The sequence below is a fragment of the Ammospiza caudacuta genome, chromosome 8 (assembly GCF_027887145.1).
Source record: "Ammospiza caudacuta isolate bAmmCau1 chromosome 8, bAmmCau1.pri, whole genome shotgun sequence".
NCBI lineage: Eukaryota > Metazoa > Chordata > Aves > Passeriformes > Passerellidae > Ammospiza > Ammospiza caudacuta.
In genome coordinates, this window is record NC_080600.1 from 18,119,350 (window position 1) to 18,263,046 (window position 143,697).

At 43.4% G+C, this 143,697-nt stretch overlaps 3 protein-coding genes across 3 annotated transcripts in view; 2 read left to right on the forward strand and 1 right to left on the reverse strand.

The window, feature by feature from the left end:
* The first annotated feature begins 17,859 nt into the window (after positions 1 to 17,859).
* PLEKHM3 (pleckstrin homology domain containing M3) lies at positions 17,860 to 81,727 on the forward strand. The gene is made up of 7 exons (XM_058809844.1): positions 17,860 to 18,478; positions 25,382 to 26,317; positions 38,010 to 38,155; positions 42,819 to 43,012; positions 54,411 to 54,474; positions 71,293 to 71,450; positions 81,275 to 81,727. Exons 1-7 carry the CDS (start codon positions 17,875 to 17,877, stop codon positions 81,450 to 81,452), a joined length of 2,280 nt encoding a protein of 759 aa, XP_058665827.1. The 5' UTR covers positions 17,860 to 17,874; the 3' UTR covers positions 81,453 to 81,727.
* A 21,517-nt stretch (positions 81,728 to 103,244) lies between these two features.
* FZD5 (frizzled class receptor 5) lies at positions 103,245 to 105,880 on the forward strand. Its single transcript, XM_058809549.1, has one exon. The coding sequence runs from the start codon at positions 103,245 to 103,247 to the stop codon at positions 104,976 to 104,978; it is 1,734 nt and encodes a 577-aa protein (XP_058665532.1). The 3' UTR covers positions 104,979 to 105,880.
* A 4,911-nt stretch (positions 105,881 to 110,791) lies between these two features.
* Positions 110,792 to 143,697, reverse strand: part of CCNYL1 (cyclin Y like 1) — a 36,987-nt gene continuing 4,081 nt past the window's right edge. The window contains exons 2-10 of the mRNA XM_058809305.1: positions 135,140 to 135,214; positions 132,833 to 132,867; positions 131,108 to 131,208; positions 126,113 to 126,148; positions 125,321 to 125,372; positions 121,833 to 121,952; positions 119,833 to 119,999; positions 115,287 to 115,449; positions 110,792 to 112,496 (exon numbers count right to left, since the gene is read on the reverse strand). Coding sequence (XP_058665288.1) covers positions 112,380 to 112,496; positions 115,287 to 115,449; positions 119,833 to 119,999; positions 121,833 to 121,952; positions 125,321 to 125,372; positions 126,113 to 126,148; positions 131,108 to 131,208; positions 132,833 to 132,867; positions 135,140 to 135,214 — 866 coding nt within the window. The 3' untranslated portion in view covers positions 110,792 to 112,379. The remainder of the gene's footprint in view (positions 112,497 to 115,286; positions 115,450 to 119,832; positions 120,000 to 121,832; positions 121,953 to 125,320; positions 125,373 to 126,112; positions 126,149 to 131,107; positions 131,209 to 132,832; positions 132,868 to 135,139; positions 135,215 to 143,697) is intronic.

Sequence of the window (143,697 nt, forward strand, 5' to 3'; positions counted from 1 at the left end):
AGCAGTCAGAATTAATCATGATACCTTGCACAATTCTTGAGGAAACACAGATGGAAAGTAAAGTGCTGTTGATGACTATAATGCACCTTTTTCCATCACTGGCAAAATTAGAAGGGCTGAATGTATCTGCTTAGGAAATTACACATGACTTTCAGAGACACTCAGATGTTGAAATGCTGTAGCTGCAATTTCTTCTATATCTGAGCACCTCCCTGTTGTGACTGGATTTATCTTCCCAACTTCCTCTGAGGAAATAAGTTGTCTCTCACATCCCTATGAATACGCAGGAGCTGTAACACCAGGAGCCCTTGTGTTACTGTGTGTGTATACACAAAGTAGTAGTCCAGGCAAAGTTCTCCAAAGCACCCAAGGAGGAGACTTGAAACCTCAAGGTAACATCGTGAAACATAGTGACTGACTCTTTTGCCTTCTCCTCCTTGTTTTTCATTAGGGATCTGTCACTGTAACACTGCAGTTGACAGCACATTAGCAACCAGAATTTGGGGTCTTTGGAGGCTGAAATGCAACCACACTTGAACTAGCCTAGCTTAAATATATTAGCTGATTACCCTAATCAGAACAAATTTTAATTTACATTGCATCCATTTCATCATTCAGAATTCTTGACATGTGGACCTCCAATCCTAGTGAGCACCACTTCTCATCTGTTTAGTTATATTTCAGCTAATCCTTACTCCTTCAGGAGAAGCTCAGCTGTCACTGTAATGCTCGGTGAGGTTACTTGAAGTGTCAGGGCAACAGCAAAAGGACAATCATACTGCTCCAGTGCCTGAGGCAAAGCAGGCTTGCTTGCAATGCAGAGCTTTGCGAGCCGGGCTTGGCGTTCGTGCCGGGCCAGCTCTGCCCGGGAGAGGGCACTGGTGCCTGGCCACGGGCTCCGGCAGAGTAGCCATGGTGGGCAAAATGTCATAGATCGGATAGGAAGGTCCGAATAGACAGGTGATGTCAGATATGACACAAAATAATCACCCAAATGCAAGTCACAGTATTTTAGTGGCATATCACTGCCAGAAACGTGCTGTCCTGCTGGCTATAGATCCTGTTATAAAGAAGCCAGAAAAAGGGGGCTCTTGCAAAGGGCTGAAGATGGGAAGGCATTACAGTGGCTTTGACTTCATAGATACCTATGAATAAGTACTACAGTTTTGATTTGCAGCTCAGTCTGATTTGTGGAGTAGAAGATACTTTGGCCTCTACAGGGTATACTCAGATACAGGGTGGGAAAGCTTTTCTCCTTGGTATCTTGTGACACAGTTGTCTAAAGCTTGACTGCTTGGGCTTTACTCTTACAGGATGTAGTAAGTACTAAAAGCTGTTACTCTCTTGTAGGTGACACTGTAGAGACTCCTCTGCCCAAGGCAAACTTATGTTCCTTTATCACCTAAGAGGTTTATCTGCATGAACACCAATACATTGTTTTTATTTACTTGGATTCCCTGTTAATTCTATCAGCCTTTCCCCCTTCTTTTTATTTGTACCCTAACTTTAAAAGTTAAAATTAAAAAGGCTGAGACTATTATAACATATACTGTTGAGGCTGATCATATTCTTGGATGTACTTTGAATGAATACCATGATGCATAGATGGAGTAAAGAGGATTTTAGGTCCCAGGATAATATTTGTATAGCAGTTGTAGCTATAGGAAAATTATACCTGTGGGCCACATTTATGGTCTTGAGAGCTCTGGCCCTTACACCAGAAAGAAAAAGAGCCCTGGGGCTGCTCTAACTTCGACGGAACTGCAGCTCACCTGGAAGGCAAAAACATCATCCAGAGTTCCCTGCTCTGCTACTTGCGAATTAAATTAGCATTAACATGAAGAGTCACTGTAGAGAAGTACAGAAGCAGACACTGAAGTTATGGCTGTAACTCCATAGGAGAAAATAAAAGCAACTTGTTAGCAGCAGCAATTATAAGTGGTCAGTTGTTGTAGACCTTTTTTTTTAAGGTACAGTCAATAGATTATGTTTGTGAAAGCTTTGGCATCTCAGCCTTCTTCTAGATGGAATCTGGACCAGGGCTCTCTATCCAAACCTTTCCAGGGGGATTGGGGTGGAAGTTATTGCTGTAAAACATCTGTTCACTCCTCTCACTCCAGCTTCAATATTTCCTTCCCACAGCATTTGCATCCCAGCAAGGAGCTCATGTAGGCTGTATCCACATTGAATGCAAGCAGTGTCTTGTGAGATATCCCTGAACTGGCTGGAGGCTTCACAGGATTGTGCTACCATGCAGAGGGACTGGCCCAGGCTCTGGGTGCAGGATGGTCACTCGCAGGGCCCCACAGATAGGTGAGTGAAGTGTTGCACAGACAGCACTGACAGTCCCAAAACTGGCAGGATTGGTGCTGGATAGGGGAATCTCTGCACTGAGCTGCCTCCCATGGTACAGATATTCCTCTCTCCTGCCATGTTAAAGACCTCACAGGATGAGTGAGCAATGTCCTGACACCAGAATAAGGTCAGTGCCTATGATGGGGAAGCTGAGGAAACTATGGACTGCACCAAAACAGGCCACAAAAGGCCAAGACAAGGAGAGATTTGGACTTGGAGCAAAGGTAGGCCGGTAGAGAAGAGCAGAAGACATGTCAGGAAACGAGAGTACTGAACATTCAGTTGCATCCCTTAATGCTGCCTATAACTCCATAAGATGGGGAGGCCAAACATGGTGCAAGGATACAGAAGCCACTCCTGGTAAGGACAGGAGTGAATGAAAACTTGATTTCTCAGTCCCTATTAGAGTAGAGTTTAAGTGTTCTCAAATGCACCCTTGCAGCAGCATTTCCCTTTCTGGACAGGGAGATGGAGATGTGGAGACTAAAACAGCTTGCTTAAACTCACACAGGAAGCCCATGGCATACCAGAGGAGTAAAGGAAGAAAGTCATCACCCTAATGTGGCATTCCTGCCTGTGAATCTTTCTAAATGGGGCTGCATGGACAGGCAAAAATGTCGCACAGTCACTAGTGTCCCCCCTATTCTAGTGATCTACCAGGCTGCTGAGTGAGCGGGTGCATCTCTGTGCCACTCCTGTTACCAGGAGAATGGCCTGCAGGAATGAAAAGGAGGTGCAGGAAGCACCAGCTGAGGGCATTAGAGGGACAGGTTTTTGCTAAACTGGCAGAACAAGACCTATTTAGTAGAGAAAGAAGAGCTCTAAGGATACAAAGACAAAGCAGGGAAATTACATTGAACAAAACCAGGATGGCACTTGCAGAGATTAATAGCTGCTTCCTGTCCCATATAATATGTCTTCTCCTTGCAAACATATACAAAGGATTTTCTGGAAATGCATACTTTACTCCTCCTTACTCTAGTCCAGTTTCCCCTGGGTTTCAAGACAAAGGTGCAATTGAATAAATGGCTCAAGATACCTTAAAGAAGATCAAGGCACAATCCAAAACTGCACAGCCAATGAAGGTCCTTTTGTTGTTTTAGTAGGATTCAGATAGATCCCAGTTAGATAGTTTATTTAAACAACAGCAGTAAAGTAGAACAACCTGGAGGAATCCACTTGCACTCATTGTCTGTTAGCTTCAAGTGCTAGTAAAATTATTAATAATAATAAAAATAAATAAATAAAGGGGGAGGGTGGTGAGAGAATATCTCTGTACCGTACTATAGGCGCTAATGAGCGAGTCTAAACAGAACTAGGTTGAGGATATCTGATGTAGTCATTCCCTGATTACTGCAGGAACTAGACCTTGAGGAGAATAAATTGGACAAAGACTTGCAGACAAGATGGTGGCTCTTAGACCAAAGCTTTGCTTCCAAGACCTTACTTGCTAAGTTTCTATCTCTTTTGTACCTGATGCCCCATCTTCAGCTGTCCTAGTGTGTCTGAAGTTCCAAGAAATAGATCCACCAGTCTCTCATTGCCCATCCTATCTCTGTCACTGGGAGATAGGATACTGCGAGCTCTCCTCCTTTCAGCCTGCCATGCACAAACTGCTTACTGAGCTTTCTGTCATGAGGGGTCTCAAGACTCCCCCTTCTCATGACAAATCTCTGCTTTGACCACCTCTCCTTTACATGCTGCAATTACTTGTTTTATGGTATCCATATCTTCTAAGCCATAAACCTACTTTTTTTTTTCACCTTTCTGTTAATTTCTCCTTGCTTTGGATGTCAATGACATTTCAGTTCTTCCGAGTCACTGCTTTTTGTTCAAATATTGTCTTCATTTGCAACAAAGCTGGCAGTATTATCTGCTAGTGGCAAAGAAGGAGGACTTTTAAAGACACTAATAAAGCAAAACCCATGCCAGAGGCCAGGTCCTGTGCTACTAGTAACCATTACTTTATGCATGTTTAATGATTATTAAGAAGGAAAAACATAATATAAACAGAAAGTGATTAAAGTGAAAAGGAAATTCTGAAAACAGGATAGATTTTCTGTATGAGGAGGATGATCCTGAAGTGTGATTCAAGAGAGTGAAGCAATACCAGTGATCTTGATACACTGTAGTAGGACTCTGGAGAAAGCACTGTATCGACTTCCTAGCTCTGCCATGGCAAGAATGACCTCAGGTATGATTTAATTTCACTGAGGCTTAGCTTTGTGTGTAAAGGGATATTGTTCTTTCTTTGACTTGCAAGATTGTTCTGAGATGTTTTTATCCTACAGAGATGGTGTTCAGAGGAGCTCCTCAGAGAAGCTTCTTTTGTTAGAAGAGATGCAGTTGCTGGTGAAATGTTGTAAAGGCAAAAATCATGAAAATTTCAAAACTACCAAGCCCTGAGGAAACAGGGGTAAACTCCTTTGTGGAGGCTGTTTCTTCAAACCAGTCAGGTGGTTTAAGTGAGGAGTCTGTCTCCACATATCTTTCTTCCTCTGTTTGTGATAAACCTTTAGCACCAGGATATTTGCCTAAATGGAGAGGACTGGGTGGGTGTCTGTGCAGAGAATTTTGTTACTCCATACCTCAGCTGAATGAAATAATTTATCACAACAAAAGAGGCTCAGCAGTGAGGTTCCCAAGACTGCTGCCCTGCACATGTACAGACACAAAGGCACTGCTTTGTCTCTGCAGTCCATGGACTGGTTGTGCAGTACAACCATCTACTTGAAGGTGAGATAGAACAGCACAGTGTCCATAACTTAGCTTCAGTAAAAGACCTTTCCAAGTGCTGGGGGAACAATTTCCTTTTATTGTTCTTGAGATTCCTCATTGGCTAAAAATGATTCTAGAAATTCTCAACCTTCTATCTACACCACCCTGGAAGAGGCTGTATCGTTCAATACTCATATTTGTGTGTACCATTACAGTTCTCTCTTTCAGTGCTGTCTTTTGCAGACACCTCCTGAGACCTCTTGGCCCCATTTCACTGTTTTAGTGACCAGCATGCATCTGACCCTGTAATATTGCAAATTGCCTCAAAAACTGGCTGGCCCCTTACAGCTGGTGGTTGAAGATGGGGGCAGTTTAGGAGCCCTCCAAAGAATTTCAGCTGCATGCTCCTGAAAGTGGCTCTGAAGAATGTCAGGATACAGGTTATGCCTGCTTTTGCTTCAGTCCATCTCGTCATCACCAGAAGGTAGGAGACATGGGCCCATGCTAAATCCCAGCCTGCCTTTTCTGGCAGGGTGGGAAGGGGAGACTGCTCCAGTCGTGCCTTCCCAGCAGCATCTCCCAGTCGCAGCTGCTGGATAATGGACAGCAGCCCCAGGTTTTGCTGCGAGAACTTAATCTGCACTGTCGTCCCTCATTACTGCCAGTCAGTGTCCAGCCATGAAGGGTCACAAGATGACATGGGAGAGGTCGGGCAGGGGGTGTACGAAAGGGTCTGGCGAGCATCGGGAAATATGGAAAGGCTAAAAAGAGAACAGCTACCCAAACGATGCTCCAAGCGGCTCGGTGGGGATGGGGCTGAATGCGGCCGGGTTCACACTAAGTTTTCCCGAAGGTCACTCTGCAATATGGTAACTCCCAGCCCGGCTGTCAGCGCCCATAAAGGCAGCTCTCCTCACAGGGCGGGGGTGGGGAAGGGAAGGAGGTTTGTTTAGAAGCATTAGTGCACCCCTCCCCCGGCCCCATTAGTGGCCCTTATTAAACCAACACAGACAAAGAGCAAAGATGCCCTCGTTAATGGAGAGTCTTCGATAATTACTCTGCTCTGCCGCTTCTTTTGGGGCCTGAATAGCCTTTGAATAATGTTTCTCTTGCTGTGGTTGCAGACAATACCCTCGCAGACTGCTTTAAGCGGTGCCAATCCCATTAGCAGAAGAATAGCAGAGCTTTCTGGTTGTGTGGGTGTGTGTGCTCACGGGAGCAGTGGGAACAGACTACGCTGCCCACTGCCTCGCTCTTCTCCCCTGCCCTCCAGGGCCCAAGGAGGCAAAGCAGGCAAGTGCTGGGCCAGACTCCCTCTCCGAAACCATCCCCCTGTTCAATCTCCCCGTGCCAGGGGCTTGTGAGAGCCGTGCTGCTGCTCTGCAGGAGCGCAGAGCCGGGCATGGCTGCCCACCAGGAGGGAAGGGAAGGGCTGGGAGGCAGAAACCCCGCACGACTGGGGTGCCTCCAGCCTTTCCTCGTGTTTCCTAGGCACAGCTCTCCTCGCACCCACACAAAATTCCTAAGGGGATGGAGGCCCAAGAGCCCCCAAAATCAGAATCAGGCAGAGCTGCTGCTTTACTATACGGAGATGAGACGGTTATCCTTCTGCATGCAGTTGATTACAGAGCATGAAAATGGCTGTACCCAATTTTGGGAGGGTTAATTTTGTGCTGCACACCCTAAGCAGGAAGCTAATTAGTGTGTTCAATGGGTAGCTATCAGCCAAACTTGGAAGAGTTGGGATAATTCTACCTGAGCCTTTCTCTTTGATCTCCCCTTCTGCATGATAAGTGAAAATAGTGTATAGCCGGGCTGGCTGTGGTGTTTAATTTAATCATCTGATGATATTTATTTTCACAAACACGAACTCAAGCAACAATTATCAGAAAGACTTCATCTTGTGCTGAACGCTCCAGTTAATGGCCTTTCTGTGAGGAAATAGCTTCTATGTAGGGAGTCAGTAATTAAAACGTGTGAAAAAGGCCACTTTTTCAGAGGCAGTGGAAGACTGGTGGGTCTAATGCTCAGCTGGTATGAGCTGTCAAGTCGGTCAATGGCCACAATAAATGGGCATCGCTCCTTCCTCATTATGCCAGCAAAGGATGTTCCCAGAGGGTTGTTGAGACTTTCCCAGTTCGAGAAGGAGGTTTGGATTCTTGTGAGCAGGAGCCAAATTTAGGAATACATGGTGCAATGATCTGGTCTTTGTAAGATGATTCTGGAGTACTCATGGAAGATGTTCAGATTGAAGGAGCACTTGGTCCTGCAAACTGTCCCACAAGGAGAGCAGCTGTTTCCAGTATTGCTAAAGAGAGAAATTTTTTTTCCTCTTTCAACACAGTGTTGAAACTAAGGAAAAAATACATTTGACACATTCCAAGTAGCAGGAAGATGAGTTCCTTTATGACTTTGTCATATGGAAAAACAATGTACAAATTTTTTACTCATACAGGTAACCAGCATATGGGTCCATGCGTAGTTCAGTATTGGGCCTTGTGCTGATGGTTGGTGAGCAATGAGAACAGAGCTGGAAGTCAAGCTGTGAGGAAGGTTCTGATAGATAGCCACCACTGTCTTTAACCAGTATATCTTACTGGAAACAGCTTGTGATTTCATGTCGAGGGACAATTATATGCTTAAAAACGAAAATTGCAAAATCTGAAGCTTGCATTCTGAAAGATATACATAGTTATAATAAAAAAAAATTTTCAAAGATTCCTATTTCTTCAGAACCGAGAGTGTTTTTCTGCAGCTTTTAAAGGTAGTGTTGATATTTGGGGTTTTTTTTCCTCTCTCCATTGGCACACAGACTGCAGGAAGAAAAATATCTGCTAGAGAAATCAGCTAGAGGAATCAGAAGCAAGAAAGAGATAGGTTTTTTTACAGTGCGCATTGCCTGCTTTTTTCCCCTGACAGCTGTGTCCCCCCAGGTAATGGACCACCATGCCCTGTGCACGCTCTGGTTGGGTCTGAAAGGAAATGTTTAGTTTGTATCTGGAAGAGAGACAAAGTTCTGATAGGTTGTCAGACACAGGAGTTCTAGAGAGTCTCTTTCCTTCTGAGGAGCCCAAGAGATAAATGTTTAAGTACCATTTGACAAAAGGCTGGATAGTGGTAAATAACATGGCAGGTAATGATACTGCCTTGTCCCTTGTGGGATCTAGGTGGATACAGCTGAACTGGAATAAAAAAAAAAAATCAATCCTTGACTGTTACACAGTGAAGAAGCCATTCATCTTTGGGAGCAGGACTTGGAATGTATGGTCTAGTAATATGTTATTTTTGGAGGCCAAGATTAATTAGTTTTCAGCCAGATTAACTGGTATTTTGTAGGCCAAAGGCTCTCATTTATCCTTGCTGTCACTGAAGTGAGATAACCGATTCAAATACTACTTAGTTAATTGTGCCAGTTGCATTTTGCAGTATACACTAAATGGTTTATGTGTGAGGAGATGAAAAACTACTGGTGGAAGCTGACCTAACTCCTGCCTTTTGCTGTGGATTGTGAATCTGTTTGATGGATTCAGTTCAGCACCACATCTTGTGGCTCCACTTCAGCACTAACCTGGTCTCTGCTGCTCAGCACAGCCTTGCTGACTCTCCAGTGGCACAGCCAGTGAGACACCAGCCACCCCTGAGCCCAGACCTGTGCATGGTGCTGGTGAGAGGTGGTCTGTGTGCATGGGACGTCAAAATTCAGGTGCATCCCTCATCCAGAGTGGCTATTTCTTGCCGTGAGGTTATTATTACAGACCAGTACTGCCAGGTGGTTGCCATGCTACGTGAAACAAACCATTTGTAATTGTCTTGTAAGTCTTTGTTTTCCTTGGGCGACAGGTTCTGCTGGCGATCCTTTGCTGCCCTGTGGCGATACGGATTCATGCACCACGCTGCTCCTGCAGCCTTCGCGCCTAGGTGAGCGAGCCCGCACTGGGACTGTTGAAATCCCGTTAGGATTTTGCGTTTCCCATCTCTCCTGAAGCCAAGTGCCAGCTCCCTGAGAACCTCGGCTGCTTTAAACTCGGAAAGGTGCAGCTTTACCCTGGGTGTTTATACAGGAAATCTGTGGTTTTCCTAGTGCCGTGTTTTAAGGGAAGTGAGACTGGCGGGTTGCCGGGACGGGCGGCGGCCGATGGGCGCTCCGCGGGCGCGGCGCTGGCGGCGGCAGGAACCTTGGTGCGCGGAGCCGTTTCCCGCGGCGGCCGGGACGGCTTTGCGGCAGGACGCGGCGGCGGGAGGGGCGGCCGGGCAGGGCCAGTGCGGGCCCCTCCCGGAGCGCGGGCACGGCGCGGCCCGGCCGCAGGTAAATAAACAAACCCTCCCTTTGGGCCGCGGGCGGGGCGGGGCCCCAGGGGGCTGTGAGGCTCCCCGGCCCCTCCGGGCGGGCGGGCGCGCCGGGCTTCCCGCAGCCTTGGCCGCGCTGCCTGCCCGCCCGAGCGTGCGGGGCTGTGTGCGAGGGCCCGGGCGCGGCCGTGTTCGCATTTCTAGCACAAACACGGCTGTGGTCATGTGCTCGTCTGGAAGGACATGTTCCCCTCTGCATTAAAAGGCCCCCTGCTTTCGTTTTCCCCACCCGGCTCACGGTCTCATCAGGAATTTGGGTGCTCCTCGGGTCAGACTCCGGTATGTGTGGGCACAGGGTGCTGACATCCCTCTCTATTTCAATGGCCCCGAGTGTGACATAATGCCGCGGTCTTTCCTTGCACTAAAATTGCTTCTTTAAAGGAGCAGGCACCCAGACACAGCCAGCGGAGTTACACCTTGTGGGATCAAACAGGCCTGACAGGAGTCTGTGTTATGTGGGAATGAAGGTGTGCTAGCTGGAGTAGCAGCAGGAATGCTGGGGTCACTGCCAGCCTGAGGTGAGGGAAGAGACTCGGGTGTACGTTTGTGTAGGGCATCATGGCTTGCTCCTGATCTGTTCTGCAAATATGCACAAATGATCCTCATCCTGCAAAGCTGTACAGACAATTCTCACTTTCAGCGCTGCATACCCTGCTAACTGGCTACAAAAAGTCTCAGTAAGAAAGCATTGGAATCTTAGTTGGTCCAGTGCCCATGCACTTTAAGCAACAGTAATTTTCACCTTGCCACTTTTATGTCTTATTTATTCAAAATTAATGAATTCATTTAGCGACTTAAATCAGAAATCTGATGTGAAGCAGAGCATTGTAACGGTGGAGTGAAAGTTCTTATAAGTCTGTAGTAGCTAGATACATAGTTCCTGCAGGACCTGATCGGACTGAAGCAAGTTATTGTTACCATTTCAGTATCTTCAGATGCCTTGAGGTTTCTACAGGGCTTCTGCTAAGGTTTTCAGTAATGAAGATGTAGTTCAGTTTGGAGAAGAGCAAGCACTTATGCTGGGTAGTCACACAGCTCTGTAGTGGTGCCAGTGGTTACAGCCATCCCTCAGGGCTGGCTGCTGTGGCCTGAGCATTTGGGTTGCTGTGGTAGGTTGCTGAACTTCAGCATCATTTGGATCAGTGCTTCTTCTCCTGCCAATTTAGGTGACAAAGCACTGTGGTCGTGGCTGTTTGAAAAACAAGAGAAGAGCTTAGTTTGAGGTGAGAAAAGAGGCTCTGATTAAATGCTGTATTTCCCTCAATGTCAGCATGCAACTGCCAACAGTTACAGGAAATCCAGGTCTCACTGTAGAATGGTTTGTCCTGTCCCAGCTGATTCTTTGGGTGCCACAGCTGGAGAGAGGAGTTAGCTCCAGCTGCAGGTCAGGGCACCTCAGAAAGCTGTGCAGTACAGATTTGGATGTCAAGCGTGTTTCCTTACAGCTGTGCCGGGATCTTAGGGAAGAAATGGTCTTCTGTGTCCTTGTGGGAGATGGTGTGTTTATGATCTTCTTTTGGGCCTCTGGGGCAATGCAAGATGTTATTCCCAGCTATGTTTTTTACTACTGTTCACAGCTCAGCAAGGGCAAATTGAAAATGTCTTAATTTCTGAACTTAAAAAAACCAGTCAAGCATTTAAGGACTGACTGTCTTTCCTCTTCAGTCTAGTCCTAGTGGAGTGAGGAGATACCTGCACAATTTCAGTTTGCATTAAGTAGAAATGTTTATTTTTTTAAAAAGAAAAGTGTTATTTCACCTGACATATACAAAGTTGCTCCACATCCTATCAGGAGCCAAGCTGCTCCATAGAGGCAGATACAATTAGAAGTGTTAGACTGAGTCACGGTTGTTGTTTCCTGCTTGTCTAGTTCAATCACGTTTCCTAGTTGTATCACCCCTCTTCGATACCCTGTTTCCTGACAATTTCTGTATCTGTGCTGAATTCAGGAGGTGACAGGGTGTTTTGTGGTGTCTGTGTGCCCGGCAGAACAGGCAGTGTTCTTGTGCACAGGGACAGCATGTAAATCTGTTTGGGACCACAGATCCACATCTAGGGCCAAATCACTGCACTGCTGTGTTCTTTTTGTCCCTGTGGATTTTGCAGGGTCAGGCAGGCAGCATGCAGAGAGGGTGGTCTGGGCTTCAGTCGGATGTGACCCAAGAAAGTGCCCACGTGCTGATGTGTTTGGCTGGCTGCAGCCTGGGCTGTGTGTCACCACCAGCTGCTCCCCTGTGGCCAGTCTGCTTGGCTTTTTGTTCCCTCCCTTGTTAGAGTCCTTTATCCTTCATCCCAGTCCAGCTGCTGAGGTTTTTAGTGGTTATTCATCCCCAGGAAGTGACACAGCCCTTCATTACTTGGTGGTGCTCCCCAGCCAGGATGGATGTGTGTCATTTGCTGCAAGGCAAATGAGTGAGTGATAAAGATCTTGGGAGAGCTGTCCAGCAGTCAGTTTCAGGAAAAGAAATCCTTCTGCTGGTCTGTCTTCCTCCACTCCTGGGTGCTCCTCAGCCCTGGCCCCAGTTTGTTCTGGTGCAGGCTGTTGTGCTCTTTGCAGCTTAGTATTTCTTGGGTTTTGATGAGTGTTCCCAAATGACAGTTAAAATTAAAGATAAAGTATGCTGTAAGCACTGTTTATTGTGCATTGCTGTGTGCTCATTGTTGGGTGAGCTGTTCTGGAGCTGTGCTGTGTTGGTTGTCCACACAGGGAGGATGCCTGGGGAGCTTCCTTGTTAAAGGGTGAGATCAGCATCTGCGGAAAATCTGTGCTGCACAGAGCCAGACTCATGTGTCCTTGCTAAGGGTCTGCTTCCCTTCACAGAATGTGGCACTCTTCTTCTGACCTGATTTCACTTCTTTCTTCAGTTCAAGTGTTTGCATTTTTTTTTTGTTTTGTTTTCTGTAGAGTAGAAGAGATCACGGCTTCTTTTAGGTTGACTGTAATTAGGCCCCAGGTTAATTGCAGCTGTTCCTGCTGTTTGGTGCTCACTGGGTCTAGCAGACAGGATGTGGGAGCTCTTCTTCATTGATAAATGTTGGCAGTTAATTTCATCCTTAAGGATAATGAAACTGGGAAACAGGTGGGTTTGCAACATGCAAATGGTTAAGTTTACATTCAGCTACCCTCTGTTGACTCAATAGCCAAGCATTCCTGACCAGGGTCTCTCTTTCTGCAGTTTTTGTGAGTTTTTCCTGAGTACTGCCAGTTACATTGTGCAGGAATATCGGTCAAAAGATATTTCTGTGAGACATTTTAAAGTTGGGATATTCTAAAAAATTCAAGTAATGCATTTCTCAGTTTGTCTGTTGGGGAAAGAGGCCTCTAGGGAGAGGCTTTAAAAATGTGATCTAAAGGCAATTGCCCAGGTGATGTTGAACCAAACTTTGACTGTTATATGGCAACTTTTTGAAATTGTGGTTCCCTGTATATGAAAAGTTTCTTGTTTTCTCTCTTTGCGAAGCACTGTAAGTTTCCTCCAGTCATTGAAATGGTGAATCTAACAAGCTTGTCTCACTTGCTCTGTCTCACTTGATGTACATGGCAGTACATCATCTGGGGTTTAGGAATCACGTGGGAAAAGGCTTGCCTTGTGCTACAGGAGCAAAATACATCCAGGATCCAAGGGAATGTGATGGTTTGCACAGGAACAGTGTCCCAGCTGATGCTCACTCTATGTCCCTTGTGAAATTGTTCCTCCTTATCAGTTGCCTCTCCAGGATGGGTGTGACAGACAAGCAGGAGTGCAGCCTTCAGCTGCTGCTCAGAGAGCTGGTCACTGCACTGCCTGGGGCTCACAACCTCCAGAGGGGAAGTGTCTGGAACCAGGACTCTTCAGCTCCCTGTGCAAGCACTTTGTGCCAGTGATGTGCAGAACTGCATAGGCAATGCTAAAAGCTGTGTGTGTGATAGTCACCTGTGCATCCTTGCTCTCTCTTCTGTCCACTCAGGTCTGCCCACCTCACAAATGCAGCTCAGCTTCTTAACTATTAGGTAGCTCCGAAGTCATCAGCTTCATAGCTTCTTTCAGGGATTCTGCCCAGCAGAACCTGCTTTTCAAGGACTAGCATTGACCTAAGTGTGCCCTGTTTAGATTCAGGGCAATACTTGCCTGATGTGAGCTACAGAGCAGGTCAGAAATCCTTGAAGCAGCAAAACCTGTAGGTTGTGATTGTTTGAAGTACCACTGGAAGACATTGAGGTCACAGTGTGAGGTTGCTCAGACTGACAGGTGGAAAAGCTCAGTAGGTATTTAGCTGTGCCACCCCAGTGGATTGCATTCAGAGACACTGCATCAGCCTCTTCTTCAGATGTGTTCAGACCAGATTTGTGTGAACAACACATAGGCCATTAACTGGATTGTAGTGGTCCAGGCCTACAGCATAACAGAAATAAAAGTCCCTAGGCTGCTTGAATTTCCTCTGCTACCCAGCTGTTACCCAGCTGAAAGAACCTCTCTCTGTTTTCCTTTTTGGCCTTGGAGTTTCAGCCCACAGTTGTAATGTAGTGTGAGAAGAGCAGAGCTGGTTCCTGCAGAAGGTTCCAGTGTGTTGGGAAGGGGATAGGGCAAGCTCCCAGTGCCTGCTGTCTATTTGCATATAGGTAGCTTGTAGAACTCCTCTTGTGCTCTTGAGATAAAATTCTCAGAAACCCTGATCTTTGCTAGGAATCTGAGCTCAAGAGTCATTAAGAATCAATGAGACTTGAGGGACTTTTATATTACCTGTCTTTGGTTACCTTTTACTGACTGGGAGCTCCTGTAGTTTATGCATTTCCTTATGAACATCATTCATAGTTCCTTTCTGATTCTCTCTCCAAATACCAGAGAAAAGGGGAAGTCTATTTATCTATTGTGTATCACTTCTTGCGTTAAGCATCTCTATTATCTGGAAGAGAGGTAGGAAGTTCTCTGAGCACCAAAACCAACAAGATTGCTTATCAAGTTGTGTGAAGTCTCCTATTGTTCCTTTCTGCTTTTCCCCTCTGCTTCACAGCATTTTCTGTGCTTTTTAAATTTTGCCATGCAATGCTTGGGTATTTTCCATACCCACGAGGATCCAGAAAATGCATCAGGAAGTGAAATGGTCTCTTCCAGTGTATGTTCCTTGGCATTTGTCATTTGTGACTTTTCTCTGTGTCAGACTGTGCTGTCACTCAAGTTAAGCCCATGTGGCTTCTCCAAGGGAGGTAATCTTTAGTAAATTGAACTTCAGTGTCTCATATGCTATGACCAGTAATCCTTGCTGTTTACCTCAGCCATGTGAGTGATGGGGCCACTACAAACTTGTGATAGTAAAGACTTCTCGTGTTGTAAGTGCACGTTAATTATCTGACTGCTGCATGTTCATGCTGGGCAGATATACAGAAAACTGTTTTTCAGCTGCTGTGTCCAGCAGTTTTTGCTGAGTACAATGCAGCATGTTCCTTCATCCTTTTTTCACTAAGACCAGTTCCCAGGGGCCTGGATGAGCACAAATCCAAGCTTATGGTTGTCCATAGCTTCATCAATCTATAATAGTTTGGGCTGATGCTTCATTCTTTCTCTCATATTCACTGCCTTAGACTGAATGTCTTTGGAAAATTTAAGGTATTTCAAGAAACAATACATAAAGCAATACATTTTATAGTAACTTAAAAGGAGCTTAACTTATTCTATTGTTAGCCTTTTTTTTACCCTTCCCATGAAGGAAGTGATTTTCACTGCTTCCCTCCTGGAGGAGATTGTGATGAAGCTGTTTACTGCCATGTCAGAGTTTCCTTTCATTTGGCACCAAATCCATGCAGACATCTCAATTAACTTTTTGTTGAGTGCTGCTGTCAGAAAGTGCCTAATTGCATTTATGGAGGATATGTAATTGCAGGATCCCAGTGCTAGTGGGAATTACTGGCACAACTCTTTTGCTGGTGTAGGGGGGGATGAGCCTGCCACCACTGATGTCACCTTTCACATCTTTATTGAGCAGGGCAAACAGACTGGTTGGGAAGGTATGAAGGCTGCAGTTTATGGGCTATGTGGTACAGGGGCCTGTCATCTTCTCATGACCATGCGATTCAGCATCCTCCTGGCTGTGAGGTCAGTTTGTAGCTTGGCATCAGCACACTTGGCTGGCTGGCAGCTCCAGTCTCACAGGATCCAGAGAAACATTCTGCCACTTGAAGCCTCTGGCATTGAAACATCAACTTGTTAACGTAAGTGTCAGTTTTTATCCCTTGCTTTCCATCTTTCCTAGGGACTTAAAGAACAGACAACATTGTTCTGCTGTCACTAGAATGCTGCAGTGGCATGTCACAAACCCTTCTGGAGTGATTGCCACTCCAGTTGTGTGAGGGAGTGCAAGGCTGCCAACCTCTGCCAACCCCCATGAGGCAGCATCTTTGAATGGACCAGGCTGTAGCCTTCACTGCAGGCCTGTGGTTATGTTGGTGCTAGTTTTGTTCAAGTGAATGCTTCTTGCAGTTTGCAACTTTGAAATACCATTGTTGCTGTAAAAATATGCTACAGAAAGGTGTAGAATAAGTAGACAGGTTGCACCACCTATGTCCCTTAGGCTGTTCCTTGAGCTCTCAAGCTCTGTGGTACCAGGGAACAGAACACTGCTCTGGGGCTGCTGGCAGGACTGAGCTTCAAGAGTAAACTCAGTGCTGCATTAAGCTGACAATGCAGATGTGCCCAGGATTACTTAATTTCCCACTGCTGTCAACTGCCACAGTTACACATCTTTGCAAAGAGTCTGCTCCCAGACTGTTCTGATTTGAAATAACTCCAAGTCTGTATTGTTCAGCCCTCTGCTTGTGGTTTTGTCTCTATCTTCAGTGTCTTACTCTGTGTTCACATAATTGAAGCTTATCCTACCCTGATTCATTATGAGACTAGCAAAGTGAATCCTTGCAAGGAGTTAAGGGGAGTAAGATCTCAGTGTAAAGGCTTGATGTTCCAGAGTTCTGTATGTGATTAGTTATTGCTTTTGCAAGTTACTTAGTTGGAGTGTCTTTGCGAATGTCATAGTCTGAAGTGCAGATCCACTGGGAGGGAGGGTGAGCTGCTGCTTTTGAGCCCAGCTGTGTCATGGCTGGCTACAACTGAAGCAGGGCTGGGCAGAAGCCACTGGGGGATTGTAGAGGAGATTGGCTTGTGCTACAGAATTCTGTGCCCCCTCCTTTTGGGGTTGCTGGCCACCTTCCTCTCTTCCTCTGGCTTGCTATGGTCAGCTTTCCTAACAGAAATTAGGCTAAAAGACTGTTCTGGATTTAAAAAAAAAAACCCACCTTAAATAGAAGTATTATCTGTTTTTGATGCTGTTTAATAGATGTTTTTTCCTGCTAAGCGTAAATCTTCATGGGTCCTGGTAGCACTTCAGCAGCATTTACAAGCTAATGAGCTGCTAATTATCGGCCCAGCCCAGCTAATTAGTTTTGTTGAGTGTAATAATCTAGATAGAGCTCTGAGCTAATGCGGCTTTGCTGCTTCTAGGACTTGAGCTGATGTGTTCAAAACTCTGACTTTCAGCTGTTCTGCCTGTCCAGGCTCTGGGAACTGTGCTTTGTCTTAGGAGACTTGAGGGTGTTCTCCTGCCAGGACAAATGCCCAGCCTCCAGGTTCCAAGAACTCGCAGACATTTGCCAGGTTACCCCAATTTAAACATACCTACTGTGCTTTTCCCTTCAGCATGGCAGCACTGTGGATGGAGCTTCAAGACAGCAGCAGACTTGATTTATTTGGCAAATGTCACAGTTCTGTTCATGCAGACAGATAGGCAAGGTAGCTGCTGTAAAACTCATGTTGGTCTCCATAAAATTGCAAGTTCAAGCAATCTTGGACAAAAAAGCAAACTATTTGGGGCTGGTTGGCCTATGTTATGACCCTGTAGTTAATTAACTTTTTATTAGAAAAAAAGAAAAGGAGGGAAAGGCCTAAGGGAAACTCTATGAAGCATTCCTTAGGTGGCAATCTCTCAATGCAGCTTTCTAAAGCTTGGTTAACAAATGGTATTGCTTTGGTTTCCATCATCTGGTGTCCCATCCTCCTCTCTGCAGCTTTCAGTTCAAAAAGTGATTATACACAGAGTTCATACAGAGTGAACAGCAGAAACACGAAGGGTTTCTTCACACACAGTGATTTTGGTGCCAATTGAAGGAGAAAGTTAAACGAAGGGGATTATGACTGTGAAAGGAGTGATGTGATTACACATATTTACCTGGGAATAGACTCTTCCTGATGTGATGTTTTGCTTTTCTTAACAGGTACTCTTCATCCCCATGAGACCGGGACCATAGCCTACTTGGTCAGTGGGTGTTAGATCTTCCCTCTGAAGACAAATTGAGTTGGTGACTGTGTTTGCCCACCACGTCCAAGTTAATGGTGTGCCAAGGATAGATGTGAAGCAGGCCTTGGGTCCATATTGATGTGGTATCTTCTTAACTCATCGCGCCGCCTTGAGCCCACAGCAGCACAGGACATGGAGGCTCTTGAAGTGGATGACATTAGCCCTGCCTTGGAAGTGACTGAAGACTTTTTCAATAGTTTTGATACTAAGCTTGAAAAGATTGTGCAGCCCTCTGAGGTGTATGGTGTACAGGAGGTCCCAGAACTGGTTGGGCATGAGGTATTTGATCAGATAACAGAGAGCAGGAACCTGAGGAACGTCGCCTCCTTAGCCAAAAGTAGCCTCATCTGGGATCACTGCAAAAATGGCCTCTTGGAAACCAAAGCTCAGACAGTGTTCCCTGCCAAAGACCAGTGCATGGTGCAGAGGGGAACAGCTGCTGACAACCTTGCTTGGGCAGGGGAAGGGGACACCACAGCTTTTAATATCTTCAAGATCTGCCAGCGGCGGAGGGACAGGCCTCGCTCAGTGAATGACATCCTGGTGCAGAATGAGGAAGCCTCCATGTTCAAACCAGGTCACAACAGGTCACGCTCTGACATCAGCCACGTGAACTGGAGAGTGGTCTTCACAGGCACCTCCCTGCAGCAGCCACCTGCACCTGGGCAGGACAATAACTGTGCTCTGCTTTCCTACCTGGCACTAACCAACGGAGGGGATATCCAAGGAAACACAGGTTTGTGCTGCTGCTTTGTTTGTGTTTATATGAGGAGTTTCCTATCTGATTTTAATATTTGTCTTGAAAGAGGAGCTGAATGTTAAAAAACACAAAAAACCTACTCACAATCTAGCTGTGAGGTAACTCTTAAACGAAGATACATCAAAGACAAAAGAGCCATACTGATTTAACTCTGTGTTTGCCTGCCTAAGGATAATTTTTTGAACTTACCTTGATTCCTGTTCTTTTTTATAGTTTAAATATCTAAAGTTTTTTTACTTTTTGCTTCTGTCCTATTCAGTTTGACTCAGGACAAAATTATTTATTTGCTATGTATTTCTGATCATTTCCTTGAATGATTTCCCAAACTTAAAAAAAGCTTTGAATGTTAAAGCTATTGGAAGAATGGCAAATCCAAACAAAAGCAGTTTTCATAAAGTGAAAGAGCAGCCATTAAAAGAGGGCTGATGTACAGAGCTTTACTGTAAGGCCCAAAGATCTCTGCTCTCTTTCTTTAAATGATGCTGAATTTTCAGTCCATAAGCAAGTAACAGAAGCTAAAGCAGTCAATTTGTCAATATGAAGGCATTCCTGCCAGCATTGTGTGGGGCACAGGAGGTGTTGTTATCAGATTGAGGCAGGCATCTCTAGTGAGCCATACGAAGCAGTGTTTCAGCAAGTGGTATTCTTCCTTTTCCCAAGCACTGCACTGAAGAGGTGCTCAGGGCTTTGGAAACACTGACCCAGTGTCTCCATCTCCATGACTTATTTTGTAGATGCCAGCAATGGGCCAGGCACTTACAGAGAGAAACAGCAGCTAGTGCCACAAAGATTTTTGTAATCTAAATAAAGGTAGGGCTTAACTAAAAATGAAGGGATTGTGAAAGGGTGCTTGTATGCACATGGTGGCTTGACTCCAGTTAGGAATAGGTGGTCTGTTTAGGGTTAAAAGAAACTTTTTGTGTTGGGTTTTCCAGGTAAGTCAGCTATATTGGAACATGGAAAGCAGGTGCCTAAGTGTTAGTGTGGGGGGACATGTGTGTGTATAAATATATATAACATGTAAGTATGTTTAAGTGTATATATAAGTGTGTATATAGGTAAAAACACATTGTGTTATATTGTGACATAGTTGCTGTAGAAAAAGAAGGGTGACAAAGGCAAGTGCACTTGCTGTTACTTTTGTCTAGGGAGATGTATTGCTTCTTGTAGAGTGGAGTTTCTGTTCTGTATCTTTCTGTGGAAAGGATGCAGAATAGAAATGCACTCCCAAGTATGGAGACAGAGCTCCTCGTTTTCGTCAGCTGTATCCTGGGCATCTCCTGGGTTTGATGTGTAACAACTTCATATGCTCACAGAAACTCCCTTTAAATGGAGCCATTGAAGGTCTGTACATGTCCCTGATAGTGTTTTAAGCTTAATCTGTGGTTCTGTAATATGAAATTCCCAAGGACCCACTTCTGGAGGTAGTCAGTGTTTGCTGTGTGCCCTCCAGGAGCTTTCTCTATGGAATGTTGGAAGGCAGGGGTACCTTCTTTAGAAAGGAGAGCTCCTGTGCTCTGAAAATATCCCTTTTTAACCTGTTTCCCTTACCTGTTCTGTTCAGCAGCTGTGCAGGTTTTACAAGGTAGCTGTGCTATTTCTTCCCTCTGTGTTTACAAGAGAGCCTCACAAAGAGTTTGCTGCTACTGTGAGCTGACCTGAAAAGAGAAGTGCAAAAGCAAGAAAGTAGGTTTTACAGACGTGTGTCTGTGGCTACTAATTATTTTCCAGAAAAGACTGAAGAATGTATTTAGAGATTGGATAAAACCTACTGCAGTTGTTGAAGGGGTCATAGTGGTTGCATCCTTATAAGACATCCCTTTTCAGAGTTTTAATCCAAATAAATGAATGCTGTGAGATACTGAGAGGACCTTCAGCAACTCCTGTCAGTCCTCAGTGCTGTAAAGGACTTCCCTCTGGAGCCTGCAGAGGTCTCCCAGTCCTCCAGAGCTGTCCCAGTTACTGCATATGTGAACTCTTCACTGTTTTATTTCCTTACTGTCGTAGTGTACCCATTACTGTGGGCTTGTCTCTTCCTACTGCTTGCTCTGTTATAGAATCATAGAATAATTTAGGTTAGGAAAAACCTTTAAGATTATCTCCTCCAGCTGTTAACCCAGCACTGCTGATTCTACCACTAAACCATAATACAAATAAAATGACACTGAATCCTTTCCAAGTGCTGAGAAAGAAAAGGACCTGAAAAGAAGCTGTGCCTTTTGGGGCAATATCTTTGGCCTGCTAGTGAAAGAACTCATGTGCTAGAAATAAAGCCTGTTGTGCTATGGGACACAAGCAGGAAGCAGAGCTAGCAAAGACAGAAGTTGTTAGCAAATTCAAGGCAGGCTCTTGTATTTCTGGGCATGTGGCCTGGCAGACAAAGAGAGAATACTGCTTCTGTAATATACAGTGAAGCTTGGCTTGGATTTTTAAAACACAGTGTTTTAAACACAGCATGGCTTGATGGCCATGTGGGTGTTATTCAAACACTGCCACTCCTGACAGTGTGGGTGCTTCAGTACTTTTTCCAGCTAGCTGTTTTGTTTGCCTGTTTCGCCTGTGAGCTTGGAGAACTCTAGAGCTGTCACTGTGTTGAGCACCTGCACACTGACAAACTGAAGGATACGTATCTGCAGACCCAGGAGGGAAAACAGGTGGGAGGAAAAGACTGTATTTTTAAGTAGGAAGATAGTGAACATTGTGGATCTGAGGCACAGTTTGTCCGTGATCCAGCAAATCCCACCAAGAAGGTGACTAGCCCAACCTAATTTGAGAGCATTTTAGGTCCCAAACATGTTTTGTAAAAATGTTGAGTTTTTAAAAATCTGAGAGGAAAACTACTGGCAAAAACTCTGTAACTTACACTCATCACTTACTAAACACTAGAGAATTCAGAGAGGAGTGCCCCCTCAAACTCCTCACAAACTGGGCATCTCTGCTTCTGCTCTTTTCCAAGTTACTTGGAATGACTGTTGTTAGAAATACTTCAGTGGTGGAAAAACAGAGTAAGCTTTCCTGCCATGCCAGCTGAGATGCAAGTACAGCCAGTTGTTCTGGAGTGAATATCTTCTGGACATGCTGGTACAAAATTTGGTCTCTATCTCTGGGGTGCTGGTTGCACCAGCTGCCCCAAGTGTGGCCAGTGGTGGCGGGGTGCTAGGCTGGCCTGGTTTCAGTGCAATGTGCAGGTTTCCTATCTGGGACAAGGGGGCATTTCCCAATGGAGAGGAGAGATGCTGAGGAAGATATTGCTCTGTCCCAGCTGCTGAGACTCTCTTGTTTTTTCTCTGCCTTCTTCCACCTCTTTCCTTGAAATTATAACTCCAAATGGCTCAGATGTGAGCCATTTACTGTGATTATTTCCTTTTTTTTTTTACTCTTCTTCAATTTACTCTGCCTGTCTCCATAAGGAGGAAAAGAGATGCAGTTTCTGTTTGGAAGGTGGATAGAGAGATGGTACCATTTGCTCTCTGAGTAAAAAGGTATTATCTGGCACAGTGCATGTGGAAGAGATAAAGGAGCAGAGCTGTGAGGTGTGTGTGTATGTTCAGCATACGAATTCAACCTGTCTCTGCCAGCATCTATTGCCCTGACCTAAACAATATGAGGCATTTGAATGTTAATCAAGGTGGCTGCTGGTTCTGTCCCAGTTTGAGCAGAGCCATTGGAGCCGATTTCACAGAGCTTGGAGTGAAGGAGGGAGAGGGGGGTGCCTCTGTGAAAGACAGGGAGAGATAGCCTTTCTCTAACTCAACAAAAGATAAGCAGACCTGTGTGTCGATGAAGGAGGGGTGGTGGGGGAAGGTTATGAGTTGTCTTATTATGGAGAAGCTTGAACAGTCATCTGTACTTGATGGAAGCGAGAGAGATTGCAGTTGGAGCTGCAGAAGCGCTGCCTCCCTGATTGGATTAATAGAAAGGGAAGATGACTCTAGAATGGCTGTCCATTATCTGCACTACAAAGGGATTAGTGTGGGTTTCAGAGAAATTAATGGCTTTTGAGTTAGTGCAGAAATACTAATGAATGTCAGGGCCAGAGATGTACGATGAACAAAACTGGTTCTCTTTCAGTGTGTCCATGTGTGTGCACATCTATCCATTTGGGCTATCAAAGTGTGCTTTTTCTCTACCATTTTGGGTTATAGATTAGGCTTTCAGTTTTCATATTTAGCTGAAATATCCTCCAGTAGTTTATTGATATGCAAGGTATAGTTATACTGACCTTTTTAGACCTAGTGCCAAAATAGCAGTTTTTGAAATAGTTGTTATGGGTTTTGCCATATCTGCAGGAAATCTCTCTATATGGAGTCCTTTGAGCATGGAGTTAAATGCAGGCTCTGTTCTGAGTATGTGGCTCTGTTCTGAGTATGTGGGTAAATGGGGAAGCTGAGGCTGGGCTGTCAAGGTGAAACCTAAGTGCCTCCTTTTTATTTGGGTGGCTGCAAGGTAGCGTCCTTCCCCCATTTTTAACCCCCATGAGATTTCCATACCAATATTAAGGATATCAAACAATTAATTTTCATGTATGTTCATTAAGTTTAACTGGAGCTTGTCTGCTTAATCCTTATAAATCCTTAAAAGCTGGTCTTTGCTGAAGAGCTGGCAAAAGCTTTTACACTGCTGTTATTCTGATTCTTTCTCTTGCCCATAGAAGAAACTGAGCATTAGCTACAGGAGTACTTGCAGCCAAAGGCAGGAGCATCTTCTTAGAATGAAGGGTACAGCCCAAGGCTGCCCCAGTTGGTATCAGAAGCCCCTGGATAGTAAGTTCCTCAAATACTCATGAGTCCCTGACTCTCCTTATGCTCTAGGAGGACAGACAGACTCACCCCTTATCCAGCAGTGGTTAGAGCAGTCAGGCCAGCAATCTTGGCCATAATAGCTGGGAAGCCCAGTACAGATGGGGATGTAGTTTCTATACAGGCCTGGTTTTGTTTCGAAGCTTCATCCAGTTCAGATGTTTCTGTTCTCTTAGCTCTGTGTTGCAGGCATCCTCAGTATACTCAGAGATGATGTCTAAAGCTTGTTAGAGTGTGGCCTGTTAACATAAGTGTAACTGGTTAAGCTGAGATGCTGAAAATGTTTTATGCCTCCAGTTCCATGCCTCCCTGTTTCAAAGGCTGTAAAGGCTGTCAACCCAGGGTGGAAATGTTGAGTAGACCAGCTCTTGTATTGCTGTGGTTTGTGATGCTGTGTTAAAGTCAATTGATGCTGATTTTGTTGTGACCCAATTTGCTGGGCAGTGGATGAGGAGCTGTTTCCAGGTGGCTACCTTGCTCCTGTGCCAGGAATAGCAGGCTCTAAGGGAGATAGACAATTCGAGGCAGAAACCTTTACTTGTGTCTGCTAATTCTGTCACTGTTAGTCATCACTCAGCACGGGTACCCTTAATGGAAGGGTGAAGTAGAACTCAAATGGGAGTTTATTCCTCAGGCCTGCGTTGTTTTGGGGTGCCAAGTGGTACAGTTGGTATTACAGTGTAGCAGTCAATGCCTCTGAATTTATACAGGGAACAACAAAAATTGCCTAGAGCCACATGCCTAGCCCAAGGTGAAAATATGAATCTTGCCTGTGGTGGCTGAAGTGGTGCAAAATTTTGGAACAAATTTTATATGGAAACCTTTTTTTAAAACTCAAAAATGCTTTAGATAATTCCTTTTAAATTTGTATCACTTTAGTGCTTGGAGTGACTTGTGCATGGCTGGTGTTCTGTGGATGAAGAAGATTCCTCTTGACTTTGCCTTGGGCTGGGTTTTGTGCTCTGCTCCAAAGCACCTGAAGTGCTGAGATGCTCAGATGTGTGTGTTTGAATCCTTCTGGGCAGCCTCTTACTTTTCATTTTTGGTCATATCTGTTACTCCTGAACCTGATTCTCATAAATCGGCAAAACTCTGGAGTAAGCAGAGCTGCACAGAATGTTCTAGCCCCAGGTCATGCTGGAATGTGGTAGGAAAGTGCTGTGTTGGGCACAGGTCTGCATTCACTGGATCAGTGCAGGTGCCAGGTGCTGTAAGCAGGGCTGTTTCAGCAGCCCCTCCTCAGGACACAGCTGTGCCCATCAGCCAAGGTGGGGCCTCTTTGGCAGAACACATCCCAGGAAGGGACAGCACTGGCAGCTGTGTCAAGAGCAGTTGAGGGTCAGAGGATGGGAATGTGCTCCAGCCCCCGGGGACAACATGGTGGAGCAGGATCTCCCTGCACACTGGAGAATGTGGAGATTTCCTGAAGGAACTGCAGCCACTGAGAGCTCGTGTAGGGGTGCATTTAACCTGAAGGACTGCAGCCCCTGGAGAGGACCATGCTGGAGCAGGGGAAAGGTGTGAGAAGGAGCAGCAGAGAGGAGCTGAGCAGATGCCACTATGCCCTTTGCCTCTGAGCTGCTTCAGATGAGGGAGGCAGAGGTGGTGTGTGTGAAAACATGAAGTTGAGTCTGGGAAGGAGCAGGAAAGAGAGGGTAAGGTGTTTTTAATTTTTATGTGTTTTTCACTGTCAAAATCTTATTTTAGCTGGCAATAGATTACTTGATAGTATTGTCCACTTCTAGACTAAGTTCTGGGAGACCTGCAGTGTTTTGTTGCTCTGCCATCGTCATCCTGGATAATTGCTTTCTCAGGAAAATTGTTCTGTTTTTCTGTCCCTCTGTTTCTTTGTTCCTTTTTGTAAGGTGTTTTGATACCTCTGGGTAAAAAAGTGCTGTATTCTTGGTGGCTCAAAAGTAGAGTTAGGGCTTGTGTTTAATAATTATTACATGAAGATTCTCTCTGTGATCCTGTCTTCAGATATGCCATGTATGGGTAGGAGAGATGGAGAAGCCAGAAGGATGCAGTAATTTGAGACAATTAAAAAAATAATCGTAATATTCTAATTTTTTTCCTCCAGAACACAAGACAGTGTTCTCAAATCTTCTGAAGAAGGGATACTTGGAAGTCAGAAGAGACAATGACAGCTACTGGCAAACCTGTTACGCTGAACTCTCTCAGTACAAACTGTACCTGTATTGCCTGGACAGCAGCGGCAACCAGACCCTTCCCACCGTGTATCCACTCATGCGTTTTCAAAGGGTCGCTGTCACTGGTGGCATGGAAACCAAGGTGGTGGACACTGTCCTGTCAGACAGCTCACAGCTACAGCTCAAGGCAGAGTCCTCCTGGGAGACTTTGGACTGGGGACAGAAACTTTGGGAAGCGGTGCATGCTTCTGGGCCGGCTTTTACAAGACAGCAGGAGAAACTGGAGAATGTGCCAAAGCCTGAAAATAACAGTGACCTTTCTCAAACTAATGGGGTGTTAGAGAAGCCTATGGAACTCTTCCTATCCATGAATTTGACTGAAAACACTAAAGAGTACCAAAATATTCTGAAATCAGGGACTCTTTACAGACTAACTGTCCAGAATAACTGGAAGGCATTTACTTTTGTCTTGAACAGGTCTTATCTCATGGCATTCCAGCCTGGTAGGCTTGATGAAGATCCCCTGCTGAGCTACAACGTGGATGTGTGCCTGTCGGTGCAGACAGATACTCAGGATGGCTGTGACTCTTGCTTTCAGGTCATTTTTCCCCAGGATGTGCTGCGCCTGCGCGCAGAGACGCGGCAGCGGGCCCAGGAGTGGATGGAGGCGCTGAAAGCAGCAGCCAATGCTACCCGAAGTTTGACTCAGAACCCACAGGTCACGCTCAGGAACAAGCCTGGAGCTCGGCCCTTTGGGAGTGACCTTCGAAAGAGCAAGCGGCAGTCTGTGACCACCAGCTTCCTGAGCATCCTGACCACACTGTCTCTGGAGAGAGGGCTCACGGTTCAGAGCTTCAAGTGTGCAGGTGAGCAGCCAGGTTGCAGCATCTTGCACCTACATCCCCTCTATCGGAAAAGAAACTCACTTGAAAGAGCATGTGTGTGTTTTAGCAGCACAGCTGTTCCCTGCCTCTCACTGTGGCTATAGTTAGCCTTTCTCTTTGTCAGCTGTGGAGAAAAGCCTATGGGGATATTCACAGGTTCATCTGCTTTTGATGAGTAGTCCTGTATTATGTGAGCTGTGATGGTCCTGCCTCCTCTCCATGCTTCTGTGGGGTGTGGTTCTTAGGTTGCTCTAGAACATGATGACTCTAGGAGTTTCTTTTTGGGCCCAGGACCTGCTGGCTGCCCTAAATCCCTTTCAGGGGAGACCTGGGCCCTAGAAGTACTGGATTGCACTCAAAATTGTCTGTGGGTGTAGTTGGGTTTGTCCTTCTCTCATAGCCACCTGCAGGTCATGTTCTTGCTCATCCCTCCACAGTGCGTGGCACCCACCTGGCAGCTGGAGCATCATGGAGGTTGGCATCATTGCAGTTAATGATTTGGTCACAGTATTTGGGCTTCTGCCTGAATTCGGCTCTGTTCTTGGCCACGTTTGTATGACTTGATGTAATTTGTTTTCTATTTTGCTTAATCTTCTGACTGAGGTTCAGGAGAGTTTCAAGTGAATATTTTCAACTACCTCCTCTAAAACCAGGCCCTGAGATGGCAACAAAATGCATGTCTCCAGTGTGAAACAGGTTTTAGTCTTGCTTTATGTAGTATGGCAGTAAATGTTTCTCTGTGAAAGGGTGGATTCCCTCTCCCAAACATGGGGTGATTAATATCCACTCACTCATTTATTCCCCACAAAAATGAGGTGCTCTGACCAGGGTTTCATGGTGTCTTTTCCTGATGCACCTGAGGCATTCCCAATACTCCTGTGGTCTCCTTTTAGTCTGCCAAACTGAACAAATGTTGTTGTGCACAGAAACTCTTCTTGAGTTGTGGTGGGTCCGTGGGAAGCTGGTCAGTGGAATTCTGTGTCCCCAAGGATGGGGATTCACAGCACTTTCTGCAGGAGCGACTCCTTTGCCATTCCTGGGACCCTTAGGGCTGGCTGGAGCTTGGAGCTGTTACCATGGTGCAGAGAAAGAAATAATTTTAGTTATAACTGGGAGAAACTGGGGAAACTCGTTTGGCTCAGAAAAGTTAGTGCAGAGAGGAGGCACAGGGCAAGCTGAGCGTGTCTCGCTGTTCTTGCTCCCTGCAGGCAGTTGTGCCGTTCAGCATGGGCTGCTGTTTAACCTGAGGGGCCTGCTGTTGGTAATTACGGCTTGCAGGCATTGAGAGCGGCTTTCCCCAGGGCTGCTGGGAGGGGTAAGCTTGCAGAAAGATGAGGAGGGGGGAGGAAGAAAAGTTTTGCTGTGAATTCTTCAGCCATTTAGTGCAAATTCCTGTAATTACCGTCTTTGTGTCCTGTCCCAATGGCACATAATACAGCAGAAGCCTTTCCTAATTGAGACCTTACAGGAGGTACAAATCCCTCCTTTGTTCAGCCTGACAAATTAGTGCCAGAAAGTGGCAAGGTCCGAGTGGGAATCAAAGGCAAGCAACACAAAGATGGAACTTACGGCTACAGTAATAACCCTCTCTAGTCCTGCAGGAGTGGGAGGGAAGGAAAAGTAATGACCAATGAAAAATGAAGGGGTTTTTTGTTATAAATTCCCTTGACATGACAGCACCTCAGGGCTGCTTTATTTATTTAGGAAAAGCGATTAAATAGTAATACAACAGGGCAGACCATTGTCTCTCGAGCTACCCCCCTTCCTACAGACCCCTGCTGCCTTGGCTAATTGATTGACAATGAACCTCTGATAAAGAAGGTTGCTGAGAGGACCTGATGGGGACAGGCTTTTTAAATTTATTTTCTCTTTGTAGTCTTTGTGGGGTTTCCCTCCCTGGTTTTGGTTTGGTTTTTTTCCTGTTGGAAATGCTCTCGGCATCCCCCTTTCCTTTTCTCCCTCAGTAAAAGCTTTTTAAAGAATTGGTCCCAGACAAACAGCTGATATTCACAACCAGGTAGGGAGGAATGTGAATGTCTGTGCCTTGCTATTGACAGGTTTATCTTGGAGTCTGGCTAGCACTTTTCAACTCGTGTTATAAGCCAGGGCAGTGGTGTCAGATGTAGTCATGGGGCAGAGAGGACAAAGTGTTGATACCCTGGAGTCAGAAGGGCAGTTGGAAAAAAGTTGTCTTTAGCTTGATCAGCAGACACAAAAGCTTTTCTCCACATTTCTAACTTTGTTTGACAGCAGAGGGCAGGGCATTACTTGTAATTTGAAAAAAATGAATGAACAGACCACTGATTAGCAGTGGAGAGGCAGGGAGTTTATAAACTCTTTTAATTTTGTGACCATTATTTATATTTTTGCCTTAGAGAAAAGCTTCTAGGGAAAGGTAGGCATTTCTCCTGGAGAAGTTCTCCTGGACGTCTGTAAGGAGCAAATATCCCCAGGTGCCCTTCACTATCGTCGTTTCTTTGTCACCTTTCTATAGATGGGGAAGACAAATGGCCTTTGCCCTTGCCTCCTGTTTTTGCATAGCTCCTGTTCTTTTGATGGCTCTCTTCTGTTTCACCTTTTGTTTTCTTTCCCCCTGTCCTTTATTAAAACAGACCTTTTTTTCCAGAGAAGTCAATTCTGTCTGCCAGGAGCTCTGTTACTTAGACAGCAAGTCCTAATGGATGTGGGAATTTCTGCCTTTTGGAAAATGTGCTCTGCACGCTTTCATTTGTCTGTGTGGCTTTCCTTGCTCCTCTTCTGGGGTGCCTTCGGTCTTTTCCTCCCTGCTTCTCCATGTCTCCTCACTTGCCAAAACCATAAATACTGCTATTAGAGCTTGAATGACTTGGCTGGCTGAGCTCAACACTAGGTGCAGAGAAGCCAGGGTTAGTAAATGTGCTATTTCCTGAGCTTGCAGCCCTGTCAAATGAAGCAGCAGGTGGAGAGCTGATGTCTTTCAGGGAATCATTCTGCACTGAGTGCTGTGATCCTGTGTGTAGCCGGGGGACAGCTCAGTGCAGCATGCACGGGTCATGCAACCTCTGCTCTATCTCAGTCCCTGTTGCAGTAAAAATAAAATTCCTTTTTTTCCCCCCTTAGTGAAAAGAAAGTATTTCCTAATAGATTGCAAGCCAGCAAGTGTAATTTAAAAACAAAACAAAATAGTCATGTGCAATGTCAACTTTGTTCAACTTCTCAAAAAGCCTTACAGTATTCTCAAATACAGATAGTTGAGAAGCATCCTTGAATTTAGCAAACACTTAGTGAGCCTTCATTACACCCAACACTTATTTTGTAGCATCTCTCTGAAATAAAAATGCTAGAGGATAAACCTAGAAAATGCAGCACAAAAATAAAATACCATAAGGTCCTTTGGAAGGTTTTTAGCACTCCTGTCACATTTTAGTTCTGAATAACCATTGTTCTCACCTGTCCAGGGTTTTTAGGCTTTTAGGATTGTGCTTTTTCTAAGTGCTGTATTTGTTTTGTGCTTGGTTTCATTTCAATTGATCTCTTTCTTCCAAGGCTTCAGCAGCTTTTTACCTTCCCTGTATTTGAGACTCTGTAAAATCCCCTAGGAATGTTTTGCACTGTAAAGGTTTTATTGTTTAGGTATCTTCACTTCAGGCTTTAGTCTTCTAGTCTTGTATGTGTCTTTCAGGCCCTATTTCTATTCATTTAAAAGTAAAACTTCTACTGCTAGCAGTGGGATTTCTAAACCAGCTGAGCAGAAAAATATATGGTCTAAGTTAGTATTTGGAAAATGCACCATGTTTAAACAAGGTCACTGACTTGTAGGGGGAGGAGTGGGGGGAGTGTTTCCAAACAAGGGTGACTGGAATGTGTGTAGCAGGGAGCACTTTATTTGCAGTGGACCAACATGTTTCAAAACACGAGTTTGCTGGGCCACAGTGCTTTGCCATATGACAGCTCATTTTGGACAAATATTGGAAGATATCACATACTTGGGTTGATTAAACCTGTTTATCAGTGATCAGTTATGATCACAGAGGCCATTTAATCTTCATTGATAAGATGAGTTCCTCAGTGCCGTTCTAGGATGGCATGACTAGAGGAAGTGACAGTGAAAACTGTTAGCTTTGTCTGGTAGAAGTTGGGTCCTTCACCCTCCTGGGATTTGGCTGGCACCTCCACAGAATGAGATTTTCTCCTTTGGGATTTGGTTTGGAGTTGGCCTGCTGCTGCCTGGAGTGCAGCTTAGATAAGTACTTGATCGGTTCAGTGCCCGTTCTGTGCCCTGATGTGCACTTTGCAATCAGCTGGGGTTTAACTGGCTTCTTTGTCTCTGCCCTGCAAGAGGAACTGCTGATACAACTGTCCTGGCTGATGAATCTGCATCTTCCCCTGGCAGCCTTGAAGGGTGCCTTTTCTGCCTCTGTGGGGATAGGTGGCCCCATTGCTCTAATCTGTCCCTGTCAACAACTCTGCAGGTTTTCAGTATGTGCTAATTTATTGTGCTATTGTGAGCTCACTTCTGCTGGGTATGAACGTGTCTCTACTGTAAGCATAGGCTCTTCTTGGCTGTGCCTTGTTTCTTCCTGGCTTGTGGGTGCCAGGTATGAGTTCCACTACCCTCAAAGAACTCTTGGTTGTCTGGGGACCTTTTTGGTCCATTTGTTGAAAGAAACTAGACTTGAGGGATCTTTTGGCATAGAGTTCAAAGAAAAGAATGCCCAAACCAGGCAATCTCAATGTCTAAGTCTCACCTTTGTTGAGATGGAAAAAAACTACCTCTGGACAAAAGGAAGTATTTTTCAGACCTGAAAACTCCCAACACTTATACACCACCCCCATACTCCCCACAGTTCTTTTTTGGAGAACTCGGAGTTTCTTTGTGAATTGTGTACAAGAGAGAGCTTTATTTGTTGGGCTAGCATTTTTTAAATCAGTTAAGCCAGCTTTTGCTACTAAAGACCTTACCTTCCCAGAAAAGGGACAGGCATCTCCACAACACCTTCTCTGCAGTTGCAGTTAATACCAGGTTCCTGAATTGGTTTGGGCCATGGCTGCTAATTTAGTTTCCTAAGAAAGCAAAGATTATGTTCCAATGCTGTTTGCACAGTTTTACTCTTGCTCCATAAAATGTGGATCTACCTGGCTGTTCTAAGAAAAAATTAACAGAGGAGAAGAGGTAGCAGAGATGTGTGCATCTTGGAGGTGTCACAGAAGCCAGGATCACAGGGAGCCCCTCCTAATGCTGCTGTGGTAAAAAAATCCTGTGAAGTGCACTCTGCATTGTTTGGCATCAGAATGTCCTTGCAGATGTGCAGCCCTGAGGGACAAACACTGAAGGAAAATGGCTGCTTTAGGGTCGGTCCACTGCTGCAAAACTAAGGCATTTGTGTGTGTGTTGGCAAGGCTCTCCCTCTTCTGTCACATGCCAAAGCAGTGTATTATTGCAAAACTATTGCATGTGGATCAAATCAGGGGCAACATAAAAAAAATTACAGAACAAACCAAAGGCCACCTGCTAGGAAGGGTTTAGATTCTCAGTCTGACCTTCTGCAACATCTATACTCTCTGACATATACCTGTGCTGTGTAAAACTGGATAGTTCATGTGCCCAAGGCAGTGCTGTGGTAGTGGTGAGTGACCAAGAAGAAATTCAGCCAAATAGCATTGGTAAAAGTATGTATCCACACTTATTGCACAGTTGTTCCTTCTGTTAAAAGGAGATACAAAACCAGTTGTGTATTCAAACAGAAACGGAGCTGGTTATTCCTAGGTATGCTAATGCTGTATCAAATAAATGAAACTTGGCACACCAGGTAGCCTTCAGTGTAAGTCAAGGAGTGAGCAGTGCAGGGTAAGTGGTCTTCAAACTAACTGCAGAGCAGAAATGAAAAGTGGGTTAAGTAGAGACTCATGTTGCTAACCTCTTGCTGACCTGGCTGAGGGTGTTGGCAGCAGTGTTTGTTCTGATCACACAAATGGCTGGCCTGCTCTTTGCTCTGTTCTCTGGTCTGCCTTCTCAGTATGCAGAACCAAGTATGAATGTAATTGACTCTATAAGTGGGAATGCCATTATTTATTATGCTTACATTATCTCCTCACTTCTAGCTGGCAGGAAGGCTTCAAGGCTTCAGAGAGTGTGTTCAGTTCCCATTCCTGACCCAAGAGCTGATGAATTACTGAATCCTACCAATAAACCATTTCATGGTAGGTCCCATTTCCTTCTGTCAGGGAGCACTTCAGAGTCTCAGCAAAGCACCAGATACCGGAGGGAATAATCCTGTAAGGGTATGGGGAAAAGAATACCAGATTAGTTTGAAGTGTGTGGTGTTACTCCTCAGCACTGTTGTCCTGCGAACACAGGGAAAGATTTGAAAATGTGAAATAGGAGAATGTAAACTGGGCATGTGCTAAAAGGGTCACAAACAACAGCTTATGTGTAAAGTATGTCTTCAAAGCTGTTTGTAATTTCCTTAGAGCATATTCTCTGGGAAGAATGTAACTTTGCAACCTCTTAGAATTTGACACAAAAGGTAAAAGAACCTATCTTCTGATGAAACGCAAGTGGGGAAATCCAAGCACATAAAAAACTAGTTTCCAAATGTATAGTTTTGTTGCTTGTCATTGGACACAGCTAGGATTTTAGTTCTCATTTAGTGATGAAATGTTACTCTTGACTTATATATGTGAAATGCAAGCTTACTTTGACTTCTAAGTTTTGGACTTATATTTGCAGGCTTTACTATTGGTTTTACTGGGAAGGCAGAATTTAGTTGTGTTATCTGCAGCATGCCTGTATGCTGTCTTCTACAAAGGACATGTACAATACAGGCATGCAGAATGTTGTGTGTGCACCCATATGTGCTATCACCTGACTTGTTTCCAGCATGGGGGTTTTTCCTTGGTTGTTCGTCTTCACAGAGAAAGTCACAGCTCTGTGCATTCAGCATGAGTGATGTAAAGGGTTTTGGTCACTTCACCTACCCCCAGGCATCTAAATATTGGATGTCTACACCAATCCAATCTTTGCGGATTGTAGAAAGTCTGGGTGTCTAGGAAATAATTCCTCTCATCTGCTTTGGAGAGCTGCTCTGAAGCTGGGTGCCTGTGAGACATCTCCAGTAGGGTGGGATGGGTCACTGTCTGGAGTCACAGCCCAGAGCCACCAAGCCTGCACTGGTAGGCTGTCAGCTGAGCTGGAATGTGTAAGAAAAGAAGACAGACCTTGTACTTTCAAATGGTGCTAAGGAAGATGGAAAGTCTGTTATTTTAGCATTTATTCCTGAGCTATAGCTGATAGCCAAGGTTTCCATTGACTTGGAACAGTTGGACCATCCTTTGGTTGTGTGTACCTTTCCTTATTTCTGGAGAAGCTGATCTAGTTTATAATTCAAGTGGGATGTGTACATTGCTGACATGATAGGAGTTTTCTGTGTTGTTTAGGTAATTATAACTTGATAGGGTCAAACCCACATGGTTTCAACACGGATTTTTTTTTTTTACTTTAATCTGTTACAGTTTTATTGTCTTTTTTTAAAGTTCATAAGAAGCTCACAGAAAATGTAAGCAAGGTGAGTAGTGTCAGACTTTGCTTGGAGGTTTATAAGTTTTTAATTATTTAGTTGAAATAAAATTGCTCTGGAAAGTAATAATGGGGAAAGGACAAAATGTAATGCAAACCTGGGTAGGCATAAGAGAGAACTGAATTGGATCATTAGTGTATCTTCCTTGTGAATTTGAGTTTTCCCATGGTGGACTGAATTGGAATAGATGCACAGGAATAAAGGTAAGCAACTGAAGTAATTCTCACCTTATTTCTGTTGATGCTGAGCTGATAGAGCAATGTTGTATGTCTGATTTAACACTGAAAATTTGTTGCTGTGCTCCTTCTGCTTAGTCTGCTTTATGCCTTTATCAAGCTGAAAGCCTTTTGAAGTCTGTGGATCATTTTCTTTTCTTTGTATTGTATGTTGTTTCTAAATGAATTAGCTTCTAAGCTAATCTGTCACAGATTTAATTATAGCACACAATCACAAGGGACTTGCTTTTTCCTGTTACCAAGCAAGGAACTTTATTCAATAAGGAAAACAGTTGTGTACTTGATTCTAATTTGGTCTTTCACTTTCTCTGTTTCACTGTGGAGCTGCTCCAGTCTTTTCTTGCTAAAAGATTAAAGAGAAAGGTGTCTGGATAAAAAGGACAGTTGTGTGTGTCTTCCTTGACCACAAGAGTATGCAGCAACCTGAAAGTGGTGTTTTCCATGCTTCAGAGAAGAGGAATTGTGTTCAGAGGTCTTGGATTCCTCCTCCATGCTAGTCTACCACCTTAAGTCAAGGAGAGAGTTTTGTTACAACTTTTTAACCTCACCTTCTGTACTGTTTTCTTCCTGAAGGCTTCGCACTTGGACATGAGCCTCTTGATGTTGATACTCCTGTTCTGCTCACAGACATGTTGAGAGAGATTCATCAGTGCCCAAGAGCACTTTCTTGCTGCTATTTTTTCTAACCCCTATTTTCTTTCCTTGATTCCAAGGCTGTTTTGTTGTATTTTCCATGATGAAAGGTTTGGGATGATTCCTTCCCTCTCTTTGCTAGCAGTGTACCTTACAGCTACACTTCCCTCTGTAGCTTGCTCTATAACATTCTTTAGGGAGAGATGATCTCTTTGCATTAGGCTTGGGGTTTGCCAGACCTTTGTACAAATGCTATATAGATAATATTCTGTGTGAGCATTAGGAATAGGTGAGAGAGATTTGGTGAAAGTTCTGCTGCTTTTTTCTCCCATCCTCTGCAGGGTGCTTTCTTTAGATATGTAGGCAATTAAATGTTTTCTCTGCAAACATGGTCCCTTCCCAAACCCTAAACTGTCTGTTGAATTGTGTTATGGATCTCAGTGTTGGTCAGCTACATCTGATTGTCCTGCTGGGAGAGCTGCTCAGGGGTTCCAAGCCAGGAATCGGTACTAGCTTTGCTTCTGGTAGACATCATGGCAAGCTGATGTACCTGAATGCCCAGGTACAAGATTAAGCCAATGGCTATTCCTTCTTCCTCTTCTTTCTCTCTCATTCTTGATCTATTTTTTTCCATCTTAAAAAAACAAAGTAGCATAAGTGGTCTATGCCACAGAAATATGTTTGTCACACTACACCACTTTGAACTGCATAACATCAAAGAAAATCAGTGCTTTGATAACTTGATTTGAAAGGATTGTAGAAATAGCCATCATTATGAATCACAACAGAGAGGAATGGAAAAGATGGTGATTTTCAAACAGCAGAGCTTGGAAAGTAGGGGAAGATGTGAAGGGGGTGCCAGTGCCACATCATCTAACAAACCCCAGCTACACAACTGTTATGTAGCTTTGCGGAACATATTTTCTTGAGCATAGGAAGAGGAATGAAAAATACTAGGTCTAAAGAGGAAATATGGGCACAGGAAAGGGTTGTAACAAGGGAGAAAGCAATGCATACTGCTTGGGTAGAAATTTCTTCCACTTCCTCCTCTTCATAAAACCACCCTTTCGGAAGATGAAGGGCATCCAAGATTGCTTGCTGAGACTCTCCTCACCCTGAGAGGAGACTTCAGTTCTTAGGGGTTTGGATACAGGGAAGAGGAGAGAAGACCCCCAGCATTTCTGTGCTTTGTCACTCCTCTCCTGAGAAAACTGTCTCCATGGACTGGAATGAGTTTCTGGCTCTAGGAGGCTGCAAGAAATTAGGCCTTAAAGTAGTTTTCTCAACTGCAAATGTTTTAATCTAGAATTTTGGCAGTTCAAATTGGACTTTTGCTTATTTTTACCTTCAGTCTAACAGACAGGAGTTAGGGCATTAAGACAAGGTAGCAGCCAGTGGAATCCATGGTGCTAGTTAGGTGAAATCAGTATGTCCTGTCCCATCCTCGTCCCCAGACTTGTAAGTCTTGGGTAGTGGGGAATGTTTAGAAGGTTTCAATGGCATTGACTTGGGAGACTATTTGCATTCAGACACAGTTTTATCACTAGAACTCATTAATTCTTGTGTTCTGGTCTTGTCTTATGAAGAGTAAAGGAGAAGATATGAACATAATTATCTGATATGAACATAATTATCATAACTGACCAGTTCATATGTTTACTTCTTCCAAGAGGGCAGGGGAAGAAGGAGATTGAAACAGGATGTGTCTCCTACTGATTCACTTGGTAGTGTGTATTGCAGAGAATCAGTGGCCAAGTGGCTCTGGAGTGTGAAAGAGGCAGAAGTGAGCCAATTGTGTTGGTTAGGTTATTCTAATAATTTTTTCTAGAGCAGAGTGGGACACGGTGACATCATTTGATGTGGGAAAGGAGGAGCTAGGTTTTTGCCTAGAATAGCTGACCTGCAATCTTTTCTCAAATCAATGCAACTTCTGCTGAGGAGAAAGGATGCTTTCAGCTGGAGAAGTCACATAATTACACTAAATGAAATTAATTATATTGACAAAAGCAATCAGTCAGTTGACTTCTATTTGAAAAATTCTTGTTTAACCAATGCTTTTGCAGTAAAAGTGATGTACAAAGATTCTGCTACTCAGTATTTCTCACCAGCTGTGGCAGAAACCATCTGAGCATACAGCATGTGCCAGAGTGGAGCTCTGGTGCTCTGGCTGAAACTGTAAATGTCACGTGGGGACACTGGCATTTCAAGGACAAGAAGAAATTCTGTCACATGAGCTGTGTCTAGAGGTGTTGTTAACAACCACAGACATCTTGATGTACCTTACCCAAACTTTTTTAGCCTCACTTCCTGAGCAAATTGTTAAATGTGACTATGCTGTCTGACTTCAGCCATGCACTCTAATATCATATGAACCTTTTGGCTCATTTTAGTCACCATTGAAAGACAGAAGTGTCGAGTATGTTGAGTTTTTATGTGTTTTGTGAAAACAGGTGGTCAGATGGAGATGTCTGCATTAGTTCTTTCCAACCAAAGCAGCAGCTTTTGAATACATTGTTTTTCCCCAGGGGCTCCACGCAAGAGGGCATGGGAAGAGGCAAGGGATCTAGCTGTGAAAAAAGTGTCAGGCAGATCTCAGACCTTGTAAGACATGGAGTAATGCAATTGTAAGGAAATAAACCCTGCTGGGAACTGAGCTGTGTCACTACTGCTCATCAAGAACTACTCATTCTCAGTGTGACTGCTGCTCAGTTATTATTCATGATCTGACTGGTTTGCCTTGGCTGTGCTAATTCTGTGGCTGTCTTACCTGCCAAGTCAGCATCCCTTCTGGCTGTCAGCAGGAGCTGGCTTGCACCCCTGCAGGCAGGCAGTGCTGGCCCATTTTCTTGTGGGGAAAATGGGAGCTCTCTGGAGGAAGCATACAGTAGAATGTGGCCTGTCTAAGCTTCAGGCCATGGTTTTCAGATGGCCATGGCTTTTAAATGTCCAGTGTCTCACAAGCAAGTCTTCTGCCTTTGTTTCTTGAGAAGTGCTAAGTGTCTTTTGACTGCTGTTTGAACTCTTTGTCACACATGCCCAAGTTAGTGTGTGCTTTTTCAGTGCTAGTCCAGGAATACTGATATTTATTTCTTGATTTTTTTTTTTTATGGAATGAGAAATGTCTCTAGGGTGCAATAAATAAAATATTAAAAGGATCTCAAATGGAGGAATACTTTTCTGACTCCATCCTGAAGGTGTATCTCTGGCTTGGTGTACAAACCCAGACTTTTGCTCCTCTTTTTTCTCTAGGCTGTCAGCGCTCCATAGGCTTGTCCAATGGGAAAGCCAAGGTGTGCAGCTACAGTGGATGGTATTACTGCAGCACCTGCCATGTGGATGACAACTTCCTTATCCCTGCACGGCTGGTTCATAACTGGGACACTTCCAAATACAAGGTAATCGCCCTGCAGGTTGCAGTGCTAGCAAGTGAACTGAATTGCTGGTGGAAACACAACAGCCTGAAGGCTGCAGGCACTGGCTGCTAATACTGTTTCCTTTCTCCCTGTTGACAAAATGAGCCTCACTCTCTCAACAAGACATGTTTTCATCACAGTTTCCTTGGCCAGATCTAAGGTGTTCCTCCACCAGAGCAGACATGCTCCTCCTTCCTGGTGGCATCTTTCTCATCATTGCTTATCTGGCTGTTCAAGGGACAGGTAGCACACAACAGCTCTAATTCTTGCAGTTATTGGAGCCTTGAGGAGTACCTGTTTCATGACCACCAGGGACTAAAGATTGGCACTGCTTACTGAATCCACTAAATTGTGGAAATACCTATAGGAAACTGGCTTACCAAATGCAATGTTTGTGAGGCCCAGTATGTCCTGTCTCTTGGCATGAGCATTTTGAGGACACTAGAAGGACATTGCTGCAGCACTTGATTGAACCAAACAGATGAAAGTAACACAACAAGAAAATTCTACAGTTGTTCACTTGCCACACAAGAGCTTTTCTAAAACTTTTATAATCTGCTATTTGTCGCTGCCTCAGTGGCTGGTTGCGAGATAGGGGCATTGATTACATGCCTCAAAGCATTATACCAGCAAACACATTAACAGTGTTGTTTTGCCATCTCAGGCAGTATATGCTGAAAGAATAACAGACTCATAAGGAATCCAGACCATGCTAGAGCTTCAGACCTAGCAGCCACTGTTAGGAGAGGCTGTTTGATGTTTTGTGTCTGCAAATATTATTATTATTATGTGCTATTTGAAAAGGAAAAAAATAACCAGTAAATGCCCTATTAGGGGAAAAGCAGGTCTCTTGAAGAAAATTTGTCAGATGGGGAGATTATTAAAAGGTGGCCAGAGCCTGCTATCAGGAAAATTATAGTCTTGCTCTGTGAAATGCAAGATTCTTCAAAGTTGCAAAGCTCCAAGGTGTGGAGACAAAAAGCCCTCCTATGCCTAGAAGTTAGGAATATTTAAAAGTTCTTTTTTTGGATGCTTTTACCAAGGATTAAACTTGCTACCACGTGGTAGTATGAGCAGACCTGATATGGGGCTAGTGGATGGTAAGGCAAAGGCCTCGTATCAAGTTGTCAGTAATACTGCCAAGAAAATTAGCTGGGTTTTTTTCGAAACCTGCAGCATAAAAACTATGCTCTAATCTGTTTCCTGTGGTAGAGGAAGCTGAGGCACCAAAAGAAGCAGGACTTTAAAGCTTAAGCATTCATTGAAAACTTAATCTATTGTCATCTCACTGTAATAGTGAGAAATTTCGTTTTGCACTTTTTGTAGACAGAACAGGTATGAGGTGCCTTGGGAACACAAGCAAGTTCTGAGCAACTGCTTTACCTGTCTTTGTGTGAAAGTGCTCAGAGAGATGAATTTAAGAAAGGAACACAACCCCTCAGGTAAGGAAAACCAACATCATCCCCAACTATTAGAGCAGGAGCTAAGGCAGGGAGGGAAGGTGAAGATAAGCACACTGCCCTGCCCCTTGCAGGTAGCACAGCACTGCCTGGAAGTGGAGCTTCTGCAGAGGAGGATGTGCTCCTGGCTGCACACCCCAAAGAGGTCCTGCAGGAAATAAGCACATGCCACATTTGATGGTCAGGACTGAGACAGGGCTCCAGGATTCACAAACTGCTTTGTTTTTACACAGTCTGAAAGGTGCCTGTCAGTCCACCAAATGGCAAGCAAAATTGAATGAAGAGTTTGCAAACCTGCATTCCTTTCCACTGCCACCTATTCCCCACCTCCTCAGGTGTTTCTGGGTTCTGTCCTGTTTCTGGTAAAGCAAGCACCAAAAAGTACTGTAGGACATGAGCTTTTACAGTGTAACTGTACATGGTTTTCTTTTTATGTTATATGAGCTCAGCAGCTGTAAAATAAGCTGTGGCATCAATTTAGTTTGGAAATTGAGAGGTTCTGGTCTGCTTTTGGTAAGACAGGTCATGAAAATCAGAAACAATGAACCTCTGTTGAGCTGTCTCTTCCCATACCCAGGATCTTGAAAAACAGCAATGCACTTAACATCTGGTAGCATATGGGTAGGAAAAGAGAAATCTTCTTGGCAGCAGTAGAAGCTCTTTGAAAGGACTTGCCAGTTAGACATGTTTCTTCTGTCAAACCAAAGCTGCAGCTCAGTGCCCAGGTTTGCTTTTTTCCCCATGTCTCCTACTGTTTTCATATTTGTATTTTTCATGTGTTTGTGTGAAGGCAAAAGAAAAGAGGCAGTTCTGTGAACACTCCTCCTTCCTTTTGCTTAGGCCAAGTGTTTTCCCTGTTTGCATGCAAAGCCCACTAAATATTGCAGCTTGTTTCAGGTGGCTTTCAGCCTGCACAAAATGCCAGACAAACACAGTAGGAAATGAACTCCCTGTGCCAGAAGGTTTCAGGAGAAGCTGACTTACGGTAAATTGAATTTTGAACTGTAAGTTTGCAGGCTTTAGAAAGGAAAGGTCTGGAATGTTGGCATCCATCCTTTTATGACATTTAAAGTTGAAACCCTGTTGCACTTTGCATCTTCTCACTCCTGGATGATTTAATAGGACTGTTTTACTGCCCAGTAAAACTGGGGGACTGTGAGTATGCTAGGATGTATACTAAAATATTGAATTACTGTGACTGCCCAACCCTTCCTGTTTCTAGACTGTGTTTCAGCCTCTTGTAACATTGCTGTGTTTGGCAATGTGAGTTAATGTTTTACAAGATGTGTGTGCCTGTGTCAGCCATGTAGAGTGGACTGACACCTGTCAGCCAATGATGCTGGGCAAAGCTGCTTTTCCTGCAATCAGCACTCCATGGGTGCATTTTATTGGCAAGAAGAGGGAAGGGTTTGCTTTGCCCTTGTCTTGTTAAAGGCTGCATTCAGACCATGCAGCTGCCCAGTAGTGCTTGGTCACCATAGTGCAGGCATGTGGCAGTGACTCAGGGGACCTCAGTTGTGGCATCTTTTTGTTTCTGTGCTCCTGATGCTTCAGGAGAGATGCCCAGTGTGGGGTTCAGGTGTGCACAGGTGTGAGTGCAGTGTTGGACAGGAACACCCCCCAGCTCCCAAGACAGCAGGGCAGGTGGGTCAGGAGCCCATCACCTTGACAGAGGCTTAAAGCAAGGAGATAGACAAAGACAGAACTGAGCACCTGATCCTCCTGGTGGGAGGAGCTGGTCACTGTGCCAGGCATTCACACAGCTCCTCAGGAACCATGGAATACGTCCTTTAATTTGCTCCTTAGTGGAAGAGGACTAATAATTACTATAGATACGGAAGTTGCCAAGGGATTGCTGAGATATTGCAGTCAGATACTTAATGATTGTAAAAGGAGATTGTTTAACTGCAGGGTTTTTTTTTTAATGCACTGCAATAAGCATAATAAAATATCAATGTTGCTAGTGTTAAAAAATTTGATAAGTTTGAGTTTATAGAATTTTGTTCTACAAAATCTGAGGTGCTTTTGTTGCAACGTTAGCTCTGATTCCACTCAGATGGCACAGTTCTTTGTACATGCAGGATATTAAAAAAAAAAAAAAATTAGTGGGGTGCTTAATGTAAATAGGTGGGATATTTAATACAGCATCAGGACCTAGGAAATGTGTGGAGTTATGGTCTGCTATATTTAAAATGCCACATCTTGTTATCTGTGTAGTTATTGGTGGAAGGCTGGCCTTGGCATGTTTCTTAGATTTGTATTAAATGTTGTAAAAAGGTTACATCTGGGGCTTGCTTCCCCTGTCAGTAGTTACTGGTGCTGGTTTTGGAAGTGGTGCTACTTATAAGGATGTATATAGTTCTTACCTACAGCACCAGAAGGGAAATAACTTCCTAAATCTCAAGAGGCTGTAGCATGTGTGCCCTTTCTACTTTTGTTAGCCTAACTCATCCCTCCCTTGTCTCAGTGTAAACATTGACTTAGAGGTCCAGGAGGACTAATTGAATAGTGGAACCAGTAATATTTCTGTAGCAGAGTTTCAGGTGATTTGCAGCTCATTTCATGTAATCCTATCTTCTCTTTTCCAGCTGTGATAAAATGCAGAAATCGGAAATGAGAGGGAATTTGGCCTTTTCACTTAAGGAACAAAAGTCCGGTTCATTTATTGAGATTACAGTAGCTTTTTGCAGGTGGAGATAAAACAGGGCACTATCATGAAAAATGCATGAAAAACTTGCAGATGGAACTTTGGGAGTAATACCAATAAGATTCAGTTTTATTTAATTGTATTTTAAAAAGCACAACAACTTGACTTTTGCCAAAAAGAAAGCAGTGAACAAACAGAAAAATATTAGCAGGGAAGAAACTGGTTATTCAGATTTTAGACTTGAAAAAAATCTAGTAAGCTATGTAAGCTATGTTACTGTGCAGCAAAAGCATATGTGACTGCAGATATCACTGTACTTTGGGTAAGTAGGTATCTCATACATTCAGTTTTGAAGGGCTTGATGAAGTCTGACTTGGCTATAAGCAGAGAGAGTTGGATCTCTCTCAACTCTGTCTCCATTTTTAATGGGTAACAGACTAAGTTTTCAGATGCATAGAATAGCTGACAGATCACAGAGGGGGAGATCTGCTTAGAAAGAGTTTGGAGAAAAGCCTAACTAAACTGCTTTATTTTTTAGGTGTCAAAGCAAGCCAAAGAGTTCCTGGAATATGTTTATGAGGAGCCATTAATTGATATCCAGCAGGAAAATCCCATGTTGTACAGTCATGCTGAACCTCTGGCAACTGTTGTCCGCCTGAGACAGCAGCTGAAATCCCTGCGAGCCTACTTGTTCAGCTGCAGGGCAGCGGTGGCTGAGGATCTGCGTAGAAGGTAAGAGCCACAGCCAGCCTGCAGCACAAGGATGGAGCTTCCTTGGCCTGTTGTCTTTCCTGCTGCCTGTTTTGTTTTCTCTCACACTCTGGTTCTGAAGGCATTACCCATTTAGAAAGGTGTTGTGCTGTATCTGACTTCCCTGGGAAGCTGGGTTATCCTCTGCCAAAGAAAATGATGTTTTAGTGTTTGAATATCTGAAGTTGTTCTTGACAGCTATTAGCCCTGGGGCATTACACATTGTGGTGAGCATCTTTTACTCCTCCTCAGGCTTTCTGGCTGTGAGTATTTTCAGTCAGATCTGCTAACTCATGCCCCCTGCCATGGCATCACAGTGAGGTAATCACTGCAGGGATCTTTGAAACACCTCACATTGTGACAAAGCATGAGGGGGGCCAGAGTCAACCACCTTTCCAGCACCTCTGCTCTCCTCTGTGGTATGACCTTGCCAGAGGCAGAAGTCACATGCAGTCCCCTGGCACCTGACCCAGCACATGATTTATGCTGGTCTCTTGCTCAGCCAGTATCCATGAGATGGCTGCACTGAATATTTTGTTTATTGGCAAATACATGGTCACAGCACAGCAAAAGGTGTTTCATATTGAGTTTGCTGTGGTGAAAACAGGAGTTTTATAAAAGTTAAACTTCATTTTAGACTTCATCTTAGTCCATTCAGCTGCTACTGCATTTTTCTAACAAGGTAAAAATGAACAATTTTCTTAAAACTGTCAAGCCACTGTTGTGATCTTAAAAAGGCCAAGTAGTTCTTGGTGTGGATCTCCAAAAGAAATGAAAAGATGTGTCTTCCCATGCCATACTGTGAAGTGAGTGGCTCTGGGCACATGCAGCTGACCTGATGGATCTGTAAGCATTTGTGTACCCCAGATTTTAAGACAAGACTTCAAGTAGGAAAGTCACTGCTTTGAAATGGTGAGCTGCCAAAGGGCAAGGAAGCAGGTGACATCAATAACTGTATTTTGAACACGGTGTTCTAGGGACCTGAATTCTTTGGAAGGGAGAGGAGACTGAACTGGTGTTTTTATCCCAGGTAAGGAGAGCTGGGCTGCTGTTGGGTACATAACCTGTGTCATTGCTTTTATGAACTACCTAGAACAAGAAGGAGAAGGATACAGCAACAGGTTTATGGAGAGCATTGCACTGTGGGTTAATATGTGTTTGTTAATATGTGTTACTACTCAATTCCTATTATTTGCTAGGGCAGCTTACAGCATTTTAAAAATTAGCATGGTTTTCTTTTACTCCAGAGGATGATGGTATTTTCTTGCAGAGCTGGTTTTTGATGCCATTCTCTTCAATAAAACTGAAGAGAAAAGAAGATTTTTGAAGGTTGTTTAGAAAAAGTAGAAGAAAGAAAATTATGCTTTCTGATTAAAATAGGCAGAAGGAGGCAAGGAATTCAATGGACTTGGGTAAGACAGTAAAAGAAGAGAGTTCAAAGGAGGCCTAGCATAGCAATCAATTGACTAGAGGTAAAAAAGGGAAAGCCAGGAGAAGGAGTTTCAAACAAGGAAAAAAATCTCAGGAAATTGTGTTAATGAAGAAATCAGGACAAAAGAGGAATAACCCAAAATCTGCCTCCAAAATGGAGAGATGACAATTGCTAAGGAAATAGAAGAGGGAGTGGACAAAATGACAAAATGTATCACAGAAATGTGAGCGTGCTCTTTTGGAGCAGAGAGGAGAGAAGACATCCCTGTGTCAAAATGAAACGACTAGAAGGGGAACTGGGAAACAATGCTCCTGATGCTCCTTTTTCTTATTCTTCACACCATCTGCAGTTAAAGCTGTGTGGTGAAGAGAAGGGCCCCAGCCCAAGAAAGGTTTGGTTTTGTACTGGGGAAGCATCTCCAGTTGGATAGGACTTGCTACAAGTGTAAAAGCCCCTGAAGGAATGTACAGTACACACCTTAGAGTCTGCCTCCTCCTTGGTTTGTGAAGTCTCCATTGAGGTGAATTTGGTGCTCAGTTGTTCCCTCAGATGTCACCTAAGAGATGTGCAGAGATGAGAAGAAGGAAGTTCTTTTCCCATAAGGATTTATTCCTTGCACAAAATGCTCCCAATGGCTTTGCTGCCTTCATCCAGTATCCCAGTGTGCAGATATTCACTACCAGTGTGATGACTTTATAGAGCACAGCTGGAAAGTAAACAAAGAAAATATGTGATTTTAAATTTTCCTTTGGCTCATCCCAGGGGCAAGTTGCAAAAAAAGGAGGAGTTTAAACAATATGGTGAGACAGCATTCCTAAATTTAGTACTGTTTCCTAATTAAAAGTGAAAGATGGAGAGAGAGAATCCAGTTATCTGTCCTCCTCTAAAAACATTCTTTTTCTGCTTGGTCTTCACCTTAGTATGTGAATGACTATTAATCACAAGAGAGTGAACACTGCATCTTGAAGACCTGTCAGGCCCATATAAACAGACTGAAACAAACTGTTAATATTGCTGTCTACAGAGAACTAAAAACAGACTGATTAATTGTATTGGCACCTTGCTGCCTCTGGGACACTGATAGAGCCTGCCTTATTAGGGAAAGGCAGATCACCCTGAGGTTTCTTTTATTAATACTATTTGCATTATCATCTACTTTAAATCTATACCTTGCTCTTCAGCCCAGATCACAAAATGAAGATGGCAATGAAGTTGGAAACTCTTGGTGTCCTCTGTGAAGACAAAACTGTTTACAATGCTAACAGTCACTTTTTTCTGAAGAATTCCAGATGGCTATAAACCAGGTTAGCTCAGGATCCAGTTAGCTTAAATGTGGAAATGTTATTTATAATGTTTGGTGTGCCTAGATAGGTGCCTTGAGAACTTTGAAACTTGGCATCTAGCAGGGAACTCAGGACTGAAACCACGTTATGAACCTTGAAGACGCAAGTGACAAAGTAGAAAAAAAGGAAGGAAAAGACAGAAGAAATCCTTAATTATAGTAACTAGAAGGCTCACAGTAAAAATGGTCTTTGTCAGTTATAGTGATTTATTCTCACCTATTGCTCCACTGGATTCTACACTTTCATATGTGCGGGGGGAAAAAAATAAGGAATATGGACTTATCTGGGAGGTGAAATAAGGCCCTCCACCAGCATGTATGAGCAGTGTTCCTCTGACATTAGCCAGAGGAGATTCCCAACCTGTTGCTGAGCTCCCTGTTTTACAAGGGATGTTGTTATGCCTAATTAGCTGTAACTGTCAGTATTGCAACACGTCATTTGACTAAAATGTTTTTACTGAACAAGTTCTTGCTTGTTTTTGTTGTCTTGCTTGTGTGGATGCTGTTCAGGCAGAGGCATACGGGTCTGAAACCTAGAGCCAAAACAGAATTAGTGCAGGTGGTGTTGTGCAGATCCCACCACCACCTGCAGATGGGCAATGAATGGCCCACACAAAACAAGATGGAGTCATTAAAATGGATGGCTGGGAAGGAAACAGGATCTTTGAGTCCATTAAATAATTAGGGTATTCTGTGAAACTGTAATGAATGATGCAAGTTCTGTTCTGGGTTTGCTTTGTTCTTGTCATGATTGAAGATTCTTCAAGTCAAGGAACTGGCAGAATGATTTTTGGGGTAGTGTTCAGATGCTTGCATATCTACTGTAGGGAAGGGTAACCTAGGCCAACCTTGGAGCTCCATCTGGGGAGCCCTCTGGGCTCTCTGCTGTCTCAGCTGTACATCTAAACTTGCAGTTCAGGTGCTGCTAGCCCAGATACTTTAGACAGATGGTAGTGACACAAGGTAAATGTTTTGCAGCACATTCCCCTATGCATTAGTGCTTGGTGCAGTGCCCTGGTACTGTAAGTAAATCTGAATGGTGGTGAGAAACTTTATAGACAAACTTCCCTCTTGTTACTCATCTCAGTCTGATACCATTTGTCTGTCAGCTCCAGAACAGCAATACAACAGTTCTGCCCAGCCAAACTGCAGTGCTAGATGCATCACTTAGCAGGCTCTAGGATACAGTTCTCCTGTACAGCAGCAGGAGGTTAAAGGTACAGCTCCAGTGCTGCAGATGTGTGCTCTTGGCTGAGCCTGCTGGTCTGTCAGCACAGGGTGGAACAAGCCCAGATTCAGTTGTGCTGAACAATAGAGTCCTGTCACTTCTACACTGAGGCCTTAGAGCACTTCTGACACGGGAATAGATTACTTTCAAAATATTTGTGTGGCAACTGGGGAACCTGTCTAAACACATCACAGGAATACTGATTGGTCTAATGCAATCACTATACCTCCAAATACCTCATGGATGTGAAGCTGGGGCTATGTCATCTTTCAGACCAAAGACAACAGAAGGTCATTAAGTCATCTCCAGACTGTCAAAGGAGACTCTCCATTTTCTTTGCAATGTTTAGGGCATTTGGGGAGTGGAAAATTCCAAAGCAGGGGAACAAAGGTAGAGATTCTGAAAGCAGTAAACTGCAAAAAGAAAGTGTGAGCAGGGATGAAACAGAAGGATGTGGTTTCAGGGCTCTGAGATAATGGCAAGACCAACAGAAGAAGAAAATTTGTCGCGCGGGTGGTTGGAAAGAGGGTGAGAGAGAAAATCATTCAAAGAGGATATCTACATATCCTTAGAGGAAGAACAAGTGTTAAGACCAAACAACAACCCAAAGTGAGGAAAGGTGAGAAAATAAATGCAGAGAAGTATGCACAACGCATTTGTTGTTTATTTAGATCCTGCATGCCTGTAGTCATTGCAGTAGCTGAAATAAAATTGCCTGTGGATGGAGCTGATACAGACAGACTATCTTCACCTCTTTGCTTCGACTCTTCTTTCTTTTGGAAGATGTAACTGTGCACACAGGATCTTGCAAATTAGCATCTTAAAAAGTGTTTGGCTAAGACTGAGGGGATGGTGTTAGGTGGAATCTGAGCTTTCATTTCAGCTAGAGGTAACAAACAGCTGAAGCATTGAGATGTGTGCCAGAGCAGCCATGATGGAGGCAGTGCTGCTGTCTGTTCATGTCAAGGGAAGGTCAAAAGCACAAGCTAATGCTCTACCATGGTAAGCATCAGCTGAGGAACCTGCCAGAACTTTCCATGGTAAGTCCACCAGAAGACAGGTGGGTCTTACAAGTTCATGTTAGCATTTTATGGTCTAGAGGGCACACCTGGGGAGGGATAGAATGTAAGAGAATAGTGCAGAAGGCAATCTCACCCCTGAGGAGTTGCAGCTGTACTAATTACTAAAGATTAGGAACAGGCCTGCCCTTAATAGGCTACAGGTGTGTCCAATAATGATGAGTGCTATAAAAGAGTGGGTTAGGTAGTTGAGAAGGGAGCTGGAGTTTTTTTGGCTGTGCTGTGAAGAAGAAGGAAGGAGGAGTCAGTGCTCTGAGGAGCTGCCCTATGAGAGATCACCAAGAAGGTATGGGACTTTTGCAGTAAGATGACAACACACACCTTGTATCTCCTTGTCAAAGAGATGAGTGATATTACATCATTTTTACATTGGTAATTTCCATTCACCTTTTGAGACCAGTTGCTTTCAAGAAAACAATTATTTAAAAACAAGTTCCTATTATATGTGGACACTGTTAAATATGACTTGTGCCATTTTTATCCCCGTATTTTTATATCAGAACTTCCAGCAGCAAAGTGCAAAGGTTCAAGGGTGTCTGACAAAAGCAGAGACCATTTTCTTATTCTTAATTTCAAGTTAATTGGGAGCTCTAAATTATTTTGATTTAAAATGAAACTATGTCTCTAATGATCTGTTCTGCTTTTAGTAACAGTGCTACTTGATTAATGAGTTAGATCTGTAGTAATTTTTGTATTTCACAATGTTGTTGTAACCTTGCTCAAGGAACCACAAAGGAGAGGGAGTTGGTGTACTGTATTTTAGTAGGAAGTTTGTAAACTGGTTCAGGATTGCTGATGGATGATAAGAGTAACTGTTTTAACATAGGAGTGCTCATGGGGAATTTCATAACAACGTAAAATAATACCTTACCTGGACATGCTTGCTAATAAATCTAGCACTTAGTGTGGGCTGAAGATATGTGGGAGTGACTGTTCCCAGAACATAACCAGAAGTGTTCATTCCTCATGAATGTGAAGTGATTCACAAAAGCTTTTTTGCATAAGCTCATAGAATTAGAAAAAAAAATCTGGTATAGTGCCACAAGAACTGAATGAATAAGTAGTGTTTTGGTTTGGTTATAATTCATTCATTTATTTTTACCTTTTGACTTTAAAATCACTAAGTTCCCAAAGCCCTACTTTTTTGAGTAACTTTAGTTGGCTGGAAAGTTTGGGTTCTTCTTTCCCAATAAACTTACAGGAGCTAAGATTACCAAGGGAATACAAAATAAAAAGCCTGAAGAAAGCTATAAGAACTAACAACACTGGAAAAATCCTGCCTTTCCCCCTCACTGTTGATGCTGTTCTCTACCTTGAATTGACAACGTCCATATCAAATGAATTGCAAGAGAAAACCCAGCAAGAAATGTTATTTACCTTGCCATATGTATTTGGGATAACTAGCAACTCACTGATACCCCTCTGTACTTCTAGAACCAAATAGTAAGTCTGAAAATTTGGAGCTGCTCTCAGTGAGATCAGAGTGCACACAGGTCCTTGCCCCACACGTGGCTGCAGCTGGTGCTGGTGCATGGCTGCAGGCTCAGGACCAAAGAGGGCTCTTGCCCCTTGTTCAGGGCCAAAACCCACAGGAACAGTGCTCATCAGCATGTGCTGGCCTTCAGCTGCTTTGCTGTGCAGGGTAGTGCTGAGCTCCAAAGGTGTAAGCTGCAGTGCCAGGGTATGAGCTGTGCTGCAGGAGGAAGCGAACTTGGTACCCTGGTGCTGTGCCAGCTGTGGGTGTAGCAGCTTCCTGCACAGGGCTGGAGGGGAGGCTGAACGCAGTGCTGTGCTGGGCCGGGTCATCTGCGTCCCCTGTGAGTCACAGCTCAGTCATCATATGCTTCTCAGCCTGGCCAAACCAGACCCATTGAAACCTGGTGCCTCCTTCCCTCCCTTCCTCCCTCACATCCTAGGTTTTAAGAGGCTTTTTGGTAAAAAGGAGACTTGGTTGTGCCCACCTGTCACCTAACTTGATTTCTTTTGATTGCACTATAAAAAGAAGAGTTCCCCCTGCTTATCACATTTGTACTTTGGTTATAGTGTCAGGCATAGGCAGATTAATTTGTTGTAGCTTTAGCAGAGCTGTCAGAGTATTTAACCCATTAAAGAAAAATTACCTAGGCTGGTGATAAACAGGCTTTAAATGCAGAGCAATTACTTAGTGCTAACAAAGCACCATGACTACACACTTGATCCAAATGCAAAAAGCAAATTCTTATCAGTGGTTCTGTTTGCAGGAGGACACTAAAAGATAACCTTTGTTTGTGCAAATACTTACCTGATAAGATCATCCTAGAAGGAACAGATGAAATTTCTGTCTTGCCTGAAGGTTGTACTTCAGATTACAAAGTATCAAGCAAAAAAGAATAATAATCAGAAACTGAGAATGCTCCTTTCTTTCTTTCAGTTGGATCCAAAGTCCTGGATGATGTGTTTCTTTTCTGCTTGCATTGATTGTGTTTATATCTAGGACATAACAATAAAGCAGTTTAAAGACCTTTAACCAATAAGACATTGGTTTTCATTGTTCACAGTAGCTGGCAAAGCTAGAGGCTGGTTAGCATTGAACTTGGTTTGTTCATTGCAGGTTAAACCCTGACTGGTAGCCAGGATTTACAGCACAGCAGTCCTGTGACTCACCAGTGGTGAAACTGGTCCGGGAGTTTCCAAGCTGGGAAAGCTTAGGAGGTGCTTTTAGTGGGACATGCACTTGATGCCATTTGCCTCTCAGGGGTCACAGGTCACCTTCTGAAGCTGCAGAGGTTTGAGTTTTTATTGTGATGAGTCTTAACGTCTTGCGTTTGACCTCTGTCTGGTTCACTCCAGTTTCTTTTCTGTGTTAAGATTTGACTGAAAGGCCACTGTTTATTGAATGCTCTTAATTGACCAGTTTAAAAAAAGAAATCTAGTTAGTTGTATCACATCAATCAAAATATTTACAAAATTGACATATTTTATTTTGCTTTCAAATGACTAATTGGAGATTTCCCATTTGGTGTTTATAAAAGACCTTTATATTAAGGGAAAAGTAATATTCAGGCACATTTTGGTCTTTTTGTATCCAGGCCTTGTATTAATCTAAGCATGCTCAAAGCTCCTGATGCAACCTTGTGCAGAAACTAAACACATATTTTCTAGTGAAGTGTTCCTAGGTGACATTATCTTAGCCTGCTCTGGGTCTCTGTGAGATTTTTGGACACGAGTGTGAATTTGAGTTGATCTGGAGGCCTTGTAGTACTTTCTCTGGATGCTAATGCCGTGGTGTGGTGTTTGTGTGAGCCCCATCTCACCTGCTGTTCTCTACTGACTTTGGTTTCCTTTGAACAATTTCAGTTGTAGGTGACAGAAGGACAGAGGTAGCATAGACACTACTTTCCTACTGGCTGCATGGGAGGAGGCCTCTGTGTTGGGAAGCAAGAGGCTCTGAATTAGTCCTGTGTGCCTCCTATGGAACAGGACTTTGTATCAGCCATGACCTCATTAGGCTCAGAGAACCTGTGCAGGCAAGCAAATGGTTGGAAACTGGCCATCAGTCATTTTCTTGCTCACTGGAGGACTTGATCTGTATGGATTTCCTGCCCCAACTGATTTGCTTGCATTTTATGAGGGTTTTTTGAAAATGTGTTTGGGTTTGGTATTTTGGTGCCTGTTATACTCTTGTTCCCCACCCACTGGAGGCTGGCAAAAACTGGCAATGAACAGATGCATTTTTGGGAGGTGGCTTCCCCAGTTACATTCAGGTAGCTGTTGAGCTTTGGGTTTTTCTTTCCAAACAGGACTAATAGGAATTTTCTGGAGAACAACTGAATTGCAAACATGCAGCACAGCAAGACCTGTTTTTGTAGAGTTGCTCAGCTTGCCACAGGTGTGGTGAAAGCACTTCATTTATATGAGTGGGGGCTGAGCTGCCTCCTCTAGGCAACTTCAGGGTTTCGCAGTCATGGGGCTCTGGTTTCCACCTTTGGTGGTGTGAGCAAATGTTGAGGGAGTGTTTTGCACCTCTGCATTTACTGGGAATCATGCAGGGACTGGCCTGGTTACTTCATGACTTCTGTAAATGCTGTTGCATTCGTGAGCTTTGGCTGCCTGGCTGTTCCTCTGTGGCCTACCACAGAGAACCAATGTTAATTGTTCAAGTCAGTAGAAGGACTGCACATCTGGAGCTGCACCAGCCTTACTTACTGAGGGGTTTTTTATGCCTCAGTTCCTGTAGCAATGGAAATAAAATCACACCCCTCCCTTAAGTGCTGAGTATATGTGTGTATATATAAATATATATGTATGTATATAAATGTTTTGCATAAAACTGGGAGAGTAATGCCTACTTTTTTTTTTCCTGGAAGGAGATTTGGAAGGGAGGAGGTATGTGTTGGATACCAGCTCTGCAGAGCTATTGCTGCAAATCAGCATGTTTTAAGGAAGGGGACAGGTATAGGGATTTGTCACCAGGGCCTATGCTGGCTGAGACTTGTCTGATGAAGAAATTTGGTTGATCATGAGTTTGCTTTTCACCTGCACACTTTTTGCTAGGAGTTAGAACTTGCAGGAGATAAGGAAATAAAATGCCATCCTTGAAGGCAGGGGGAGTGTGATGTTAGTCATCAATACTAGTCATTTACAGTTTTTGCATTACGGGCTATTCATGCTATTTGCTGAACAAGAAATGTTTCATTAGCTAATTGTTTTCCTTAGCAGGGCTGTAAGGGCATCAGCAGATAATACAGGTTCTGGCAAAGCTGTTTAGGGCCTGCCTGTATGATAGGGAGGAATGACGGTAAATTTTAATGAAAGAAATTCTATCTGAGCTGAAAAAATACTAATGCTTCAAAATGTTGTTCAGCGTTGACTCCGTATCTTTTAATAAGTCTGCTATGTGCAAATGAGCAATTCCAGTCTGATGTCTGGATTTTGACTGATTTGCAGTGGTCTTTGACATTGTGCCAAATGTATTCTGAAGGTGTGATGCAGCAGAGCCACTGCAACACAGTCCCCTGAAAAAGGAGCAATAGTAAAACCTACAGAGCTGAAAGGGAAAAATGGCAATGCCCTAGTGAGATTGCAGCTGAGAATTGGGTGGGTAGAGTGGATATGCTTGGTGAGTGAGAAGGAGCAATGGCACAGTCCTGCTCCAGCAGAGTGCCATAAGATGGGTGGTCTGCAGTTCACAGTGCTTTGCTTGCAAAACTCTTCTCCTCCTACCCCGATAACTCTTAAATTTTTTTCAAAAGTACAAAAGGAATTATGAATTATTTGTACTGCCCACCTTAGCTGCAGTGAGAGGTCCTAGCCCTTTCGGTACAGCTTTCAAAAGTATCAGTATAAGGCTGTTGTTTAAGACAACTAATGGAATATCAGAAACAGGTGCATTTTCATTATTTCTTAGAATCCATGTTCTGTGGAAAGATTGCATTTGGTAGTTTTATTCTCTTGTTCTGTGGTTTAGCTGGTTATGTCATTGCAGCTTCTCTGTGCATGCACACAAAGATGTTCTTTTTCTGTTCCTGACATCTTTATAGCAGATACATATGTTTTCATAAATGTTTTTAGTTAATATCCACTTAAGTTCCAATGTCCTTTTTTTCCCCTCTGTGATGTTATATTAACCCAGTTTTTCATTTTACTGCCTATCAGTCTAATTAGGGCATCTCTTCTCTGTTCAGTTTTCTGTAATTTAGCTTTACTGATCAGGTCTGTCAGTATATAAGCAATGGTCTTTCCTGAAACTTGGGCTAATGTAAAGTAAATGTTGCTTTCTTAAGTAAGTCATTACAGAGTCTATACCAATACATATATTTCTGTATGGAAAGGGGAATTGATTTCAGTCAGCTTGATTTTGGAAGAACAGTATCTGCATGGCCTTTTCCCCCAGTATAGTTATTTCAGTTACAAAACCATAAATCACATGTGAAACTAAGTGTTACAACTTTGTTGCAGACCAGAATCTTGTCTGAGACCATAAGAAATACTTCTAATGTGTTGTTTGCATTATTTATTTTTGTTGCTGCATTAGTTGTTTAAAGACTCATCGTTTGTGGTCAGAAAGAGCTTTCAGTGACTGTTAATGTCTCAGTATATGACCTGACAATATGAGAATGACACTGGCACAGAAATTCCTCTTATTGTGGGACTATTGTGCCCATGCAGAAAACTGTAAAAACAGGTGGTGCTTAGAGGGTGATATGATTCTAGTTTCTTTCTCTCTAACATCACTGTCCTGCTGTTATTTGGTGGGGAGAGGAAGCTTAGGAGTTTCCCAGTCAAAAAGGTGTGACACATACCCATTTGTCTCTTTTCAGGATCTTTCCCAGAGAGTACCTTCTTCAACAAATCCATCTTTATTCTCTGGCAGACCTTCAGCAGGTGAGTGTCTTTGGTTTATTCTACCTGTTACACATGGAGCCTGTTCTCACCTTCAGAACTAAATGTACATTTCCCTTCTAAGGGAATACCTGTACTTCCAAGCTGTTTCTGTGGTTTGTAGTTTAGTATAAAAATGAGTTAACGGTGACATTGATTAGGGATGAAAGTCTAGAGCATCAGTGTTCAAATAGGGATGGAAAGACACTGTGAAAGAAAGCTGTAGTCTGTAAAGAGAACTTTGCTATGAGAAATTTTTCATCTGCTCAATAAATTCTCATCAGTCTTAGCCCATAGGTGATGAGTAGTAAATATTTCTTTGCTTGAAAGAGTAGTTGTTTTGGAATTTTGAAGTTGGTAAAGACCCTAATGCAACATGATTATTTACAAATCTGCTGAGCATTGCCATGAGGAGGGGGTAGGGTGGACCCTAACCCCCCCACCCCCTTCCCCCAAACCTCAGCCAGCCTACTACACAGAGCTGAGCCATGCAGTGTTACCATGACAGATGTGACCATGGGAGAGGTAATGTGCCAGCAGAATTTGTCTTTGCATTGTTATTGATTCAACTAAGCAAGAACCTTGAAGTACATTTACCTGAGAAGCAGAATTTTATTATGTAACAGATTACACAAGAAGAATTTGGAAAAAAGAGCTGAAAAAGGGAGACTAGAGAATCTAAGGTGAGTGTGCTGCAATGCTGAGATGCAAGTGGAGGAAGCAATGAGGTGAGGTGTGCTGGCTGACCTGGGCACCTCTGTGTTCACACTAATGCTGCTGCCAGTGGTGTGTAAAACGGTATTTAAACTTCTTTCACCTGTTTCCCTTCTCTAGTGGTGCCTTTTCTGCAGGATAAGAGTAGCATAGTCAGCTCTGGATGTTCAGCTGACACATTAGGTTGAGGTAGTTCAGATGCCCCTCAGAGCTGGAGACTACAGAACAACAGGAAACGTGGCTTTTGTTGGCTGGTAAAATCACAGGCTAGAAATGATTCCATATATAAAATAAAAAGGCCAGTTGCCTGAGGTCTGAAACTGCTTCCACATCTTTTCAGCATGTTCTGCTATCTCATCTTTAATAATCAAGCCATGAAAAAGCGAGCTACTTAACTCCAGAGCTGCAGTCTCCCTGGTGGGCCTGTCTATTAGCCCCCAGTGCTTTGTAAGCTGCTTAATCAGTTCCTAACATTGGTAGTAGATATTTTAGAAGCAAGCAGCAGCTTATCAAGCACCCTGGGGGAGAGAGGGAGGGTAGAAGTCGTAATTCATGCATTGATTTAGCACTTTCCTATAACATGTTTCTTTGTGTTTGCAAGACACCTTCTCTTCCCCTGAGGCGCCCAGTCCCAAACTTATCATATTTAGAGGCAACATAATTTGATTATCATTTTTGCTGGGGTGGGTTAAATTACATTTGCCTTTTAATCCAGCTATATCCTTGTTGTGAGCATGGAGAGGGTTTTCCACATTTCAGAGGCTCCAAGTTTGAAATCTGGTTGCCTGTTTTTTGTCGAAGTGTATCCAGAGTGGAAAAGAGAGGAGGGCCCAATAAGAGAATGACTCCAATGGTCAGATAAATACTAATACCCTTAACAGCCCCTCACTCCTGTCTGCTTTGCCCCTTACTGCTGCTTTCTGCCAGTTGCTCATCATTTTCCACTGACCTGCAGTTTGGGTAGTTTTAATCCTGAAAGTTTTTCCTCCTTTTGATTCCTCTGCTGCCTATTTCCTCATATCCATGGACTGCTTTTGCACTGTTTCCTGCTGTCATGTAGATTGCATGTGTTTGGGGAATTAACCAAAAGGTTTATTAAAGATTAATGGAAAGATAAGGCATGGTGAGTGAATTAGAAAAGCAGAGAGGGGTAATCTGCAGATATAAGCAACCTTTACCCTGGTTAGTCCCAGCTCAATTCTGATTTGCTTCCTAGCCAAGTCCCCTTTAAAGATCCTAGAAAACATAGTTGTTTCCTACCCAGCAGCTGAGTTTCAAAAATGGGGTTTGAGGGTCTGTTCTTAGTTCAAAAAGGTTGAAGTGCCTGTTTGCCAGTAGATGAAGCAGTTTATAATACTACTCTAAAATAAAATCCAATATCAATCTCTTTCCAAGCCTAACAGGGCCTAGATATTATGAGTCTGGCAGAGTAAATACTTGGGCTGTCTGGTGGTCTGGGGATGGTTGTCACTTGGATCCATTTGGATAGGGCTCTAGTGGGGAAGACTTTACTGTGAGGTTAAAAGCAGAGTGAAAAAAGATTGGAAAAAAAAGTGGCCTTACTTTTGGAAATTTCCCAAATCCTGGTGAGGCAGTGCTTTTTGCTAGCACTTGTATTGTTAACAAATGCTTGTAGTGCAGGTGTGAGAAACCAAAGAGGCAACAAGTGACAGACTTTATTTGCATACATGGACTCCAGAAGGTTTTGCTGCAGCCCAAGGCCTCATGGACTACATTAAAGTTTGCAGAAGTTTATCTGTGGCATTCCTGTGGGTAGATGTTTTTAGAATCCTGGTGTCAGCAGACAAGATAACTGATGAGGTGTGTTCAGACTGAATAGGCAGAAACACCAAGTGTGATTTAACAGGCACAAAACCCACAGCTTGCTGTTCTGCCTCATTGGCTGCACTTGTTTGTCTTTGCAGCCTCGTGTCATCTGCCCTGCATTGCCCATAACCCTCTGCATCTCTGTTAGACAGTTTATCCAGGGTTATTCCAGTCAATTAAAGCTTTCCAGAGGGAGATCTCCTCTTGCTAGGAAGCAAGTATTCACTCCTGAATTTGCTGGTGTTAGCAGACGTAATATACTTGAAAAATGGATTTGTTTTATGGACCATGATGTGCTGTTACAGTCCAGGATATTTTCATCCTAAACCTGCTGGAGGTGTGAACTCTTCTCTGCTGACATTACTGATACTTCTGTGCATATATGGACAGAGTTCGTGCAACAGGAGTTAAAAACTGTCCATTTAGATTTTACAGATGTGATTATGGAGCTGCTTGTATTGAAACTGACAGTTTTTACACTGTTAAATATTGGTTTGCACCAAAGTTGACTCAGACAAGTCTTGTATTTCTTATAAAGAGTAATTCTGGCTCCTTACACTACGTAACATGTTGATGGGAGCTTTTGAAGTAAAAGACTAGAAGGCACTATGGTGGTGATTTCCTGATTCAGATAGTTCATCCATAGAGAGTTAACAAATGTCTTGCCTTTTTTAATGTTAAATAGCAAGATAGACAAGTGCACAAAACTTATTGCAGTGATGCACAAGAATTTCCACCTGAACATGAGGAAGAACTTTACTCTGCAGTGACCATGCATGGGAACCTGTTGCCACGGGTTGTGGAGTTTTTCCTCTCTGCTGGAGGTATTCAAGAACTGCCTGGACACAGTTCTGTGCCACATGCTCTGGGGTAACCCTGCTTGAGCAGGGAGGTTGATCCAGATGACCCACTGTGGGCCCTTTTAGCCTTACACATTCTGTCATTCTCTGATGGTCTTTACTGTAGAAACTCTCTTAATCATGCTAATTATTTTGTCCTGGTTATACCAACTCTAAAAGATAGAGTAAAATGAAAAGGATCCACATAAGGGCAAAAATTACTGGATGCCAAGGATGGAAATTGTGAGCAAGATGGGAGATTTAAAAAGATGATAATTTGAAGACTTGTTTATACAGGAACACTCAGGGAAAAATAATGAGGTGACAAAATATGGGAATTTAAAAAGATGAGTTGAATTACATTAAATCACTATGTAAATACTGTTATTCAAAATATAAGTGGCTTTCATTTGGTTTATCTCCATTTACTTTGGAAACAAAGTGACATAAATTGCATTAAGGCCATTTTCATTCTGAATGTGTATGTCCATACACAGATTTAATATAGTATAATTTGTCCATTTTAACATTGTAGATAAACTAATCTGTTGAAATTTAGTTAAAACATTATTGACTTCAGATCAACTTTCCTGACTACCCATAGAGGAACCTACAAATAATGTGAAGAACAGTGCAGAGAAAAGATGAACAGGAGAGCCCTGTTCTCACAATAATATGGCACAGATCACACAGTGAGTATGAGGAATGCATAAAAATCCAATGGAATCCTTAATGGAAATGCTTCTCTGCAAAACACAATGAGTATGAGGAGTTTAATGCCACAATAGTGTCACTGAGGCCAGAAATGTATCATCCTTGAGAGGATTAAGTATCCATAATGAGAATATCCACAGTTACAGTACATAAAATAAAGGGATTATAGGATTTCAGACTAGACATACTATACTGAAGGGATTAGGAAGATGTCTCCCCTACTGACAGATCAATGATTTCAGCTTCCTCTGACGTTTGGAACATTGATTACACCCAGCACTGATTACAGCTCCTGGGAGCATTTTGGGCTTGCTGCACTGTTGGTCTCACAGAAACATTCCTCACTGAGAAATCTTAATGTTTCTGGTCAAGCTTTTCTGCATATAAGGCTTCCTAACAAGAGTGTGGGGAATAAAAATGAGCTTCAATGAAATGAAAGTTCTACCTGATTTGAGCCTAATATACTGTTAGATTAGGATTAGAAAGTCTTAGAAGAAGAAATCTAATTTCTAAGGAAATCATTAGATCTCCTTCACTCCTCCAGGCTTTTTACCCATGCTGTACTTTCATTGCACCTACTAGACAGAAGTGAAGGAGTAGATCAGAGATGCTCTTTCTACTATTTTTATACATGCAAAGCTTTGGGTTGATTTAGACATGTTGTTTCATCAGTCCCAACAATAGCAGAGAATGCAAGATGTGGACTTCTTTTGCCTTTTACTTGCTGGTTTTTTTCAGAAGTAAAACTTCTTTTCTGGTAACTCAGTCCCCATACCATTGCTGATAGATGCTTAGTATAGATAGGTAACATACAGCCTGATGAATTCCAAGCCCATCAGTGGTGGTGTCCCGGCCCAGCAGTTCCTTTTTATTGATACAGTAAAAGGATGGGATGTAGCATCTAACCCACACAGAGGCTGTGCATGTGGCTGTATTGATTGAAAAAAAATGGGGGGTGGCTAATATGCTTTGGGCTTGCTGTAGTTTCAGAAGTATTACTGAATTTGGTACACAACAAACACCCTCCTGCTCTTGGTGCATGTACCTGAGCCTGTGAAATCCTGAGTGCAAACTGAGTTATATCAGTGAGAGTGTCTGTTGCTGTCATTTGTGTCATTCAGTGATTCAATATAAGCTGTATCATCTTAAGCTTCTATTTACCAAAGAGGTTTACCTATGTAGCTGTACCAGCAAATTCTTTCAATTTTAGGCAAGCCCTTTTTCTGCTTAAGGGGCAGGAGGTGGAAAATGAGAAAGAGAATTAGGTTTTGGGCAGGCCTGGCTATGCTGAGATGACTGAAGATTTGTCTGTCACAGTTCTCTGTGTGAACTGACTGTGCTCAACAAGGGCAGCAAAATGCCAGGCACATCATCTGTGCCATAGCAGCCACAGTTCAGAGTTCAGCACTGTTGGGAAAACATTGATTCACAGCTCCAGCCTCCCAAGCAAGGGTTGACACAGCGTGTGTGACAGAGGTGTGAGTCCTGCAGTGTGTTACTACCAATGTAATAAAACCAGATACTTGCCTACATGAATTATGTAAGGATACATCTTAGACTACAGTGGCATAATGTCAGTAGCTGTCTTTATGAGCTGTGCCTGACTGACAGTGTTCTAAACTAAGTAGATTAGCAGAGGAATATGACAATAGTCCTAGGATGGGAAAAACATACAGCATCTATCTTCATAAATATTAAAAGATCTGATAGCAAAGCAGCAGTTAAACAGCTTGTCTACTTTCCTGTGGCTGTGGCTCCTTTATCACTGAATCACAGAATGGGTGAGGTTGGAAACACCAGAGTGTGTCATCTGGTCCAGCCTCCCTGCTCAGGCAGGGTCATCCTAAAGCACCTGGCACATCATTTATTTTTGTCACTCCCTGGGGGTTGCCAGCACTGAGCTGCCTTTCAGCAGAACAGGAAGCTTCAGGTTAGCTGATATTCCCTGAGTGTGTGTAATTCTCAAAGTGCTGACAGCTCTGGTTATAATCAGTGGTAATGGCAGTGATGGTACTGGCGTTTCCTTTTTACCTCAGCTCTGCTGGGGAAGGGAGTGGCTGTCATTCAGAGTGGCTCTCAGGCAGAGAGCAGGGCAGAGCCAGCCAGGTTAGGGCATGAAGAGCTGGTTAGGAGCATTTTGGCAGGTGGCTGTCAGGAAGACAAGTTCATCTGAATTAGGTATTGCAGGCAAGTCTAGAGATCTAGCAAGATCTTTAGTAGGTATTTGTAATGGTAGGACTGGTTCCAGCACTGCATGAAACCAGAATTTTTAACAGGGTTTATTAAATACTTGTAGTCCTTTTTAAGTACATGTAGTCCTTTTCCTTGTGAACATGTAATCTAGGCCTCTTGGGCTAAGTGTGGCTTTTTAGAATGAAATTCTGTTTAAAATGACCTAGTAATGGTGCCAGGGATTCACAGGAGCTTTTGAGTTGAGATCTCCAGAGATACTTTAATTTTTTTCAGCCTGTAGAAGCAGCAGCAGTAATATAAGTTACCCTTTTTCTGCTGCCTTGTGCTAAACAGGTTTCTTCTGTTATTTTCTGCTGTGCAGAATGAAAAGGCCACTACTGGAGATGTGGATTAGCAGTTTGAAAGATTGGGCTCTGAACTCATTGCTCTACTTCACTTAAAATGATGATTTGGGAGAGCCAGCTGGGTGTTCCTTCAGGACTAGCATCCTGAAAAAACAGATTTCCTAAGAAATAAAATAGTGTCTCAGGGCTACCTGCTTGGATGAGAGAAGAAAATATATTTTTTTTTTTTAGATTTTTCTTTTAAATATACTTCATACTCACAGAGTTTTTTTCTCAGAGTAGCCCTAGCCATTTTCTTGGTATGTTGCTTTCTTGTTCTAAAATCCTTCAGAGATGGATCCTTAAAATGCCCAGATCCAGTCCTATGCAAGGCAGGAAAGTTTCTAATTTTGTGCTGTCACTCATGAAATAACATCTTGCTCAGTGGGCATGTGGAGTCAGTTAATATCTCTGCATGCAATTGCTTGCTTAATCTTAAAAAGTCTACATATACTCTCTGCCTGAATGCATATTTGCTTCTGTATTTAGAGTCACGTATGTTTTTAAGCTAAGTAATGTGCTTTCTGTTTTCTACCAACCAAATTCCTGGTACTCTTTCAACCTTGTTTGATTAGAACAGCCTTTAACCTTTGCTTGAATACCTTTTTCTTAAAACAACCTATAATTCATCCCTGCAACAAGATGAGGAGAACTTGGGGTGTGACAAAATTGGCATGTAGCTGCCTGGAAACCTTGAGGGAAGGAGAAAGGAGGAAAGATGATTGAAGCACAGTGAGTGTGAGTCTTGTTGCAGAGCTGGTGGGGGAGCTGGCACAGGTGATTTCCTGGCATGTTGTTTATACTGAGACAATTCCATCTCCTCTTCACTTGTGTCAGCTTGCATCCAGAGACCTGCTGAAATTTCTGGCATTTCTTCCTTTCAATGAGAAGAGTGGGGGAGGGCTTGGGGAAACCTTGTCATCCTCTCTGTCTCCTGCTATAAATTGACTTAAACTGTCACCAGTTTGTTTTTCCTCTCCCCCAGCCAATGTAAAACTCCATCTTCACCTCGCCCCCTGCCTACGTGTGCTTGTCAGATTAGCAGTGTTTGCTCTTGACCTTGTAATTCTTCCTCTTCCCAATGCCTGTTTTAGTTAGGGGCTAATTTGTGGAGTATCTCTCTAATAGCAAATTAAAATGAAACATATTTAGGGGTTTGCTCCAGAAGGACTGTGAACAGCAAATGGCTCTGCCATCAGTGCAGACTGCCTGATGCAAACGACTCAAAGGGGGCTTCTGATTTCTGTTTATTCAAATCTCACTCCTTTAGTTTCCTCTGCTTTAGTTTGATTTATTTGGCAGTTGGTTTTGTGGGGTTCTTTTTGTTCTTTGCAGTGTTTATTGCAGGGTTTCCTTTTGGGTTGCTCTCTGCCCTGTGTGATGAGTTAGTGCAGGACAATGTGCGCTGGTGTCTCAGTAGTGGGTGAGCAGAGTCCCTGGCTCGCCTTCTCCTGCCCACCCTGCTGCCACCTGTATCACAGGCTGAACAGGCTTTTGGGACAGAGAGGGACTGTGGAGGGTGTAAAGGGAAGAGGAGGGAGAGGGTGGGGTGGGATGATAGCACTCTTGCTGTTGGGAGCAGCTGGGATTGGGACCCAGAGCATGCTTGTCACTACTGAAGTTACTGCTGTATTCTTTTTTTAATTTGTTGTATAGCAGTGCACAGTGACTGATTGTAGTGTGCATGCACACAAACAGTAAGAGATCATTCTTTCCTTAAATCACCTGTAATTTAAATAAACAAGATGGGCAGTCTGAAAGAGGTGACTGGGAGTCAAAATGGAGCAAGGAAAACCAGCTGATTAGTATATTGCACAAAAGATCTGATCTCTCTCTCTGCAACTTTTACCTCATGATTGTCCTTCCTCCTTCCATTTCCTTTTCCTCTGAACTAAAGATTAATTGTGCATTGAAATTATAACAAGAATTTTTTTTTTGTGGTGTTAAGAATCTGGCCAACGGAAGAGGATTTTTTCTCTTAAGGAAATTAGCAATCCACAAGCATTGTCTGTTCCCTAGATATAAATGACTGGCAACTTCCTAGCCAGGGAATGTTTTCCCTTTATTTTCTCTGCAACTTATACTATCCTTAGCTAAGCATATTGTAGCATGCTTGTTTCCAAGTCTGTGTTTTTATCACAGAAGTCCTGACCACACTGAAATCTTTGTGGGGCAGAGCTTGCGTTTACCATTTTGGCTTTAATGCCTAATTTGCATGTTTAATCAATGCAGAAAATACCTGCTTGTTATCCAGTAAACAAACAGGGAAAGGCAATTGTATTTTTCCTGTACCCCCGGTCCACTTTTGCTTGTCCTGACTTGTGACAAACAGGAGAATTTGTCAGAAAATGGTTTCTGAACTAGATGTTGCAATGTAAGGATAGGAGGTAGAGTGTAAAGATCCTGACTATAGCAGAAGATCTGAGGTAGGCATTAGGAACAACTTAACAGTTATTCTGAGCACTGGACTGTTGTGGTATCTCTCTGGTAAGAAGTTTTTAACAAAGTCAGACAGTCATTCTAAAAGTGTTGTTTCTAGACCTGTTTTCTTGTATCATTGGTAGTTCATTTAAAAGCATATTTCTCATGTGTCCTGGAGGTGAAGAAAGATTATTGAATGTTTAGTCCTCTTCCACAAAGCTTCTACTGGTGAAATTTGGAGGGTAGTGAGCATCCAAGTGATAAATTGAAGACAGTCTCTTCAGGATATTTTATCTGCCTTTCATTCGGTCCAGGAAGCATGTTCTCTGTAGTGCTTTAAAGTCCAGGCAAAGCTGGAACTTACCTCTGAATTTCTTAGGAAAAGGCATGATTCAGACTAGCTGTTTCTGGAGAGGTAGAAAGAAAACAACCAATGGGGGCAGAAACCTTTTCTGCAGAGGATGGTGGAAAGCTGTGCACAATTGTTAACTGCTCATTCAGGTAGCTTCCTTCTGCCAGACATGCCTGTGACATTATTTCTATGAATTAAAGTCCTTGATATCTCTTCAATTTATGTAATTGGGGATCATGAATGAGTTTCATGTCCACCACCCCTTCTATTTTCTCAGTGCCTCTTGGCCTTTCATGTCTCTTCTGCATTGCGTCAGTGCCTCCTGGCAAATTCTGTCTATGTCTGTCTCTCAGATAGAGCCAAGTGTGTGTCTGGCCTTGAGAAATAATCATAAATTTTGTTCTGTCAGGAGGAGAGGCCAGGACAATCCAGTCTAGATGTGAACCTGTAGTTCAAGGTGTTTTAGGGATTTCATATCACTTAACCCATACCCTCCAGGCATCACTTGTGTCTGACATGTGGATCAGACTGGAGGAATAAGAGCAACAGATTGCTCAGTGCTTCAAAAGAAGGTTATGAAGCAAACCTGTGTCTTTAAAGAGAGTACCTTCTCATAAGTGTTATCTGCAGAGAAATACACCAGTCCCTGCATAAGTAGTTAATGTTACTGCTTCAGTGTTGCCTCATAAAACAACTTTATCGCCTCCATGACGATAATGATTAACAAGCTGATTTACAAGGGTGAGGTCACAAAGCCATTTGGCAAATTTAGCTTGTCTCTCAGTGGCAGGAATACAGAACCTGAGTTTTACAGTCTTTTTACCACTTTACCTGGAATACTTAACCCTGGTGGCCAAGCTCTTAGGCAGAGCAGTAGCAGCAGGTTCTCCTTTATGAGGATAATAACCAGAGTTTCCTCCAGTGCTTCTGATACCTGAGGAAGTTTTAGGTCTCAATTTGAGGATTCAGGAGTGCTGGGGACGTTTCACAGGTTCCCATCTCTGTGTTTATTCCCTGGTCACTTAGCCACAGTGAACTGACAGTGTTTACAGGCACACCGTTACATGATGCCTCTGGTTGACTGCCCCTTGTGCAAGAGCTGGCAGAATATCTACCCGAACATGTGTATAGATTTATCTTCCTACTCTTAGATTCTGGATAGCTTCTGTTAAAATATCCTTCATCTGTTGATTCTCCATTATCTTGGATCTTAAGAAGGGATTTTTTTGTTTAGACTGTGTCAGATTTTTCTTTTATTATCATATCGTAGGAATTACTCTGGGTGCCAAATTTAATTTATGAAGTATTTTAATCCAGCAACACTTTATGTGGTTGTAATATACCATGACACTGTTGAGAATCTAGACTTCTTAACCTTTTCAATTTCTCACATTGAGCAAAACGGTGTATCTGAAAGCTCAGCAAGCTGTATTTCTTTTACTGTCTCTTCTGACAGTCCTAATGTAGGTGATCAAAGATATTTATGATCTCCATTCTAGGTAAACATCTACTGCACTTTTAGAAGTTGGTAAAAATGCACAGACAGGGTAGGAGTTTTGATGACTTTCACTCAAATTCACTACATAGACTCCTGCAGGGATGGAGATCTTACTCAGTACCTTTTGCTTCTTATCTAGCAATGCTGACAGGAGCCCTGCCCTCAAAACAAACACTCACTGACCTCAGAAATGTCTGAAAACTGTGCTGTTTTTTCTTTCCTGTCCAGAAAGTTCATCATATCTGATAGACTTCAGTGCTGATTTATGTGGCCATGATGCAAAGTTTGGGTATTTCTGTGGCCCTGATCTCCTGGGTGGGTGGAAGGCTATTGCAGGTGTTACTTGAAGCACTGGTGGATTACAGCTAACTCATTTGTCCTTCTGTTTCTACACATCTCCCCTCTAGTTCCTGCTAAAGTGGTTGGGTTATTACATCTGTGGAAATTACACAGTCTGAGTTAGGAGGGGTCTTCCATGCTTTCCTTGTCTAATCAATATGTGATTGCTTTTCAGTTAGTTCCAGCTAGAGGCTTCTATTAATGTATTTTGGAATTTGAACTCTCAGGAACAAACTCTAGTTCTGTAATAGGGCTTTTTAATGCCTAGTTTTTGCTCTTGCTCTGTTGCCCAAACAGAAAGTTATTACAAGTCATGAGTTCAGGTTACCATCTCTGGGTTAAAACTCTCAACAGACTTGAGAAGTTCTACCTCTGTTCCCTTGGCCACTTTTCTAGTTTGGTTTTTAATATGAAAGCATATATTGCAACACCATGTTCACTACATTGCTCTCCCATGGGACTGGTTTGTGCAACTCTCCTTCATGCTGGGAAGTAGGTTCTCATACAGGGAGTTTTTGTTGACTGAACAGGGAAGACAAAGTGGCTTGACTTCTCTGCTGTGTGTAATGGGGGCTGAGGTTTGTGCTGCATGGAGACACAGCTGGGTCTGGGCAGTGGGGCCTTCAGAGCTGGACTTCTGCCTGCCCTGTGCTCAGCCCAGGGAGCCAGGATGAGGGACGGAGTCAGGACAGAGCTGCAACTCAGCCTGTGCCAGAAATGAGGGGACTGCTGTGCTGTGGGCTCAGAAATGCTTTGTGAAGGTTGGACACAGGGACTCTGATCACAGGCCCCTGGGAAACACCTGCTGCTCCTGAAAGTTGTCCGTGAGCAATAGCCCTTTTCTGCATATGCATTTTGGGCCGATCTGGCTTGGTGGATGCTCTGGTCTGTGGCTTTGCAGCTGTTGTTCTCTGGGGACAGCTGACTATCCATTTGTTTGTGAAAACACCACCTTGATAGAGCAAGGGAACTATGAGTAACTTCCAGTCTTTGAATGAAGGATCAGGAAACCTCTGGGGGCAAGCAGCTCTCCTGACAAATAATTAAGCTTTGAATGATCACACATTGCCCTCATAATCATATTAATGTGATGTATCCAAAGGGACTTCAACTTGTAGCACAGCCACTGCTGCCTTTTATCTCCTGTCTTCCTGGTGGATCAGGAATCACAACCCAGTGCATGTGTCCTGCCTTCCCACCGTACAGACTCTGGCAGCCTTTGCCAGCATTGGCTTGTCTGCCAGTGTTTGGCAGTCCCTGCATTTCCCCCCTCACCTCACTTATTCTGTGCATTTGTTTCTTCAGAATTATACTGCTCCCCAATTGAACACAAAGGTATACCAAGAAGAAAGTTTAATTTGCCTTTATTCATAATATTGACTTGTATGAGAGGCCTCTGTTGCAGAAGTCATCTAAAATAATTGTGCCACCACCCTTTCAGCACATGTTCAGATACTTTACCCCCTTTGTTTCTCCCATTGCTGCAGACAAGTCTTTGCCTTCCCCTCTTGCTCTTCAGTGCAGCTTGAGCTTTCCCAAGCTGTGTTCAGGAGCCTGGGCAGTGGGGCAGGTAGCTGCTCCTGCTGGATTTCCTGGTTTGTCCTCTCCTCCTGGCAGCCCTGGCACCTGCAGCCAAACTGTGGCCAGAGGGATGGTGTGCAGTTTGGGCAGGGAACCTGTATGGGAGGCTCCTCCAAAACACAGCTTGTCCCATTTCAGGTGGAAGATATGTGGCAGTTACTGTAAAAAGCAGTGTTTGCTTTGCTGGTTTAAATTGTAAGTGCTTTGAGGGCAGGGCCTCGCTTTTATGTATGTACATGTGGGTGTGTATTTTTATACAATTCCTGATGTGACACACGCAGGAGCTGTGTGCAGAGCCATGACTTTCTGTCTTGTGGAAGCTTAGAGAAATGTTTTTCCTGATCCAGAGAGATGAACAGTGGTTCTGATCTGAACACTGGGGCTGTTCAGAGATACAGCTTGCTTTGGACTTCTGGACACAACTGTTTTCCTTCTGCTGTCACCAAGTAGTGTAGCCCAATGTATTCCAGGTACAGCAGTGATCAGCATGGCCCCGTGTCCACAATGATGTTGGAATGGATTCCTTGGCCAGTTAAGGAAGAAGAAGCTGCATTGTACCCTCTGTCATTTGCTGACTGGGATGCCATCATTAACCACCTCTCACCCATAGTTTTGACCAATTAAACAATTGCTTGCTCTACAAAGAGTTTGGATTTGAAACAGACCTTGCTCTTTATGTGTGCTGTAAGTAGAAGATAATCTGAACTCAGCAAAATTTTAATTTAAGCTTGATGCTTTTTTTCTTTTTAAGAGACAGGCATATATTTTTAATCCTTTGCCAGGTCTATGCTGAGACATCCCCTATGTTGAAGAGATAAGTCAAGGGTAAAAACTTCAGTTTCTGTTGCTTTGGCATACTCTTAACTTAGTTTTATGCTAAGCTACCACACTTCTGAAGTGTGATGTACTTTTCTACAGCTTGTAGTGTGTGATTTCACAGTTTCTCTGTTTTGTAAACTTATTTTGTAAACTGAAATGTTCTTAGGAAAGGTTCAGGTCAAAGCTTAGGAGTGACTCCAGCAGTGAGAACAGACATGTGCTGGATTAGACTGCATGGGGGCTGTGAAGTCTTCGTCACTGAAGGCTTTAGGAACAGATACAGCTGTAAAGAGTGATGTAAATATTAGTGGCTCTGCCAAGACAGCCTCTTGAGGTCTTTCTTTTCCTCCCATAATTTCCATGATATCTGGATAATGCATTACATTTGACTATCACACTTCTATTCTTTATCACTTATGTTTCCTTGAAACTCAAAATCAGATTCTAGCAACAATTGGGAGAAGATCCTGAGACTCTTCCATCATGGTTCTGGGATGTCTAAAATGACCAACTCTGGACCTCTGGCAATCACAGGAGAAGTTTTAAAACCTTTAATGACAAGTTCTGTGCTCCTTTTCCCATGCCATAAAGCACTCACTGTGAAACTGTTACCACAAAGCAGTGAGTAGACAGCCAAGTAGACTTGGGACAGCAAATAGGATTCTTCCTTTCTGCTTGCCTAGCATAAATGGAGATGAGGGTTTTATTCTTATTAGCTGCAAACAGGAATGAGAGAAGGCTGCAAGGAAAAATCATCCTGTGCATAGCCTTGAGGTCTCTGATGAAACAAAATAACACAAAATTTCCAGATGCTAAAACCAGTGATAACATCGATTTGATGCTGCATTTTGTCTTCCTCCTATAATACAGTAAAATAGCCTGTAATTCACATTGCAAAATTGGCAGGCATGGCTCTTTGAAGATATTATCTTCCTCATGTGTCTGCAGTGGCCAGAGTAACAAGCCCACCCACTACAGTGCTACAACAAGCCATACAAACAAATAAAGAGGGACAAATAACACCATCTCCTCAGGGCAGCTGCCCACTCGATGTCTTGCTTAGGTCGTGAACACTTCAGCACAGGAAAGTGTTTGTTCCTTGTAGTTTTAAATTCTCTCCCAGAGCTTAGGAAGGTAATAGATTATCATAATTGTATTCATTACATTATATAAAATATTACTTCAATTCAGATATTTAACTTTTAAATCGTTGCTGACAGTGACATTAGTTCAGATTTAGAGAGTTTGTTTACACTGTACCTTTAGCCTGCATTTTAAGCTGAGCAGTTGTGGCCTGAGGTGACTCCTATAGCATGAAAATTCTCTGGAAAATTTGTATGCATTGTGGTTTATTTATTATCTTTGTATGTCCATTTCATCTATTAGTGCCTAAGTGGGTTTTTGGAGGGTGACTGTAGCCTTGTCTCTAGCTGGGTAGCTTCACGGTTTCTTTCTTTCTGTTTATTGAATATTGTCAACTTCTGTGTCTCCCCTCTGTAACTGTGGAGTCCGCAAGCAAAATATTTCTTCCTTCAACATGGAAAACAAACCCTAGCCTAGGGGATCTAAATTACCTTCTGACCATCTGTTGGAAGGTTAGCAGTATCACTGCCTTGAACTATGGCTTCATTTTCGTATTTCATGCAGCAGCTTCTCTGCATTGTTTATATGTGGTTGAAGGGGATCTTCCTATATCAGGATGCAATAGGAACGTCATTTTTCCTCTGACATGAGCAGATGTCCTATCTGCGGCAGTAGCAATAACATTGCTGCTTCCTGTTGTTGCAGGTGTTGTCAGCAGGCTGGAGCTGAAGGCAAGGAAGGGGCACATTTCTGCCCGTGCCATTCACTGCCATCAACACCAGCACTCCCCATGCACCTCCTTTTCCACTTGTACTTTTTAGTACTGGCTTTCTTGGCTAGTGGGCAGAAAGTTGCCCTGGAACACAAATTTATTTCCTTACTACCTGGCCTTTGCTTCTCTATTGTTCTTCTTTGCATTGGTATCTCTGCTTTCTCTAGATTTGGTTACACCTAACTCAAATTACAAGTGGCGTTACCATATTTAGGGAAGGGGTGGTTGAACTGACATTCATTTAAGTGTAAAACTCCCCACTCTTGTGTTCCAGGGCACAGCCCCCTGCAACTCTTCAGTCAGCAATTACTGCATTCTTTTCCTTTTTACAGGAGGTTGCTATCAAATCCCATGATACATTTCTATTGCTAATCTGGCAAGCTGCCATTCAGACCACAGGAAGCCCAGAAGAGAAGAATATACGCTTAGGGCCTTATTCCATCTTCATTCTTCCCTACAGCAGCAGAATTCCTTAAAATCTCTAGAAGTTTGATCTGAATGGAAAGTGTTTTGCCTGAATAGCACCCCTTATTGAGGCATTGTCTCCAAGTCACAAATTTAGATGAATGTTGTGGTTAGCAGTTTAAGGTTTGGTCATTTTTTCCACACGAACACGAGGAGTGCTAATCACATCTCATGGTCTAGCAGGATTCTCTGGGACTTCTTGATTTGAGAGCTAGACACTAAAGGAAAAAAAAAAAAAACAAAACTAGTTCCTCTTCAAGACTGTACCTAAGAAGTTATTTGCTTTAGCAAGGAGCAGAACATTATATTTGAATGGTTTTCAGTGGGAAACAACTACTAAAGGACTAAAGCCAGGACTCTGTTCACAAAATACATGCAAAAAAACCTTGTACTTTGAAGGAAAAGAAATAACCAAAACTGTGATATGCACATGAAAAGTAAGAAGAAGTGAAAATTGTAAGGCAGTATTCATAGCTGTCAGAGATAATGTGGAAGCCTTAAACTTGTTTCCTATTTACTTCTTTGTGCCTTATTGTATGAATGCATTGTTGTACTTAAAACAACTACTAATATTTTGTTGTTGCCATGTACAGATTTACAAAGAGATAGTAAATTAGTTTTCATGTTCAGATCATTGGTGCTTCAGTGACTACTATTATCACTTGTGTTTTCATGAAGCTCTAATTGTTGGGAAGTAACTTTCCTATTGTTTTAATCAACAGCATGTACCTACATTTCTGTTGTAATAAGTATTGTCTCAGTCTTTCAGGTCATTCTGGTTATTTCTGTGGGGTTCATTCAATATTGTCTTCTCATTCCAGGTTATTGAAGGAAAGCTGGCTCCTTTCTTGGGGAAGGTGATCAAGTTTGCCACCTCTCATGTGTATAGCTGCAGTCTTTGTAGCCAAAAGGGTTTCATCTGTGAGATTTGCAACAATGGAGAAATCCTTTACCCCTTTGAGGACATTTCTACAAGCAGGTACTCCAATGTGGTAATGTCAGTCATACATTTGATTTGCATGTTGTAGCCTTGAGGATTCTCAGCCTCATGACCCTTTATTTAAATTATTAGGGACTAGATTCCACTAATACACATTTCTGGGGAGCTACAGTAGATTGCTGCTCCAGGGAGGCCACCATGAACAAATGTGGAAGCAAATGAGAAGTGCTACTTCCCAAGGTCCTGTAAGTCTCAGAAGAGCTGTTCAGAAAGGGAAAACCCCCAGATCATCACACAGTGTGATTAAAGCTCTTCTGAGTTTGCAAAGTGTCCTGAAAAGCCAAATTACTTTTCTGGAGCGATCACAGACATCTTTCTGTTCTCTGGTATCACTGGGCCCATAATGTACAGGGATCATCCATTATAAAACAATAGCCATCCATTCTGAAGTGTCTTCCCCATGAAATGTTTTGGCTAGTTCTCTGCTCTGCCTGCGTATTCCTCTGTCCCTGTGTATGCAAGATTTTTTTTTTTAAATATATTGCTATTCTCAGATGGCAGCAAAGTAAGTGTATGTAAGTCCTAAACTAAGCAAAAAAACCTTTATTTCAGATCCTGTAGAGTACTGGGTGCCAGGTTAGGGACAGGAGTCACATGGGAAACCTAGAAGCAAAATGCAGGAAGCCAAGGCAGACTTAGCAACATAGCAGTGTTACTGCTCTTCTTCAGTAGTGTCTTGGATTTTCAGTAAAGGAGATATACTTTCTTCCACCCTTAACAGAAAGACAGTAAATGTGACATCCACAGTCAAGTATTTTTATGGCTGTTTCAAATACAGTCATTGTAATTAGTTCTCCAAAGTGTTCATTTGAAAGTGGAAAGAATCAAGGACCCACCTTTGGAAACAATCAGGACCAGACAATTAAAAAGGTTTGTTAAGAATCTGGTTCCCTTGCACGCACAAAGATGTTAAATTAAAAATAACCAAGGACTACTCTTAAGGGATTTTCAGTCTGATCTGAGTTTCAAAGGTTGTTTGCATATTGTTTTTCCAGAGTCTTATTCTAAAAAATGTATTGACAAAGCAGTGGATAAAAGCTAAGCAAGGTGTATGATATGTGGTTTATAAACAGTTTTTAAGAAAGAATGCATATGGGGTGCATGGTGAGATAGGCTGAGTTAAAAGACAGACTAAGATGGCATAAAACACAAGATGTCTGTGGAGACTGCATAATAGGTGATTGAAGATATTACCAAAAGATTAATGAGACTGTGAAGGAACATTTGAGAATACAAGTTCACGTTAAAATTTCATTTGTCTGGGAGATTTTCGGTCACAAACCCATTATTGGGTGTATATTGTTTCCCTGCCCTTCAGCTGAGATCAGACATACCTTGCAATTACAGAGTTCAAAACCCTCTGGAATCAAATAGAATTTGTCAGCAATTCAAGCCAACAGAAGCTGCTCTAGCTCCTGTGTTTGTGTGAGTTAGAAGCCAGAAAGGACTTGTGTTCATGTTTCACAAATGTGAAGTTATGGTTGATGTCATGCCAAAGACAGCAGTCTTTGTTAATGGTTTTAATTAAAACACAATCAGCATGAAAGGTTCTCCAAGAATTCTCTTTCTTATCTCATCATTCTTACTCCTTTTATATTCCTTATACTAAACCTTTTTTATCCCCAGCATTTTCTGATTCCCTTCCTAGTTAGTTTCCTCATCTCATTACTACACATGCACCTATATGGAGCTAACCAGATTATTATTTCAGTTCAATATTTTTGCTCTGGAGGCAAGTTATGCCAACAGAGGAGCTTGTACAGTAAAGCTACTGTGCAGCTCTATCAGCTCCAAAGCATTGAGGGAGCCCAGGTGGAGGGATTTTGTGTTTGTTTCCATCTCTTGAAGATGAGAGAGGATTCTGAAGTATGTGTACTGAGCACTACAAGACAAGGTAAGGTGAGGAGGCTAGTTAGAAATAGAGGGATGTACAAAGTAACCTGGCAAATGGATGGCAAGTCCTAGAAGGTCCATGTGAAGACTTGCAGTTATACCTGAAAATTCTGATGTATTCAAAATTTCCTTGTCAGTTGTCATACAGAGCTCTGAGTAAAACAGCTCAGATTTGTGATTTAGTTATACTATTCTGAGTCCACAGTGTACAGAGATAATTGCCTACAACTCCCTTCTGCATCCTGGTTTTCTGGAATTGCTATCTGCAGCACTGTACTCGTATTTTGTACACAATAGTGGACTGCCAGGTACCCTGGCTGAAGCTGGTGAGTTGAGGAGGAAAGAGGAGCTGCTGAACTCTGAGGACCACATTTTTCTTTTTTCATTTGAATGTTTGTTCACTTTTGAGCAATCAACTCTACCAGCAAACTGGGCTGTTAGGTTAGAAATACTTGAAAGTGGGTGCATGACATCTTTTGCAAACTTCAGCTCTTTGCTGCATGTTTGAAAAGTGAAGCCTGCCTTTGTGTGTGTATATATGTATGTCTGTGTTGAGCTGGCATTTGGATTTTTGGCTACCTCTCTAACCTTTCTTGCTCTTTGGAGAGAAGAGTGACAGCTGTCAGCTGGCCATTACAATTCCAAGGTGGTTCTCAGTTGACTGTTAAACTTTCCATCCTCATGGTCTCTTAGGTCAGCTTTGAGGTAAAGAGATTGTTTCTCTCCAAAATATTCTCAGCAGTTTCTGGCATAGTGTTCAGTGGGAATTTATGAAGGATGGGTATTCTTTAGATAGATACAGCTGAGAGAAAAAGAGGGCCCCTCTTGAGGGCTGGAGTTTCTCTTTGGTCTGGTTATTTGCTTGAGAGTCATTTTTGTCAGTCCTTGGGCAAACAGAGTGAATACCTGGGTTATGCACTCCTCAGGGTTTGAATACACATATATTACATACCCTTCTCTCACTAATCAGTGTGACACATTCCTTTGTTGGCAAACGGTTCCAAAACAAACACAATCAGTTCACTTAATTAGCGGGTCTGTGGGCTGTGCTTGGCGGGCTCTTTACATCCTGCTCAACAATGCAGAGCAACAGTTTGCTGCCTTGAATGCAAGGGTGGGCTCACAAAGTCATAAGCTTTCAATGATACATCCTTTCTCTGGCTGTTCTTGGGAGGTGGCCATTCTGCACAGATCATAATGAAAGCTGTAATTCAGTAGTTAAACCATTTCTTTAAAATTGTCCCATCCTTTTGATGCCTCTTCCAATCACTTTGATTTTTCTGTTCCTTATTCCCCTCTCTTCTATCTTACCCATATTTACATAATACTTCATCAGAGTTCTTTCAAAATTTCACGATTTCACCTTGTTTTCGAAGGCTTTAAATCATGAGAACTATTTAAAGCCTCTTGAATTAATTGTACAGTTCATGGACCAAATTTTCAGCTAATGTAAACTCTCTGAGCTCTGCTTTTGCTGGAGTTCTGGCAACTTAAATAAACGGAGCATCTACCTCCTATTTTATTTCTTGGGCTAAATTTGCCCCGGGCTAAAATTTAGTGAGTAAATATATAAAATTATCATATTATATCACTTATTTTATATTTACAGGTGTTGTGCAATGACTTTAAATATCCTTGACTGTAAATTGGCTTGTTAGAGCTATCTTTGCCCATTAGCAAGCAGGCACTTCTCCTCAGATTGCTCTGATTTTGCTTGTTCTTCACTAGTGTGAGGAAAAGGTTTTGTTTCTTCCTACTAAAATTAAAAAAAAAGACCAAACAACAGAAGTGAAGTCTGGGTAGTGGCACTGTTGTCTGTAGTAGTTGCTGTATTTGTTTTATAACTTAGAACAATTTTTAACAATTTTTAAATCTTAAGGAATACTGAGAAAATTACCTTTGGAATGAGAGTAGAATTTATTAAAACATGTTTTCTGTCCCATCAGATAATTAAGCAATCATGGTTATGATTAAGATTATGTTAGCCATTTAATAAAGTTTTGGTCTTGCCTGTCATCATCCTAATGATTACTTTCACAGGCAATTAAATTTGTTGTGTTTTGCTGGTAAAGTTACTTGCTTGTTAAGAACAATTTAATCCATTCCTTTCATATGCTGACTGTAGATGTATGTGAACCACGGAGAGTTGCTCTTTTGTGTTCATATTCATTTATCAAGGCTAAACTGTTTTCACTTTAAGTTAATTTGTTCTGCAGATCAGTTGAGACATGTAGACCTTTTAAGAGACAAACCAGAAGGCCCAAGTTTAAAATAGACGTGCCACAGAGCAGACTTGACTATATCAACAAGCTTGGATGCCTCCGTAATCTTTGGCCACCATCCTGATAAGACCTGTGAATGTACTTTGCACATAGTGACAAGGCCTACTAAAGGCTCTGGGGGTATGCATGCTGAAGTCTTTGCAAAGTTACAGCTTTGTGTTATGGATGCTGTGTCACTGGACAAGCTCAAGATAGATGTTAGGTGGAGAGACGGAAATATTCAGTACACAGTATTTGCAGGAAATACCTTGGCACAGGTCAAAGGCATCACACGAAGTACATAATTTTTCCCCCTTGCTTTGATTGGCTTGTCTTTTGCTAGAAAGCCTTTCCCCAGGCTGGGCTCACCTGAGTTGTGACAGTAGTTTAGTACCTAATTTTGAAAGAGCTTAGCTTATCAGATGCTGATAGCTGGTTCAAAGCACTCTGAAGTGATCTGCTCAGCACTTCTTTGAGGAAATGTGGGCACCTAAGTAGATGTTAAGTTCTCTTGGTAATTTGATTTCTCCTGAATCTGTCAAAATTGATCAAAATCTTCTGGCCTAGATTGTCTTTTTTTTTTTTGTTTGTGCAGGGTAGCACAGTAATATTATCTGGAAGATGTAAACAGAAAACAATAAAGTATACCAGCTTTTTCATCAAGTATTGTCTTTTACAACTGAAATAGCTTTAGAGGTTGGTTTTACTTGCCTCATGTCACTGTGGCTTTTAACTAGAATGTTCAATCAATGTCATATTAGTGCCAACTTTCTTCCATTCATTTACCATGTGGGCATCCCTCCCTAGGCAGGCTACTTGCATTGATTCCTAGGCAACTGGAATAATATTGCTGCACGTGTGTGTCAGGCATTGATTGCTTTTGGGGCTTTTTTTGTATTGTAAGTGAACACAGGCTGGTCCTTTTTCCTTTTCTTTGTGTTCTGCTAAAGGCTCAGAGTTTGAAGGGCCTGTCTATGATATTCACAGCTGAGCAATTCAGAAATGCTTGCAGACAGGCACATGTGCATAGTGTGGGACGGTGATCATGCTGGAATCCCCAGGCAAGGCTTACTTCAGCCAGTATGTTTGCTCTTTGGGGTTTTTAATAGCCAAGTTACAGGTGATTTAGTGTTTTGGGTGCTTGGTTAATGTTTAGCATCATCTAAGGAAAAACATACTGAATGTTCCCATTTAATCCTGCTTTTACTCTGTGTGGTAGGAAATAAGAGTTTAGTTGTGAACAGTTTAGCCCTAAATCAAATCCTTGCTGAAATTTCTTCCAAGGGATTGCTCACTTGACCAATGGTGTGCAAGGTCTGGCACAAAGGGAGTGAGTTTTTTAAATGACAAAATGGAAGCTAATATATAAAATTACAAAGGAAGGGTGGTGGGTGAATATGGCACTGCAATGGGACAGGGGAGCTCTTTGCCCTTCTCAGCTCTGCTAGGAGCCCCTGGCTGACCTTGAGCAAGCCAGTTCACCTCTCACTTCCTGTTGTGAGGTGGGAATGGTGCTGTATCTGTACAGCCAGCCCCTGTGCAGGGACTGAAGGTACCCTAATAAACCTTGTTGGCTCTAGCAGCTTCATCCCACCTTTGTACCTGTCACATTGGTAAGTCTGTCAACCAGTTAGGTTCCTACAAGCCAAAAACCTGGCTTTCAGATGACATCCTGGACCACCTGTTGATCATCCCTGCTTCATTTTGTCTGTTTGAGGTGAAAGGTCTTTGAGGCCTCCTTGTGCTGTACCCCCCACTTCAGGCACCTGATTCTGCTCAGGGGACCTTAATGGTGGTGCAGTACAAAGAATAAACATAAGCATAATCAATTGGTTGTGCAGCATCTAGAATTACTTGAGCTATAATCCTGGGAAAAATAGATGGGAAGCATGGAAAGAACATGCAAGAACTTGCAATTTACTAAATATTGCTATGTTTCAAATGCCCAGACCTAATGGGAGATACTAACTTTGGCAGCATACAAGGAATGATTATATGCTTTTAATGTAGAAAGCCTTTTCTTTTGTAACTAGTGATGATAATAATAAGAGCATTATAATGCCTCTCTGGCTGTGGAGAGCTTTGCCCTTTCTCTTACACTTACCAGTGCAATAGAAATTATTTAGAGGACTGAATTATTCTCTGCATTTTTTTATTCCATACAAGTAAAACATCCTTAAAACATAAAACACCCTCTAAAGTCTCAACAGAAATTGAGTTAGGTCAGGAAAGAGGAAAAAAAAAAGAAAACACCAAAATAGAGAGGAAGCTATTTCAGCTGCCTTCTTAGAAGACTGCAAGTCTGTGTGAAAACAACATGCAGTGTTCACTAAGTCTTCAAATGCTGTTTGAAAAATAGCAAGATGCTATTAATGTGCAGTGTCACAATATCATTCATTAAAGAAGGAAACATGAAAGGCCTGAATGGCTATGGGCTCATCAGCTTATTATCAGTGGTGAATAGCATTCTCACAAAGGATGTTGGGACTTCTTGGCCTCTAGACAAAGAGTAAGTCAGGATGCAGAAATAGCACCTGAACTGTGAATTACCTATGACAACAACAAGGGTTAAGGGAAAGATAAGTAGGTGTAGTGAACTATTAAGTGAGCCTTTTGTAGGCTACAAAATATATTTTATTTCTCCAGAGAAATAAAATCATTTTAATATACTGAGGCTTGAAAACAACAAAAGACCCTGTGAAATTCACATGTGGAGATAAAATTAGATCTCAGAATTAACTAGGAAGCAATCTGTTTGTTATATTCTAAAAAGGAATATAATGGTGGAGTTTTTGGTCTCACTGGAGAATCCCTCACAGTGAGGTTAGAAATGGTCAACCAGTTGGCATTCCAGGGCCAGTTAAGATTGACTGTATTTGATATGAGGAAAAGCAGAGCTGCGTAGGTAGCTTGGGGTAGTATAGCTCCACCACTTTTAAAGGAGTGACTTGCTAGTTGCACCAAGGCAGAGCAAGATCAGCATTGCCCCTCTGCCCTGGTGACTTTGTCAGTGAGGGGGACACAAGCATGCAGTGAAAGCTGAAATGCTTGTCCTCTCTACTTGTTCCTGAGCAGAGCTAGAGGCAGCTTTGTTCTCCAACTCAGAGCACCCTTCCTCTAGGCTGCTGCCTTGTTGTCATCTGGACCCCTTGGTTGGGCTCAACCTTCACAAGAGAAGGCAGAAAAGGGGTCTTCAGAGCAGCAGTCAGGGGGCACCAGAATGGACCCACGATGGCAGCGGTGGGTGCCACTGCAGGGACTGTGAGATCAGGGCTGGCTGTTTGCCTCTGCTTAGTGCCTGACAGTGTGGGGTCCTGGGCACAGCTTCAGTTACTGCACCAGCTCTAAGGAATAACAGTTCAGACCGTTTTTCTCTCTGTTTTGATTCTAAGCGATGGGAAAAATGTCTGTTGACATTTTCCACTGACCTTATTTCTGAAAAATGAATTAGTATTAATTTGAACACCATCAGTCTTTGTTTGCTCTGCTGATGGCCTTTGACTTGGGAGACCAGGTGTGCTGGCTCTTCTCTCATCCTGCTCAATCCACTTCAGCAGTAATTTCTGGTAGGTTTTGTTGTTTCCATGCATGCTGTAGAGAAGTATTGGACTAGCATAGGGGGTGGTGATGTGAGAGCACAAAATTACACTCCTCATCAATCATTACCCTCTAGCAACTTCCAGGTCACTGTAAACTGCTGACTAACAAGGGAGAATTAGCTTGATAAAATCACCATTAGTGTCAGTTCAGAGTGGTGTAAAGTTTTAAAGACACTGCTGTCTTCTGTCTCTTCTTTGCCCATTAGTGGGTCTGTTTGTGGAGATCCCGACCCAGCAAATCATGTAAGCACACTTAATGGAAGGCAGACCAGTAATCCCAAAGAAATCAGTGGGATGTGAGTCCTAAGCATGTGTGCATGTGCTTCCCTGGATAAGGGCAATAACGCACTCTCTGAGCACAGAAATTGTAAATATCTCTGCATGAGCCAGTTTCTTGATTCAAAACCAGATTTAGAGTGTAGCTAGACTGAGAAATCCAACAGTCAGGTTTTACTGCAAGAGAGCATGGAAGCCAGTCGATATACTGCTTTATACTTAGCCATGTTCGCCTGCCTTTTCTTACTCATATTTAGGTTTTGTCAGTTTAGCTAGTCAGAAATGCACCTCATTAAATCTCTGCACAGCCTTCTTAAAGCTCTGGAGGTATTAAAATTCAAACCATGTTTGGAGCCATGCATAAAACTTTAAGTTCAGTCAGACCAAGAACAGTTTTTTTAAAAGTTACGGGTGAGATGCAGCCAATGTAGCTAACAGGTTGTGTTAGTTTATGGACTTCTCTCAATATTGTCAGACCACATGCCTTATGGCTTCTCACTTTTTGGGGGTTTTCTTTCTTCACATTTTTAATTTCTCTTCACAGTCTTGAAGACAAGAACCTTATTTCTGTGAAAATCAGGTTCAAAGCAAACCAACAAAAAAACCCCACTCAAGTTATACTAATGGGCACTTGGATTCTTATGTAGTAATTTGCCTACAATGTCTACAAGAAAGGAAAAAAAAGTGCAAGGCATTTCAAGATGTCCTATGGGATGAATCACCAAGGGTGACCAACACCCACTGTTTGTATTTCAGGATTACTCTAAAGTTTCATGATTTGTTACTTTATTATATGATTATCCAACTGAAATCTAAGACTTTTTATCTCTGACAGTCCTCCTTTTACTTTTTCTTTTGGTTACAAAGCTGTAGTGACAACTCGTCACTACAGATAGATGTTTCCATTGAAAGGCTGAGAACGTCCAACCGTTGAGTTGTAGCCCACTCATGATTGCCAGATGTTTCATTGCTCCACATCCATCTGCATCTGGGACTTGATCTGCTGTGACACTAAGTTCATTGCCTCACAATGCCCCAAAAGTAAACCAGTCATCTTGCTTGAGCAGTTGATTTGTTTGAAGTCCTAATGTCACATTTGAGAACAGAATAACACAGCTTTGCATGCCAGAAGTATAGCTCAATGTAGTGATCAATTGATCAACATAGACCAGTTGTCTTCAATAGGACACAGGCAGACAACATCACTTACCTCTGTTTCATTTTTACGCTTGAAATGACAACTTCTGCTGTTGAAGTGGACTGTTCTTTACTCTTTCCAGAACAGCTGACCACTGGAGCTTCAATGAGATATGTCGCATCATGGCTGTTGCAAATCACAGAATCTGTTTCTGCAATTGCTGAACTATAACTTATTGGAAAGTAATATAGTCACACCTCATTTACAAACAAAGCAAGACTTGTCTTTCGTAAAACAAAGTTGATGTCTTTTCAGTGATGTACCTGAGTACAAATTACAAAGAAGATAAGTATTGATCCTTCTAAAAACTTGTCTGTGAAGCAGAAATGCTGGGACGGATTCTCAGCAACGGCAAAATGAATGCAAGTCAATTTATCTTAGTGCTCCTGAGTAGCTTAACACCAGCAGAGGCGTGGCCATACCAGTGTCTTTTACAACACCACTCTAATGAAACATAAGGCTCTTTGAGCCCCCAGAAGTGTCAAGGAATACCTACTGCCCACAGCCCACGTGCTGCCCATTGCATGCTCTGGTCCCATGTTGTGATTCCATTTTGACACTAATTTGTGTTTGCAGGTGTGAAAGTTGTGGTGCTGTCTTCCACTCTGAGTGCAAAGTGAAGGCTGTACCGTGCCCCAGGTGTGTGCGTAAAGAATTGCAGAAGAAGCAGAAATCCTTCTGGAGGCAACTGAATATGGACGAGAACTTCGAAGAGTCTTGCAACATGTTTGAATTGTCATATCAGAACACATGAGGTCCTTAAGGCAGTGGCCAGCCTGAAGAGAATCATTCTCCCAGCTGCCAGCTCAAGCAAATTCTCTGCTTAGACAGGCAGAAATTGTTTTGAAAAATGTTACCTGACCTCCTTCATCTGTGAAATAAGAGCTGCCAAAGTGGCCATGAAGCCTTGTTGGCTTTGAAATACCAATGGCTAAACTGCATTGAAGTCCAGCCTCTGCGGACTTCAAAATACAAAATGTGGTTTATGAGAAATGCTTTAGGTCTAGCTAATTAAGTACCCAACTTTCTTTTCCACCTCTGGAGAACACTTTATCTCAAGGCAGAAAATATTTGTTGCCATGGCTGCATTATTTTTTATGTTGTTCATTTAGAGTTGATGAATCATCTACTTATTTATGTGTATTATTTATTTATTAGTAGCCTTGGCAGGGGTTCTGGTGAGGTGTTTCACAGAACCCAATAGAGCAGGAATTATTTTAAATCCACTGTCTCCTTCTGATATGGACGTGTGGTTTCATTTCCTCATGTTTTCAGAGAACTGTCTTAAAGGATCTCCCTCCTTAAACCTTATTCGGGGTGCTTGCAAACATAAGACACAGAATAATTCCTTCAGTTATGTTTATATATTTGTAACCACCCCAGTGAACTACTCCATATTCAGATAACCATGGGACTTGATGCTCTTTTTGTTCAGGCTGGAAATACCAGTTAAGCTCTGTCTGAAGTACTTTGAGATTTGTGCTGGTTACTCTCGATTCATGGGAGGCTGTGTCCTTGTCTGTAATAGCATGATGTTGGTTCTCCTACTTCCAGTCTGAAACTTCAGGGCATTTTAAGTGTTCACATTGGTTTTCTGTTCATTTCCTGAAGTTTACTTCAAATGTTTTTCTAATCTGAACCTGTTAAACTGATAGTCAGGAAAGTGATCTTGCCCATTTTAGTTAGCAAATACCTCCAAAATTGTGAAACACTACTTTGCTGTTTTCACATGCAACTTGTGTCCTGCATTCTCTCTGAGCTCCGAGGCATTTAGTGTTCCATAATGACTTCCATGGTGGACAGTGAAGTTCCTTGAAGTATGATTCTGCTTCACACACCTGGAACACAGGGAAGTATAAAACACAGTGAATTATTTTGTAAAGGGAAGTACCTGATGGATTTAACTGGAGAGCTGTGTGTCCTTACTGGCAGTATGTTTAATTCATGGCAAATTCACTTCCAATGAGCAGTTAGATTTCTTCTCCCTATTTCACATTCCTGACTCTTTTCCACACCCTGCAGTGATATGTCTATTACATACCTATGAAAGCATTCATATATATATATATACACACACACAATCTATATATAGAAAGTAAATATGGTTTCAGGAGAATAATGCCAGTTGCATGTGTTTTTTTCCTCTCCTCTCACATAGGTTTGTTAAAATATGGAATACTGATTTTTGCTTCGTATATAATCTAGAGACTGTTGTATTCAAGGCAGAAAGCAGCTTTGATTGTGGAAGCATCTCGCTAATTGCAGAAGTATTTTTAAATGAAAGAACAGGGTACATCATGCTTACATTAAAAGGTAAAATGCTGCAATGAGTTGCCTTGTACTGGAATAGAAGTGGTTACCTTTTCCAGCCTCCAGTCAAAGAAAAAAGTAGCTTTCTCAAATTTGAGTGCAACTACTATATATATATATATATACATATACATATATATATATATATATATATAGAAGCATGTTTATATCTCTATACATTAGACAACCAGTGCCTTTCTTTTGCAGAAATCCTTCTTTCATTGGGATTCTTTAGAAGGAAGTGAGGATTTTTTCATGTTCTTGGCAAAGTGCTGTAGGGATTCCCATACTTAATAAACCTGGTGAATCATGCACCTTTGTCACTAAAATTAATACTTCCCATACACAATGGTGTCTCTGTCTCTGCTCACTGTTCCTCATGTGAAATGAGTTGCTTTTGGCTATCACCCTTAAAGGTACAATGTTCCTTGCAAATCCATTCCCATGCAAAGAATTCCCTGTGTGTTCAGAAATGCAAACACTGGGGAAGTATTGTGGAATTAGTCAGGCAAACAGGAACTGCACTGGTACTGGCTGAATAAACAGAACGCTCCCATGTTTTTCAGCTTGTGTCACTACAATTACTGCTGTGGCAAAGCCAGTAGCTCTGAAACTGTCAGCATCTGTCAGGTACTATTTTGAATTATCTGTAGACATAATGTTAGGTCATTAAAGAAAAATGGTGGTGTTTTACATATCATCATGCTCTGGTATTTATAATACCTCACAGTGCTTGTTCATGTCCAGCTCAGTTTGGAGAAGGCTGCTTGAGTGCACTGTCAAAAACTGTGTGGAGTCAAGGAATCAAGGTTCAGACATTGCAAAATATTAGTTACTTTGACAGATGTCCTATCTCTAAAGTACCAGTCATGTGGGTGGTTAGATATTGGAATTGAATGTGGGAATAACAACATAAACAGCATTGGAGTTTCTCTGGGTTCGTGCATGTACTACAGAACAGTTTCTTTGCTAACAGAGATTTAAAGGATAAAAAAAGTATGATGTTGGCAAAACTGCTGAAATTAATCATGGGTTTGAAACCACTGCCATTACAAGTGATACAGAGCAAGAGCATGTTATGATATTCTGTCAGTACCCAGAGCTTTATGTTAAAGAATACTGTACAGTACAGATCAGGCTATTTGCTTTAAAATCCAGTATTGTTGTAAACCAGCTAGTTCCTAAAATGAATAGACGTTAATTTCTACTTTTAAAAAGTGATAAAACTTCACAGTACCTCTAGGAGCTGGCTGTAAGGTGAAAGATGATGTCCTCTCAGGGATGCCTAGCTCCTATCCAAAACCAGTTATTCCTTATGAATAGGTATGATAAAATAGTCTGTCACCAATTTTTGTAAGCATAATGAAAGGCTTAATCCTGCCCTCAGTCAATTTTCTTGCAGGAGCCATCTGCAAGCTGGAGCATCAGCCTGGGGTTCTGCAGGTGGTTTGGGTTTCAGACAGCGCTGTACCCTTGCATGGTTGTCTCTGCTGTTTCACCAGTGCTCTGTGCTGGTCCCCACTGCTCTGTGTGCCCATTCTGCAGCCCGCAGCCTGCACGGGGCTCTGCTCTGCAGACTTCTGGATGAGCATCAGCTGGTAAAGTTCCTGGGGGCTTTGCAGATTGCACCACTCTCCAACATCCTCTCCCCACCCCAGGTGAAATTATGCATTGGTACTTCAGACTTGTCCTACTCACGCATGAAATAAATTTGAATTATGCCATTTCTTTGTGAATCAAGAATGAAATATGCTGTTTGTCTTCTTCAAAGAGAAGATGCTTTCATAACTGACTGAGAAGGAATTGATCTGTAATCCAGTTACTGCTTTTGCTTTGTACAGAACTTATCATCTGTGTAAAAATAGGATGCTTAACTGCAGTGGACCATAGCTTCACTCTCTACAGGTACTTAGAGTTGTTAGTCTGATATTATTTTAATCTAGGACACTACTGAGATCCTCATTCAAATCTCTTTTCCTCTTTACCCTAACCATCTACGTTTCCTTTAATGGGAAGATGGGCCTATTTAGGCGATGCAAACTTCAGCTCTTTTTGTATTATCAATCTATAAAAAGATAAATTTGTGTTTCTTGTGTAGGAATCCTTCTATTACTTTTCTTGTTTTTTGTCTGTCTTATGTGGTGGAAAATGATGGGTTCGTGATGTGACAAAATATCCTGGCTGGCACATACCAATATGAGCTCACTGCTGGCATCCATAGGAATTGGTGGGTTTGAGGGAAGGTACTCTTTTGAGAGGAACTTAAGTTTTTTGCAGTACTGCACAGGCTCTGATGGCCCTGTTAGGAGTGAATCATCAGGGTATTTTTAGAGCTCCTCTTGTCAAGGCTTCTCTTATTATTAGGATAGTGTGTGTATTACAATAGATTGATGATAACGTCTTGAAAGATTTTTAAAAAGAGCAGAGGATGTCTGTTTACAATGAAATGGGGAAGCTGCCCAGTTGAATTTTGCTTTTTCCCTGTAGCAACAAAAGCCACTGAATTTCCTAAGCTTCCCAAAGGTCACTGCCTGGATTGCAGCTGACTGTTGATCTGTATAAAAAAATTAATTTAATAATATCATAATCTTCTATTTTTTTTCCTGCCACTGAGTTGCAAGCACGTCTCCCCTCTCTCTCCACTGTCTCTGTCCCTCTCCTTACTCACAGTACTGAGCCTGTAGCCAGGCTTCATAGGTCATCGTGCCACTTTTGGACCAGTTGAGTCCAGTCATTCTCTCCTTTGTAATTTGCCTTCCAATTTTCCCTTCCCAGTAGGAGTGCCTTACAGTACAGTATATTAGTGTCTCTCTTCCTGTTTTGGATTTCCTGATTGCATCTGCTGTTTTATTGACTTGTAGACTTAAACTGAAATGCTCCTATGGCTGGGACTGGTCTTTTGCAGGAGCAGCTGAGTAAATCAGTTTGCTTGTTCTGCCCTCATGAAGTTAGCTGTACAGGCTTCATATACCAGCTCTAAAGACACCAAGCTGTGTGGGAACTCCTCACTTTTGCTCCTTTTGGTGCCTTAAATTTTGAGAGGTGAATAATTTTTTTTAGAAATGCTCTGCCATCATGCAATGTTTATGGCATCGGAGCTTAAAACCCTTGCTTGTGTAGTACCCTTGCAGTTTCCATCGTACTAGGAATGGTAACCATCAAATTTGTTTACTGTCTATGCTTTGTGAGGGCATTATGAGAGAGGACAGTGTGGAGATGGTATTGGTTCTTATTATGTGTGTTTTTGAGACTTGCTGGCTGCTTAGCCTGAGATGCAGTTGCGCAAGACCTTCAGAAGGTGTGCATATATAATAATGTCAGGTACAGAGAATTAAAACAGGATCAGGTCACATGCAGTTTTGCTCCTCCTGGAACCCTTGGCCAGAGACTTCCATACCAAGGCCCCTGCTTGCTTGCACAGCTGGGTCCAGTGCTGTGGCAGTGAAGGTGTTTCCTCAGCTCAATTTTAATGCAGCCTGGCTCCCTGAAGGCTCACCCAGTGGGGGTTCAGTCAGCCTCACCTTAGAGAGAGGCTTAACCCATTGAAATTTTAGCATTATTTGCTAAAGTATCTGGCAGGTGTCAGCCTGGGGCACAAGTCCACATTTGACACCAGTAGCAGGAATCCCCTTAGCAGCAGCAGTGCTGCTACTGCATTTTAGCAGTACAGTGAGGAGACAGCCTGGATAATAATGTGCAAAATCCTTCTTTACTTGAAAACCCTGGTGTGGCCGTGATGGTTTGAGTCATGTGTTAAAATGCCAATTTCACCCAAATTCCTTAGGGTGACCATTAATCCAAATTGCAAACATGCCACTTGTGGTCAGCATCAGAGAGATTTAGATCTGGAGAGCTATCAGCTGTCTAGGACCAAAGTGTATTAGACTCTGTCTTTGTGCACAGGTGTCAGCGGCTCAATTATTTATTTATTCCTCTCTAATCCACATGTTAAACCATTATGGATTCTTGAATAGACAGTATTGTTTTGGTGGAAAAAGGATTTGTTTCAATTTTGCTTATGCACTTGTCTACCAAGTTAATTTTGCTTAAACTAAACTGTGCTTTCAGTTTTGATTTTTAATTAATACCTATGATACCACGTTACCTTACATGAGTCCCTGCTATACTTGAGGCAAGCTAAAGTAAATTCATGAGCAAAATATGTGTTTCATAGGTATTAAGTGACAAAGGCAGCTTCCAAATCAACTTGAGTTCAGTCAAGGCAGTTGAAAGCCAGGGAAAGCCAGGTGTGAGCAGCAGAGCACAGTGGCTGATGTGGTCCCTGGCAGCCTGGCCTTTCCTTCCTGCCAGAGCACCAGCTTACAGTGAATTTTAGCATTGCTGGCAGTGCACCCTGAGTTTTTGGAATACCCTTATGTGTGTGCTACTGTGTTAACTTATTTGCAACATTGTTATGTGTGTTTCATTGTTTTCGTTGTTGGTTTGGTTTTTTTACTTTTGACAAGGATATTTTTTAAAATTATCTGCAACTACTGGGCAGTAGTCTTAATTTATTATTGATGTGTAATGATGTTATAATTTAAATCCACTGAGTTGAATTGCTTGTTGACACTTGAGCAGGGTTTATTTGGGTTCACTTGTGACTGCATCAGAGCACCAGTCCCTCCTGTATAAAGGCAACTCTCAATAAACACTAAAAAATGTTACTTGTCCTTCTTAATTTCCCTTCTGGTGGGTACTGTACCATGGGTAGGGCAAGCTCTGAAAGAGTGATAGTTTTCTTAAAAATGCTTCTCTGCTGGTTAAAGTCTTCTGAAATTAAGAAAATGTGATACTTACTGTTCTCAGATCTCAGCCAGGAGGGCCTCTGGAAGTACTGTTGATGTCTGCATCAGGCTCTGGGGGTTTGGATTCCCAGTTAAATCTTGTGGTTTTGGAACACCACAAGTTCCTAGATTTTTGATGGTGCTGACCCCTGCCACAAGCTCCCAGGGGAGCTTACTGTGGCTTTGAGGCACCCTTGGAAACAGAGCTCCTGGGAGGCTTGCAGGAGCAGCTGCTTAGTGTGGCTGCCACATGTCCTCTGCCAGAAGGGTGCAAGGCCAGGGCCTTGAACTCTGAGTAAGGGAGGCATCTCCCAGGTGGACTGAGGGGACCCCTGAGGGGCTGGAAGGGCAGGACTTTGCCCATGTTATGAGGGTTCTCACACCTATGGATGTAGGAGCAGGCAAGATTCTTGTTGTTCTTGGTTGTTTCTTTCAGTGCACCAGCTAAGGAGTTTCTGCAGCTCCTTGAATCTGGATTCAATGACTAAAGATTGCAGCACAGAGCTATGGTGGAGCTCATCGGCCTAAAACCCCTGCCTGAGACTCCCCAGAGCATTCCACAGCCAGCCCTATGCTCTGGCAGCTTTCAAAGAGAAGGATATATCCCCTCCTTCACTGTCTTCCTGCCCCTCCTCAGAAAGACCAGAAGTCCATCAGGAATGTCAATCCTCTCTCCTGCAGGAACCTTTGGACTTCATCCCTGTGATGAAATCAGCTACAAGCGATGAGTTAATGTTTGACTGGGACCACACAAGCTGCACAAGGAAACCGTGTGCAAGACCTTCTCTTCCTCCTTATTTGCTTTACAAGGTGAGCAAATTCTGTTATGACATCTCCTTCCCCTTTCACTGCCACCTCCCCTCCTCACTTCACCCTGTAAGAGGTGGTGTGAAAAAGCATCCAGGCAGAGCAGAGACCATGGGCTCTGTGGAGCCCTGCGAACAGCATGCCAATCCAAGCTCTAGCTCTTCTTTTAAACTCAGGATAATTCATTTTAAAAAAGCTACCCTTCCAGCTCTCAGACCAAAATTAAGAATATTTGGGTTAATATGTGAAGTTGACTGGTTTTCTGAAAGAATGGAGCTAGCAACCTCCTCCTTTCCTTAGGGACTGGCTGTGAGGCTTACCATACCTTTTCAGTGAAAGCATGCTGAGGGCAAGTGAAAATATTCTGGGAGTGTGTGTGCATAGCTCTGGACTGTCTTGTTAAAAGAGTTCTTGTTTAACTAAATACTCTCCAAAATAGTGGTCCCATTTAAAGGCCTGAGTATTACCACTATGAGAAGGTGGTGAAAAGCATCTCAGATAATCAAGTGTCACAATTAAAACCAGACAAAGTCTCCAAGGCAAGCAGGAGTAAATTCCATCCATTTTAAGCATAGACAAATATAAAATTTGGCATTGAAGCTACAAACATGCTTTTAAAAAGTCAGTCCATTGTTTATAGTAAGTGACTTCCAATTTTCTATAATTTAGTTTCAAGGCATTAGCATTTGTTTAGATATTAAAAACAAAGTTGTGAGGCTCATCCGGAAAGCAAGACAAGTCAGATAAGAGCTTGTGTTAAAGCACTGAACTTTTTACTTGAAAATTCTCAGGTGTTTATCATGTAGGTACAATATGATGCATTTAGAAGTAAATAAGAAGGAATTATTATTTAAGTTAGGTACTGTTTAAAAATAAGAAAGTACAAATTACTGAATCAATGTAAGAAAGTAGTAGATATAATCAGCATGCATGGAGCAGTTCAGTCCAAAGTGATTTCCTAGCATTTAGGATTATAAATTAATCTCATTTCTGACTGACACTGCAGGCAAATATCTGAAGTGTAGCAACAAAGTAATGAAACACAAGGAGTGTGCAGTTTTGGGCACCACAATACAAGTAAGAGGTTAGGCTATTAGAGAGCACCTAAGAGGAGGGCAGCAAAGATGGTGAGGGGCCTTGAGGGGAAGCCATATGAGGAGCAGCTGAGGTCGTTTGGTCTGTTCTGTCTGAAGAAGAGGACACTGAGGGGAGAGCTCACTGCAGTTACAACTTCCTTGTGAGGGGAAGAGCAGGGGAAAGCATTGATCTCTGTGGTGCCAGCAACAGGACCTGGGGAAATAGCCTGAAATTGTGTCAGGGAGATTTAGGTTGGGTATTAGTGAAAGATTCCAGTTGTTGGGCTGGAATGGGCTCCCCAAGGAAGTGGTCCCAGCACCAAGCCTGGCAGAGTTCAGGAAGTCTTTGGACAATGCTCTCAGGCACAGGGTGCGACTCCTGGGGATGGCACTGTGCAGGGCCAGGAGTTCAACTCCCTAGTTCTTGTGGGTCCCTTCCAACTCAGCTTATTCTGTGATTCTGTGTCTCTCCCTCAGTTTGTACCTTCCCCTGCAATGATTTCTGAGAGCAGGGGTACAAATGCTTATGAAAGCAAGGCTAGGGTGGAAAACAAATGCCAGCACCATCCTGTCATCAGACCTTGTCATGCAGCAGCTTGTGACATTGGTGGATACTTGCTTGTGTACATATTGCAAAATGTCCTGTTCTGCCTTGGACTCTGCACTTCTGAAGGACACTTGTTTTGGATTTGACAGACAGCATGTTCGATCCTTTACCTTGGATCCTTTACAGGATTCAAGACCTGCTGGCTCCAATGAAAACTGCAGTTAGTCAAAGAAGCAGAGCTGGACTCTCAGTATTTAAGACAGGAGAGGTGTAGCAGTGTGTAAAATCGGCAGGTTCCTTGTGAAATACAAGTGCAGCTAGCACAGAGTTAACCCTGGGTGATAACAGGTAAAAGAGGGCAAAAGCATAATAAAACACAGGTCTCTACTGTAGGTATTTACACAGCATCAACATTGTTAGCTGTGCTTAGAGATTTATGTCAAGTGTTAACTGCACTGTCATAAAACAATAAAGTACTTCTGTGAAGGGCTTAGGGCAAAGGGGAGGCAGAGAAGTCGCACTATATAAGGCCCTCCTCCTGCATCTGTGGTAATCCATGGGAATGTTTCCATAGTTGTCAGCAGGAGTTGTGTGGAGGCCTGCTAGGGGAGGGCAAGGAGAAGCACATTTACTATGTTTAGAGCAGGTAACTAATGATTTTGTCTTGGGGAGGATGTTGCTACCACCAAATGCTAGGAGCTAAAATAGCTTATGAATCCACCTTGCAACAAGTGAAGAGATTAGGGTTCCTCCTGGCAGTAGGGATGTCCTTTGGTGTTTCATAGAAATGCCGTACCATAAAATCTGAGAGATTACAATAAGAGAACTACTGTGCTCCATGTTGCCATGGGGTGAAAAGGGCAAGAGTCCAGTGTCCCAGGGTTTCTACACAGCATACCCTGGACTCTGCACACTTCCAGCTCTAGGCTGTTGCAACTCTGCTCCTCACACTGGCTCACATGGGCTTCCCCTCGGCGTTTTGGCTGCAGGACCAGACTTCTCATCTTAGTTAGTGTTTATATGTAGTGGACCAAACTGAAACGCCAGCCCCAATCAGTCAGAGCACTGGGGAGTTTAGATCCAGGCACAGTGCTGCCTGTCCATGGGTCTGTAGCTCCAGTTTGCCCTCCCTGCTTGTTGTGCCTGCCCTTCATGAGGTTATGGCAAGATTGCTTCTCCAAGCCATGCTGATACCATGGGACTTACTATAGAAGAGTATTGCTCTTCCACTAGAGATGTCTCCTATGGAGTTGTTCCCTGTTTAGATGCCACTGTATGGGACAGTGTTTTCTTGCTTCTTTCCAGATGCAGGAAGTAATTCTTTATCAAAACATCTAGTAGAAGTGTCCCCCACCACAGCAGTCCTATACCTCTCCTGAGAGAGATAGGAGAATTACCTGCTTCCTGACCCTGCTGTGGACAATGCTTCTCAAAGGTCAGTCAGCTTCAAATAAGAGAAACACCTTTGCCAGAAGATATTTCAGAGCCCTTCATAAACTTAAGTATTGCTGCCAGCCTTGCTTTCTCTGTCAGGAACCACAGTGCTCCACACCTGCTGGTCTTCACTGTTCTCTGAGGGAGCTGATAGGAGCTGTTTGGAAAACAGATGGGCAGGTGTTGAGCACTTCAGCATCTGACCCCATGTCTCTCAACTGTCTGAATTAATTTTGAGCTGATGCAACTGGGTGAGTCTTATGTACTTCTTTCTCAAAAGCATTGGCCATGCCATTTCCTGTCTCATATTCTATCTTAAAAGCTAATGAATAGAGCTAAAATCTGTCCCTCACTTGTCAGCCACAGCAGCCTTAAAACTCCAGGCCTAACTTCATACTGAGACAGCTTTCAAAATCCATGGGCTCATTCCTGCCATATTTCAGTGTGAGACTGAGTTAGTCCCTTCTGAGTCCTGCGTGGTGTCACAGTGGCAATAAGCAGCTTCAGTCCCATGGCACCTATTGTCCCTTTCATCCCTCCAGCCCTCAGCTTTGCTGGTGCTGGAGATGTGGCCCAGATTCATTCCCTACTTCCAACAGCACCACAGGCTCCTACTCCACAGGACCAGCACCTAGCCCAGCAGAGTGCTGTAGGGCACCCTATCCTTGCATCCCACTGTCCTGGTGCAAAACACAGATATGTTAAGCTCAGTTTAGAAAGAGGTGAGCAGTCTCCCACGTGTAGCCAGGGCAGAGTGCCCCAGCATCAGCATCTTGGCTCTGTATGTGACCTTTTCTCATGAATATCTCAGTGGTGTCCTCATCACATGAGTTCTCCAGCCTCTGGCATGGTGAGACAGCCTGGTTTGTGATTGTGACGACCCTTTTAGATTGCACATCTCTTGCTCTGCACAGCCACGCGTTACAATTTTTCGCCTTACACGTCCTCGTAGGAATGCGAGGGGGCCCTTGGAGCAGGCTGCCCGGGACGGGCACGGACGTGCCCGCGGGAGAGACGCGGGGCAGAGCGCGTTTCTCCTCCTCACACTTCTCTTTTTTCCGTGACCCGCCTCGGTGATTGGAAAGGACCCATGTCCCGTGTTCCACCCACCCCCCCCCCGCGGCCCCCTCTCCTTCCCCGGCCGCACAATTGTCGCCGCCAATTAGTGCATTGTTAGGGCACACAATGGCGCTGTGGCCACTGGAATGGGCCGCTTTTGTGCGTCTCCAGTCGGCTGTAGGGGCAGTCAAGATTCATTTAGGGCCTTACACAACATGGACAGAAAATACTATCAGAAAAGCAAAAGGGAGAAAGAAAAAGGGAGAGGTAGCGAGGAGGGGCGGGGGGAGCCCGCTATTCAGGGGTTAGCCCAGCCGCATGAAAGGCCCAAGAAGCAGTGCCACATTGAAGACGCCCCTTGGAACACAAAAAGGAACCGGGGCTTAATAGTAATTAGTGGGCAAACTGCAAAGCGCACCGTGGCTCTCCAGTGAATTGTTCCTGCACTTACTGCCATGGCTGCCCCTTCCCCCCCGCTCTGCCTGGGAGGGGGCAGCGGGGGGTGGGAACTGGCAGTCCTCCTTTACCCACCGGCTTGGGGAGGCCTCACCAAGCTCTTCTTTGTGGCAGGTAAATTGGATTTCATTCTTTAAAGCTCAGACCCAGTTCCAGGAGGTACTTTGCAGCCAGGGCAGGGGGATGGTTTCAGAGTCAGCACTGTGCCCGTGTCAAGGACCTTTAAAAAGCCCCGTCCCTTCCTGCAGCCTACAGCGACACACCTTGAGGCTCGGCTCTTTGCCTGTGGCCTGTCTCTTTTTCCCCAGTAGAGACTTGCAGGCCACCGCTCTTGTTTTGTTTCTGTTGTTGCTCCCCTTTGTTCATAATATAATCACCTGCGCGGGTTTTTATGATCTGTTTAGGGAAAGACGTGATAACACCTCAGTGAGCTTACTAAAGGTGAGGAATCTGCTCAGGCTGAAGACCAAACCTTGTCCATCCTTTCAGAAGTCTGCCCAGTGCAGTCAGCACCTGCCTCCACCTCTCTCCCCTCAGATCTCTCATATCTATGCCAGCTCTCAGTCCCACCAAGGCCTTCATCAGTACATACAGAAGTTCTTAGAGAACATTTTGGCCCAGCACACCTTGGGATTGTTTTAGGCAGCTGCATTAGGGTGCAGCTGAATGTGTTTAATCCCTGCTTCTGTAGAGATCAGGTTGCTGCTGTTATCAGTCTCAGCTCATCTCCTGAATTTACTATGCTAGGTTTAGTCAGGAGCCTGTGTTTAACACAGTTAGCTGTGTCTTGGTAATATGCCAGATTAAAAGAGCCACAAGGCAGCTTTGACCCTACATAAATAAATGTGGTTAAGTATTGAGGAGAAATTCAGGGCATCTTAGCCCCCATGGAAAGTACACAGAGGCACAAAATTAAGAATAATTCCTTTTATATTGTCAGGGAATCTACTTGTAATCTATGGAAGAAGCTGTGGGGTCTGATGGTTAGTTTGTTGGCTTTTCTTACGATGTGTATTTCAGCTATCCTTGAATACAGGGCTGCTGGAACAGGTGCTAATCTCAAGCATAACCACTTACAGTCCCACAAATTTAAACTGGGCTCTTGCAGATTAAGCTCAGTGTGGTTAGACCAGACACCAGCTGACCAAATTTAGTAGTCTCAGCTGGAAATGTTTCCAAACTGCAGTGTGTGAGATACACACACAGAGTTCTGGACCACCATCTCAGTGCTGGTAGAGATTGAAAATGCCTCCCTGTTTCCTCTGGTAGTTACAACACTCTCCTATCTCCTAGATAGCCAAGAAAGCCTAGGAAATACAGATGCTGCTCCAGTACCAGTCTTTTTCCATGGCCTGGAAGCCACAGCCACTCTGTCTATACAAAATAGGTTTGGTTGTATTAGAACAGTGAAAATAAGATTTATGACTTTTTGTCTGTCTGGAATCCCATCAAGGATTTCATATGAGGCTGTGGATAGCACAGCGGGCATCAAGGGCCCAGCTGGTGTTGCTGGGATGGCTCCTGCAGTACAAACACAATCAGGGAGCCCACTGTCTCACAGATAGAGCTGGTTGCAGGCACTGTCTCACAACACAGAACGTGTCTGTCTCTCACCAGCCACAGTACATCCTCTCTCTGCTAATTAGCAACATCCTTGGCAAAGTCTCAGCTGAAAGGATTAAACTGTCTTCTCACCTTGCTCTATCCCTTCCTCCCTGAAAGGGGGATGTTTGCTCCTGTCAGGATGCAGCTGGCTGGCCCAGGTAAGGAATCTGCCTTGTTTCCCGCCAGACTGCTCATCTACCAGAAGATGGATTTTGTCTTCAGGACTGTAAGCCTGGCCCTGACTGAGGGAGGTGAGGCCTTGTCCTCCCTGCAGCAGAGAGCAGAGGTTCTCAGTCTCGTGTGCTCTAGTGGAACAGAGAGGGGAACAGCATCTGCAGCAGAAGCCACAATGGAATTTTTCCAGCTTAGCACCGTGGGGTTGATTTCACAGCTCTCTCTGGCCATAGAGACAAGCCATAAGCCTTTTGTGTCTGCTAAAACAAGGAGAATTACCTTTCTTTTCTCCTGTTTTTTGTGTTCCCTATCTGCTCAGCCCAAGAGCAGTTTGAACTGCAGGTACAGTCAGCACCTGGCACAGGTGGAAGCTTGCACAGGGATTTCTGTGAGTGCACCAGTAGAATCCTGTCTGCCTTGTGATGGTGTAATGGTTGCACTGCCAGCCTGAAGGAAACATGGAGAAGGGCTCAGCTTCTCCTTTGTCACAAATAGTGGGACAGTTAATTCACCAGCATATCCAACATGAATTCTTCTGCAGTCAGACAGACTTTTCTGAGCTAAAAGCTGAACCAAGCTACTTCAGTGTTTTCATGCCTTTCCTTCATAAGGAGGATGCTGACCTACATGAGTCCCATCTTTGCAGCAATTGTGCTGCCTTTTGTATCAGCTTGTTGTTTTTACAAAATCAGTTTGATTCTATCAGTTTGGTTAAAAAAAAAAGCCTCGTAAGAGGACTATACAACCTTGTCATCAACATTTTTGGCAACTCTATGCTAGCACTTGTGGAATATTTTGGAGTACTTTCTTGCATCACCAGGTCATATCCCAAGCTGGATAGCATAATTGTATGCTCAGTGTTGCTGTATGTGGCAGTGAGGTGCAGGATTTAGAGAATGGATTCCTTCTTTTGCCCAGCAAATTTCCTGGATTGCTTCAATTCTGTTAACATTAGTCCCTGCCCTTATGTCCACAGAGAGATGGGAAATCAACCACTCAGGCTTGAGATGGAAAAAGACCATTCTGGCTTCTGCTGCAGACTCTGCTTCGTTGCCATTCCACTACTGCTCATAAAGGTCACTTGCATGTGCTAATCCTTCACATCTGACTAATACCTGAATGGGAAACTTGCTAGCAACATCCTTTCCAAAATCACCTTGACCTGTGTATTATAGCATGCCATGAATGACTTGCAGAAGGAAGTAATCAAAATGTCTATAGTTCTAGCTAGTGCTAATTGCCTTCTCATCTGTTTCTGGCTCTTTTTATTGTGTCCAATAAATGTTGATTATGCAGGGATTTAAATCTGTATTTCAACATAGTTTCATTCACGTGATGTGAATGACATGACTCGCTGAATCTTAGTTCTAATATTCCTCTAGCTCTGTGTCAAGCACTTCAAGGATGTCAAAAGCAGATAGGGAAAATCTGAAGTGCTTGATCTTAGCAAGAATGCCTAAAAGGTCAGATAGAAGACATTGTTTCAGGAGGTCTCTGGCTTTGATACTTTCTGGTTCATAGAAACACAAAATGTACGTGAATGTTCTCCTTCTAGGATAATGTATAATGTACATAAGTACACATACAGGATAAATCTTTCAAATGCATAATTTTTGATTGCTTCTGATCTTAAGCGAGCAATATGGCATGTTGTAAAGGAGTCCAGTTTCTGGAAATCCTAATCCCTTAAGGTTGCCTCGAGAGAGTCCAGGATCACTGCATCTGGAAGGTCTTGATCACAGCATCTTGAGTTGTTAGTGAAGAAATGCAGTCAAACTGGCTTACATGTTTGAAATCTATTTTAAATAAACTCTGTGTTTTCAGGAAAAGACAGACTGAACTCGAACTATTCTGAACACAGACTGAAGTTGCTTTTAACAGCAACAGTTGTTATCATATGTTTTGCACCAATTAATAGAATTTTAAGGCCAGGAGAGACCACCCATAACTGCAGATGCTTGTGCTGAGAGCGGTTTCTTTGTAAAGTGTCAGTTTGGCAGAGACAGAAAATATCTTGGAAATGTTTCTGTTTTCACTGACCAACTTTCTCTGAAAATCAGGCAGGACCTAAGAGACAAATGCTCACCAGGCACATTCCTGCCTGAAGTCTGCCCAGTTGGCCAGCAAGATCCATCTCTCCAGGATTTCCATGTCCCCCACTCCAGGTCCTCCCTCATCCTTTGCTCCTAAGGCTTTCCTGGGCAGGGGGCTTCTAGGAAATCTCCATGTTTTGAGAGGAAACCTTCTAGCTTTTCCTGATGCTGCAGGATTGCTCAGAAGTATGGGCAGCTTGCCCTGTTTGGAACAAACTGGTGTGTTTTACATTGGTTTTTAATGTTGGAATTTTCCACAAAACAGAAATCATAAGTTATAGCCAGCTTCAGTCTAGGCTGCCTGACTGTTCTCCAGAGGATTGGCCATTACAAACTTGCATCCTAACTCTGAAATACTTGCCAGAAATTTTTCAGACAAAAACCTGTCCCTCTTTTTGCTGTAATAAAAAAATAACTTAGTACTTCTGTCTCTGCAGCTGTAACAGATAATATGTCAATTTTGGTGTAAAACAAGCAGATAGAAATAAGTCTCCAAAGGCTGTGATCTGAAGCAGGGCAGGCAAAGCATTTTGTCAAAGAACTGCTTTGAGCAGTTTCACCCTGAAGGCTTCACACAGCAGAGGAGGGGGCAGGAGAAAGGCAGAAAAGGAAAGAATTATTACTGAGATAGTGCTGATTAAAACACCGTTGGTCTGAAGAAGAGTCAAGCAGTAATTAATCTATATTTTTTTGTTTCATAGAGGCACTTGATGGCTCCCATGGATGAGCTGGGGTTTGTTTTACTCTGTGGTCAGTCAGAGCTGGTTAAGCCAGAGCTGATCTTTGCTGGGCTGCAAAGCTGGGCTCCTTCAGGCCTGCTGGGGGGCCTAGCCAGGGGTTTGGCTTCTCACAGCTGCATTGGTCTTCAAAAACCAGTGCTTGTGTTCTTGCATGCTGGCCCCCACAAGGTTACAGGGAAGTGGTGATGGCCCCACCTCATGTGCATGTAGGGTTAGATGTGCTGTGATGCAAACCACAGCTTCATGGCTCATATGGTCACTTTCAGACAGACAGGGAAAAACTTGTTTGGTTCATGGGAAATGCTCTGCTCTCTAAGTTAGGAAAAGGCCTGGGCTGCTCAGACCACTAGAGTGGCAAGCTCTGGCCCCTTGGTTGAGAAAAAAATCTCAGATTCCATGCTTCAACGCTGCTCATTTTGCAGCTTTCCTGGGAGCTCAGTTCACTTACAGCTATAGGCATACAAATATATCTGCCATACAACAATCCAGCTTGGAAGTCCCACTGGAGCAAAGTATTTAACTGAGAAATATTATTTGGAGTAACTTCTTTGCAATGTATAGAGCAGCAAGAGTTTAAGAAACAATCTCACTGTATTTAAACAGTCATTACTGCTTTCTGGGTAAATAACACATGTTTTTAAAATGGTCTCTATACACAATAGACGCTAACACAATAAATCCTAATTGCTCTGAAGGACCCATTAGGCTGTATCAGGTCAATACATGGCGGAGCTTTTTTTGAAAGTCACTCACCCTGTTGTTACATAAGCCACAAATTGAAAGACCATAAATAAGTATTTGCCAAATGAAGAGTGAGGGCTTTGCCAGGGCTATACTAATTTATCATGTCAACTTCACTATGGGGACTGTTTTCTTTTGAGAGAAAAAGAAAAGAAAAAAAAGGGCATTATGTGCTGTGTTTCAAAAACTACATATCTGAAAAGTTTCAGATGTTTCAGGCTGCACTATACCCCCCAAGAAAATTCGATGTAAGGAACTTCACTGCTTCCTCTTTATCTCAGCGTTGTGAGTCACAGCAGGGGATTTGAAACCAGCCATGGCTGTGGCATGGCAGAGGCCCATCCTCATCACCACCAACCCTCCTGCAGCTCTGGGCCAGGGCCCTGATCCTGCCTCTGCATGCTGTGGTAGCGGCACCTCAGGACAAGAGCATCCCTTCAATATTCCAGCTGTGGCTTATGGTAAGGTTCCCAGTGCCTGGGGAGACCAAAGAAAGCTTATTGCATATATTTTATGTGCATTTATATGTACAAGTATAGTTAATTAATAGGTGATGAGTTTGGCAAGATTAGTTTTATGTGCAGCAATCTCCCTGATTTTACTTTGGTCTTACTTACCTGAAATTCTTGGTGGCATTTTTCAAACTGCAGGACTTGTGTTAGTTAGGTGTTGCTGAAGCTTGTGTCACTGTTATAAATTAAGTTTTGGATTAATTCACTCAGAAGTTTTCAAGTTCCATGTAACTTTTTGGATATGGCTACAGTTTGGCATGGTTTTGTTTTCCTGCAATATGCTAAGGTGTGTAATTGCACAGGTGTATATAAAACCAAATTGTATTGATGTAAGTTAGGATTTTTAAGGGAATGGTGAAAAGCATTCAAATGATTTAAATCTGAATTCCTGTCCCCAAGCCACAGCCTCTGGGCACATGAGAAATGTTCACCCCGCTGCTGTTGCACTTGAGTAGGATTTGGGTGCCAGGGTCCCTCTGCAAATGCTGGCAGTGATTCTCACTCTGCTGTGCCTGCTGGCAAAGGGCCAAGAGTCCCTCTGTCTCCCTGCCTGTCAGGTCCCTCCTGCCTGCACTGCAGCAAGAACCTTGGTCTAATTTAGGAGCCCCCTGCTCCAGGTGCCGTTGCACGAGGTCAGCCTTGGTGCTGGGGTTTGCAGCACAGGCAGCCTGGAGCAGTTGCTCCAGCTCTGCTGGAACAACTGCAGCTCTCAGGTGGGAAGGCAAGCACTTGCCAGGGGTGGAAGCAGAAGCACACCTGCCTTGGTGCAGCATGCAGCCGTGTCCTCAGTGTGGGGCAAACACTGATATCCTTTTGTACCAGTGCACAGTGGTCTGCTGTGCTGGTGCTGCCTGGGGGCTGCACCCTGATACCAGAAGTGATGTCTGTTCCTGCACTCCTGACAGGCAGTAAGGCACAGTCTTGTGCTGTTGCAAGCCACCTTATGGTCCCCAGCACCTCCTCACTCAAGCAGTTTGTTATCAGGGGTCACTGCTAATTTGAGCAGCGCCTGAGCCAGCACAGCCTCCAGCTGGGGTGACTGGCAGGCTGCCACCAGCACCAGGAGTCACCTGCGCTGGGCCCCCACCGCTCCCTTCCTGGGAGCTGGAGACTTGTCAGCAGTGCAGACAAAACCAGCATTTGCTGCCTCAAGCAAGAAGGGTCGAGGGCCAAGGGGTGGTGTGCTGATCCTGTGACAAGAGGGGCAGGAGGTTCCTGCCCTGCTTTGGTGCCGGCAAAGCCAAGAGCGAGATCAGTGCTCTCCGGCTTTGTCCCTGCCCAAAGCCCGGGCTGAAAAGCTCTTTGCAAAAGTCTGCCGAGTCCTCTAACAAGGGCAAGGGCAATAGCCAGTCTTTACAAAGGAAACTCACTTAGTCCTTTTCTAAAGTCTTTTAAAAGTCATGGTATCCTTCACAAAAGCAATTTGTCCAGGTAAACAGTGTATGCTGACAATCAGCAGTGAAAGAACCAAATACAGAAATATTTATCACCTTTGTACTTTCTGCTTCTACCAGGAACCACTGCATCCCAGCTGAAAACTCGTCAGTGAGTGGAAGGTATGTCTGTGAGGACATGTAATGCCAGTCCCTGCCTGAATCCTCTGGGCTGGAGCCAGGAGCAGGGGTTAGATGTACTGCCAAGCAGACCTGCCTAGCACGGTGGAGCTTCATGGACACTTCTGCACATGGATAAAAGGTAAAGTGATTTTTAATAATTTAAAAGTTTTTTAACTACAAAAGCATTTTCATAGGGCCAGGAAACACTTCAGTTTTTGTCTGCAGGGTTTAACACAGTAAATTTTGTGCAGACACATTTTATGTGCTGGATGCACTGCACTCTCATCCTTTACTGAAGAGATGAGTAACAAACCTATCAACTGCACTTGCACTTACCCTGTATTTAATCCTGCTCTGGTTGTTCTGCTACATATTCATAAAAAACAAAAAGGAAACAGAAGCACAGAGCAAGCCAACAGATGTCTACCTGGCTCTTAATTGGATTTTATGTGTCCCCAGTGTAGCAAATACAGCATTATTTACAGCCAGGCTCTAAGAATTAGATACATCTGGAGGAGTGGCAAAACCTGAACCAGGCTACAAGAGTTGATAGATTAACTGAAATGAAGAGCTGCCCCATTTTCCCCTTCTTATCTTCTCCCTTCCCACTTATGTACCTATTCCCCATTGTGTGTCAAATCAAACTTAGATGTTGCCCAAGAGAATGCTTATAAAAATGAAAAATGCCAACAAAAAAAGACAATTTCTGCTCTTATGGAGCTTCATCAGCATTTTCTAATTGTACAGCAATGATAATAAAAAGGCTGCCCTCTTCTCTCAGCTATAATTTGGATAATCAACTGACAGCCATAATGAAACTGTCTGTGATTGCTTTCTGCTGGGCTGCTAGTTCACAGAAACTCATTGTGGAAAAGAATTAAAAGTTATGACTCCTGCTACAAGGATATGCCACTGTCTTCCAAAGGAACATGTGACTTATAGTTTTCTTTTGTATAGCTCTATTACAGGGAAAACTTACAGTGTAAAGAGGTATAGGGATGTGAGATTTATTTTTTTCCTTTAAAAAAAAAAGTTAAGAGTCAAAGTTGACAGTGCCAAGTAATATGCATGCCTAGTCTGGGTGGATGTGGATTTCAGAGGTGGTCATGAGGTCTCTCGCCTTTAAATGACTGATGGCTTTGCTCATCAGCAGTCAGTGCTCTGCCTGAAAGTACATCAGCCACTCTCCTCAGAGCAATAAGCAAGCCAGGTTTTGCTTCTGGGAGGAAGGCAGGAGCTAAGTCATGATTTGAGTATTTGCTTTGTGGCTCTGAATGCAGTTAGGGGTGTTTTGGGTGCTGGTGTTCCCCAGCACCAAACCTTGAATGCAAGGTGTCTGTATCTGTGATGTGCTGTGGGAATGTCTTGACTAGTAGATCCAGGGCTGGATTCAGGTACTCTGATCTAAAATGCCCTTCCATCCACATCCACTGAAGTGCAAGGCCTTCTGCCTGGGGCAGAATAAGGCTCTGCCATAGCAGCTGCAGTCTGGAGCCCCGAATCTGGCTTCTGAAGCAGGTCTGTTCCCCTCTGCGCCCTGAACATGCCGTGGGCTTCAGGGCTTTCAGGGAAGCGCTTGAAAATCGGGCTGGCAATTTCGGTGTTTACGAATGCATGGACTGGAGAATTGGAATTCCTGGCAACTGAGCGTGACCACCTCGGTGGCTCTGGCAGGAGCCCGCGGTCCCAGGGCGCTGGGCAGAGCCCTCTGCCCCGGCGCGGTCTCGTCGTTGGTTCGCGCTGCGCTGCAGCGCCTGCCACCCGCCTGGGAGGGAAGAAAAGGGCTGGCGGAGCGGATGGCGACCGGAATCCGGGGCAGGAATGTGGTAGCGCAGCCGCCTGCACGCGAGCAGGGGCGGCTTTCCTTCCCGCCGAGGCTCAGCGTTCCGGCAGTCAGGAGCGCTGCCCTGGGCGTGGGCAGCGCCGGTAGATGCCACAGTGTCCCTTGTACCCGGGCTGATGTGCCATGGCCGGAGCAAGGCAAAGCCGGTCAGGACCCCTTCACGTCTTCCCTTCCCCTACCCAGGGTTTCCCCCGTTCGTCCCAGTCCCGTTACGGCGGGCGAAGCCCCGGCCCCTCCCCGCGAAGAGGGGTTGAAGGGCCCGAGGAGGAAGGGGAGAAGCGGCAGCAGCGCCGCGGGCACCGCCTGCCCTCCGCCTCCAGCCGCTTGGCTCTTCGCGCCGGGCCGGGCCGTCGGGGCCCTGGGGGGGCGGAGGGTGCCGGGTCTCGGGAGGGGCCCGGCGGGCAAGAGGGGAAGGCGATGCACAGATGCGGAGCAGTCGTGGTTTGGCAGCACCGTCATCTTCTCACTCGGCCGCCTGCCCCCGAGCCGGCGCACGGAGCCAGCGGGACGCGTCTAGCAGCGGGGCCGGGGCAGCGCGGCGTTCCGCCCAGCGGGGCTCCGTGCCCGGCGCGGGGGCGGCCGCGGGGAGCCCCGGCGGGGCGGGGCCAGCGGCGGGGGCGGTCCCGGGGCGGTCCCGGGGCGGGGCGCGGGCACGGCGCGGAGCGGGGGCGTCCGCCCGCCCCAGAGCGCAGGTGGCGGCGGTGGCGGCGGTCGGGATCCCGCTCTCGCTCCCGGCGGGGCCCCGCTCCCGGCGCGGAGGCGGCAGGTGCCCGGGACATGCGGCGGCGGTAGGACGCGCGGCGGCGATGGGCGGCCGGGGGCTGCCGGTGCCGCTGCTGCTGCTGGGGCTGCCGCTGCTGCTGGGGCTGCCGGCGGCGGGGCGCGCCGCCTCCAAGGCGCTGGTGTGCCAGGAGATCACGGTGCCGATGTGCAAGGGCATCGGCTACAACCTCACCTACATGCCCAACCAGTTCAACCACGACACGCAGGACGAGGCTGGGCTGGAGGTGCACCAGTTCTGGCCGCTGGTGGAGATCCAGTGCTCCCCGGACCTGCGCTTCTTCCTCTGCAGCATGTACACCCCCATCTGCCTGTCCGACTACACGAAGCCGCTGCCCCCCTGCCGCTCCGTCTGCGAGCGGGCCAAGGCCGGCTGCTCGCCCATCATGCAGCAGTACGGCTTCGCCTGGCCCGAGAGGATGAGCTGTGACAACCTGCCGGTGCTGGGGGACTCCGAGGTGCTTTGCATGGGATACAACCACACGGAAGCCACCACCCTGCCGCCTTTCTTTGGGAAGCCCACGCGCCCTGCCAAGGACATGGCCAAAAACCTGACGCCGCTCGATGGGCAGCGCCTCTCAGGGCTGGACTGTGGTCAGACTTGCAAGTGCAAAGCGCCCCTGATCCCCATCTCCAAGGAGTCCCATCCGCTGTACAACCGCATCAGGACCGGGAAGGTACTCAACTGTGCCATCCCCTGCTACCAGCCCTACTTTACCCAGGATGAGAAGACCTTCGCTACCTTCTGGATTGGCCTCTGGTCCATCCTCTGCTTCCTCTCCACCTTGACCACCGTGGCCACCTTCCTCATTGACATGGAGCGCTTCAAGTACCCTGAGCGCCCCATCATCTTCCTCTCTGCCTGCTACCTCTTCGTCTCCCTGGGCTACATCGTGCGCCTGGTGGCAGGGCACGCCAATGTGGCTTGCAACCCAGAGCACCACCATATCCATTACGAGACCACAGGCCCTGCTCTCTGCACCGTAGTTTTCCTTCTCCTTTACTTCTTCGGCATGGCCAGCTCCATCTGGTGGGTCATCCTGTCCCTCACCTGGTTCCTGGCTGCTGGCATGAAGTGGGGCAATGAGGCCATTGCCAGCTACTCGCAGTACTTCCACCTGGCTGCCTGGCTCATCCCCAGTGCCAAATCCATTGCTGTACTGGCACTGAGCTCTGTTGACGGTGACCCGGTGGCTGGGGTTTGCTATGTGGGCAACCAGAGCCTGGAGAATCTGCGTGGCTTTGTGCTGGCACCACTAGTGGTTTATCTCTTCACCGGCAGCCTTTTCCTGCTGGCTGGCTTCATCTCGCTCTTTCGCATCCGCAGCGTGATCAAGCAGGGCGGCACCAAAACCGACAAGCTGGAGAAGCTGATGATCCGCATCGGTATCTTCACCGTGCTCTACACCGTGCCTGCCACCATCGTCATCGCCTGCTACATCTACGAGCAGCACAACCGGGAGGCCTGGGAGCAGGCACAGAACTGCTCCTGCCCGGGGAACTCTCACCGCCCCAAGCCTGACTATGCTGTCTTCATGCTCAAGTACTTCATGTGCCTTGTGGTGGGGATCACCTCCGGCGTTTGGATCTGGTCTGGCAAGACACTGGAGTCCTGGAGGCGCTTCAGCACCCGCTGCTGCCGGGCCAGGAAGCCTGCGGGCGCCTCGGTGTACGGTGAGGCCAGCCCAGCGCTGGTGGGCAGGACGGTGCTGCCCAGCATGGCCTCATACCACAAGCAGGTCCCGCTGTCCCATGTGTGACCAGAGGGAGCCTCGGTGACCCCAGCCACAGGAAGGAGAGGGTTGCGAAGACCCTGGGCCACAGAAGAGGGGGTGACAGCTGGGCCACTCCTGGCATCTTCAGCCCCACCGTGGTGGTGCTGCCTGGGACCACGGGCACAGAGCAGCTGCAGCCCCAGGCAGGGCAGGAGGAGGTGCTGCCAATTATGTGGGGGCAGAAGGACGGGGTGGTCTGGAGCCTGGCACTGCCATGTATGCCCCATTTGGGGTCCCACATCCTGGCTGGGGTCCTGGGATGCTGCTGCCTGTGGGCCAATCAGGTGGCAGTAGGTCCTCAAGCACTGATTTGTGTCCCTCAACGAGCCTCTGGGCAGGTCTTGCTGGTGCCAGGGCGAAAGGCAGAGCTGTAGCAGGCAGGGCAGATGGTGGCCCCCAACCCCAGGTGGCACTGCCACTGGGCTCCTCACTAAAGCCCAGAGAGTGGGTCAGGGAGAGCTGGCAGGGGGTGCTGCTTCCCTGGGTGCCCATGGCAGAGCAGGAGCCTGTCCTCAGTGCCCCCAGAGCCCCCAGGCACACCACACATTGAGGAGGGGAAGCCTGGGGGCCCTGGTGTGAGGCAGCCGCTGGCCCTGCTCAGGCAGCAGCACACTGAGCAGGAGGGGAGGAGCTGTGCGGGCCGGGGGCTTCATGGGTGGTGGCAGTGCAGGAGGAAGGGGCCGTGGAGAGGATCTGCCACAGGGACAGGGTCCCAGCTGTCTGCAGGGCAGGCAGGGACCAGGTGATCCCCTGCGGTCCCTCCTGCCCTGGGCAAGCACAGCTGGCTCCCTTCAGTCGGGGCTCAGACCGGGCGGGAGCTGGCTCAGCTGGGCGGCAGCGGCTCCTGCTCTGCCATGGGCAGCCAGCTGCACTGCCCACGGAGCCACTGAACCCGGGGGCTGCACAAGGGGCCCTGTGGGTGTGAGGCTGCCGGCCCAGCACGGGGTTGGCAAGGGGCTCTGTCCCTGACAGCCGGGCTCTCCCGAGGGCCCTGTGCCCTGGAAGGGTCGGTGCCGCTCGTGCCCCTCGCCTCTGCAGCGGGGTGAGTTCCTCGGTCCCCCTTGTCTCCTATGGGTTACCTGGGGCGAGGGAGGCAGGCCCTGTGTCCTGCCCACCAGCTGTGGCATGTGGCACAGCAGCTGAGCGTGGCACAACCAACCCTAAAAGGGTGGTTGCACCCCTGCAGTGAGCAGTGACTGCATGGGGGTGTCCCAGCCAGGTGGCAGGCTGTCTCTCCGGAGCAGCAGCTGGGTTTTCCAGTCAGTCAGCTTCAATACTTGTTGCTGCTTTTCTCAAAGCTCTGCCTCTGCTAGAGAGAGTACCAGGTTTGAGAGGGAGCAGTTAATTTAGGAAAACTTAGCTGAGCACTCATACCTCTTTTCCTCCAACTTCCCAAGCTGTTTTCACTTCCTTGGATCAGACAGCAGCTGAGCACTGACAGAGCAGCACTGCCTGGCGTTAAGCAGTGGTGACAGCTGGGTTTCAGTAAGTAGAATAATAGTGGGGGGGGCCTGTTGTCAAAGTCACTAAATGCAGCCAGGGCAAGGGGCTCCAGCTGTGGTGCAGGATGAGGCTGGCTGCCTCTGGCCACTTGTGAAAGCACCTGGGTTTTAATTTTTTTTTTCTGCCTGCCCTAAGCAGTGGTGATGTATGAAATTACCCAGCCATTGCAGGAGTCCTTTTTGCCCTCCTTCAAGCGTGGCACTGTGACCCAGCTGTTCAAGCACTGGAGAACAACTGCTGGCTTTGCTCCTGCAGGACTGCAAGGATCTGAGGTTGTTCTTAACACCTTTGGACCACTTCAGTCAAAAAGGTTTCCACCTCATTTTAAAACCAAAACCTGGGAAGTGAGGGAACGCTCAAGAGGCCTATCACTGGATAAAGGTACTGCATGAGTGTCTCTGGGGAGTCCTGGTTAGAGGAGACAGAGGTGTGAGGGCTCACCAGGGACTGTTCAGCTGCACCCATCTGCACTCTTGCAATAGGGCTCACCCCCTCCAGCATGTTGGAGTGCTTTATTGTGGACAGAATTGCACCATGTTGTGTTACACACTGTAAATAGTTGTATTATAGCCTAACTTGTACATAAAGAAGCCTTATGTAGTGACCTTTGATACAGGCTAGGGACAGGTGTGTTCTCAGCAGTGGGGCGGGTCAGGCACAGAGACACTGTGGGTAGTCTCGTGCTGTAATCCAGGGCATTAAATGATTCCAATTTCCTCCAGTCCACACCTTGCTTGCTGGACTCTTCTCTCTCTCTCTATAGTGCCTTTTGTAGATACAGCTAAACACACATCATGCAATACAATGAACAAAACCATGTCAAAGGTGGTATTTTGCTGTTTTTGTTTTTTTCCAAAGTGCAACTGACTGTGTAAAGAAATCTAAGATTAGCTACAAACCGTTGCCTATTGAAAAATGCGAGAGCATTTTCAGCTTTGATGTAATGGTAGGGTAATACAATCAACTCGTGTTTGAGCCTGGCTTCTCAGCAACAAGTGGCAGGAGGGGGGAAGGAGCCGTTTCCGTGTGCCCTGTCTGCTGTAGCCAATTTACATGTTGGGTTTTGCCTCTTCCATTACCCATGCTGTTCAATGTTGCTTAAATAACTGTACTATATTATGTGAAAAGCTGAAGAAATTTTATTCAAAGAGAAGTATCAAGATTAGTTATTTATGAGGATAAAAAAATAGCGTGTGTTGTCTTCTTTACTTCTGCTTCTGTTAGAGTGTTTATTACCTTAAAAGCTTACCTGCTGGGGGAGGGGGAGGCGTGTGCTGGAGGGCCGAGCCGGGCTCTTATCGCTGGGGATCGTGGGGAACTGGTGAGGCAGCTGCACTGCGTGGCACAGGAATGGCATGTTCCATGTGCAGGAACCCCACACAGCGCTGCCCCTGGCACGGAGGATGGCACACATCCGTGCCCTCAGTGCCAGGCTCTGCCCTGAGCCGGGTTCTGTGCTCGGGGCTGTGCCCGTGGCCGCGCTGACAGCACCTTCCCTGACAGGCCAAGGTCACGCCTCGCTGCTAAAAGAGGGTTAACTATCAACTTTTATTGGCGTTCTGCGGTGTGCACAGCACTGTCCCTTGCCCTGTGCTGAGATCAGGCCCTGAAGAGGTGCCCTTTGGTACTCCTAAGGCCAAGCAGACGACAGCTCCTAGCCAAGCACGATGCTGCACGCTGGCCCCTTTGGGTGGCCGTGCTTCCATCTGCGAGGAGCACTTGGGGAGGGACAGCAAGGGGTTAAGGCTGGCTCCGTGGTGACTAATGGTGCAGGACTCTGCTATCTAGTTAGGTGTGTAGGCACACACCAGGTCCCACCAGATAGGATCTCTTACCTGGAAGCAGCATTCCAGCACCCAGTGATAAGCCTGACAGTCCCATAGCCTGACTCACCTGATTCTGCAGGGATCTGCCCCCCATGTTCAAGTACAGGCAAAACACACAATTGAGACTGATCCTATTGCTTAAAGGGCAGCAATTTTGGGGTGTGGAGGGAACATGAACCATTTCAGCATCAGGTTCTTCTCAAGGAGCTGTGGACACTTGCTGCCTGCTCCTGGAAGTAACTCCAGCACCTTGCTGGCAGCCTTGTTGCCATTCTTGCCTGCAGGAAGCTGCTGTGCCCTCAGCTCCTCGGTAAATAGGAGTTTGGCAGCACTGCCATCCACCGCCTACCTCCAGCCACTGTTTCCGAGCAAGGGAAGGGCCTCTCCTGCAGGCAGTGTGTGAATCACCTGCAGGACTGTGTCCCCGTAAGCACACACTGAGCACACATGTCATCCCTCACAGCTGGCCTGTGCTCCTGGACTCTCCAGGTTCCACTTGGTCAACTTAAGCCACCCTCGAGGCAGTCACCGGCTTCCGTGGGGCTGAAAGGTGGAGATGCAGCACAAGTTCAGGCTGGGTGGTGTGGGGAATGGCAGGGTCTGATGGCATGGGGATGTCTGATGGCATGGGGACCATGTGGCTCTTCAAATAGGTTTTAATACTGATCAGAAGCCAAAGTGGTTATTTGACCTAGAAAATGCCTTGTCTGTGAAGGCAGCCTGAGACTTTCCTCATGCTAAGACAAACAGGCCCATGCTCTGCCATTTAAGTGCTCTTTTGTCAGTCCACTGGGGGAGGGTGTTAGTAAGGGCACTACAGTCACTTTGGCAGCACCCTGTAACTCACTCTCTGCTGGCAAACAGCTTATTTGGTGCAAGGATATTTTCCGAGGTAATGATGTGGAATACCAGTTCTATGTCATAGTCCTGCACTGTGGTGCTGTGGGAAATCCCAGGACAGGCTGGGGGCTGCAGCCTGCCCAGTGCTGAGCTGTGAACGAGCAGCTCACCCTGCCCTGAGCACTCCTGCCAACCTCCTGTGCAAGCTCTTGCCTCAATGGCTCTTGTCCAATTCTGCTTGCTCAGGGTATGCTTGACACCTCTACTCTTATCCAGGAGCAGTGGTCTTGACATTTATTCCATCCTCAAGTGCCTGTCCTCTTAACTGCCAAACCCAAACTGAAGTAGTTCTCATAAAATTCCCTAGGAAACCAAATACACAGTCCCTGTACACAAAGGGAAGGGTTAGGGTTGTACCCACTAACACCTCCATGGCCTCCTGCCCCTGCTAATACACGCTGCCCCTGCTAGTCTGGCTGGTGCTCACATCACTCTTGCTGGGCCATAACACAGCTATTGTCTCTGCAAACAGCATTTACTGCCAGATGGGGAGTGCTGCCCTGGAACTCAAAGCAGGCAGAGGTCACCTCAACACAGATTATTATTCAGCTATTGGATTAAGAAAAACAAAGTATATTGATCCCATAGCCAGTTTCTCTTCCCTAGGAGCAGAGATTGGTAACAGTCTCTGTAATTTCAGTATTTGGACCATGACTGTAATTTTTCTTTTGCCTCTTTGAGAAAAGTGTTGCCAGCATACAGAGTAGTGCAAATTGGAGGGTATTTCCCCTTCACAGAATTGGTATTTTTCTCTCTTAAGCTGAGCTGGAGTTCAGACCTGCTTCGTATCTGCTGAATAGATCAAAATCCCATTGATAATGTGCTTTGGGCTACAGTAAAACTAAAGCCACGTAACAGTCAAAGCAAAATTAGGTTCATAGCAGCTGTCTCCTGCAGGATGTACTGCAGAAGCAGCCATCAGCTTGAGATGTCATTCACCTGCCATCCAGATGAGCAGGAAGAGTCTCCATCTCTTGGAGGGAGAAAGGGAAAAAAGGGAAATGAGTGGCCCCAGTCTCTGCTGAGCAGCTCCCAGTGAGTGGCTGCTTTTGGAGCAGCCCCACAGCAGAGTGCACCAGGCTGATCCCACACAGCTGAAGGCACCTGGCCGTGCTGAGGGAAGCAAAGCTCGTTAGCAATTAGGTCACAAGTCAATCCAGGAGCTGGTCACTTGTAGCTTCCAATTTAGTGCTCCTCAAGGGAGGACTTAAACACCATCAAATCGCCTCCAGAGGGACTGGCCCTACTTAAAGCCCACTGAAGTGCAAAGAAACTGTCAGTGAGTGGTTTTGTTTGAGCAGCCCAGTCAAGTTCTAAATCCAAAGAGCATGTGGGAAGATCTGGGCAGCCATGCAGGGCTGCACCCTTCCCAGGAGTCTGCTGCCAGACAGTGCCAGCCCCTGGGGACCAAATGAAGATGATAGGCTGGTGGGGCAATGGAGAGGCTTTCACACACACCACTGGGGTTTTTTTTTCCCTCCTTTTTTGTGGGGCAGTGGAATCCAACAGCTGTACAGAACACACCTTTCACCTTTAACTTTAATTAAAATAGAGTTTATTAGCTTTTCTTTTAATACAAACATGAGAAAGGAAAACCACCTGAAGATGTAGTGTTATTTTCAGTATTGAATTGAGATCAATACCTGAAGTGCCAAGTCCCGTGGTTTGGGAGCCAGGGGCTGGCACATTTGCATACTGCAAAAGGCTGTATGCATCACTTGAACAGCTGAGTGCAGCCACACTGATGATGGCACTCACACAGCCCCACTCCCAAAGGCAGATGGACTTGTTGTTCAGTGTAAGTTTCTGGGCCTTGGCCGTAAGAGGAAGTGCACAAAACCCGTGTCATTCGGAGGGAGATCTGCTCCTAGGACACTGCCTAGAACCTATTTGGATCCAAGAAGGGAAGATACTACAAAGACTTGTAACAGGAAGAGTCTACAATAATACTTATCCTGTTTAGAGTTCAGTTACAGAGCTTGAAAGTAAGCTCTGTTCTAAAGTCTCAGAAAGAGCAAACCCCAAGCCTCTAGAGCAGTTGCACAAGATAAAATTCACTTTGGGAAAAAAAAAGGTTTATAGAAAGCTTTTTGATAATTCTCAGTTGAACACAATATCTTTCCATTTACCTTCATAGGTAGTCTAGGATTCTCAAACTCATTATTGTCTCATTATGAATGTAACTTCCTCCCAGGAAACTGAAACCCAAGGAGAGCCAGATGGATGCACAATATCAGCTTTAGGAACTCACTGTATATAGCACAAAAGATCTGCAGTAGAACTCAGAGAAGCAGTGCTGCACACACGCCATTCACCACTGGATTGCTACACTGTTTGGGATGGTGATGATGTTTCCAGACCAACTTTTTCATTCAATGCCTCAGAAAAATACACAGATTACATCTCTTCCAGAGCAACATAAGTATTAGAAAATGGGAGAAGCACCATAATTCACAAGAAATGCAGCATGGACCCTATACATTTTAACAATACATAAAACCGTATCTCTGCCCCCAGTCAAAACATTCAAAGTCTTTTGACAATCTTTACTGGAGTGAAGTTGTGGGTGCAGAGACGGAATTCCTTCCTGCTGGGCAGCTTCTTGGTATGAACACATCACCAATAATAGCAGCTTTTAGTAGCCAAACCAGGGAAAAGCCATCAACATGTGTCTATGCTACTGTTTTCAGCTCCAGAGCGGCTTTATACTTTAAGAGTCCCGTGTGTTGTTTTTGTTAACACTGCATTGACCTGAAATACAAATGCAGCGAAGACTCTGGATGACAGGGGAGAGGAGGGAAGAACATTGTAACTATAGTCATGTGGTTAGTGTTTAAATTCTAAAATTTAAAACTACTTATTATTAAAAACCTCAAGAGTTCACAGCTATAGGCCTACATAGTAAGCAAACGTCTGTGGAGGAGAGAAGGAGATAAGTTTGTTTTTGCACCTCTGGATACATCAAAAGGAGGAGAGAGTTGATTTGACAAAGGTCTTGTCTTTTGCACCAAGTGTGTTCTTCAAGCGCTGGGCTCCCTTGGCTGGCTCCCTCTCGCCTCCCGTTGCTGAAGCCACCGTCCGGGCTGGCTGGCGTGCGTGGAGTGGTGATTCCTGCGGCTCCTGGCGTGCTGCTCCTGTGCTGCTCCTCGCTCTCTCCTCACGAGAGGATGGCATTAGAACGGCGGATACCAACCAAGTTATCAGCACTGAAAGATCGTCTCATAGCAGCTTTGGACAAGTCTTTGTATTTGTCTTCACACAGCCGGGAGATTGCCTGCACACCACACACACACACAAAATGCAAAACCCGCATTAGGAAGGTCTGAACGTTCCAAGGGAGGTTTTACACCTGCAGTTCCACCAGCACAGGTGCTCTGCAGCGGTGACACTTCTGGCTTTTCTCCAGAATGACAATAGATAAGGACTGCTCTGGAGGGAAAGCAGTAATGGGGTCTGTCCCCAGGTAAACATGGGCCATCAGAACAGTAGACCTAAAGAAGGTGAGTGGTTTCCACATGCAAGTATCTTCTTTATTTCACTAGTCTCACTATCTAATGAAAAACTTGGATCCAGTTCAGACTTAAGTTTGTGGAAGTTATGTTGAAAATTACCCCAGTAGCTGGGTCTGGTGCATGCAGCAGCACAAAAATTTTATTTCAACACTGCAGAAATGCACACAGGCATTTCTCTGAGAAAAAAGGTTCAAACTGAAAAGCATTCTGTGCTCCCTTGGGCATCTTACACTTGGCCACTCAGGGCAAGCAAGCCAAGGAAATTAATTTCTACTAGTGTGTCTGTTTTGCCTTTACCTTCTCTACACCCTCACTCCCAACATTTTCTCTCTTACCAGGATCACCCCCACGATCTGAGATGGGAGGGCAGCCATGGTACTTTACTATAGCAATTAAATATTAGCACATGTAGACAATCCAGTGTTGAATTGCTTTTTCATGAATTTATTGGCTTGCCTTTGCCCTGCTTATCTAGCTGTTCTAGTAACAAGACTAGTTACTTAAATCCTAGTAAGACAATTGTCAAAAAATACTGCATCTCCTCCCCTGCAAGGCCTGTTTCTGATTGGAGACTTCAGGCATTATCAATGCAAATTAATAAGGATACTTGTAATAAAAAAAAACAAAACTAAATTTCAGCCCTGAACATTTACTTCCATTAATAATTTACCACCTATCACCAGATGAACTTTCAGAGTCCTGTGATCAGCTACAAGCCTGCACCTTCCCTTTAAGCCAGCACCCATTCAGCACAGCCCAGTGTTCTGCAAGTTCAAAAGGTGAAAAGCACTCTGAGCATGAATAAAGTTCTAAGTGTATTTTAAAATAATTATTTACATTTATTTCTGCCGACCTTCTGGAGGCATGCATTTGGCTCAAGAGTGGCATTCTTTGAGACACTGGCGGCATGAGCTCCTGGTGCAAGACCAGACAGACTCTCCATCCTGCTCTAATGCTAGCACATCAATCACACAGCAACCTGTGTTGACATATTTAGCCCCAGTTGCCCATATGGTGTAAATCAGTTTTCAGTTTCTGGAATTCACTAATTCACTGCTTTATACAGGCTCCAATCAGCTGCTTATATGCCTCTAATTGAAAAGTAGAATTAAAAATTTTAGCAAATAGTCTAAATATTTATCACATTTTAGAATTAAACCCCAAAATGTCCAATATACATGCATTAGTAAGTGCATGATAGCGAATTACAAAGTGGTCTAAAATTACTCTGGTTTTAAATACCAAGCCCCCAAATACTAAGAAAGAAGAAACAAAACAGGCTCACAATCTGTAAATCATCCACTTATGCCCTGGCACTGAGCAGTTCAGTAAACAATTTCCTGTGGACTATGAACTGCCCTACAACCACATTTACAATTAGTGACAGTGTTAGCTTAAAGTGCAAGTAACAAGGGTGAGACAAAGCAGAAGAGCTGCATTGCTTAACTTTAAATAAAGGAATTCATAGGCATATCATACTTCTCATTCCAAAGGACCAGGAGGGATCCCACTTACTCCTGAACTTCAGGCGCTTATGGGACAAAATAAAATCCCTAGCCCTTGGCAGAATTATTGGGGGTGGACAATGGAACAATATAAGCCAAGAATCTGCAGCACACCCCTCTCTGAAAGGGACTGTGGTACCAGTGTGTACAGGGCCTGTGGTAATGCTTTTGTTGAAAGGTCAACAAAACAACATGCAGAGTCATCAATTAAACCTGGACAGATGAAAGGTTGCATTGATCCAACAAGAAATTTCCCTGGGAACCCAGGTAATTTGTATATTTTCAAAAAGTCTTACATATCTCCAGCAACTAGGAATACTGACTCTGCAGAAGTTAAAGCTTTTTAAAACGAGCCTTCATGCCAGGAAGGCTGCGGGGCCTCCCCACAAGGGCAGCCTTTCCATGGAGCAGAAAGGGACAGTAATCTGCATTTACACCCCTTGGGGCGTTCTGAAGGGTTCCCAACAAGGGGCTATTCCAAAAGTTTATCTTAAAGCAGCGTTTCTTTGTAAAGGTGGGAAGCCACAACTTATTTCTACAGCTGCCCCCAGACAAATTGTTTATTAAAGCATGAGAGCAGTAAGAGTGCTCCCTCTAAATCTAAAAGCAGCTGTGCAGTGGGATGCAGTGGGAAACCTTCAGCTGGTAGTATTTAGAAGGGTCTGAGTGTGACTGTCTCTAGGTGCTTGGAATACAGACTGTGACCAGGGAAGGACAGACAATCCATTACGTATGACTCTAATCCTTTCAATCTTAAGTAGCCTAGCTGAACTACGGTTCCCAAAATAACATCCATTTTATTCTGCTATCTGCTAGACTTTTCTAATAGCTCCCAAAACCCTTCCTTTCCTCAGAATTCTAGCTTAGCCTATGCATGGTTTTAGAAGTGCTAACTGTATTTATAAAAGGGTTAAATTACCCTGTAATACACTAATCTAAAAGCTTTTTAGTTTTTCTAACTGCCACTTAACATGATTAGCAACAGATGCTCTTACTACTCATACAAGAGAGAGGAGTCCCCAGCTCAGCCACTCTCAGACCATTTACCTCCAGCTTCTGTGCTCTCTCTTTACTGAGAGGCTCCAGCAGAAAGCTCAGGTTATTGTCATCTGCTAGGGAGCGAAGATCAAAGTAGTATTTGGCGTAAACACTGGCAGGAACATTGATATTAAACTGCAGTAGCTCCAAGAAGTGTCTTTCCATCTCATTCCTAGGAGGCGTAAGGACAGGAGACAAAGGAAAAAAAAAGATTGTTTTAGCTGGCTGAAAACACTGAAGAGACCTCAAGCTTGTTTTAAACCCAGCAACTTTGAAACAGGTCACGGAGAGCTGTACATTATTAGTTTCGAGAGACAGGTCATTGCCTGGTGCTCCAAAAAAGGTGCAGCTTCTGAGTGCTGGCACCTCGGGCTGGGCTCGGAAGGCAGCGCCCTGCGTGCACCCGCCCGGCGGAGCGAGCTTCATCCTGCGAGTTCCATTAGTGCAGCTGCACAATTCATGCGCCATTCGCACTCTCATACGGCCCCACGCTATAGTGATCAGATGAAAGGAATGATGTATGCTGTTTATTAGCTCTGAAGAACTTGCAGACATTTTCACCAGGCTGATAACAGGAAGGGGGTTTATTGAAGCAGAGGCGGACTAACAAAAGGAGTAGGCAGATCACCACGGCAACAAATGGATCTATGAAGAGCTGCTGCTATTATCTCACAGAAAAAAGCCTCTTGAAGCAACATGGATTCATCTCCAATAAATAAATAAATAAGCAGCATTAGGTGGGAGAAGGAATTTTCTCCTCAATAGCATTAGGCAGGATAACAAAGTACTATGTCAAAGGGCATTGTCCAGTTTTTACTCTTGTCTGTTTTCACTGGGCAAAATACTTGGAGGAAAGCGTGGAGAGTGCCATGACATGAAAAAAACTGCTTCAGCTACTGTAATGTGGTCAGCTAAAGCAGAGGAGAAACAATGTTTTACAAATTAACCTAAAAAGAAACTGGTGGTACTCAAACCCAGCAATTCAGTTCAACAACAACTCAACAACAGCCCCTACAGGTAGCAAATCTGTTCCAACAGAATTTAGCAGCTGTACAGGCCAACAGTGAATACTCCAGAGGATGAGCTGCACCATGTCAGTGCCAAGGTTGTGACTGCTTTTTTGGGAGTTTCTAAAATGGATGCTTTACCTATCAGTGCGGGGGCAAATAAATCAAGGAATCATCTGTGTTGTCCTGTATTGGGTGGTGGATCTCAGTATGAATAGCAGCTTTGTGTTTCTTTCTAGCATAGCAGACTTGAGTATCATTGAACCTAGTGCCAAAATTAATTTCCTGTTCATATGGTCATAAGCCTATAGAAATGTAAATCAGATAATGTTTTGATGATCAGCTGATCAGAGGTTGATTTACCCTGTGAGTAAATGCTCTTCACTGCCCCTTTTGTACTCACTAGGCTAATACATTTTAATTCTGTAAAAATACAATTCTTCATTGGATTAACAGGTCTATTAACAGTGGTTTAAATCCTGGGAAAGGATAATGCCCATGTTTTTTCTGTGCCTTATTTACAAATATATGTAGCCTAAAGAATGAACAGCATGTGTCCCCTTACAAACAATCATGGCAAGATTAGTAGCTGTACTGTTAATTTTTCAGCAATTATGGATTTGGTCTCATCAAAGCGAGCAAAAGGATGACTTCCAAATGTCAACTGAATTTCCTTTGATTTTTTTCCCTCATTAGAAATAAGTAAAACAATACAAAAAACTATCTCCCAAAACCCAAAAGAACAATGTCTTTCATTTAAAAAACCCACCTTTTCCTTGGGCAAATAAAAAAGGGCTTGTGATAGAAAAATTAAGATAAACACTTCAGCTGTGTTGAGTAGGATGAGGCAAAGGCAAATGACCACATGTGGCAGTTGCCAGGCCTGGATCTTGTATCCCTTCAGAACCTAAGAGCCCTAAAAACCAGCTCCTGAAAACCCCAAAGCTGTTGGGGGCACTGCCAGCACAACTCTGAGCAGTGGAGGCAGAGTTTGGTGGGGAGGAGGTGCAGCCGTGCTGCCTTCAAAAGGGCTGCCTGGCTTGTAAGCACACACACACACAGATTTGCAAACTGGGTAAATTAAATCAGATATAAAACCTTCAGGCAGTTCCAGAGTGGTGCAGCCCCTGTGCTTGGCTTGCAGTGGTTCAACAAGAGCATCTGCCAGGTTAGTGAGATCCTTCTAGACAGAGAGAGCCAAAAGGAGAGCTCAGAGTAGCTCACAAACAGAACCTGCCACCAGCTCCTGTAGATGGGCTGTCCCTGCACAGGGACGCTCACCCAGGGAGTGATACCTGGCAGAGTCCTGCCAAGCTGTCCTTAGCTGCAGAGCTGCTGGGATTTTGGGGGGAGTTTTTGGCAGCATCACCAGCCATCTCCAACATTAGAATGCAACTGTGACTGAAATCCTTTGCCTATTATTTTCTCTCACTAACATCTGTATTTGGAATACTCATTATCAAATGACTGGTTTAAAAATACTGCAACTACTAAAAGTCACAGTAACTATGTACCAACCATGAATTGAAGGTAGGCTTGTAAACTTAAAACAAATACTGCCAAGTATTTGAAGCAGTTTTCCAAGGTCCCTAAAATGGTGATGTTATCCAGCCAAGGAGTGCTGAAGTCTGCCCAGCTGCAGAGCCTGGGATGAACACCCTGTGTCAGGAAGGGGGTAGTACAGTGTCTGCCCATACCTAAATTCAAAGGTCTAAATTATCTCAAATGAGATGGGATTACAAAAATCCCATCCTCAAATTGGAGGGGGAAAAAAAGCCTAAATTCCATCTATTTTCCTTACCACCATCACTGCTTTGAAAATGCAAGTACTCACAATTGCAAGAGACCCAGCGTTGGCAATAGAGGATAAATATCCTGCTTGTTAAAGATATTTTCTGTGCTATCAATTTGATTTGTCCCAAATAGGGTTAGAAGAAGAGACATCAAAAAGAGCAAGATGTACACTCCAGCACTTCTGGCTTTGCTGACCCCACTTCAGCCATCTCAGAGTTATTTGCAGCAATGCTTAAAGTATGTTCCTCAGAGAGATGAGTACTCAGGGCCAGGCTAAGTGGAGATGTACATTGTATAAAATCACTAATTATGCTTTCCTGAAAGCAGAGCTGGCAGTGTCTTGCATTTTGAGACAAAGGACTCCCAGGCAAGGGGTATGTATAAAACAAGTAACAGTGGCTGCTGTTTGAGATGTGAAATAATTTGAATAATAAAAATTGTTTTGGTGCAGAAAATTCCCTCATTTCTAGAAATACAGCCCCCTACCTAAAAGGGAGGAAAGTAGATATTCCTCCTCCTGAAGAGTCCCAAATGAATAATTACTTACTGTATTTGAAACACTAGTTTGGGCTGAATCCAGGGAAGAGAGCCTGGGGCAAGAGCACTGCCCCATGACAGAGGCAGCCTCCCAGTGCTGTGTGCAGAGCTCTGCCAGCTCAGTCTGCTCCTGTGCTACAACTGGGTGTCACTGCACAGGCCTGCACACGTGCAGGGCACAGCCCTGTGATTCAACTCAAACACACACGAAGCATCTCATGAAAGCAAGGCCAGAATGCCTGGTCGTTTAAGCGGGACTTGTATAATTTCTACCTGTGATAATAAGAGAAATAGGAGAACAAGCTAGCAAACAGATTTAAAACAAAAATACTGACCTTTCAAAGCTCTGAGATAGAACTTTGTGAGAAGGAATTTAACAGAAAACCTAATGTTCTAACTACAGTTCACATAAACACAGCTCCAGCCCAAAGTATGAGCCTGGAGCCATGAGGATGAGTATCTTCCCATACTGAAGAATCTGGCTTAAAGCTGAGTGCAGCAAGAAAAGACAGCAGATGCAAAATTTCTGAAAAACTGAAATGGATGTCTGAGACAAAAATACATCTAAGGAACAGCCTTACAAAAACAAGCAGTAATGAGACTGAGGACTTTGTTTTCAGCACTCTAAGGACAACTAAGAACCGACCCAGAGAGGATAAGCTGCAGCAGTAGCTGTGGCCTGCACAACACCTGCTGGCCAGCAGCAGCACTGGAGCTCAGACCTTGAGATATTTAGGCCTTAACTGGACACACAAGCACACATTAAAGTCCCAAGTTATGGTTTACCTTGCAATTCTTCAAACTCTAAAACAGAAAAGGCAGGGGACAAATTTAGTTCACTTTTTTTTTTCTCCTTGTAAAAACCCTTTTGATAAGACTATAAATTGGGCAGTTTATTTCCATGGCTCATCACTGAGATTAAGAAGGTAAAGAAAACTAACTTGGCAGTCACTCACATAAATCATTAAAATTATTAATAGAGATTTGTCTCAAAGTAGGGTAATTATCCAAAGTTTCTTGAGGTAAAAAAGAGAATGAGGCCAGACACTAAATATACACCTTAGATATATATATACATCATAGCAACAGAGAGAGATTTTTTCAGCATGATCACGTGCTATTTAAAAAACCATAAATAAACAACAACAAAAAAATCACGTACAAAAAAAAAACCCCAAAACCCCACCACTGCAGACCACCCAAACCTTGCAACTTACATGTCTTCAACAGTAATGTCCTTCAATATTTGGCAATAATCCACATTCCACACAGCTTGATCATCCCAGACTTTAGAAGCCAGCAGAATAGCTCCTAGGACTATCCTCTTCCAGTTACTAGGGCATATGTCAATCTCTGCATAGGTTAAAAGCCTTTCCAAATAAACCTATACAAAGAAAAAGGGAAAATAACCAAACAACAAAACCCCACAATTATATGTGTGTAATTAAGACCTTGGAGCAGAGCTGAGCAGCAAACATGCCAGCCCAATAGGACTATTTATTACTGTTAAGTGTGTCAATGTAAGTATCAGTCATTACTACTTACACTTAAGAATCCAAATTTTCAGGAGCTACAGGTTCCATTTTTTATTTTCCCCCAAGAGCTGGACCACCAGGGCACACAATAGCTAGTGAGGTGAGAGTTCTGAGCAATGAGCACTGCTGCTTTGGGGAGACACTGCTCCAGCTCTGTCACCAGTCACACATCACTGGCAGGGAGCAGATCACTCCACACCACATTAACCTTTCATCCTCACTAAGGTTCAGCTCTTGTAGCTTAGGCAGTGAGACAAGCCCAAAGATGTGCCTTGGTCTTTTCCTCCCATGAGATCTCAAACCAGCTCCAGGATGTTGAGTCTCTCTCTTCCTTGAAAACTGATCTATGTACTAAGAAATACGCACTTTCAAATTTGAATAGAAATTGTTTTTAATTTTATATTCCCTCATCTAAATCCAAATTTCTAATGTAGCTTCAGCTAAATTAGTGGGTAAGGGAAGTTTCACCTATTAAGGTCTAAGGGAAGAATTGATCTTTGTCACTGAGTTCTCTCCATGCTTTCTTCCCATCCTTGGCTTGTAGCCTTCAAATAGCCTAAAGGTGTTCCTATAATAACAGGGCCATCTAGTGGTAAAATTCACTTTAAAAGCTAACTCCATTTTTTGTAAATACTTCACATAGTTTGCCCAGGGTTAGCTGTCATCTTGTTCTGTCAAAATTGCTTGCCTGTCTTTGAAAAAGCAAAAACCTCCAACTACTGTCAGAATTTCAACAGCTCATAAATATTTGGCTTTTTTAATTACTCATTTCCTTATTAAAGAGAGTCTTTCAAGCTGAATTTGCTTAATTGCTATACTGTCTTTTGGTGACAATTCTGTTCTCCTTTCCCACTGTTTTTCAGAAAGAATCCACAATGAAGACTGAAGTTTAGTGTGCAACAAAGTGCAGTTTGAGAGAGAGTCTAAAGTAGCAATTAAACTTCCTTTCATATACATATATGCACACATACACAAATATATATATCTATATCTATATCTATATATCTATCTATCTATATATATATATATATATATAAATTTAAAAAATAATTGTAATTGATGAATTTTAAAATCCATCATGCTTTCTGAAATCAAACAACGAACTGTAATGTAATATTGTTCTTAAATTCTAAGCACCTCCATCTCACCTGGGGAAAAAAGTTACCGCCTCTTTGGCTTAATTAAAAAAAAAGTTTGGTAGAAAGATGGCAATGATTGAAGGACATAATAATGAGAAAGATCCTCTCCTAGAGTTCCTATAGGATTGACTCTTGGTCCCTTTAGACTCTTGTGGTTAATATGAACTCAAAACTAACACCTTCCCCTGCACACAGCTGAAATAAAAAATGTCTTTGGGTACGATCTAATCACACCCCAGTTTACAGTATCCCACTGTTCAGCTCTTCTCAAGCTTCTTCAGTGAGTTATGTATTATGAAACCAACAGGGTTTTATTGGGCAAGTAATTAAGCATTACATATTTATATACAGAAAAGAGAATTGCCCTTTTATTTAATCACTTCGGTGACTACTTAGAAATCTATAATGAACTCACTTGTACTGTGCTGTCTTTAACAGGGTTTCACGAGATACTCTGACCTATTTCACTGCCAGTTCAGCCCAGGTCTCTGCAGGAGGAGAGGGAAAGCCCTGCAGAAGCAGGAGCTGAGGCAGTGCCCTTACCAGTGTGACTATTGCACATTCTGCTGTCAGCTGCGCCGCGCTGAAGAGCGTCCGGACAAAGCGGTAGATGTGCTTGTGGTCAGGGTCGTGCTTGTAGTAGTCATCTGGGACCTCCTCCCGCTGAAACAAAGTTCTTGGAGTTACTGAAAAGCTGCCTACTTAACACTGACTGCAAAGAACAGCTTATTTCTTCTCACCGAGGTGTATACACCCATTTCCTGTCACACAGTTATACCCTGAAAGAAGCAGCCTTGCAATATTGCAAACATTCCAAACAAAACACAGGAGCTTTAGCTGGTTAGCTGGTCTCTCTTTTCTGACCACTTGTTTCATCTGTAGGGCCAACAGGAAAGAGCATGAACTACCATCATCACTGCTAGGTGCTAACTATTGTCCATGGAACATTCTTCAGACTGAAAGAGATGTAAAAAAAAAAAAAAAAAAAATCCTCCCTGCAAGAAAATCACAGGTATATGCACACCAGAGAAACAATGGCTCTTCAAAAGGCAAAATTTACAGACTTCAAGAGATTCCTCTTCAAGCTGAGGAAGCACTGAAGAACACATGGCAGTAATTCTGTCACAGGTAGCACTAGAAGGTAATTTACACTGCCTTCATAGGACTCATTCTTGAGAGACTCCAGAAAGACAACAAAACTAATGAACAACTGGATTTAACTCTGACACAGTGCTAAACTGTTTCTAAACACAGGGGAGAAGCTCAGAAATAAACAGTCCATAAAAGCAATCCTAAAGTAAGTGTTTGAGATATGTTCTGATACTTAGCACTTTTTCTGGAGGGATGAAACTTCAAGAGCTCCAGCTCTGCACACTGGTTCTGCAAGACTGATACTGAATGGATTTCTGTCTACAGTCCAAGTTAGACCTGCAGTATGGTCAGGACAGCAGCTGAGAACAGCACAGCTGCTTGACACCAAGCTAGCAGTTGAAAGGTAAGCAAAGCAGTGTTTTCCTGTGGTTTTGTAGTTTGAAAAAGCTGGGGAGCATTGTCAAGTAAAGTGCAGATGTAAGTTAACTTAGTGCTGCCCACACAGCCTTCTAATACACCACTGAGCAACAGAGGTTACCTCTGCAGGGGGGCCATGCAGCATGAGGAACAGCATGAGCAGGAACACTGCTCATTCCTGTGCTACACGTGGTACAAAAGCACATCTGAAGTACATTTTTGCTGACTGGATGTCCTGAGGTACCCCAAAATGGTATTGTATTCCTCATCCATCTGTGCCCAAAATCTCACTGTGTCTTAAGGACCTGCTGTGGGAAGCTGGGGATGGGTGGATGCTGTCCCAGGTGCTTTTAGACTTGGCTCTGGAAGGCAGCTGGGCCCTGCTGCTGTGTGGGCTTGGCTTTGCAGCTGCCTGGTCTTGCCTTGAGCACAGGATTTGCCCATTTTGGGTTCTCTTTTTGGTGTTTTTTTCCCTGGTCTCAGAGAGACTGCTGTTAGTGGCTTTCTCATCTTGGGAAGGATATTTCTGGCATTTTGGGTCTCTCCTTGGTCCCCCAGGATGTGAGATTCAGCAGTTCGGTTTTTAGCAGTTATTTACTGTTAATCTTTGTCTGTTGCTGTTTTGTTTGTTAGTAAACTGTTATTTTTTCACTTACATCTACTTGTGTTCATTCCTTATTGGTGGAAAGGGATTGGTTGAACCTATACACAGAGGCAACTTATTCCAGAGTGTTTTCCTTTTAAATTGTCTCAAACCAAGGCACTGGAAGTGAGAAAGGAAGCACTAAGACTGGTATTTGTGACTAAATCCATGATACTGGTACCTGGGTCCCATTAGGGTCAGCAGAGCTGGGTTTGGACTCCTTGTGACTGCATCTTTAGAACACAAGGTGTTCAGAGATTGCTTCTGTTAATTAACCTTCCTGAAGGAACAGCAGGTACCCAGGCAAAACACCATTGCTATAGAAACTAACAAGCCATGTGTGCCTTTCCCTCACAAGTGTGACAATCAGCCCTAACTCTATTTCTGTCTGTATGCTGCAGGAAGGTAGAAGAGACCTTTAAGTGCTCCCCAGAAGACACAATGATTGTCTTCTCATTTAGTAGGAGGGAGGCTATAAGAAAGGATCAAAGGATGTCAGGTTGTTAAATAAAGAAATTGTCTGATGGAGCTCATCTTACATAAATAATTTTGAATGCGAAACAACAGATTCAGGCATTTCAAATTGTGGGAGAGGTTTTACAGTGACTTCTCTGAGCCAGAGAGAAGTTTGATAAGAGGATCCATGTTTACCCCTGAAAGAATTTCCTACCAAGGTCATTGACACAGAAACCAAGAAAGAGAGGAGGATAAGTAAGAGCAACCTGCAACTCTATTCCAATAAGTTCTCTGTTTGTCTCTTCTGACCAAACTCCTAAGTGTAAACTTAGGAGTTTTTTAAGAATGTATAAAAAGCATGCATGCTAGAATAAAAAAGGATTTGAAGCTCCTGAAAATTGAGTGTTTTGTATTGTGACCATATCAACCACAACATTAAAATAGTTTTGGTCCACACTTTTTGCTCTGAAGTGCTACAATCCATACAAGAAATCTTGAATATAGCTCTTGTCCTGAAGTTCTTTTTTTTTAAAAATTGAATAAAGAGTTTATTTATATTGCACTGTACAATTCCTTGTACTGCCAGTCCTATTTTAGGATGAAACTTTAACAAACTTAAAATATTAACTTGTTTATTAAAATCTGTTTATTAACAATTGAGATCCACAGAATAGGTCCTCCTGCATTCACTCAGGTAAGTCTCAGAGCAAATTCAATTTTTAAACCTGCTGGATCTTTGCTAAATTGATTTCACATGAAAAACAAAGTAAGTGGTTCTGTAGGATAGGCATTAAGCTAGGGGTGCTCAAACCAGATGTGAAAAGCACACGCTCCACTCTTGAGCTTCCCTGTACTATGAGGTTTTGCATCTTTAGGAGTGTCTAAAAAGGTGAACCAGGACCAGTCACATTAAAATCACATCCTGAATGCTCCTTGCTGTTACTGCAAGCACATTTGCCTTAAAATGTTGCCTTTCCAGTTTTTTAAGGGCCATGCTCACTGTTGCCTACTTTGTGTGATGCTCCATGTACTATATTCTCCTGTCTGCAGACATGTAAAAGGTTAGGCACACACCTACTAACCAGGTCTTCCTAAAGAAACAGAAAACACTTCTAATAAAGCAGTTATTAAAGAGGGGGAGAAGAGAGACAGACAAGAAACTTCACACATGGAATACAAAAGAACTGGGCACATGATTGTTTATAGTCAAAGCATAAAAATCAACATACTTTGTAACATTTAGACTGGGCTCTATTCATGATCCAGCTGATCTCAAAAGTCACTGTTTGCACTTTGTATTATGTATAAAGACATAATTTAAGATCAATTTGATTGTGGCCTGGTGCTAATACATTTTTATGACTTATACCATATAAATCAAGATGTTACTGATATACACTCAGAGGACAAAAAAATTACTTACTGTGAGAGGGTGAGATTTTTCATCAAAAATATCCAATGATCTGTCAGAATCTCTACAAAACAAAAGTCTCTGGTTTAGCAATAAGACTTAATTGGTAATACTATGTTCTACTAAAATCATTGTTCATTAAAAAGGATCAAGGGACATATTTCATAGTTCAGCTTTTCCTATAATATGGAATGGAGCTACCTTGTATTTTTGCAAAGCATTTAATGATGAGTCCTTACAATTAAATATTTAAGATGCTAAACAATGAAGAGCTTTCCATGCTCTTGTATTATACTTACTAAAGTTCCCCCCAAAATGTGGAACTAGGTGAAACTCATTAATAGCATTACTTCAAAAGGTCAGCTCTAATTCAGAAGCCTATGCTGGAACTAGCTGTAATGGCAAGAGTGATTTGCACATGGACAGAGTGTTCCTTCACCCATCAAAACTAATCCATACCTCTGTACTCAGGAAAAGCTGTACAAAGTCCAAAGGCTGATTTTTTTGTGGTGAGTTAACTGTGTTTTCCTCCCTCCCTGTTTTGGAGTTTTATGTGCCATTGGATGGGTGCATTACTGACCCTTTCCACAGCTGCTTAAGAAGGGGTAGAAAGAGAAAACATATTCAACACACAGTGCCAGAGTTTTCACCTCGTTCAAGTTTCACCAGCTGTCACTGAAGTGACCAAGACCATATTTGACTCTATGATCTTGAGAGTTTTTTCCTAGTCTTAGTGATTCTATGATTTTGTGCCTGGTTCCAAAAGAAAGTCATTCTGTTTCAGCAAAGGAAGAGTTCACTCACCTGTTCTTTATATGGTAGAATATTGCTAATGTTACACTAAAAAAAAGAAAAGAAAAGAAGACTTAACAAAGCATTTTCCATGCACACTATTCCACTGCAAAAGCTGTCATTCAGTGGAATGTTACAAATCCATTTTGCAGTGACCTCCTCTCCCATCCTCATGCACTACACATCTCATTTCTGATGTTTAACTGTTTGGACAGAAATTGGCCAAATCAAATCTGCCTGCCAAACTACTTTTACAGTCATTGTACAGATATCTGTGCAACAAAGTAAGTGTTAAGTGACATTTTCAACATGTACCTTCATTTCCTGATTAGGTGATAATTAGTGCAAATGCAGACTATTCCCAACTAAAATGTGAGTAAGTTCTCCTTGGAGCTACATATACCATTGCAGAGATTCTGCAGATGTTTTAACCCTGTCTAGTTGTCTAACTTAGAAACTGTCTAAAAATAAGAGAATTATAAAGATGGTATTATACCAGCAGAATCCAAGAAGTGGCTAAGAACAGATTTCAGTCTCTGCTAAGTGAAGCAATAGGTTTCATATATTAACACTCCTCTACTGTGGAAAACTTCAGCTTCTTTACTCGTGGTGGTAACAGGAACATTGCCATCACAGGAACCTATCGTGAACAGTTCTGATCTGCTGTCAGCTGTACAAAATGTACACTGTCACTTCAAAATGGTACAAGCATAAGCTTTCAGGCTTTTGTTTTGTTTTTCTCTAGGAAAAGAGAAGTGACATGCTGCATAACTTTGTCTGAACCCAAATTTTAAAGTAACAAATCAACTTAGACATTTCCAAACTCTACTACACAATTAAATCTGTAAAACCTTCTGGTCCTCAATCTACTTGATAAAACTCTCTTCTCAATTCTCAGCTGGTATCATCTAAGTGCAAATAATTGACTTTCTGGTACCCAGAAAAATAGCTCCAGCAGCCATTTACATTGCAGAACATAATTATCACCTACCTAAAATAACAAGAACGTGAAGAAAAGGCAGAAAGGCCAGAACTAAACCCTAAGTCAGCAGCATGCTGGTTTTCCACAACTAGAGGGCAGACTAGTATCACTGCAAAGTACCAACACAGCCCTACAACTTTTCCTGCAACTCCACACAAAATCCATTTCAAGTTTTCCCAGGTCAAGAATTTCTTGATGTGGCTTTCAGTGTGACCTAAACTCCCCATCTCAAAACACTTTCAAACCCACATGTGGAAGCCCAGGGTGTTTGGATGGAACCAGTTGGAAAAATTCTTTGAGAGAAGCGCGAGGGATTCTCGAAAACTCTCACGGGGCTGCGCCCAGCTCTTCAACAGGCTGGCTCCACAGAAGTGACAGCAGCAGCATTTGCCTGAGGACCATGCTTCAGATGCAGAAGATAGAGATACATGAAAAAGAAGTGTCCAGAACCAGTGAAAAGTGCCAAAGTGCCAGGCCTTTGCCCAAGATGCAGAAAAAAGGGAACACTATGCAGATCAATGTTATTCCAAATATGATATAGATGGAAATCTTCTATTGTGAAAAATGCTTCCCACCATGTAAAGATAAACATATTAGTAATGATTCAATTACCCAAAAAATCCCAGAAGACAGAGCATTTGGGAAATGTCAATCAGATCCTATCTGTGGGGTCATCAGCTGACTCCCCAATGGTTCAGAGTTCTAGGGATTGTTGGTACTGAGTTTGTAACCTTTGTTATTTTGGTTTTTATAAGTAATACTGATAAACAGGGATTGTTGTTAATGTTATATGAATGCTTTAAAAAAGTTGTCTTAACCCCTTCAAACACTTCCTGTTGATAAGTTGATTATACTCAGACTTTTGTGTTAAGAATTATTATTAAGGTATTGTTGTAATATTTGCAGCCAGATTTTGTGTTTTACTATCTCTTTGTGTGATCATCTACAAGACACATGTCTCTTCAGGATCTTGACTTTTTGTTTCTTAACTACTCATGTGTTTGGCTTGGTTTTAACTACTCATATGTTTGGGGTTTTTTTAATCCAGATTGCCAGTTTCATGGTTTTCTTCAGTTATTATTACAGAGATACTCCAGCAGAGAGTTCAGTTGTAACATTAACTTCTCTTTTTTGAGTATTAATTTTGTACTATGTAATCAGTCTTTCATTCAGCTGCACTTCCTCCACTCTCAGTGTCCAGATCCAGGCTCACAATCCCGACTGTGACCAAATTCAGATCTCTGAAGAAGAGATTTGCTCTGTTTGAGGCATCTCTATCCTGACAGAAACTTTGGAGGGATTCAATTACTTGATGGTTTGATTGGTATTTAACCCTAAGGTTTCTTATTCATAACTGTTATTTTTAAGAGTCTTGTTTTAAAATGTGTTAAGTGATACCCACCAATTAGAGTTCGGGCTCTGGCCAAGCTCTAGCTCTGCTTGGATGGAGTGATTGACAATCAACCCAGATGTTTTCTGCATCAAAACAATTGGCAATTTGACCATATATGACAGCTGAGCCTATTTTCAGAGGGAGTTTGGAGAAACATGAATCTGGACATGATTTCTCCAATTTTCTATTGTTTTAAGGTTTATCAGCTGTCACAGACTCTGGGATGACAGTTCATTGTTGAAGTGCTTGGTAACTATGATTTCACCTGTGGTATTGATTATGTGTATTACCTAATTGATTCCTAATTGCTGTGAGTTTCTTCTTTACTACATGCATTGTTTTGCTCTTAATGTTTTCTCCTGTTCATAACCAAAGAATGTTAGTAATAGCAACTTCTGTTGGTATCTTATATTTCTCTGCAATTTTGCAAAACAGAATTGATCAATGTTTTATTTTCACATCAGGACTCATTCTTCACCTCCAGGATTTTGAGAAAATCCTCCAGTCCCTGCAGGAACATGGATTTGTTTGTGTTTTAACAGGTACAAAGTCCAGGTGGATTTCAGTGAAGGATGTGAAACTCTATCAAGTGCAAGAAAATGCTGACCACTCCACAAGCAGGGAAGAAGACACCAAAGATGTGGACTGCACAGAGATTCCAACCCTTGTGCTTTGCCCACAGAAGATTGTGGAACTTTGGGTTTCTTCATTGGTGTGATGTTGTAGAATTTTTGTTAGATGATAACTTAAGTGAAATATGGGGTGGTGCGGTCAAATGTGTGTCTGACAGATGGTTGACAAAGTTGTCAATGCAGTGTTTATGGTTGAAACAAGGGGAGTTTGGACCAAATTTCTCCCTGAGGCTCTTTATGAACCTCAAGAATTGGAAATTCTTGGCTCAGTGAAGATGGATTTCTGTATAGTATTTAGTCTTCCTAGGTCAAAACAAAATAAGGACAAAATAACAGATGTGACCCCACATCACATTATATATAGAAACGTGACATCTTGGTGCAATTTCACAGCAAGGATGATCACACCATCCAACAGGGTTCCATTGCAGTTACCACAAGGAGTCTTTTTCATTTGTGGGACAAAATTTGGCCTGCCAGCCCATCCAATGTCTTAGGTGGTCCATGCACCATTGGGAGACTTTCTTTACTGACACCCAACATGACAATGATAAGGGAACAAAGATGTAGAGGGAAAATATCTGCCAGTTGATACGACCCCAGTTGTGATGACAATGTTAATACATGGAAAAAAAGCCAGAGATTTATAACAGCTTCTGCCACAGGCAGCTGCAGGAGCAGCCTTGAAGCAATTGGATCAAACAGGGTGTTAACTGAGTAAGCACTCTCGTGCTACCTCTCTGGCACTGAGCAATTTATTAGCTGGTGTTCAAGGTGTGAGACAGGTGACTCTGCAAAACAGAGTGGCAATTGATTATCTTTTGTTAGTGCATGGACATGGATGTGAGGAATTTGAAGCAATGTGTTGCATGAATTTGTCTATCATTCAAAATCTATTCAGGAAAGCACACAACAGTTAGAAGATGGAGTGGCCAAACTCCAAGAGAATGGGTCATGGCTGGGGTGTGTTCAGTTGATTTAATCTTGCACCAGCATGGAGAGAATTTTTGAAGAAAGGTGTGTACGTACTGATTGGTGTCACAGTCCTTTTAACATTTGTGCCATGTCTGCTTTAGTGTATCCAATGGATGATGGATGAGGCTGCCAAAGGAGTGGTTTTCATTCAAAGAGAGGGGGGAGATGTGGAAACCCAGGGCACTGGGAATATTTCTCTGTCTGCTTTGGGGTGCCCTGACCCCCAGGGGAGCACTGCCTTTGACCCTCATTCATGGAGAAAATTTCCTAGACTTCAAGATAGACTAGAATCCACAAAAGTGTGAAATAGATTACAGAAAGTAGTGTAGGTGTATCACTTGGTGAGAAATTTAGGTTTAGGGATTTTTAGTATGTTGTGGATGGAAGCAAGATGGAGAGCACAGGGTGTTGTCCTGGGTTTCTCTTTCATGCTTCTTCTTCCTTCTTCTTCATGGGTTTGGGTGGCATTTTGTAATTGAGCAGAAAAGTCTGCACTGGGGGCTCTCTGGGATCAGTTATTGGGTTAAAAGGGAAAATAATCTAGGTGTTAGTTCTTAATTGGATAATTTAGCCTTAAAAGACCTTGTAAAAAGAGATTGTTGGCCATTTTGTGCCTTCTAATGAAAAGCTGCCGGATCACAGTAGTGAGAGCTTTACTGATAAGAAATAATAAACACCTGAGTCCCAACATGAATTACTGTCTCCAGTGCCTTCAATGCAGGCCCAGAGAAACCCATAGCTGGGACCCCCACAGCCACAGTGCTGACACACTTCTGCACTGCCTCAAGTGCACAATGAGAACAGCTTTGAAACAGGACAGCTCTGTGACTGAAACAAGAGCTCCCTCCAGCAGTCAATTACCCAGAGCTCTACACCCTTTCCATGACCAACCTGCAGCAGCAGTGCTGTGCTTCTCTCATTTAAAGGGTACAGTTGGCTTTGGAACAGACAAGACCCCCAGAAAATCCCTAATAACCCTTACAATGCCACTCTTACAAGCCCTTGGTGATGAGAAGGGTCCTTACCACTTTATTGTGCTTCTAAGGTTAGGCTGGCTGACGGTGCTGTCATCTATAAATATTGTTGAGCATGAGCTGTATTTTTTTGTAAGCTGCCCAGGAGAAACCTTGGGGGAAAAAATGAAAACAAGAACTGAAATACATTCAAGAAGAGGGATTCTGTAAGCTTTTGTTTAGCACACTACATTCTGGCTTTACACCTCAAGTGGTTGCTACTGCAATGTAAGCTACCCTGCAGCCATCTAGTTCCTTTGTCTAAGATAAATTTATAAACCATCCCTTGTAATACACAACATGATTTTAGATAATTTACAGCAGAAACAGCTGAGCTAAAGCAGCAAGTCCTGATTTCCAGTTCTCTCCCATTCCATTCTTCTCAGTTAGTGTCCCAGTCTTCCCTCTGTGATGTACTCTATTAGATTTCCCTGTGACTCCACCTTCTCCCTTCTTTTACACCCTACACCTTTCCAGTTTCTGGTTATCCAGTTTAACATTTGAGGGTTTGTCATGTTACCATTTCAAAGAAAAAAAACCTTTTCCTGACATGGCTCCCTTCACACATGTCTTGTTTAACATCTGCAATCTGGAAGCAGAGTACTGCTATTACCCTTACTTTTACCATTACTATTTAGAGCTAGTAATATGCTCCATCATCCATCCTAATCCTGACCATTCTGTACTGTAAGAAATCCTCCAATATAACCCTACCCAGGCTTCCCTGAGCATTTGCAGAGAATGCCTTGCACTAGAGGTAGGACATCATAATTGAGGGAGGAATTTCAATCAAACAATTCAAGATTCATTAGTTTTCACCACAGTTTTTTTAAATGCCTTGTCTAAAACTTGAAAGTCTTCAATATGAAAATGCTGACACCCTTCAAAATTCAACAGCTGCCTGGGAATATCTCCCATTCCAGCTGAAGTTTGCCAGCAAAAACACTCCAATCACACTTCACCTTGGTACTGGCAGACCAAAGCTGGAATTATATTAAAGACAGAGAAAGAAAAGGGAAAAGAATCAACCCCCACTCCTTGCATTATCATGCAAAATAAGAGACTTGAAATACCATTATCTTACCAGTACTTTATCAGTAGACACTTTTGATATTTTTAAGCTTTGTTACTAACTTCCATTCTTACCTTTACTAGTCAATTATTTTTTTATCCACCTATTAATGACATTACATCTTTTTTGTTTTGGCTGTTTTTTTAGTAAGTGAAGTTCCAAACCAACTAATATTTGTGGAAGAAGCTCAGAACATAATTTCAGATTTTAAAACTAATGGAGAATCACTTGTTTATCATACTGATGATATTTGCTCATTATTCTCTTTTCACACTGGATACACTTTTTAAAATAAGTCCTGTAGCAATACTCAAGCAGCAAGTCATTCAAGATTTGCCATCTTGGCTAAGAAATTAATGCAGTTTTATTTTTTGTTTAAAAAAATACAGACAGGTTGGCTTATATTTTCTTTGTTACTGTTCTGAAATACTTAAAACTGACCAAAAAAATTTCATTTTTATTCTTTTGAAATCAGCCATTCTATGCTCTGTGATATTGGGCTTGCTTATTGCTTAGAGGCAGGCAAAGATAATTCAGTTTTACCCTTCTAAGGAAGATTTGGAACATGTGTAAGATTATATACCTAGAACTACTACAGTTGTTTCCTTGAATTTGTCTTTGGCCCAATATCTTAATATTATTTCCACAGAATCCAGTTTACTTACATGATTTATATGGTTACTCTTCCTTTTCTCTCGCACTAGAAAGAAGGAAAAATAATGTGAACTGAAAGGTTTCCCAATTTACATTCAATAAAGCAATTCTATTAATCTAGTTTTCTAAAGTATGGGAGTATTAAAAGCTTCAAATTTTATTTTAGGTGTCTTGAAAAGTAGTTTGAGGAAAAGATACCATGTTTTATCAAGCTAGTAAGCTACATACTCTTCTGTCTACCCACAGACATTTAGGAATGTACATTTAGGAACAAGTACTCCCCATCACACTAAGGGGAAAAACATCTCTGCTTTGAACAGATGCTGTTGATCATGAAAACCAGGAGGATTTCAGACAGTTCAAACAGCCAAGGTCCAACATCCAACAGCAAACAGAAGCAAAACCAGCCCACCCTGAGCCTGCCAAAGGCACACAAGGAGGAAGTGAGGTGCCCAGCACTATTTAGGAGCTCTCTCCCTCCATTGCAGAAGGTAAAAGGGTATTTCACTGTACAGAAGATGCTGGCAGAAGCTGTGCACCTATTTATCATACAACTGCAACCTTGTCGTTTGATCATTTTAAACTGGGTTAGTCTTTCAAAAGAGACTGCAAGGTTAAACTTGCAGCTGTGACAGCAGCAATACAACAGAGTGTCAGGGAGAGCTGCACACATGCACAAAGTATACAAATGTGACCTGCATGGACAGGCACCTCTCCACAGTTCTAACCTCAGATCATCACTCCTTTTTAGCAGGACACATTCCCTTACACTTTTAGAAAAACTGACAATTGGAAAAGAGTATCCACATTTTTTTAGTCTTTTTTCATAAATCAAAACTCATAATCCTCATAACATCTCACTGAAAGAGAACTTACAGATATTAATTCTGCTTATTCTATGGAAGGTCAACTAAAGTAGAATGAGGGGACATTAGAAAATAAGTTATTCTGCCTGACTTCTCCATAAGAATTAATTAATTTAATACAAACTCCAGAGAATAGTTTAATAGTTACCACCTCACCTAGAGGACCCATTTTCTGCATGAACACAAATCTACACAATTCAATACATTTCATTGGAAGAAATCCAGATGAGATTTAGAAGCAATACTACCCCAAGAAGGCTGTTCACATGGCTGGAGCATTTCAGAGCAGGGCAGGAAGGCTGCACAGTGACTACTCATGAGCTCTGGCAGTGTGAGCTGCACCTCCAGCACTGCTCATCTCAGAGGTGTCCGAAATGAGCAGGGCAGGCCCCCTGGCTGTCTGAACACCCACCTCAGAGGCCCCACAAAAAGAGGTCTGTACATCTCTTTGGTACCATCTCCTCTGGAGAACCGGGCCAGTGCTTGTTCCCACTGCTCACAGATTATCTGAGCACTGCAAAGGTGATACAACTGACAACTCTACCACTTGCCACAAGAATGAAGCAGGACAGCAACTGACAGACCTGTCAAAATGATTCTTTTCTGTGGCAAAGCTGTGCCAAGTTAAAAGACACACTGCAGCTTTCCACCAACACATGCAACCTCAAGTGCATCACTTTCTTAGCAAAACAGTGCTTCAAACAAGAACCAACCATAAAAGAAACAGATGCATTTAAAAAATATTATCTTAAGCTTTGTTTTAGTTGCAACTTCAAAATGTCCTATTGTCAGAATTTGACAAAAGACTTTTTATATGTGCAGTATAGAAATGCCTCCACTTTTTAACAGCCTTTGGAGTGCACAAGCTATAGCAATTGTTTCAAAACTGAGTTATGAGATAAACACAGGATCTGCAAAGAAATTGAAAATTGAGTTATTACTTAAATACATGATCTGCAAAGAAATTGAGAATCCCAATACATCTATATAATTAAAACTGGGATTGGAGAATATTTATCCTCTGAAACTATTAAAACAGTTTAAAACAACATATTCAAAAGCAACTAGACTACTGGCTTAGGCTTATTTCTTATTACAGAAAAATTAATTTTTTTCAATTACAACTTTTTTACTTTAAAACAATTTTTGAAACAGTCCTTGGTCATTAAAAAACCCACCATTGCTTGAAACTTGAATTACACTAACGAAGACAGCCTTGCTCCTTCAGATGAGTAAGAACTGCACTCTGAAATCTGATACTTAAGCATTTTAAAGATCAAGTGATTTAAAGTGTTAAGTAAAATGGTCTACAAACAAGTTTCTGTGTAAATACATAAATTACTAATCCCTATGCTTTGAAAGAATTGAAGCACTGCTCTTGAGCTGTTACTTTTGGTTACTTTTCCAATTTTTTCCTTTTTTTCGTTAAATTGGAAAAAAAACTTAGCTTACCATCTGTTTGTGACTTGCTCAGGAAAATTGTGCTTGCTCTGGGATGATCAGATGGATTAGATTCCAAGGCTAAATCTGAAATAGGAAGGACAAAAAAAAGGGAGATGTTTTTAATAAAAGATAACTGCAACAATTCTCACCCATCCTCAAAGTTCTCATGCACAGTGATGGAAACATGATCAAACCCATGTAGACTGAGCTGTCTCCATGAAACAGAACTGTACTTTTGCCCAGATGAATAAAAATTTTAAATTTTTCCCTCTGAGAAAAAAAACCAAAAAAAACTGGACAGGGAGATCTCAAAAATCCATTTATCTTCAAAAGTCAATCTGTGCCCCTGCATGTTAGGGTAGCTGGCTGTGGGACATGTGCTCAGTAGTGAGCAGGAAGCTAGAACTTTATCAAGAGAATAATTTTAAAAAATCATACCAAAGCAACAAAAATTATCACTACTGATCTTTCCCTCTGTGGTCCTTTCCTCTATGCTTTATGTACCAAATACAGCAGGAAACAATCTCTGTGGTGTTACAAAAGAACCGAATATTTACAGTGCTGATAAATATCAAAACATGGAGCTTACACTATTCAGTTCTTTTGGAATTTCAAATAAAACCATGTAAAGCTAAAAGGGAGTTACTGAAGAACCAAATGACTGCTTTAATCCTTTGCCACAACAGAGCAGTGATGGCTTTAGTATATACTCCCTTAGATTAAGATGGAAGTGATCACAAAAGTTTGTTGATGAAATTGTGAGCATCATGATGACATTCTGAGCTGCCTTAGCTTTGACAGCAGAAACAGCTGCTCTGAGGAAGTCATGCTACAGGCACAGTGACTTATGGAACACATGAACAGAATCATCCAGGACTGTGATGCTCCAAGTCCTGGGAAGAGCAATTTGGCATCCATGTACAGTTGTCACTCTTAGGCCATGCCAGCCATACAAGCACACACACTCCTGCATGAGCATTGCACTCTGAAGTGTTCAAGCTGGGACAGCAACACATCTGCCACACCCCCAAAAAGAAAAGCCAGCTAAGAATCACCATCAATTTTTAATTTAAAAACCCCATAATCTTTCCTGCACCCAACCAACAGAACTCTGCCAAACCACAAAGTGCCTGGGTGCTGCTTTCAACTGTGTGACTGTTTGTGCCACAGACCCCGTGCACCAGCAAGGGAATGTAACTGCACAAGTGCACGGGTCCCCAAAACTCCTCCTTCCAGATTCCCACTGGGAATGCACAACACTGCTGTCCACACATCCATGTTTTCCAGGCACTGGGCTTTACCACACTGCTGATCTTAGTCCAGCCCTCTGGCTCTGGCACTGCTCCAGGATGTGGACCACAGTAATTTTGGATCTCTACTGTTTAAGTAGCCAACATCTGTTCAGGAACACCAAACCAAGACTGTTCAAAAGGGAATCCCCTCTCCTCTCAAAAAGACCAGAGTCAGCCATGAAAGGAGACCATCTTGTAAAGTTTTAAAAAGTTAATTTACAAAACCAGTATTTCCATTGTCACCGTAGTGTGCTCATTCACAGCACACAGTGAACAGATACCTGAATTTATTCATGCAGTAAAATGTAAAAAGTCCTGGCTTAGATGCCCTAGAGTGGAATTTGCCTCACAGCTCATACCTCGAGTACTTGTGATACACAGTTGATTCTCTGAAGAAATAAAAAACCCAGCATGCAATAGCATGCCATATTGCCACATTTTAAGTACCACTTGTAGCATCTTAACAAAATAGTATAACTTGTTTAAAACTTGTCCACAAGTCTGACAAGTTTCTAACATTGATTTAACAAAATCACATTTAAGAGACAGTATACAGCTTCTAATGCTAGCACTGCATTAACAACCTCAACACAAACAGTGATTCAGAAGTGGAAGTATTTTGTCAGCCTGTAAGTAACTGAAGTATCATCAACAGGCCAATCAAGACTGCAATATGCAGACTTAAAATACAGATTATTATCAGCAAGTTATGATGCAAACAGAGCAAATGACTGAGAACATACTTATTTACAGTTCAGCAGCAACTTTTAGAATAACTGGGTAAGTCAGGTTAGGACGGTTCTCAGAGGTCTCCAGTTCAACCTCTTGCTGAGAACAGAATCAGCTTTTGGTAGAACATGAGGCTGCTCAAGGTTTTACTGAGCTGAGCCTTGAAAACTTCCAATGAGGGTCTACAGAGCCTAGATCACCTTTCCCATTTGGGGACTAATGTCTACAGGGCTATGAGACTCACTATGGAATGGGAGGGAAGAGCTTGTAGGACTGTACAAGTCTTGGGCCATATTTAGGGAAAGGCAGCAAGGGAAACTGGGGAGGAAAAAGCACAGGAAAACTGAAGGAAAAGGGCACTGAAGTCAGTAACTCCTAACACAGGACCCTGTGTTTCTCCTTGGTGAATTTCATAGGGTTGGTGCTGGCCCAGTGTCCAGGTCCCTCTGAATAAGCAGCCTCCAGCACAGTGCCTGTTGGCTGCCATCTGCAATCGGGGCATCCTCCATCACCTCCTCCAGGTCACTGATAAACATTAAGCAGGACAGATGCTTTTTTTCCCAGGGAAGAGACAATACAGGATAACACCCATCCTCCCTCGCCTCATTAAAGAAATACACTACTATCTTGACTTCCCCATGGTTTTGATTTACTTTGAAACCACGTGACTTGTTAATGCTCAATTCTTACACTGCTTCTGCCTCTCTTTGTGCTCTGCCAGTCCCTATATCTATGCCCCTCACATGCCAGAAATCAGGTCTAGTACTAAAAGCACAAGAATGAACATAACCAACTTTCATCCCAGACAAGATGTCTCTGCAATGTCCTCTTGTCATTCCAGGCAAGAAGATCCACAGCACTGCAGCATGCACCAAGTGACACAAAATTGACAAGGCCACATGAGTCAACCCCCTGAGCCAAGCAGACCCACATATTTAAGGAGAGGAACAGAACTGAAAGGATCACAGACCTCACTGGCTCCAGTTCCATACTGGCTCTGCCAGACACTTTCGGCTGGATGAAGGCAGGTGTGTCGGCAGCCACAGCACATTAAACCCACAACACAGATTACACAACCAGAGTTAAGATACTAATAGTCCAAGACACATCACACAGCTCCCAGTATGAAATCCCAGCAGAAATGATCAAGACCAACTGTAGCTGGGTTTGTTATTCCAGGATAACACAGTCCGAGCAGACACAGTGTACCTGCTTTGGTCTGGCAAGAGACTGCAAAGAAAGATGCATTTAACAGACCACCTTCCTGCAGCTTTCCCCTTAGAAGCTGCCAGAGAACTTTAACCATCCTGCCTGTGCCATTTTCCCTGGACAATGCTTTTTCCTAAGCAATGGAAAAAGCAGGCATGTGATTTGCTCGTCCTGAACTGCCAATGTTGCTCATGAAGTACCAAAAAGCAACAGCAATACAGCTGAAGGAAACATAAGGCAAGAGGCAGATAAGGGCATGAGCAGAGGTAAAATTTAATGGGAAACAGCAAAAGAAAAGGCAGAGGAAGAGATAAATCTGTCTGCAAACAATTTGACTCACAACCAAGCACAACTCCTAATACTTCATCCTGGCAGCACTTATGAGTCCAAAGCCAAGATACTAGCCCTGAAGGGAAGGGTAAGTCCCGAGTAGGAGCTGCATCAGAAGTTGTATGACAGAAAACTCAAGCTTCACAGTAAGCTAACAGAAAAAGAAAGCATGTATGACACAGGGTAAACAGGAATAATGGGAATTAAAACATGCAGAAACAAGAAAGAGAAATGAAAGGATGATATAAAAAGCAAGAAAACAGCCCCAGAACATTTTTGTTTTAGAGGCTATTAACTCAATATAAATCAAAACACTTTCTATCAGACCCTCACACTTACTGATAAAGAGGTGAGAAGGGAAGATTCCCACCAGAAATTAGGTCTATGAGAGCAGGACAATAATGCTGCTACACAAGGGCCCTCCACCTGTCCGAGAACAGTGTGTTAAAAACAACCTTTCCCCTTATTTCCCTGCATGCCTCAGAGCCATTTACTCATGTGTACTACCAGGCTGGTCAGATCACCCTGAGCCTGCTGCCCCCTGCCACCGTTCCCCCTCCGAGGAATCCTTGCAGCTGCCTGCACTCCAGACAGTCCCAGCCACCTCTGCTGCGGCTGCTGTGCACATACAGTCCCCACAGGGCACAACACAGCGACTTCAAGGCAATCCTCTGCCCTAGCTCAGCATCTTGCATCCTTTCCATAACACAAAATCCACATCAAGACTTTATCCATGCCATGTAAGAATGTGTGTAGGTTTTAGGAATTTATTATGCTAGCTACTTATCTATGGTTTACACACATCCACGGGTGACTTCTAATTATTACAAACACATTTTACACATTGCATCCTGCTACATGTATTATCCCCTGAATAAAGCTGACAGTCAAAGACGACAATAAGTAGCAGCCCTTTGACAATTTCACTACTCCAGAACAATAAATTACTGCATTTCCTTTAACAGTTTTAGCCTCATCCTTTGCTTCGCTAGACAGCAGTAACATTTTGATACAGCACAACTTTAAAGCATTAAATAATACAATAAATTCTTTGCTGTAAATTGTGTTTTGTCACTTGCCCAATGACTTACTAGCTGTGACTAATGCTTGAGTTCCCCCTATATTTCGTTACCTTATACTATAAAGATGCAAGCCACTTAACACTGCCAATAAAGATATAAAAAATAAAACAAATTAGATGAGCAAATCTGCCAATCCATTTCAGAAAGTCTGTTATTCCTAACAATAATTTTATACAAAATTATTTCCCCTTCAAATTATGTTACTCTATTTTTTTTCCCAGAACCTTTTAGGAAAAAGTTACAACTCTGGTTTCTACATTTAACCTGCTTTGTTTTGTCCCAGCCACTCCAAATGCACCAGAGAGGCCAGCATGCATAGCCTGCTTTCTATTTGCAACTCTCCCTGTTGAAAGATTGTTAAAAGATTATTTCTAAATATTGTGAATTTACACAATAGACACAGAAGGACACTTTATAGCTATTTAATAGATGTCAGTTAATTTTTATGGCACTACTACAGAAGCAGTAATATCATCACCAATACCCAGCACATATCTAAGCATACACTGCTATTTTGGAAGGATGCAGAAATCACTTCAATATACAATACAAACAAACTCTTAATTAGGAAGGAATTATTTGCTCTTTTACACCACACTCAAGAGCTGGAATGGAGAATCTGACAGAGTAAACATTTCAAAATTGCTATTAAAATCAGAAGACTTTAGATAGCAAAAGTGAAGATAAATATTAAACACTGGATGGAGACTACCTAGAGTTTAAGTAATCTGTTAATTTCTGTGGACTAAAAAAAATCAATACCATATTAATATGTGTTCTTTCATTTCTCAAAGTGCAGGAGTATGCGCACCAGTGTGTACAGCCTCCCCAGGGCATCCCAAAATGTTCCTATTGCACCCTGTTCACAGACCCAGCTGGGGAAACATGGCTGAGATCTGTTCCACACAACACCACACAACACAACACCCTCCCTTTCTGGGACCAAACAGAGCCAGGAGGCTTCCACATATTTCCTGATGTACCTGCCAGGGTTACAGGCACTTCTACAGATTTTAGCCAAGGCAGGGTATCAGGAGTGCCCCAAATTCCACAGCAAAAGCAGGTTAAAACAAGTTAAAACAGTGGTAAACAAGATGCCCCTAAGATTTTACCTTTGAACTAGAAGGAAAACAGTAGCTCATAAGCTAGATTGTGGAAGTAACTAATGTTTTGTTAGGGATGTGTTCCTGTACTGCATTTAATTTAGGACCATTTAAAGGACAAAGAGAAAGAATTAGTTCTATGCTGTCACTTTTTATTCCCCACACCGACCTTCACACATAACACAACTCTCTATCACCAGAGGTTAAAGTCAAAGTCCACAGCTCTAATTTTCTAACTGATAAGCCAAAACAAAAAAAAAAAAAACAACCCAAAACCAAACCAAAACAAAAAACCAAGCCAAACAAAAAACCAAAAACAACCCCAAACCACCAAACCATACCATAGCAAACCAAATTTTGGTATACATTATAGAGCAACCAAATTTTAGACTCTTAGATCCATGCTGACAGCAGCAGGCATAAGGAAAGCCTTCCCATAACACTCTCACATGTTCTCTGCCTCGCTTCCAAGCCATGGTTCAGAAAGCAGAACAGGTGAGTACCAGAAATTCCAGTCTCAGGTTGTGTCTGCAGGTGACCAAAGCAAGGGACACTGCAGTGTCTGCTGGTGTCACATGCCACCTGAAGGACTGGCATGTGGTACATTTTTCACCTCTTCCAATTGCTCGCATTTGCAAACTTCAAATGAAGCCTGGACCTTACCTGCAGTTTGTTCTGTAAATAACTACCCACATAACAAAACATGTCCAAGAGCTTTACAGAAAAACTTGTTTTAGTCTTTGAAATATACTGGCATTCAGGAGTTTATTATCTGAGCCTGACTGACACATTTCATAACTAGCCAGTGTTAGTTTTCACTAAACTGGAAAAAAAATCAACAATGTTTGATTACTGCAATGATTTGAGATCTTTCCAGAACCACAAACAGAAGCAAAGCTGTGCTATGCACACACAGCTTGTCAAACAGTGTAGAATGCTGCTTGGCTGTTAGGGGGATTTTTGTGTAAGCTGTCAAGGTAATCCTGATATTCATATCACCTGCAAGGAAGATCTTCAATTTTATTCACCTGGCTTTACTACAGATTTAAATACGTAGCACCAAGTTTCTTTAAGTCAGTACCATCCTCACTGATCTCTTGTAATCAAAACATTCAGAGTTTTCTTCTGAAAACATTATTTTTCTAGTGAGTGAAATAAAAGTGCACATTCAAACTCCAGATGTAGTGAAAAAAAAAACCCAGATAGGTTTAAAAATCTCAACATAAACTTGCTGGCAAGGATAGACAGATGCAAAGTCTGGGTTCTTCATGTTTGGTAGAATTTCCCTCCTGCCTCCCACAGTAACTTCTTCCTTCTCCCTGTATGTGGAAGAAGCACGGCTAGAAATGTAATTTAATGTGCAATATGAATCTGGGAGGAGAAGGGTTTTGTGTTTTGTTGGCTGTGCAAGAGTTCATTCCCTGTTAGTCAGCTTTTTGGTATGACCTCACCACAATGATGACACTTGAGAGAACACATACTTCTAGCCACTGAACTTCTGTAGTTCTACATCTGCCCTGCAGGTAGGAGGGAAAGCAGCAAATCTCCTAAAGAAAACCAGCAGAGAATAAGGATGCTAGAGGTAAGTCACACAGAATCAGTTAAAAAAAAAAAAGTAAAAGAAAAAAGTTCAGATTAAAATGAATTCAGTTTCCTTAGCTCTGCAAGTCTCATCAAACCCCTCTGATTATATATTTCCTTTCAATACCTGTTATGCTGAAAGCCTGAAAAACACACCAGAAACACAAATCAGCCTCCCTCCACATGAGCTTCATGTACACGTGTTCTATACCAACTATTCTTAAAAACCTAAGGTTTACTTGCTTGCTGCAAAAGTCTCCAAGACTTACTGAAGAGAAAAAAAGGATAGAGGATTCCTTAGTTGCCAGCAGTATCCAAGCATAAAAACAGAAATACAAATATTATGCTGCAGCAAGGAATTATTTTATTTCAAATTCCCAAGCCTATAGGTAAATTTCATTGCTGCTCCTTGATGACTTTGTGATTCAGTGATTTCCACTACAGGTACTTCACAGATTGTTTCTAGAGGCCATGGCATCAAGCTTTGTAAGGTAACAACATGGAAGGTGTTTCAGGCTTACAGAAAGTCTGTGATCTTGACAAATATGAAGTATTGGACTATCTGCAACTGCTACAAACACCTCTGTAATGAATGCCTAGTCAGTTTTTGGAAAGGGATACTGACAGTTATGGGGAACCAAGAGGGAGTCTAAGTTAGGTGAAAAACTCGGTGACTACAAGGAAAAAAGGAGAGGGAATACCAAGAAAAGGCATCAGAGCATCATTTGGTTTTTAGATCTGGCTTCATGTTTGTCCAAATAGACAACAGTATTTGTCAACCTATGCAGCTACAAATCTTCAAATAGAGAGGTACAAAATCCAACATAAAATGGTTAGGTCTTCCCTGCGACAAAACTGCTGGCATTAAAAAGCTGATACTTTGCACCAAAATGTTTTAACTTAACTAACATTTTAACTAGGATTTAAAAAAAAACCCCAACAACAAACCAACCCCAAACTAAAAAAAAAAAACAAAAAAAACAGGAAAAAACCTCCACTCACATGCCTGAAATAAGATGAAATTATATAAGAGAAACAAATGAACAGTATTTAGACCTTCTGCAAGGAGATTTACAGACAACCTGGTATAGACAACCAGATCACAGACAACCAATATATCCAAATATCTGTTCACCTTCAACACCGTTTAATAACTTCAGCAGGCAGACAACCTGAAGCTTTCAAGAGTTACTCAAGGCACTAGCCAGGTAAACCTTACTTACTACACCCCTCTTCAAAGT

Excerpts from the sequence above, each read along its gene's own strand:
- PLEKHM3 (XM_058809844.1), top strand. The coding sequence starts at position 17,875 with ATGGAGGCTCTTGAAGTGGATGACATTAGCCCTGCCTTGGAAGTGACT. Across the intron at positions 38,156-42,818 it reads GGGACACTTCCAAATACAAG|GTGTCAAAGCAAGCCAAAGA; the intron begins GTAATCGCCCTG and ends TTTATTTTTTAG. Across the intron at positions 71,451-81,274 it reads GAGGACATTTCTACAAGCAG|GTGTGAAAGTTGTGGTGCTG; the intron begins GTACTCCAATGT and ends TTGTGTTTGCAG.
- FZD5 (XM_058809549.1), top strand. The coding sequence starts at position 103,245 with ATGGGCGGCCGGGGGCTGCCGGTGCCGCTGCTGCTGCTGGGGCTGCCG.